Raw genomic sequence first — 144,179 nt, 5'->3', positions numbered from 1 at the left:
GGTACAACTTGCCTATTGCAGACCACTCACGTTACTCCATTCCACGCCTGCACCTGGACAAGTCTTCCCTTCACATCAGTGGTACAACTTGCCTATTGCAGACCACTCACGTTACTCTGTTCCACGCCTGAGCCTGGACAAGTCTTCTCTTCACATCAGTGCTACAACTTGCCTATTGCAGACCACTCACGTTACTCTGTTCCACGCCTGAGCCTGGACAAGTCTTCTCTTCACATCAGTGGTACAACTTGCCTATTGCAGACCACTCACGTTACTCCGTTCCACGCCTGCACCTGGACAAGTCTTCTCTACACATCAGTGGTAAAACTTGCCTATTGCAGACCACTCATGTTACTCTATTCCATGCCTGCGCCTGGACAAGTCTTCCCTTCACATCAGTGGTATAACTTGCCAATTGCAGACCACTCACGCTATTCTGTTACACACCTGCGCTGGACAAGTCTTCTCTACATATCCGTGGTGAAACTTACAAGCTGTAGACCATTCATGTTTCCTTGTGATATAGCTACTACTCTGTATGGTACCTATTAGCTGGACTAAAGTCTACAAGTGCCTCTGTATTGTAGCTGCAAGTCGCTGACTCTTCTACTATATTGTTGATTGGTCTTTGCCTAATGTTATCCAGTTATCAAGTGCTGGCGTGCTATATGCTACCTGCGTGCTAAGGCACTTGGAGTCTTTCCTCATTTTGTCCTGTTTACTAAACTGCTGTACCATCACAGTTCCACAGTGCCAAGACTCAGCATTTATACTATTGACATTCCTTTCCTCTATTCTACTGTATGGTTCCACTGATTCACCACACTACCCAGAGGTCCGCACTTCTGGTGGGTGTAGCTACACCTGGTGAATTCTGGGTAAGACTCCTAGTGCCCGTGACATAATCTATGCAAATAAACTTAACAAAAGTTGCGTAGTTGCCTAACCACTGTTTTTGGATGGGGGATACATGAAGGGGGGAGATAGGGAGTAAAGGGGGGATTTTAGAGGGTGATAGGACTTGGACTAAAGTTATTCCATTGGGTGTACAACGTGGTTTCCTTGAACTCCATCCATTCAAACCACAATAGATAGAATACCCAGTGTTTATCGCCTGAGGAGTATATCAAGCTGTCCATGGACATGTAAAAATCTATGCATTCAAATCATTCTTTGATGGATGGGGCTGCTGGCGATCTCCAGTGGACCGGTATTACAGCATTTGCTGCACTGCTGAGGTATTTCACAGTAGACTTTTTATATTGGGAAATAGGCATTTTGGTATAGTTTAGTAGCCAATAAATTGGACAATCTGGTAAAGCAGTACTCACTATTGCATTGGAGAGAAGTATAACTGTATCCCAGAAGTGCCTGAGAGATGAGCATGTCCACCAGATATGTAACGGAGTGCCTGGCACCAATTGACATCTCTAGCAAAGATCTGGAGTTCCCGGGAACATTTTAGCTAGGAGACTGGGACACCGGTACCACCGAGATAACACTTTATATTGTGTTTCGACCACTTGTACACATACAGAACTGGCTTGGGTGCGCTGGAATATGTCACTTCAATCTTGTTCAGATATAGCAATTCCCAGCTCACATTCCCAGTAGTTGGTGAATTTCGGTAATTCGTAAAAGGAGTGTTCAATTAATATGCTATAAACAAGAGACAAGGGGGTAAATGTATCATATGCCGTTTTTTTCATCTCGCGGGAGATCGGCGTCTTTGCAGCTAAAATTTAAAGGGGCGATGACTTGTAAAGGCAAGTTTGCCTTTACAAGCCATCACCCCTTTAAATTTTAGCTGCGAAGACACCGATCTCCCGCGAGATAAAAAAACCGGAGTATGATACATTTACCCCAAGGTGTGTTTAGGGTGCAGAAGAGTTGTACATAAGGAATCAAATTGTGAGAGTTTCCTCCCTGCCATCTCACAAATCTCTAGGGAGCCTATGAAGTGTTTCATTTGCAGGTATCTCCAAATATATGTATTAGGTAAATCCCATTTCGACTGTAACTCAGCAAAAGGTAGGACCCCTGATGCGCCCACTAGTTGGCCGATACGAGCGGCCCCTGCCTGTATCCATCGGCAGAAGGCCTGTTTTGTGAGACCGGGAGGGAAGTTTGGGTTGTCAAAGAGTGGAGTCAAGTGGAGTATTTTGTTGAGATGTGTGGGATATTTCGTAGTTTAGACCATTTTGTCAGGGTAGGAGTAATTGTTGGGTGTTTGGTAATGGGGAGTGATGCTTGACAAGGAGTAAAGTTAATCTGTGTTCGTAGTCTATGTCCCTCCATCCAAACCCATTGTTTATCTGATCCCCCTCTTGTCCAATCGAGAACCCTATTCAACATGACAACCTCGTAATAAGTAGAGAAATGCGGTAGTTGTAAACCACCAGCATGTTTCCGTCTGTAGAGGATGTCATGCTTGAAGCGGGTTCTCCTTCCTTTCCATACAAAGTGTCGTACAGCTCTGTGTAATTCATTAAACCATGAGACGGGAATATGGACCGGGAGTGTATGCAACAGATAAAGGACTCTAGGTAATAGGTTCATTTTCACTATATTGACTCTCCCTATCAGAATAAATTCCTTCGGGAGCCAATCTCTAAAATTGTTTCGAATGGTGTTGGTGATGGGTAAAAAATTATCTACGTAGATCTTTGAAACCTCTTTATTTATAATCACCCCTAAACATTTGAGTCGGGTAGGATGCCAAAAAAAAGGAAAGCCGGCTTCAGACCTTCAACTACCGCTAATGGCGTTGTGATATTAAGGGACACGGATTTGGAATAATTAATCTTAAAGTTGGAGAGTTCTCCGATCATGTGGAATTCGGACATTAGGTTTGGTATTGAAATTACAGGGTTTGTGAGGACAGCCAGGAGATCATCTGCGAAAACAGCAAGTTTAAAGTCTTTGTCCCCCAGCTTCAAGCCATAAATATCCGGGTTCAGTCTAATGGACCGTGCCAAAGCCTCCATACATAGAATAAAAATAATTGGGGATAAAGGACAGCCCTGCCTGGTTCCGTTAGTAATATTAACAGGTTCTGACAGACCTCCATTATCCCGGACCCTAGCTGTCGGTAGAGAATACAATGTTAGTATTCATGACAGGCTCAAGGGACCCAAGCCCAAATGATGGAGTATGCCCATCATGAAATCCCAGTCTACTCGATCGAAAGCTTTTTCCGTGTCAGTGGAAAACAGGACCATTGGGGTATTAGTGGCTGTTGCACACTGGATTAGATCTATTATCTCGCGCCTCTTGGCCCGAAACGAAACCTACCTGGTCTGAGGAATTATCTGGGCCAATAAAAATTTCAACCTATTAGCTATAAGTTTGGCATATAATTTTAAGTCCACATTTAACAGACCCAGACTTATGCTAGGGCATAAGGCTGGGTCTTTTCCTTCTTTAGGTAATACTGTAATATGTGCCATCAAGGAATGGTGTGAACAGTGTGACTGTGTGGATACTGAGTTGAAGGCCTGAAGCATGAGTGGCATTAATTACATTTTGAAGGTTTTGTAATATGAGAGTGTAAAACCATCAGGACCTGGGCTCTTCCCCGAAGGAGTTGTCTTAATTGTTTCCTCTTGTTTCCGAGAAGAGAAGGGGACCTCTAACATTTGTATATTGATTGCATAGTGTGGGAAAGTCAATCCTGCTGAGGTAATGGCTATAAGTTCCTGTTTAAGTTAACATACTGTGGGGCATGTTTCACTAGTGAGGTTATAAATTTTAGAGTAATAGGTGCAAAATGCTGAGGCTATTCCAGATGAGTGTCACACAATTTCCCTGTGTCTGATTTGATACGCGGTATGTAAAATTGCGCTCTTTGAGACCTCAGGGCCCGAGCCAAGAGTTTTCCCAGGTTCATCTCCACATTGAAAGAACTTATTACGACATTTACAGTAATCAAACTTTATCTTAACAGACATCAGTTTATTTAATGCCTTTTTAGTTTCAATTAGCTCAGCTAGGGTGTTTGTCTCATGTCAAACTTTATGTCTCACCTTTAGAGATCTAATTTTCTCAAGGAGGGTGTCCCGGTAAGCGATTTTTTCCTTTTTCATAAGCGCTCCTAACTGTATAAGTTGTCCACTTATGACGCACTTGTGGGCTTCTCATAGAGAGATTTTGGATATATCAGGAGTATCATTCAATTGGACATACTCGTCTATTTTCGGCTCAATTTGGGCTTTATTACAGGCGTCTTGGATTAAGAGCTCATTTAGTCTCCATGTATACAGTCTGTGACAAGGCTGGGTTAGTGAGAGTGACATGTAAACTGGGCCGTGATCTGACCACGTGGTCTGACTATTCTCAACTTCTTTTAACAGGGTTAAGTGAATGGGATGTAAGAGAAAGCAGTCTAGTCGTGAATAAATGTTATGGGGGTATGAAAAGAAAGTGTAGTCCCGTTCCACGGGATGTCTAAGTCTCCATGTATCGACCAGTTGGTGCTCGCGCATGATGCACCTCACCTTGCGATGCGTTTTTCCAGAGTATCTGGCTGCCCCAGATGAAGCATCAACAGCAGGGTGGAGAATCCAGTTGTGGTCACCTCCTAAGATAAGGATACCTTCTCTCAATGGATCTACCTTGTCCAATATGGTTTCTAGAAAAACAGATTGATTACTATTTGGAACAAATACATTTACAAAAGTAAAGGATTGGTCAAAGATCTTACATTTCAAAACTAAACCTCTACCCGCTTGTAATTAAAGTATAGTAATATCCTTAACAGAGAGGCGCCTGGAGAGGAGAATGGCAACTCCAAGCGTCCTGCCAACAGGAGTTGTAACTTTGTAAATACATGGGAATAGTGGTGGTTACGTAACCGGAGTTCGGATTCTAGCTTCAAAATGGGTCTCTTGTATGAAGGCCACATCTATCTTTTTGGCTATTAGGGCTCTAAACGACCTGGATCTCTTTTCCGGGATATTCAGACCCTTAACATTAAGGGTCATATACTTAAGGCTATCCGACACCATCAAAAGGAAACAATGAGTACATGTGGCATAACCCTCGGTGAGTCAGGGTATAAGTCCAAACAGCCCAAGTGGGTGACATTGGGAAAGGGCAGGAAAGAGGGAAGGGGGTGGGATGGAGGGTTGGGAAGTAGAAATATGCAAATGTTAATAATAACTGAATAAAACGTTTATAGGTTGTAAACATGTGAAATAGATGGCTCCAGAGAAACATGAGGAGCTGTAGCCCAGTCATGCTCCGGAAGGAACCTGCGCGGTCTAGGGGTACTGGGGGGGTTAAAGACAGTGAAAATTAAACAAAAAGAAAGATTTTCATTTGTACTACAACATGAGCATCCTCAAGGGAGAATGCCCTATACAACACCTATAAGGATGGTTACAAGAACTGAACAAAAAAAAATAATTAAATAAATATTGTGCTACATATATGAACAAATTGCTTAATTAAAGAACTATGCACTTCTCGATCGTCTCTTGGAAACTGCGGCCCTTAAAATGAGTAAAGGATAAGAGTGCCATGTGCTTATCTGAATCAAACTTGCAGTAGTCCAGGTGGTCTACCAAGAAAACCATACAGAAGTCTCTAGCAGGTGTCCGAAATACCCTCCATCAGGGAGGGGAACCAGAACCTGTAAAGACACATATCAAAGAGAACAAGACAGTATATATTTTGCCAACAGGGCAGTCCCACATTGAGTGTTAAAGAAATCTGTCTTTAAAGAGCAATTAATATGTGTGGTTCCCTGATGGTGTCCTAATAGTAAATACTTGCGTGTGATGCTTTGAAAGGACTCAGGTATTATCCTGTGTTGACCGGTTTGGCGTTTTTGGGGTGTTTTCTTTTGTTTGTCTACTTATCGGAATCTCTCCCCAGTCTGCGGAGCCACAAACGGAATCGCATGTGTAGTTGACTCTAGCCATTCTGGAAGCGGGATATGTTGAATCTCTAAAGCCGAACAAAAAGCAGAAAGTTCAGACGGTTTGCTTAAGATTGCTGATTTTCCTTCATGCGAAACCTGCAATTGAAATGGGAAGCCCCAGCGGTATTTGATGTTTTTCTTGCGTAGTTCTTCTGTAAGCGGTCTGAGCATTTGCCTTTGCTGGAGCGTATGCCATGACAGGTCTTGAAACACCTGAATAGCTTGGCTATTAAACAAGTGTGCTAAAAACTTGTATATTGCGATTGGGTTATCAGAAAGTACAATGTAAATTCTAGGGTAATATGTGTGTACTTTCACTCCGTCTCCCTACCCATCCTCCCTCCCTCCCCCTTCTCTCCCTAATTTTAATGTTTGTTTTCATTTGTACTATGTAAACTGAAAACTTTAATAAAAACTATTATTGAAAAAAATAAAAAAAATAAAATATATATATATATATATATAAGAGAAAAAGCGAACAACCTTAGGCTATTTGGAAACAAAATATTAGTCGACTGTGTACTTTGTACATACCTGTACTTTCAAGCTGTAAAATCTACAATTTGTTGCTCTAACTGTAACGCAGGTTCTCCAATAACCTAAAAGGAAAAACATTGTTAACTATGGATACTTACATGCTGGAAAAGTCAACTCCTTCATGTCTTTTTCATCCTCCATGAAATAATCCTTGACACACCTCCTGTGTGCTCCAGCTGATAGCTGGGTTATTATGTGGAGCACTTACCTGAATGGGGTCGTCGTCCGTCTTTGGGCGGCGGCGGTCCCCTCTGTTCAGTTGGGGCGGTGAGCCAATCAGGGCTCACCTCCCGGCCATTTGAAACTATGCGGCGGCGGACCAATCAGGACCCGCCACGTCATCGCGTAGCGTCACGTCGACGCTGCGTGATGTCATCAGCACGTCGCTGACTATTTAAGTCGGCGCGCAAGCCGCCATTTTCAGTTCGACGGCGGAGAGACAAGAAGACGGACGTGTTGCAGAGAGCTGCGCGATCAAGCCAAGAAGAAAAGAAGACAGCGGAGACCAGTAGCAGCAGCAGAGAGCCCTTGTTAGGGCTAAGAGCGCCTCTGCTGCCTGAAGACCAACGGGATCAAAATCAGAAGCCGGCAGCAGAGCATAGAGGCAGCGGGGAAGGAGACAGTAGTTCCCCGAAGGCAGCAACAGGTAGGGCCCTTGCGGGCAACCACTCTCCCGGGTCCCCACCCGCATCTCCTCCACTAAATTCGGGCACAAGGCCCGTGGGACAGAGTAAATTAGGGGCACAAGGCCCAGGGACTTGGGCACTAGGCCCTTATGCAGTAGTGGGCCAGTAGGCCACAAAGTTGTTAAAAGGGGACAAGCCCCTGTTAGTAGATAGAGAGGGGGAGGCTCAGAGCCCCCAGGTACAAGGGCACAAGGCACTTAGGTAGGCAGTGGCCTAGAGGCCATAGAAAGGCCACAGGGCCTTAGTAGGGGCTGATAGCCCATAGTCTTTAAAGGGCACAAGGCCCTAGTAGTCAGATAGGGAGGCCATAGGGCCTATGCAGGCAGGGGCTAGTGCCCCTAGGTAGCAGGGCACAAGGCCCTAGTTAGTGGGCTCAGAGCCCTGAGTTAGAGAGGGGGCTGAGGCCCATGGTGTGTAGGGCATAAGGCCCTGGTAGTGTGTGATAGAGGCGTGAGAGCCTCGTGAGTGTAGGCGCGGTCCTGTGTGAGGTGAGCACACGGAGTTATGAGGTACAGTAGAGCGGAGGCTCCTGTGGTGCTGTAGCAACCGGCTGGTTGGCTAGCAGGGGTGTGCTCTGGTGAGTAGCGTGCAAAGTACTGTATACTGTATTTATTCTGTCTGTGCGGCGAGTATTGTTTGTATTACGGTATTTTGGGGTGTGCTACATAACTGTGTTCAGGGGCAAGACATCAGGCCCCCATTAAAGGTAGGTTCTTGTTTCCTGTGTTTTCCTGTGCTAACCCGTGCTGTGGGGACAAGTGTAGTTAACAGCGAACACATAGTCAGGGAAGAACACACATAGTTTTTCCCGTCCCTTAGGTCCCTGGGGTCGCACTGGTTTCCAGAGGGGGTGACTGAGTCAGTGGCAGTGCAGCACAGCTCAACGCAGTTCCAGGGGCGTCCCGTGGTTCAGGTTGAGTGTCCCAGTCCTCAGTTCCGTGCAGGTTCCCTGGCAGTTCCGGAATGGGACACGTGTTCGATACCCGGGTGCAGGCAGTCGGGCGGTTCAGTTTGATCGGCTGTTCCGGGCGGCAGTCTGTACGCGGGTTAGTGGGCTGTTCCAGTGAGCCTCAGTCGGGCCTAGTGCAGCCGGTCCTTAGGATCCGTGGGTGACCCCATAGCAAGAAGGCAGCTTCTTGGTATGCCCTGGGTGAGGGGGTTAGGAACCGCCCTCCGGTATAGTCCGTGAACACCGGCTGGTGTTTCCCGTAGTGGTTAGTGAGCAGTTCCGTTAGTGCACCACACCTAGTTAGTTGTAGCTGTATAGTTTAGTTGCGTTGCCGACCATTAGAGTGTTGTTAGGGTCGGGTCGCTGTTGTAGACAGCTTAGCATTTGTGGGTGCCCATCTTAGTCTCACTGAGAGCGTAGAGGTAGGCTGTGTGTTCCTTGTCATCCGCAGGTGTTGGGGAGGTGCAGGAGAACCAAATCGGAAGTGGGAGTGTCCCGGTGAGTATCACGCTCGATTCCCCCTTTCGGTTAGGCCCTCACCGACAGGTGTGCGAGGTACTTGAGGCGGGACTAGTCCTGGTCTCAAGTGCCTGTAGTCCCCCGTGCCTTGGCAAGAGCAAAGTGAGGAGGCGGCAAGGGAGCTTGGACTGAGAGTGTTCTTGTTCATTGCCGTATTCTCGGACAGCCCTTACTTGGTAAGCTCGGTTTAACTCTGTGTCTCCTCTTAGGTGTTATTCGCGGGCGTCCGGAGAACTCCCCGATCTGGGACCGAGGTAGGATCCAGTCATCCACGCGAATCGTGGTAAGTTCGGAGGTACTAGGAGTTAGTCGCCCTGTGAGGCACATCTCCATTACAATTAGGTCTGTTGGAATAAATTACAAACATTTAGCTATTTATTGAAATTGCATCTGTTTCTGACTTATCCTCAAAATGAAAGAGAATGTAATGTTTCTTCATTAGAAAACATTGACAAATCAGTGCCCTAATATCAATAAACACACAACACTTATTTTATGCACTTTACCTGGGCAGAAAAGAGAATTCACATAGTGAGTCGGATATATGATTAACAGTCTATGCTTACTTACAGAATATTTTTCAGGTGACGCAGACATGTCCCAGCTAAGGCCTGGTAGTACATAAATGAAAGCCTTTACTTTGGTCTATTTTAACCAAAACTCTAACAATCAAGCTTCATCATTATTTTTCTAACTGATATGGCTATAAAAGTGACATCTGATAATCTCAGCAGGGGCAGAGGCAGCCCTTACATCATTATTTCAAATTTGCAGATTTCAAAGGTAAACATTTGTTTAAGTCCAAACTATCTGGTGCATGCATTTGTATATGTTTATAAAAATTAAACAGGCATTTACTTTCATCACCAAACAATTGTATTTTTAGGATGTCAGAGAATTTTAAAAGTGTGATATAAACCATTTTATAAAAAGATTTTACCTTGCAAATCAGGATGGAACCTGAAGTGTCCTGCCTCTACAGTTTCAGGAGGGCTGGGGGTCTGTTGGATAAACATGCAACATGGGAAAGTGCAAAAACACATAATAATTATCTTAATAGATATTACATTGAAAAACTTCACAACTCAACCCCCCAAAAAAAATGGTTTAAAATTTAGGACTAACAACACACATTAAAATGAACATTACATATGAAAATAGAGATGCACTGCTATTGTGTTACATAAAATATCTTACAAACACAAACATTTAAAGTGCCTTTAAAAGAGTAAACTAAAATATAACTCTCAATACAAATAAAAGACCACTATGCAAAGCCACACTAGAAAAACACACTATAGATTCCTAACCAACTTCAAGTGTGCATGAAGCAGTCTTTTATAGTGGACTGTGATGAGACAAGTATATGCAGGTGTATGGCCCACTGTGGTTATGAAAACCTGTTGTTTACTTTGATACTGATTAAAAAATGTTTGTGTTTATTTCTGATTGCAAATTATTCTCATATGCATTAGCATAGACTTTATTTTAATTTTTATAAAACAAAATATGATCCTTTATGTCTGTTACTAAGAAGGTGTATGCAATTGTTCATTTAATTATGCTCATTAACACTTTAGGTTGCCAATAGTGCCTGTGCTGTGTTGTATGTGTGGTTCATTCTGAAGTATGCCTTACTGGTTAGACAAATAAGCTGCCAACAGTAGGGTCATGAGGTTGAATCTAGAATTATGCTTTTTTCTGTGTGGACTTTGTATATCCTCCTTTCTGTGGATTTACTCCAATGTGTCACCTATAGAAGAGTACGCTAGTATATGTTTTGACGTTTGCTCTCTTTATAGAGTATTGTGCATTTTTATGATTGCAAATTGTTAGCCGTTACATCCGCATCCACGGTTATTTAGAATTCTAAATTACAGACGACACATTTTTCATGTTGATGAACAAGAGAATGTCTGTGTGTAATTCTTTGTTTATCCTTAAACCTTCATGTTGGCAGTGATGCATGTGTTGTGTTGTATGTTTTTTAGGAGCACTTTAAGCTTGGTTTATGGTTTATGTACTCACATTACTTATTTTTACCTAATAGGTCTTTCAAACATAGTGCTTGTCATTCAAGTCTATATAATGTATATAATGCTCAATCAGCACGTTTCCTTAGTGGTTAGAAAATCCACTTTTCATCAGTGGGGTCATGAGTTTGATTCCTGACCCATTTTGTGGAATATGCCTATATTGCATGCTGAAATTTGTGTTAAGCTTCAACACAGACAAGCACCTGTTCCAAATAAAGTGAAAGTGAATCCAAACAAATAGAAAAAAACACAGATGGAAGGAAAAAAACCTAAGTGCCCCCCCCCCCAAAAAAAGTCCAATTATTATCATTATTAGTAGTAGTAGTATTATTATTATTATATAATACATAAATTAATTTGTATAGCAAATTATTTAAACTCTGCATCTATCAAAGATTTAGGGGTTGTTGAAGTCGTATAATTGGATGAACGAAAGTATATTGGTTTAATATTGGTTTGCCGTGCGTATTGCGAAGCGTACGCCATGTGTTACGTGGCGTGGTGCGTTTGCACGGTAAAATACGCACGCACACAGTCGCATTACAACAGTTAGTTATTTATATAATTTCATATTGGTTCTGTTACACTGTAATTCAGGAGCCGATAGTATTCGGTTTATTATTAGTCTATATATATATATATATATATATATATATATAGTGATTATATGTACATTGTAGTGTTATTAAAGGTTTAGGTAATAGGAAAGGTGTCATGCCTGATATCATATTGAAGCCCTAATCATCAGCAGCTGTCCGGTGCAGTCGGCGAAGAGATCGCACATTGCATACTTTAGTTATTGATATTAGAGAGTAAAACCTTTGTATGATACTGGCTATGAAAAGGAGCAGACCCCCTGGAGAGAAGACCCCCACCTTTGGATTCCTTAGATTGAATCAACCTATTACCTGTCTGGCCTGGACCCACCCAACGTCTGGACCTATAGAAACAATCTACGTCATCTCTATTGTTCACAATGAAACACTGACTGTATATATATTAGTTGCATCTCACTGGGGCCTCAGTCAACTCTGACACAATATTCTATACAGAATATTGTCCATCGGGTCCGGTGGGTGCGCAGCGTGCGCAAGCGATTGCATTTGGTATGTACTTATCTTTTGGTATTGGCTGTGCTGTACTGTACTTTATCATGATATAATAATGTATTGAATTGTTGACTATTTACATCTGCTAAAATAAACCACCATGTGCTTTGGACACACATACAATTGATTGGGCAATGCTTATTTTAAAACGATAGAATTACTTTAATAATTTGGGGGCTCGTGAGTTAGGAATTACGTTACCGGCAGGTATGCAACGCTTACGATATTCGGTTCCTCAACAAAGGGTAGATGGACGGACGCGTTGTATAAAGCAGGAAAGAACGTAATGCGTCTAATACCTGTGGTTCACTGTGTGTTGCGAAACCGAATGTCCGTTGTTGCATAGACTGAAGGAACGCTAATTAGAATCTAGGGACAAGAAAGAAAAATGTTTCTTTTTATTGTCGTTTTATGTTTTAAAAGTGTATTGCATTGCTGTGCGTATGTGTAGTTCCTGCTGTGCGTACGCGAAGTTCTGGTAGATTTGCCACGTGGTTGAACAATAGTTTTGATAGTTGTTATATGCATACTGTAAGCACTTGGTAAAGTCTCTGAAAAGATCGTGCCATTGTTTGGGAAAGTTATTTTCTGTACAGAAAACAAAGGTTATGTGTGTGTATGTGAATGAATATATAAAGGCAAAAATATACTGGTAACTATAGGCAACTATAGGTTTTTACACGTGTGCCTAATACTAATCACGATGTTCACAGATAACTAGTATCTCTGAGCAGTGCGGTTGGACCGCATGGCAGGGCCTTGATTGAGTATTGGGAGGGCAGTGTGGAACTGTTGAAAATTGATAGCGCTTTAGTTCAGGTGTGTCTGACGGGGCATGTTAAAAAAAGGTGACCTGACAACAAAGGTTCTGTTCTAGGGCTGAGCAGGATATAAAGAAACCTTTGTGTGAGTGGTGTTCTGTTCTAACAAAGAGCAGGTGATAAAGAGACACCACAGAGTATACTTGGCAGGTATACTCAAAGCGAAAATAACAGGTTTTCGCGGCATTCCCAAATATTAATCGCAAAGCTTACCGATAGTTAGTATCCGTAGGCGGTGCGATTGGACCGCATGGTTGATTTAGTGCAGCCGTGATTGCGACTTGGGAGATGTGGGAGGAAATACGCTGCAACCACTGATATTCTTGATTGATATCGGGTGCTGACAGTGGTAAAGTACTCAAACTAGGAAGGGCATTGATATCTTTAAGGGGACGTACCTGTTGAAAACGTCCAGGAATAAAAAAAAATCTCTAGTAAGTTCTGTTTCAAAAGAGAACAATTTTATTAGACATTTAGGTAATGCACATGAACCTACTAATAAAGATTGGCGAGTGCTGTTTAGAGCTTGTCTTCCTCTCGATACTGATATACAGAAGTTCATTGAGGGTTGTAGCTTGGAGAAGGATAAACCCTTAACTGAGGATAACAATCAGCATAATATTAGATGTATAATCAAAGAGTTGGCCGTATATTTTCCAGTGACTGTGGAATGGGGCAAAATATGCAACATCAAACAAAAAGGTAATGAGAATACAACTGATTATTTTTCAAGGGCGCTAGCGGGCATTATTAAGTACACAGGAATATGGGATATAATGGTAAATCCACATTACAGGGAGGTAACTGTTGCAGTACTAATGGACGGCCTCCGGGAGGATCTAAGGACCTGGATACAAACCTCTTTTCCTAATTGGAGAGGTCTCACGGTAACTGATATTAGAGAGCATGCTATAGAACATGATAAAAATATATGTAAAAAGGAAAAAGCACAGAGTGATAGGTTAATGATGTTGAGTATCCAGGCATTAGAAAAACTACATCCACAACCTCAGAATTATAAAAACCACTATAAGGGACGAAAGAAACAGAAATCTTTGAAGTGTTTTAACTGTCTTAAAAAGGGACATTTGAGGAAAAATTGCAAAGAAAATATTAGAGCCAAGGCTAAGAAAATGGGACACGTAGCAAAGAGACTTGGCCCACCTAAGGGGGAATCACATAGACACCCACAGAGACGGCGCACACAAGTCTCGGAGACTTCTCAACAGTTTCCTGTGCACCTCATAGCAGCCAATGCCTTGGGGGAGAACCATAGTCAACCCTGGAGGTTAGGTCAGACCTGTAGTCCTACAAACAGGTGGGGTTTAAACTGTGGTAAGTAGTAGTGTACAAGAAACTGATTTCTAAAAGGTAACCTTGGTTGATTTTGTTTGTTCATTTATGTTGTGAAATGTTTGTTTTCCTAAATTGCTAGCCGACGGCAAAGAATAGAAATGTTTGTTTTGTTTGCTGTTTTAAGATAACTATCTTGTTTTTCTTTTCACAGATAGAGGGGACACAAAAGAAGTATAGACAAGTGTTTAAAAGGGGTGAGATAGAGAAATAGAAGAATTACTCTTGAAAGACTAATTAACAATAGACAATTGGAACACTCTTTTGTTTTAGGCTGCAGTGACTCATGATAATTTGTTTGGCTGAGATTAATTATCCAACAATGAAGTATGTACATACTTTGCTCCAAAATATCGTTTTATGTATTTCAGAGAAAATATGAGTCACTAAGAGTACATTTTTACATTTCTCTATTATAAGTTAGAAAAGTCCGTTGAAAAGGTATGTAGTCAATGAGATACCGAGTTCTTAATGAACAAATGACGGACGACACTGGATTGCACTGTTAAGAACCCCTAGTCAAGTATGGGGAGGGGTCATAGTTAGCAAATAGCTAAGGGGAACAGTGGAATGAATACAGCCATTTCCCCATAGAGTCAGAGTCCAATCCAGCTGTCATTTTGTTGTAAAAATCTCCCTTTCTACATGTATGTTTGTATTCAAACCTTTGTATTCCCATCATTCATTGCTTTCCTATTTCTCATTCTTTACACAAACGCTAGCCTCTCTCTCTCTCTCTCCCGCTCCCTCTCTCTCTCTCTCTCCCGCTCCCTCTCTCTCTCTCCCTCTCTCTCTCCACATCTCTCTCTCTCTCTTCCGCTCCCTCTCTCTCTCTTTCTCTCTCCCGCTCCCTCTCTCTCTCTCTCTCCCCCTCTCTCCCTCTCTCCCTCTCTCTCTATGCTCTGGTAGAGATAAAATCAGACACAGTCTCAACAATGGGGCTAAAACATATTTTTATGTTTTTACATAAGACAAATTCAGAGATACACACACTAGATTGACATAAGTTACAGAAACAGTCAGGGATTTTGTTTTCATGTGTATAGAAACTGCTGATTTTTTTTTAAGCAGAAGGTTCTGTTGTGGAAATACGATTCATGTTTTATAGATTGCATATCTGTTTTGTTTTTTGTTTTTTTGTTTTAGTTCGTGCCTCCTGTACAAAAATGTGCCTTTTTATGGATGCACAAAGGGTGGAGACAGGAGATTGCTAGAGGATAGGCATACAGATATGCATTTCTGTATAGAACATTGGAGTAGGATTTTTACCACAAGATACGACATAATGTGAAACCCTAGAAAATGTAGAATTTTCATGTTTTATAATTTTCACTGTTAGACAGGCATGTACTGGATACTGTTATATTTGAAGAAAGTGTTATAGAAAGAGACCCCTTTGCCTTTCCCACTTAGTCAAGTAGCTGAATATGAGGTACTGAGAATGACATGTGAGTTGGCAGAGGGAAAATCGATTGATATACATTGGTCTTTAGCATTTTTCTAGTCTAGAGGGCGATGTTGAGGTGACTGAGAAATCGTTTTATAGCAATACCAGCACATGATTAGGACACTACATAGAGGACTTTATACAGTGACACAGTTACCAACTGAAGTAGCTGCTAGTAAGGTCCACACTTACACGCACAACCATACATGGCTGTCACACCAGGGAGAACATAGCTGTCAAATAGACAGCAGGGTTTTATGTGACAGCTAACAAATCTATGTTTTGTTTTGTTTTTTGTTGTATTGTTTTAGTTTTAAAATGTGAACACACACACACACATGCACGCATACACATATTGGTTAATATAGGAAGATTTGTGTTACCTGAGGGATAAACTGTCTGGAAGGTGAAGAGATGTGGTGAGGAGCCTGGTGGACTCTGGAGAGATGGACAAGGTAGACTAATAGAGCCATCCCATATCCCTCCTGCTGATGGGTTTTCCTCCAGGTAAAACAAATACACGTCATCCAATTACCACCATGCAGGATCCTCAAGTATACACAGGTGTACCAATGAAATATGTCTGGGTAGAGGTGTATTGAAATGTGTCTAATGTATTACTGTATCATACTCAAAGCTTTTGTTATTCAATGTGATAGTCCTAGAGTTATAATAGATGATAGGGTATTCATGTTATTGATAATAGATGTATAATGTATGAGTAGTGGTAACAAATCACATACTTTCAATTAGCCATAAACCAGTGTGAACATAAAGTAGTGGTACTCGGTAGAATGAATTGAATAGAATAAGAGTTGGAACTTGATTGAAGTGCCACTAGTCCTTTCCCGCTACCAAGAGATCACCCCTGGGCAGACTCCTAACCTGTCAGTTTTTGAAATGTTCTTGACCCCTCGTGAGATGAGATTGTAACTGGGAGGCTAGGTTAGACCTTGAGAGAAGGTAAATAGCGAGACAGTAACCAAGAACGTCCAAAACACTGTTTCCTGAAAGGTCACACTAACTGTCAGGATGTTGGATCGGGAGAGTAAGTTGTGGAGCAGAAATTTCTTAAGCTTAGGTTATTTGCCAGACAGGTACCAGGTGTAGGCTACCAGCCTCACGGCTTTAAGGGTAGCAGAGACACACTGGTGCCCATACCACCCACTGCAGAGGGGCCAACACTCAGAGAAGGGTCCAAGGGCACTCATGAGTCTGTACTGGAAGGCCTCGAATGCAGTTAGTAGCACCTGAGCCAAAGGCTAAGACTGTTGTCCAGCATGAAGTTGTAGTTTTTCCTGTTTTGTTCTCTCATTTCATTTTCTTCTCAGGGCGGTTAATTCTTTCGATTATTGGCAGGTGACAGAGACTGGTTCAGGTAGTGATAAGGAGGTATTGGGGAGGAAGAAGTTAGTAGCATAATCAGTCCAGTCAATTACTCTATTCAATTCAGGGGTAAAGGAAAATTTAGAAACCTTGGAGCTTGGAGAAAGTGCGAGGGGCTATTGTCTGAGTAGCATTACGTCCGTAAGTACGGCGACCCCATAGTTAAAAAAAGAGATACACCCAGCGATGCCAGTCCAGTAATATCCGGACTCGAGCAGGCATCCTTGAGAATGATTATCATTCTTGGGAGGGTAAGGTTTTAGACCAAACAAAGTGCTGGGCGTGCTCACGCGTGCCTCAGTGATTATATCAAGTAGGATTAGTTCTCTTTCCACTAAATACTCTTGAGGTACCCGAACTATGGGTGGGAGGTCACTAGGGGAAAAAGTAGGACACCTAGGTCCCTCAGTCTGAAGTCTCCCAATGCTTTACAAGCCGATCACTGATAAATCTGAGTATTGGGAGACTGGGAAGAACGAACAGACAATAGCCCGCCCACAAGTGTTGATGAAAAGAACTGGTGACATTATTAGATGTGTGTATATTAACGTAAGCTGAAGGAGATTGCATATGACATTATTGATAGACATAGGATGATGCTATTGATGAACATGAAGTGTTTAAATGTATTCTGAGCTTAAAGACATGCGTTGGACAGAAGAACCTGTTAAACTTGAAGAACTGTAGTAGAGAATTCTGTATAGCTGATACACGTTCTACTGTACCATGTACCTTTCCAAATAATGTATTAAGTGTTTTATTGCACCCTTGAAAGGCATACAAAAGGTTATCTCCAAGCTCCAGAAGTGTACGGTTTATAGTAAAAGAAGAAGTCGTTTAGAGGATTAAGACTCTCTCTTATGATAACTTGTTTAGATCTAAAAACAGTGTGGACATACACCAAAGGGGATTTGTATTACATAACAATGAAACGTGGTACTGAGATCCTGCTTATAACATCTTTAAGGTGATAGTTTATTGTACTATCAAAGGGTGGACTGTTGAAGTCGTATAATTGGATGAACGAAAGTATATTGGTTTAATATTGGTTTGCCGTGCGTATTGCGAAGCGTACGCCATGTGTTACGTGGCGTGGTGCGTTCGCACGGTAAAATACGCACGCACACACTCGCATTACAACAGTTAGTTATTTATATAATTTCATATTGGTTCTGTTACACTGTAATTCAGGAGCAGATAGTATTCGGTTTATTATTAGTCTATATATATATATATATATATATATATATATATATATATATATATATATATATATATAGTGATTATATTGTAGTGTTATTAAAGGTTTAGGTAATAGGAAAGGTGTCATGCCTGATATCATATTGAAGCCCTAATCATCAGCAGCTGTCCGGTGCAGTCGGCAAAGAGATCGCACATTGCATACTTTAGTTATTGATATTAGAGAGTAAAACCTTTGTATGATACTGGCTATGAAAAGGAGCAGACCCCCTGGAGAGAAGACCCCCACCTTTGGATTCCTTAGATTGAATCAACCTATTACCTGTCTGGCCTGGACCCACCCAACGTCTGGACCTATAGAAACAATCTACGTCATCTCTATTGTTCACAATGAAACACTGACTGTATATATATTAGTTGCATCTCACTGGGGCATCAGTCAACTCTGACACAATATTCTATACAGAATATTGTCCATCGGGTCCGGTGGGTGCGCAGCGTGCGCAAGCGATTGCATTTGGTATGTACTTATCTTTTGGTATTGGCTGTGCTGTACTGTACTTTATCATGATATAATAATGTATTGAATTGTTGACTATTTACATCTGCTAAAATAAACCACCATGTGCTTTGGACACACATACAATTGATTGGGCAATGCTTATTTTAAAACGATAGAATTACTTTAATAGGGTACAATATATAATTGTATAATTATTGGCAATAATAAAAATTATAAAAGTAAAAAAGTTTGTTATGAGAGAAGTTCATGCTCAGCTTTTCCTTCTAATCTATATCCTGCATGTTTGCTTAGTGGTTATATCCACTTGTCAACAGTGGAGAACGGAGTTTGAATCCTCACCAACGCCCTTATCTCTTTGCAGTTTATATATCCTCCCCATGTTTGTGTGGATTTCCTATGTGTCCCTTTTGCAAGAGTACGCTTGGTGTAAGTTCGCACAATTTATCAGTACAATTTTAACAAATTAACCTGTTGTGCTTTCATATTATTATTAGCGTATTATTAGCCGGCTTTTTTTTTTTTTACTAATATCAACAAAGGTATAGGCTATTAGACACATCAACCACTTTACATTGCAATTTATTACAACTGTGGTTGCAATAAAAAGGTAGTTTTTTTAAAAAGAGTACACATTGTTTAATACTTGATATAAATAGAAAATAAAATAAAAATAAAATAAAATTTGAGTGAAGTGTATGAAGATGTATGTTGTGTGTATTTGGTTGTGAGTGTTTTAAACAAACAATGCTTTTTGAACAGGTTAGTGTTGTTATTCAGCGCTGTTGCTCTAGCTGCTTTGGACTTAAACATGACTCCGAGCTTACTTAAGTTTAAGCAGGAAGTTAAGATAAAACTATCAGCATTTCTTCTTAACTATCTGACGGATACATAGGTAAACGCCTACTCTTCTTAAGTCAGTATAAATAATGCCTACTCTTCTTAACTCAGTACGGATCTCCACCCATTCCCCCCTCATTCCCAACCCTTTTTTCTTAAGTGTTTGGTGAACTTTTTAAGTGCAGTTAAGAAGGATTTTCATTTTAACTTAAGAAATTCTTAGCATACACAACAGATCTACCTTCTTAAGTCCCTTCGCAAAAAACGGCAGATACGATCGGTAATGAATCAGTCCCATAATCACTATCTTAGCATTGTAAATCTTCAGTGTTAGGGATGAAGTACTCACAGAATTATTACATCAACTATCTGTCACTTAAGGGAATCGTATATGTCAGGCACCGTTTCCGCACTTCCACTCTGATCGCCTTCCTTCTCTGCGCAATCGCGTCGTGACGCCTCAAGATGAGATGCATTCCATTCTCCTTGCCTGGTTTTACCTCGAATTGCATGACCACGCTTGTTTACCAATTACCTCGCTGGTGGCTAACTGGGAGGGCCGCGACCTGCACATCTCTTTGCAGCAGAACCCGGGCCTCCTTGCGGGATCCTTGGTGGGGGCTGGAGGTGTGTTAGATTCCGCGCATCTCAGTTTAGACACGCGAATACCAGCAGGTAAACCTTCAGTCCTGATGAAAATCAGCTAGCCCTAAGAATTGGACACCTGAGGCCATTTTAGCTTTTTTTTCTCTAAAAGAAGCCTTTTTCTCCGCACCTGTTCTGATTCAGCCCGATCAAGAGACACCTTTTTTTCTGGAGGTAGACACCTCGTCGGTCAGAGTAGGAGTTGTCTTTTCGCAAGACTCCTCTTCTGTTAATCTTCATCCTTTGGATTCTTTTGCAGGAAATTTTCAACCTCAGAGTGTAACTACGGTATGGGGACAAGGAGTTGCGTGCCATTAAGACGGCTTTGGAAGAATGGCACCATCTCTTGGAGGAAGCGCTTTACCCGGTCACGGTCTTCACTAACCATAAGAATCTGATCTACCTCCGGAATGATTGCTGCTTGAATCCCCATCAGGCTAGGTGGTCCTCGTTTTTTTGCTAATTTTGACCTAAGGCTCACCTATCGTTCCAGAGCTCAAAACTGCCGGGCAAATGCCTTGTCTTGGTCATTTCATGAGTCTGACCTAGCTCCTTCTTCTGAACCAGGTGACATCCTTAAAGCCTCCTGCATTATCGCTCTTACCAGAGCTTCCTCCCGGACTCCTACGATTGGATTTTCTTCATATCACCAAATTCGCTGGCCATGCCTTTTTTAAGAGGACATTCTCTTTGCTGTCTCGGCGCTACTGGTGGTCTACTCTCCGGGCAGATGTTAAAGAATTTGCCGCTTCATGTGACTTGTTTGCCCAGAACAAAATCCCCTGACATTCCGTGGCAGATATGCTCTTACCTCTACCCATTCTTGGACGTCCTTGGGCTAGCCTATCCATGGACTTTAACACTGAAATACATCCATTGGTGGTTTTACAACATTTGGGTAATTGTGGACAAATTTTCCAAGATGTCTCACTTTGTTCCATTGAAAGGCCTTCCTTCTGCTCCCAAACTTGCACAAGTGTTTATCATGGAGGTCTTCCTGCTCCATGGGTGTTTGCAGGAAATCATATCAGATTGCAGGATGCAGATCATTTCACAGTTCTGGAGAGCCTTCTTTAAATATTTTGGGGGTTGACCTGAAATTTTCTCTTCTGGGTATCATTCACAGAACAACAGCCAGACGGAGTGTGTAAACCAAAATCTTGAGTTATTTCTCCGCTGCTTTTACTCCGGTAATCAAGAAGATTGGAGTAATTTACTTCCATGGGCCGAATTCGCACATAATAATCATACTCACGATTCCACTTGCTTCTCCCCCTTCTTCACAGTCTATAGTGCCCACCCCATTCTACCCGATTTCTCGCTTTCTTCTGCATACACAGTTCCTGCTGCCCACTCTCTGGTGCGAGATTTTGCTCATGTTTGGGCCACGACTAAGGAAAATCTTTTGAAATCATCTAAACGGTACAAAATCTCTGCTGACCGACATCGCAAGTTGGTTCTTGTTCTTCACCCTGCAGATAGGGTGTGGCTTTCTACACGGAATGTCAAGCTGCAGGTACCCTCGATGAAGCTGGCCCCATGGTTCATTGGACCTTTTCCGGTGATCCAAGCATCAATCCTGTTACCTTTAGGCTCCACCTCCTTCCTTTATGAAGATCCACAACACTTTCCATATATCTTTGCTCAAACCATTGGTACTCCTTAAATTCTTTCATACTCCCTCCCATCCATTGCCCAGTCTAACCACAACAAGCAGTAAATATGAGATCAGTCAAATCCTGGATGTCCGTCATCTACGTGGACACCCGCAATACCTGTTCCACTGGAAGGGCTTTGGCCCCGAAGAAAGATCTTGGGTAAATGAAGAGGATCTCCATGCTCCCCACCTCTTGGCCAGTTTTGATTAAGAAACATTTTGGGAGAGAGTGAAGGGGTGTTGTCAGGCGCCGTTCCCACACTTTCACTCTGTTACCGGGTCCAATGCATTCCTTCTCTGCGCAATCACATCCTGTCACCTAAAAATGAGATGTTTTCCATTCTCCTTGCCTGGTGTCAGCATACGCATGTGCTGTTCACTCGCTTCTCCTTCGACTATGCAACGGAACGCTTCTGTCGGCGTACTGCCAGCTTTCCTGCCACCAATCAGAGGCTTCCCTACACTATTTAAAGATGCCTCTGACACCACAAAGGTGCCAGAATATCTAGGTCTCCCTATACTCCAGCGCTCCTGTTTGCTACCAAGCATCCTGCCTGATTATCTGAACTGTGACCGGGTTCTGTCTGACTCTGCTTTTGGATTTCCCTCTGGTTTATACATATCTCCTGGTTTGATTCCTGGCTTCCTGACTCTGCTTTTGTCTGCTTCTTCAGTACTTCCATTGCCCGCATGGTTTGACCTCGGATTGCACGACCACGCTTGTTCACCAATTACCTCGCTGTTAGCTAACTGGAAAGACCGCAACCTGCATGTCTCTTTCCAGCAGAACCTGCCTCTCCTTGCGTGGTTCTCTGGTGGGGGCTAGAGGCGTGTTGGACTCTGCGCCTCTCAGTTTAGCCGCGCCAATACCAGCAGGCAAACCTTCTGTCCTAATACCCATGACAGCATACAGCATAGATTAAAAGGAGAAGAGAGAAGAAGGGAGAAAAAATAAGAGGTCTAAGGTCAACATATCATCAAGAGTGGCACTATTTTTAAGTACACTGAACAAGTGGGCACTGTTATTATTTACAATCATCAAAGGGGCACTATTATTATTATGATCATTAAGGGGGCACTATTATTAATTACAATTATCAAAGGGACACTATTATTAATTTTGTTAATTTAGGGGGCATTATTATTAATTACAACAATCAACAGGGCACTATTATTAACTACAGCCATCAAGAGAGGATGGATATTAATCACAATCATAACAGGGGCACTATTATTAATTGCAATAATCAAGGGGATACTATTATTAATTGCAATCATAAAGGGAGCACTATTATTAATCACAATTATCAAGGGAACATTATTATTAAGGTAGATCATCAAAGGGCACCATTATGTAGGTCATCAAGGGGACTTATAATATCATATATTCCGAACCTTGTGACTCAAAATTGGGTAAGTACCTATCCCTAAATTATGACACTATGCTGCCCCCCCCCCTCCTGTTTTAAGTGCTGTGGGTCTCCCAAAGCCTTAATCCAGTTTTGTCCTGAAGGTATATTTGATTCCTCTTCTTGAGGCACAGGATCAGTCTCAGGTGTTGCCTCATTCCTGTTGTATTTCTAAGGCAGATGTTCATTTAACCTCTCTCACAGACTACTGTCAGCACTCTTTATTTCTTTCCAGCTAATCTTGTGAGATTTCCTTCATTTATCCAAATAAATCCAGTCAGCTATCTTTAGTTCTCTACAGATGATTCCTGGCAGCTCTCTTTCCATCTTCAACTCTCACTCTGCATTTTCAACTACCACATTCTGCTCTGCTGATCACCACATGTTACCGTGGCAACTCCCAAGCAATGTTTCAACCTATAAAACTTTATTACAAATAATTAATTTCTAACTTGAAATCTGACCAAATACTGGTGCAGAGCCATAGTATTGCAGAGTGTGAAATCACAAGGTGCAATCCATCATTTTTACAGTAACATACAAGTTAGAGATGTTTTTAGAAAATGTATTTTTCAAATACCTTTTTCTTTCTAATAAACATATTGAGTTCATTAAATGGCTGAATATTGTTGGGTTGGCGTCTGTGTATGAAGTTAAGTCTATTAGTGAGTAATCCAATTTCTGAATTGGTTAGTGCCTGGTTAGATAAATTGAAATTCCCTTTATTTGTTATATCGGAGGTTTCTGGTATAGTTTTTCTTTTTTCCCCCCTTTGCTCCTCCCTATTGGCTTCTTATTCTAGGTAATGTTTCTTTTGCAGTGTTGGTAATTTAACTTATATTTAGGGGTATATTTATTAAACTGCGGGTTTGAAAAAGTGGAGATGTCGCCTATAGCAACCAATCAGATTCTAGATGTAATTTTGTAGAATATACTAAACAAATGATAACTAGAATCTGAGTTTAGTAAATATACCCCTCAGCAGGGACAGGCTGGCCCGGGTGGCAGGGGGGGCATGTGCTCCCTAAGCTGGTCAGAAAAAAAAGTGTATTTTAGGCCGGTGCACAAGTCTCTACTGATTGTACTGCTTGGTGGCTGGCCCCATCCGTCAGGACCAGACACCTTCTATATTGGCCGCGGATCCTTCTGATATGCCCCCCCTTCTCCCTATCCAATGTTTGGCCTATCAAGGAGAGCCCTGGTGTCACATGGAACGTGCACTATGTGACAGGTGCCGTCCCATGTATGAAGTGCTGCAGACAGCGTACGGCGCAGATGGAGCAAGGTGAGTGTTGGTGGGGGTGGGGGGTGTTAATATTATGTGTGTTATGTTAATACAAAGTGAGGGAGTGTGTTATGTTAATATAGAGTGAGTATATGTGTGTGTTATGTTAATGTAGAGTGTGTGTGTGCAGGTACAGTATGTTAATGTAGAGTGTGTGTGTGTGGGCACAGTATGTTAATGTAGAGTGTGTGTGTGCGGGCACGTATGTTCATGTAGAGTGTGTGTGTGTGTGTGTGTGTGTGTGTACGGGCATAGTATGTTAATGTAGAGTGTGTGTGTGTGGGCACGTATGTTCATGTAGAGTGTGTGTGTGTGTGTGTGTGTGTACGGGCATAGTATGTTAATGTAGAGTGTGTGTGTGCGGGCACGTATGTTCATGTAGAGTGTGTGTGTGTGTGCGCACAGTATGTTAATGTAGAGTGTGTGTGTGGGCACAGTATGTTAATGTAGAGTGTGTGTGTGTGTGTGTGTGGGCACAGTATGTTAATGTAGAGTGTGTGTGTATTCGGACACAGTATGTTAATGTAGAGTGTGTGTGCGGGCACAGTATGTTAATATGTGAGGGAAGGGGGATCTTAATATAGTGTGGGAGGTAGGCTCTTTAATGATGGAGTGCAGGTGGGGGCTAATTATTTAATGGTTGCTATTTTATTTGTGGGGTGATGGTGGGGCAATTTAATTTAATAGTGGGGCCTATTAATTTAAGGTGAGGTGACGGGACCTTTAATTTAATGCTGGGATGGTTTAGAATTATTAGTTGAATATGGGGCTGATTTTGTGAAGGAGGGCTATTTTTTAAATGTAAATATGAATTCTTTAATGCTGTGGATGGTTTTGGGAAATGGTTATATTAAACGTAAATGTTATTTAATTGATTGTTGGGGCTGTTTGGAGGGAGGGAAATAGGTTTATATATTATATGGGATTACTATTAATTTAATTCTAGGGCTGGTTGGACGGAAATAGGTCTATTTATTAAATGTGTTTGCTATTATTTTAATATCAGGGCTGGTTGAGGGGAAACAGATCTATTTAGCAAATGTGAATATTATTTTAAAGTGGTGGATGGAGGGAGGCCAAATTACAAAATGTAGGTGCTTCTGATTTAACACCTGGGCTGGTTGGAGTTTTCTAAATCTAATGTACCATTTTTTTCCAAATAGGGCATCCAACATTCCAGGATTCAGAAAAGCAGCAACTGAGCTAAAGACACCAGCAGACACAAGTGGTGAAAGTGACAAGAACAGTAAGGAGAGAACAGGACAGTCTACCAACTGTCCTGAATCTGGTGGGACAGTCCCAAATTGTAGTGAATGTTTTGCTTAGTCAGGATTTGGACAGTTGGGAGGTATGTTCTGCTTCAAACTGTACTACTCGTGAAAGCAGAGCTGCATGCACCTAACAGTAGTGCTCACGGTATTGCCTGTGTATTGTATAAAATTTGCAAATTCTAAAATTAATTTGTTTAAATACCTAAGACACTGGTTTTGGAGGTTTTTACTATAAGACCACTGAGAACTTTTACCACCCACATTAGCAGCGCTTTGCATTGTCTCTACCACATATCTATTGCAGAAGAGTAAGGATCATATGTTGTCTTACCTTATGGATTGTCAGGCCCATACGTTCTGAGAGACTCTAAGTGAAAATTATTTACAAGACTTTGTTGATTATCTCAAAATGTCTTGATTGGTTTACAACTAGAGTGAATCGGAATCTAGTGCTGCTGTACTAGGTTTGCTTACTTCACAGGACTGTTGAGTAAGGTTAATTTCCTACTGGTCCAGACCAAATTATTTGTTCAAAAGTGTTTAGATGCAATTGCTCTTAATAAAAAAAAGAATACATTACTGTTTAACATACTGATATATGTCCATTACACTGTTTACACCAGGGAAATATTAACTTGTTGTTGTATTTACTTTCCTATAAGATTGGGACCCATCTCTAACAAAACCGCTTGGTTTCCCCCAAAGGGAGCACCTTACCCATTTTTTACAATACATAGGGAAGGGCGGATCCCTCATTTCCTGTTGTCAGGTATGTGGTTTAAAAAAACAAAAAAGTGCTGTAGGGATAAGGAACATATAAAATAAAATGCAATATAAAGTGAGGTTTGTTTTGTTGTATTATTTATTTTTATTATTTAAGATTTACCATTTATAATAATAAAGTATCGCTGGATTAAGCAACACTAAAATAGCCTCTTTTTATATTGATAAATATATATATTGTACCGGAAAACACCTTTTAAGGATGGGCCACTACTTATGGGCCAGTGTTGTGTGCTTGCCCCCCGGGCTAAAGCCTGCTAGCCAGCCCCTGCCCCTTAGCCTTTTTACAGGACTAAACTCTGGACATAAAGGGTCTTTCATAAAAACTACTGGATGAGGAGGTTGTTTCAGACAGAAGCCAGGCAAATCAATTTGGATGAGAGAATTTAGGTTACATATAATTTTAAAAAATGATTTTAAATTTAGAAGATGTAGCGACCTTTTGCTGTTTATCACTAGAAATTTTTGCTGGTATTGCATCATTTTCCCTTGAAGAATTAAGGTGTTGGAATTTAAAATTTCTAAAAGAACTTGGGGTAGCTTTAACCTCTCTACATTTTCTACTTATTTATTAAATACATTCTTATAGGGTTTGTAGGATGGATTTTTTTCTATGTCCATACCACCTTTTACTTGTTTCTGTAATATTACATTCTATTTCGTCCAATATTTTCCTTTTCTCATGGATAATACATTTCATAAGTGTGAAAGAGCATTTGTCTACAATTCTATCCCAGGGTCAAGTGAAAACATCATTGTATATAGCATTTCAGAGGTCTTTGAGTATCCTGAGGCCCCCAGGAACTTATCCCAATTTAGCATAGTAATCTATGTCTACAATATTCCACCAGGTTTTTGTTGTTTCTATTAAAAAATTCTAGATTCCAGAATGTATCAAGGTTATTCACATTACACTTTGGTGCTTAATTAAAAACTGTATAACATACATTTCAGTGTTTACTGCCTAGACCTTGGAATCTAAACACAATGGGCCCGAGTCATTAAAGAAAGTAAGATGTAAAAAGGGGTAAATGTTCTCCGTGACAAACCATGTTACAATGCAAAGGGTGCAAATTAGTTTATTATTTTGCACATAAGGGAAATACTGGCTGTTTTTTCATGTAGCATCACAAATACTTGATAGTTTTATTTGTACACTGAAATTTAAAGTTGATCTTGGACATGCCCTACCCCAACTATAAATATGTCCCCATATTTTAAATTTACCTCCCCCTCCTATGTAACATGTTTTTTTCCAAGGTGCATAGTTACTCCTTTTTTATGCTTTACGCCTTAATAACTCAGGCTCAATATTATAAAAATTCAGAAAATAAAAAGCAATAACAAATGACAAATTTGAATGTGGCTACATCAGCAAACAAATATAAATAGCAAAGGGTAGATAAAACACCCACTCCAAAAAGATACAGATAAAAACATTAATACTAACATAAAATGTGTATTGCAGCAGTTACCAAATAATATTTCATATATTAAACATCATATATCGCAGAATAAAAATCTATTCCTTGCTCCCTCTATACGACAGAGAGGTGACCTTCTGTAACTCATTGCTTGTCAGCAGGGCCGCCATCAGTAATCGTGGGGCCCAGTACAATGAAGCAGGCAGGGCCCCCCCCGATGACCCACACCCCCCATGACCCTGCCCGATGACACCCCCCTCCATGAACCAGGGCCATCTTTCCAACTGGGCACGATGGGCAGGTGCCTGGGGGCCCAGGGGGAGAGGGGGCCCAAGGCAATGAAAAAAAAATCCTGTAAAAAAAAAGAAAAAAAAAAGAAAAAGTACCTTTTGTGCTTACGATCCAGCTCCCTCCCTGGTCCTCTCTTCCATGAAGGGGGTCAGACTTAGGCGATTGAAAGGTAAGTTAAGGGGCCCTAATATATATATATATATCCTTGTATAGTCTACTGTTAGTACTGTGTGCGGCGCTGCGGATATCTTGTGGCGCCTAACAAATAAATGATAATAATAATAATAATAATAATAATACACATATGATAAAATATATATCATATAATATATATATATATATATATATATATAATATATATTTTAGGTAAAAAAAAAGTGATTATATGTATGTGTGTATAGATATATATATATATATATATATATATATATAAACAAAAACAGACATAGGTCCTCTGCACTCACCATGTACAGACTGGGGTGAAAGAGGGGGTTGCCCACATTGTATAGACAAGAAAACAGGGATACTCTGCACTCTCCAAACACATAATCAATGCTATATCAAGTACTGTTCTATATTAAAAACAGGGAGTGTTAGTTCCTCATATTGCAATATATGTTTAAGCTGACCAACTCACGCTAAAGTCTTCCCATTCTGGTCAGTCCTAACATGATCAAATGCTATGCTATTTTATCTGGGCTTAAGGCTTACCTGCATACAGCTTTTAAAGGCAAGTCTTTCCCAAGCATTGATATAGCATTGATTATGTGTTTGGAGAGTGCAGAGTATCCCTGTTTTCTTGTCTATACAATGTGGGCAACCCCCTCTTGCACCCCAGTCTGTACATGGTGAGTGCAGAGGACCTATGTCTGTTTTTGTTTATACAATGTAAGTTCCATGACTCTTGCACCCCATTCTTTACATTAATTAATTCCAACTTGTGTCAGGTGAGTCCCAGGTCTCCCATGGCTGCTAGTGCTAGGGAAAGACTTGCCTTTAAAAGCTGTGTGCAGGTAAGCCTTAAGCCCAGATAAAATAGCATAGCATTTGATCATGTTAGGACTGACCAGAATGGGAAGACTTTGGCGTGAGTTGGTCAGCTTAACATATACTGCAATATGTGGAACTAACATTCCCTGTTTTTAATATAGAACAGTACTTGATATAGCATTGATTATGTGTTTGGAGAGTGCAGAGTATCCCTGTTTTCTTGTCTATACAATGTGGCAACCCCCTCTTGCACCCCAGTCTGTACATGGTGAGTGCAGAGGACCTATGTCTGTTTTTGTTTATACAATGTAAGTCCCATGACTCTTGCACCCCATTCTTTACATTAATTAATTCCAACTTGTGTCAGGTGAGTCCCAGGTCTCCCATGGCTGCTAGTGCTAGGGAAAGACTTGCCTTTAAAAGCTGTGTGCAGGTAAGCCTTAAGCCCAGATAAAATAGCATAGCATTTGATCATGTTAGGACTGACCAGAATGGGAAGACTTTGGCGTGAGTTGGTCAGCTTAAACATATATTGCAATATGTGGAACTAACATTCCCTGTTTTTAATATAGAACAGTACTTGATATAGCATTGATTATGTGTTTGGAGAGTGCAGTGTATCCCTGTTTTCATATATATATATATATATATATATATATATATATATATATATATATATATATATATAGTATTAAGCAATAAGCATAAAAGTCGTTGTACAGTATTTTTTTATTTTCAAGTATATAGGTGTTAGATATAAATGTCTTTTGTATCTTCCTTTCTAAGCCATTTCTACTTAGCTTTTATTGCACTTGGCAATTTTCCACCAATCAGATTCTCAACTTGTTTTTATTGTCAGTGATAGTCATGCTTATTCCAAGAAAACAGATTCCTTAGAAAGTACTGCATACGTAATCTAGATTTGCACACATGATCATACCTTTAATGTTTGCTCGTTTTGTTTTTACATACAAACCTGAAAGTTTGCATTAGCAATGAAAAGTGAAAAAAAGAAAAAAAGGTTCACTGAGTTGTATTTTTACATTTTGCTCTTCCCTGAATTGATTTTCTGTTCCTGATGTTTTTCAAAGCTGTGAAAGCAGGATAGGCATTGACCTGTTGATATGCATACTTTGAGCAAAGGTCTATGAACATTACCATCATTTATTTACAGAAGCAGCATTTTCTACAATGTTGTACAACTGGGAAAGGACAGCAATACAATCAGGGCTGTATTTAACATATGGAAATATGGAAGTACAGGACTAAAGATGGGCATACACTACAGAAAATTACTCCCAATTACTTTAACAATTTTACCAACAACTGAAAGTCCGGATGTGCACGCTGATTTATGTGTACACACCCAGGGCCATCTTAGCAACATTATGGGCCCCCGGGCAAAGCAGTGCACCGGGGCCCCTACATATATAGATATATATATATATAGATGTATAGATATAGATATATAGAGATAGAGATAGATAGATGTACTTGCTCAGTGACCCTTGAAGGTTTTTTTTGCAGGTTTTTTCTTTTGCAGGATTATTTATTCCAATTAAGAGCCCTGCCTATGGGGCCCCCTTGCCCGTGGGGCCCCCGGGCACCTGCCCATCGTGCCCAATGGAAAAGATGGCCCTGTACACACCTACATGATTTACCGTCAGATCTGTGATTTTCATCTCTCATAACCATCTACTCAAATGATCGTGATTCCATACACACGCTACAGATGGCAGCTGACCCTGCAGCAATATGCAAACCTCATTTAAATAATGGGCTGAACCTTAGCACACACAAACACATACACACAAACACACAAAGGAACAGAAAAAAACATCATCGCCATTCATTGATTTGTTCTGCTTTGCATAGAGTGTATGTTTGGCAACTCTCTTCATAACTGTCCACAAGGTAGGATTTATTATTATATAAAGAGTTGCTCGTGCTTCTTTGCCTGGTCATTGCCCTCCAATTTTTGGCCACAGGAAAGACACTGGCTGATCTCAAGTACATCACATCTATTTCACCACAAGCTCTTGGTATGATCATAGCCGAAACCTGTGAGGTCATCATAAAACATATGGACTTGTCCATATGTTTTATACTGGCCTTAATAGGTTACAGAATTTAACTATATATATACTGGCCTTAATAGGTTACAGAATTTAACTATATATATATATACTGTATACAGCGGGTGAAATAAGTATTGAACACATCAACATTTTTCTCATAAAAATCTGCTGCCATCTACCAGAGTGCTGAAGATGAAACGAGGGTGAACATTTCAGCAAGACAATGATCCCAAACACACAGCCAAGGACACTCTCAAATTTTTTCAAAGAAAGAAAATAAAGCTGCTAGAATGGCCCAGGTAATCACCCGACTTGAATCCAATTGAAAATCTATGGAAATAACTAAAGATCAGAGTTCATAGAAGAAGCCCACGGAACCTTCAAGATTTGAAGACTATTTGCGTTGAAGAATGGGGCAAAATCACACCTGAGCAATGTATGAGACTAGTTTCTCCATACAGGAAGGGTCTTGAAGCTGTCATTACCAATAAAGTCTTTTATACAAAGTATTAAATAAGTTTCAGGAAGTGTGTAGAATACTTTTTTCCTGTGTCATTTCACATTATTACACAAAACCTAAATTATGGACATCTATGGTTCGATTTCTGTGCATGTGTGGATTGCAAGGGTTGTTGCTGACATTTGGTGTAAATTGCATTACAATAGCCACATTAAATATATATTTACTGAGAAAAATGTTGTGTTCAATAATTATTTCACCTGCTGTATGTATATTTATGTGTATATGTATGTATATATAGTGAGAAAGCATTCACGGGAATCCGACACAGGTATGCTGAACCATTTAACTGTTTATTAGTAGTTGTCAGGATGGTAAACAGTTCCAATGCTGGTTCAGCAATCATATCCAGTAATAGTAGACAAAAATCCCCACCACCTACATCTGGCTAGACATTACTTCCCTGTCTGCAAGCATCAGTGGTCCCACACACACACACACACATACACATACATACAGTGTCTTTATCCTCCACCCCAAGCACTACAAACAAATCACATCGAACCAATCACACCTGTGTGTGTGTGTGTGTGCTAAAAGAGGATCCCAGGGAACCTTTAACCCTGCAGACTGGCTGTGTTTTTTATCAAATCCCTTATGGGGAACTGTGGCAAAGAGGCATATTTGCCACAATATATATACACATAAGGACGGTAAATCAAGGAAAATAACTACATAGAGGTGGATAATACAGAATTTACGAAGTGGACACATGGCACATCAGTGACTTAATGACACTTTGTTGAGAATATGTATTTGCACATATGTTAACAATTCATGTTTTATACACTTGCAATGAAGAACAGATAGATGACACGTAAAACAAGCAACAAAAGTGTATTATTGATTGGCTATGAAAAGGTCACTATTTCCATGTGCTTTACATTTTACGTTTGGAGAATACAACACATTCAACACATAGGCGACAACATAGTAGATTTAAATACACATGCCCATAAAGGCGTCGCTGGTGGAGGAGCTACCGCCACAATTCTGAATTTGCCCGACATAGTTCTATCGTTGATCGTGATTTTTAAGAAGTTTATAAAACCAAATCAAAGGATATGAAGCGCTTTGGAGCCATAAAACATGATCGCGGAAGCATACACACTAATGCGATATCTTACCAAACGGTCGTTAAGGTAGGACTCAAGTTTGTTTTTACCCCTGAATGTAACACTGTCTTGTACCTCAGTTCAGCTGAATACTGAAACATGTTGTCACGAGCCGCGGCGGTACTCACAACCGCCGCGGCTCGCTTCCTGCTCTTTCCGGCGTCCCGGCCATCACCATGACGACCGGGACGTCACTTCCGGGACTCGGGCCGACCATTGCTAGGGCAACGGCCGGACGCTGAGAATCATCCTATGCGCTCCGGCAGGCTGTGTAGCCGGGAGCATGCTCTGAAGTTCTCACAACCTGCAGGCTGATTAAGCAGGGCATATGTTTATTACCCTACATCTGAATGGGAGTCCAGGGGCAAGCTCTGATTGGTTTAGCAGTATGACAGGCAATTAGCCTGCAAATGTGTACTCAAGCCCTAAATGGTCTGCCTATGTATTTAAGGCAGTGAGGTCTGCAGCCTCACTGCCGGTTATAGCTTCTGTTGCAAGTCTGCTGACCTGCTCTGTGCCTTGTTCCTGCCTGTTGAACTTTCTGCTGATTACCCGTGTATGACCCTTTGCCTGGATTAGGACTTTGCTTGTGTATCTCGTGATCCTGACCTCTGGCCTGTTTACCGATCTTCCTGTCTGCTCGTGACCCTTGACCTCGGCTTGTTAATAGGAATTGCTACCTGCTGCCAGCCCTTGACCTCTGCTTGGACTTCACTCCACTTGCCTGGGTTCTCCCCAGCCGGTACACACTTCACGACCCTCTGTCAGTCTGCAGCCCAGCCTATCCCCACCATCAGGGGCTCCAGTGAACACCTGACTGGCAGAGTAGACTCCGGGTTGTGTTGTGCCGGCTGGAGGGGTTCCTAACACATGTTGATTATATTAGTGAACAAACATACAAGTGTACTTATGTGTCCACCTCAAACATACATAAGTTTGTGCTCACATTCCAGTTTTGGGATCTGGCCGTTCAAAATTAATTTGTGGCTACTTTTGTGGGAATCTGGGTCCAAAGGGAAATACGCATGGTGGAGTAAGTGAAATCCTTACTTCAATGTTCTCCCTATTACCATTTTAGAACCATTCCTTTCATTCATATTTTCCATTTTTTTCCTTTATACTACTCATTTATCCAAATTTATATAAAACGAATCATGAAAGCAAGGGGCAGTCTGTCTTTATTACATGTCTCTTTTGTGTGTGCTTTTCCTACATTGGTCAAATTGCACTTCCCTGAATTAAGTGCATCTGAAGGATTGAAAGTATATCTGAGGCCTGGTTTCTATCATCTCTGAGGACATGTGTAAAAAACAGGTCTGTTTGCAGGAAGAAAAATGCTCTGTGACCTTGTGTAAATAGAGAACGCCTCTGTACATGCACCTTATTTAAACTTGTCACAAAACATAGCTATTGTAGGTATATATGCAGCCCACACTCAATAAGGAACACTTCAATTTGCTCAGCTTCAGCCCCATCAGTAGTGCAAAAAATTGCAGCCCTGCAGACTCGCTGTTTGTATGCTGCATAAAAATGGCCATGTTTGTACAAATTGCTTTTGCGTTGCGGGAGAAAAATGTTTGCACTTTCATAATGTACTTTAAATAGTTTTATTTCTCATTGCAGAGTGTACTTTCCATGTTGTCTCAATTTCAGCAAACAAGACTGCAATTAGGTAAATAATAGTTTTAGTAATTAACTATGTGCAAATTGTAGTCTCCTTCAAAATCAATGCATATTATTTTGATTGCATGTATGCATGTTGAATCGTTGATTTAATAAAATAAAGTGTAAAAATCTGGAAATGTAAATTCCAACATATGGGCCTATTTATCAAAGTCTGTAATTTCCCAAGTACTGACTGCCATACTTTCCCTTATGAAGTATTTACTGTCCTGTACAAATTTACTAAAATTAAAAATTCAACGTTATAATACTGATGTGTAAAAAAATCAGGAAAAAATATATTCATTGAAAACCCATGTGACAGGTGGAAACAATGGTTTCTGTCGCCTAAGAAAAAAATCACTGAAAAGTGTTACTTCACTACGTTATACTGATAGTGGTCAGGGCTGCCAAGAGGAATTCAGGGCCCCGATACAACAAATTCATGGGGCCCCCCTTATAGTCGAGCATGCAAAAAAAAATTGAGCCGCCTAAAGGCGGCGCACAATTTTTCGGGGTTGTGGTCATGCATTTGGCAGCGTGGCAAATGCGCCATTGGGGCGTGGCTAACATAAAAATCACTAAGCTCTCAATTCGCCGGAGCGTCACATATGTCCAAGCACTCCTGACTTTCAGGACATCTAGCACCACAGTGTAGTATAGAAACAATGCAGTGTGTACACAGAGAGTTCAGTCTTTGCCTGCACCTTACATTGGGCACAACATTCACCAAAAATTGGTATTGTGCCTACTAGAATCACAACATTTCACACACTGTGCTGCTCTCTCCTACCTGTTATTCTCACTTTCTCCACCTGTGGCTTTCTTTAGTTGCGGCTTGTCCGGATCCTGGAATGTAGAAGGACCTATTTTGAAAAAAAATGGCTACATTTAGAAAATTACAGCCAGCCCCGGCGTTAAATCAATAGCACCCACGATTAATAATTAGGCCTTCCTCCAGCCCCAACATTAAAAGAACAGTATTCACATTTAATAAATAAACCTATTCCCTTCCTGCAAACAGCCTACCAATACCTATTTCCTGCAATCATCACTGCCATTAAATAACTCATAGTCACATTTAATAAATAGACCTCATTCTCCCTAAACTCACCCCCATATTCAATAGCCCCCAAACCAACCCATCTTAAATTAATAGTCCCCACTATTAAATTGCCCCACCATCACCCTACAAACAAAATAGCGCCCATTAATTAGCCACCACCTACCTCACACACACTACATTGCAACAAGCCCCCTGTGCCATCACACACACACAATACTGTGCCCCTTCATCACAACTACACTGTGCCCCCTTATGCTCACACTGCGCCCTCCATGCTGCTTTCCCCCCATCTTTTTCACTCTATGCCTCTCTCCCCCTTTTTTTTTTAATTAGTGCTTCTCTCCCCTTTTTTTTTTTTTCATTAGTGCTTCTCTCCCTTTTTTTTTTTTAATTAGTGCTTCTCTCCCCTTTTTTTTTACTCTCAGCCTCTCTCCCCTGTTTTTTTACTCCCTCTTCTTTATAGCACTGTCCCTTTCTGTTTCCCTCCCCTTGCCTCTCCATTTCCTTACTAACCTTTTGTTAGCGTCTTTCTTTTCTTTTCTTTTCTTCTCTTCTCTTCTTTCTTCTGTCTTCTCTTCTTTCTTCTGGTCTTGTCTGGCGCTCCTCACTGACTGACGGGTGTGACTTGATGACGTCATGCCCGGCAGTCAGTGTAAATGAAGAAGAGAGGAGAGGAGGGACGCAGCGCCGATCACGTGAGTATGATTCTTTTTTTTTTTGTTGTTGCAGCTCCCCCCACCGACAGACCCCCCCCCCGCGAAAAAAAACAAACAAAAAAAAAAATAAGCACGCGAGCCCGGGCCCGGGTAAAATGTACCCGCCCCCCCCCCCCCCCCCTTCTCGGCGGCCCTGATAGTGGTATCCATCAGAATGGAAAAGGTTCATCTAAGCATTCCATTATATCTTTTCTTATATTCAAGTGCTAAAATATTTGTAACAGTAAAGTCCATCTAAGAGACAATATGAATTCAAAAATGTATTAGAATGTACTTTCTGGAAGGGCAGAAATACTAATGAGCAGTGCACAAATGTGTTTATTTTATCACTGAGCAAATAAAAAAACACACCACTTATTCACTTTGTTCACAAAGTCAAATTCTTTGTGCAACTCTTTCCACTTTTGTGAGTCAACATGGGGAGGCATATGCATGCAAAAGTAAAAATTACACTTTAACCATTTATTCAAGCTTCATTTGTGTTTAATGACTCATGAAAGCAAAGTATCATTGAAAATGCCCATATTTACTTTGTACTTTTTAATATTTTTATAATGTTGATATTTATATGCATAAAAATGCACATTGCTAAAATACAGTTGGTACAAAAGCAATCTACACCACTCAAGAGAATGTGTAAAGATTATGCTTTGGTGGCGGTGGGATGGCGTTGGGTGGGAATGAGAAGGTTTTGTGACCACCCTTTAAAGCACGTACGTTCCCTTCCCTAATCAGAAAATCAGAATATCCACACCCTGCCGCTTATTGAAATATCTTGTTCTTCGACATGGAAAAGCGTTGTAACGTACAGGCGCTCAAGGACTATCTTTTCTATCCATAGGTGCATTCAGCAAAGAACTCCATATATATATATATATATATATATATATATATATATATATATATATATATATATACACGCACACGTGTATATATATATATATATATATTGCAACAGAAGAACAAGCAGGGCGCCTCTCAGTGATATATCAAATATACAACGTGAAATAGAGCAATACCATGCGTACCGTAAGGTAAACAATGATGTGTCTTGTAGGAGATAGTGGAGTAGTCTTATCTGTACTTGTAGTCCTCCAGATCTCCACCGATCAGTACCAAAATGTAGAAGAAACAACCATAGTATAACTCTGTATTATAATATTGAGGGCAATATCCCCAAAATTCTATGGGGTGTGTGGGATTGATATCCCAAGGTTATACATTAAATGACACCCATATAAGTGCAATAAAAGATTTCAAAATCAGCGTACCAGATGTCCTGGAGTATCCCACTTCTGGATAATATTAAAACATGTGCAACACCAATGACTTCACAGTCACAACCTCATCCAGATGGCGAAAATGCATAAGATTGAAAAAAGGAAGATATTTTGGTATGCATATAAAAATTTTTAATAAAATGTAATAAAAGCACTCACATGAGGTACTGGAAAACACACTGGATACAGCTCAACGCGTTTCGTCTTGTACAACTCAAGACTTCATCAGGAGCATAAGATACAAGTGTACATCATATTGGAGCTATTTATGGTATAGCCACGCTAATTAGCACATGCGCGGTGACCGCCACCCATCGCGCATGCGCGAACCATAGAAATAGCTTTATTGCTATAGTTATACAGAGCAAACGAGCAAACTTAAAAAATAGACCACTATATATATAAATGGGCGCTTATAGTGATAGATAAAGTGATAGTGATCCCCCAGAAACACATAGTCGCCTTATGTAGAACTTGGTATTGGGTAAATTTACATTATTCAACGTTTAATACCTACACAGCCTAAACCCATCAGCGCGCATGCGCCGAAGAAAAGAACAACTTTATTGGTATGGTTAATGTGTGCGCAGCGTGAGTCCGTCAACGCGCATGCGCCGAGGCACAGAGCAACTTTCTCAATGCAGATTTAGAAAAGAAACATAGAGACCCAAAATGGGAACAATATGAGCCTACACTAACAGGTCTTATAATAAAAATATATAAACAGGTCCTATAAAAATATAAAAATGTATATATATATTTCCAACTCTTCGCTAAATCACAGTTGTTTCTTCCTACCTATTATAATATATATTCTGGATAAAGCCATATGAACATATGCCATATGTCTATGTAATATTTGATATATATATATATACATACATACATACATACATACATACATTTATTTATATATATATACACATATATATATATATATATATATATATATACACATATATATATACACATATATTTATGTGTGTATATATATATATATATATATATATATATATATATATATATATATATATATAAAAACAGTTTCTGATTGTACTGATTAATCTAGATGTTAGAAATCATTATAAATCTATTAATTAAACTGCAATTTGGTCAACAGATCACTGGCATTGTAGTCTTACTAATAACGTTGATCTTTGATAAAGAATAGTTTTATTCACTATTTTTCACTATTACTTATTGATTACTAATTCCTCTCTAATCTTCGGGTAAATATAATTAGTTCTTGTGTATTATGAAGATCAGTGAAGAAGTTAGAAAAAAGATCTTTAGTTTTGTTTCTCTGAATCACTCTAGAATAACAGAGAGTTAAAAGCTTCAGGCTTCTACATTCTGGATACCTCATTTCTGAGTCCCAGGATTCCTGGAAAGCAGTAAGAACATCTGAAAACAAATCAGAGTCCATATATACACAACACAGGCAGCAGCTGTAAACTGTATACAAAAGACTGCTTTAATTCACACAAGACTAGACTGAAGATCAAAAAATGATGTAGAATACATTACAGACAAATTAAAATGATGAGGTTTGTATAATTTAAGATTTGACTTTCCTCCTACACTAACTGGTTGAGGAACAAAATGTGAATTAGAGTATTTATTTCTCACATTGACACTGTAGACCTGGTGCAAAGTTAGATGCAAAATTAGCGTAAATTACACAATAAAAAAGTGCCCACAAAAATAGTGTATTTTCATCCATATGCAGAGCCAAACACATCTTGAGATGCATCCAGCTCTGCATCGGCAGCATATGCATCACACATGTTACACTAAGGGGTATATTTACTAAGCTGCGGGTTTGAAAAAGTGGGGAAGTTGCCTATAGCAACCAATCAGATTCTAGCTATCATTTATTTAGTGCTTTCTACAAAATGAAAGCTAGAATCTGATTGGTTGCTATAGGCAACTTCCCCACTTTTTCAAACCCGCAGCTTAGTAAATATACCCCTAAGTGCGTAAATAGCATATTTATGCCCATATGCAGATCTTTCTGCCCACTCCCAAGGTTTATGGCAGGCGTATTTACACTTAAAACAAATGTATGTGTAGCTTCAATTAGACTCCAACAAACACTCGCCTAAGCCTTGTAATTTGTGTGACAAAGGGTTAAAAATGACAAAATCTGCTGGGCTGTCTAAAAATTATTAAAATACCTCTTTAAATATATGTCACATTCACAATTCACTGCCACCACCAAGATTTAATTCCAAAGCGAACACTTTGAAGAAGTTCTTCAGTTTTCCCTGTCTTACATGGCACTACAATCAAAACTTAAAATCCCCTGTATTCAGTTATGCAGCATTATAATAACCAAACTAACTAGCATGTGAAAATGTTAAGAACACAAAGACATAACATCATTAAGTGGAATATGACGCACATGTCAAAATGCTTAAGGTATAATGGATATACTAAAATGACATACAGTAAAATAATTAAAAGTACATGTTTCTTAAAATAAAAAGGAGAAATGCAAAAACGAAAAAATCTCACTAAATTTCTTGATTTTTGATGCTGGGGCAACAGAACAATATGGAACAGATCCTCAATAATAAAGTGATCCCCAGGAATTGAACAATGTTCTCATAGCATGCTCTTATTTTAAAATACATTTTTGTTTATCCTGTCCACCCACCTCCTGAAAGAGCTTATGAGGGTGATTTTGTTCAGACCTTTTATAAATTAAATATCTTTTTTCAGAGCATCATAAAAACATATTTTATATTCACAGAGTATACATTTACACACAAATGCATACCAAACATAAATATGAAAATATTACTTATTTAGAATAATATACAATTTCTGTATCTTTGCTATGAAATTGAAACCTAAACTTGGAATATGTTAATGGTCAATGTGTATCAGTCTATTTACTTTTCTTATATGAATAGATAATAAAGACCTATTTTATCATACATTTAGTATCCTTTTGGGACTTCAAGGAACCTTATATCCGACTGTCCCTGTGGATTTGTACCATAAACGTTATCTCACATGCTGATTTAATCTTGTAGCTGGAATTTCTTCTGCTGAGTACATATAGACATAAGACTCAGCTGTGTAAGACACAAACTCTAGGGGACAAAAAATGTCTGCAAATATGCTCATACAAGCATTTAATGCAGGTTAGCCTACTTACCCCTTGCGGGTGCTGGCACAAACTGTGTTCACGTGTTAAAACCATTGGTATCTGGGTGAGTAGCAAGTTATATATTTCATATCTTATTATTTTCTTAACCCCTGATTATGCCATAACTATGACAAATAATGTAGCACCTTTATTAGGAATACTAATAGTTAGATAGATGTATATCCTACTGTCATGCACCTTAATCACTACGAAAAATACATTCACTTCATTAGAACTACACCAGACCATAATTTGCAAATGCTGCAGATGTGATCCATAAATATAATTTAATAGGAAAATAAATAAAAACATTTTTTTAAAAAACAAAATAGAAAAATATATATTTTTTAATGTCAAACAATATTAAATGGTGTCCAGATATTGGGCAATATTGCCCAGGCATTGCTGCAAGTTTGTTAATCAAATATACATAACAGCTCTGCAACTGGCATCCCAAAGAGGCTTACACGTGAAGAGATTTTGTTTTAGTCAAAGGTGACAGAAGGTCCTATATGCCAGAAAAAATATCATCAAAAGAATAATAATAAATACACCTGACAAAAAATAAAGGAATATTAGTTAAAACTGCAAAAAGGGGTATGTCATCACAAACTTACATCTGATACATTAGAGGAAAAATACATTTTCTAATCAGATGCAAATTAAAAAAAAAAAACGTACTCGTCCAGGCACGTTAATGTGATAAATCTTCAAAAATCGGTGTGTGTGGGTCTGTTAACAAAATTAAATTCATATCAAGGCAGAGTAATGTGTATAACAGAACAACCCAATATACTTCAAGGGCAGACCTCCAACCTCCAAAATGGCCACACATTACCCTTAATTTCAAGAATAAAATAAAGCCCCAAAGTAGCTGGAAAGCTAAATAAAATAGTTAACAAACATTCTGTTTGATGCTGAGATTACCATGTGTAAAATTATGTTAAAATTAAATAGCCCTAATATGCAAAAGCCGTTTTGTAATAGCCCTAATTGCCCATATAATCGATTCTCATTATGCCATCATTGAAATTACTCAGAAATGTTAATTTGTAATATGACTTGATTTATGTTACTTTTCTTGTATTACTACTTGTATTTGTTACCTATGCTTTCCAGTTCTACTTGTGCTATGTGAACGTTTGTGTCACGGGCACTAGGAGTCTTTACCCAGGGATCACCAGATGGTAGGCTTACCAGAGCAATGTAGATGGTAATAGGGTACTCTGGTAGCCGGGTGATCACGGAACATGAAATGATGGCCGATGAGATGCTCAGGAAAGTCTATGACTAGCAACACTGGTAATAATGAGGTAATGATACACAAGGAACTGTATGGACAAGGACACGTGAAGGTAGTCAGTGGTCTGCGATAGCAAGTTGTACCACTGCTATAGTGAGGAGGAATGTCCAACAGAAACAAGGAGGTGATGAGAGTCAGCGGTCTGCGGGTAGCAAGTTGTACCGCTGTCTGAGTGAAGGAATGGAATCCAAGTGGAGGTATCCAGGTAGTCAGTGGTCTGCGGTAGCAAGTTGTACCACTGCTATGTGAGAGGATAATGGAACAGGTGATACCGGAAACAGGGATCAGTGGTCTGACATCAGCAAGTTGTACCACTGAATATATATGTGAGGAGGTGCACGGGGGAAGACTGCAACACAGGATATACACAGGCACCTTATACACGATCCACAGTAATATGCACAATATAGATATATATATATATAAATGACTGATCAGGTCTGCAATCTAGAAAGTCTCTTGAAGTAGTCCAGCACAAAGATAACACAGTCAATGATGGCAATAGACTCAGCGGATAGCAGACTCCAGAGAGAACCAAACACAGTCCAGCAAGATATGCAATACACAGCACAGTCAATGAGAAGTATGCATACCGTGGTTCAGCAGTAGCAGTCAGATGGGATTGCAGCGGTACCTGAGCAGCTGGATAGGAAGTCCCTGGATAGGTGAAGCAGCGGTCTAGCAGGTGCAGCGCACCGGTGAGTAGACCAACAGGGACACGAATCCACAGGAGTCAGCAACACGTGGAACTGGACTCATAGGGGACCCAGGAGAATGGAGATGATCCAGCAGAGGGTAGTAGATGAGATACAAATCCAATGCTGACAGGAGGGTAGAGACCAGTGGAACACGTGAAGGCGTGGAGAGTGGATCAGCAGGAGATGGACGATAGCGTTGACCACCGCAGCAGGACTCAGCGGCACACGGAGGTAACCAGTAGCAACCACAGGAACCAACAGCGATGGGAAACAGGAGTGCAGCGCAGGGCAGGAGCTGTTGATCACGAAGTGTAGCAGATGGTAATGAAAGCGGCAGTCTCGAGGAAGTCACAGCAAAGATGAGATGAGACTATAGTGCACGGAGGCAGCGGATAGTAGTCAGCTGGCAGTCACGATGTTGAACACAGGCGAGTTGCAAGCAGGAGACTGTAGTGCACGGGCAGCGGATAGGAATCAGCAAACAGACTTGATGAGAAGCAGGTGAGTGAGGTAAAAGCTGGAGTGCACGGAGGCAGCGGATAGCAATGAGCAAACAGTCACATTGATATAAAATAACGTTGAAGTGGTTTAGAAGACTGTAGTGCACGGAGGCAGCGGATAGGAATCAGCAAACAGTCATGATGATACAGTTGATGGTAGAAGTGGTATGGAACCACAGTAGTAGAAGTGGTTTGGAAACCACAGGAATCAGCAGCGCTGAATACACGAGTAATACAGGAACACCTTCAGAGACTCATGAGGAATGAGACTCCAAGATCAGGCAACGTGGTAGTGACCACAGGTGCTTAATATAGGGAGGTTGCCTGATCTGCCAATTAAGTTAAAGGGGTATACACTGAAGTATAGAAAAGGGCTGCGCATGCGCAGACCCTCAGGATGGTGGACGGCCACGGTTCCTAAATGTCCGGGAAGAGGCACTCACGGTCCGGTGAGTGACAGTACCCCCCCTTTTAAAGGTGGGCACAGAACGCCTGGAACCGGGCTTGTCCGGATTTTTGGAGTAAAACTTCTTCAAAAGGGCAGGAGCATTAAGATCTTCAGCTTTGATCCAAGAGCGCTCCTCAGGACCAAAGCCCTTCCAGTGAACGAGGAAGTGGAGGACTCCTCGCGAAATTTTTGCATCTAGTACCTCGGTAATCTCAAAATCCTCCTCCTGATGGACTTGAACTGGCTGCGGAGCTGAGGGAGGAGTTGAAAAACGGTTGATAATAAGAGGTTTGAGCAAAGATACATGGAAGGTATTAGAAATCCGAAGACTCTTAGGAAGAAGGAGTTTCACACATACTGGATTGATAGCTTGAATGATCCTGTATGGACCAATAAAACGAGGGGCGAATTTCATGGATGGAACCTTCAAACGAATATTTTTTGTGGATAACCAGACACGATCTCCAATTTTTTGTGGTGGAATAGCCCGCCTCTTCTTATCAGCGAAAGATTTATATTTGACAGATGTCTTCTTCAAACAGGTTCTAACCTGAGACCAGATATTTTTAAAGGTCTGACAAACAGTTTCCACCGCAGGAACTTGGGTGGGCGGGAGGGCAGGAAATTCCGGAAAAGACGGATGGTGACCGTGAACCACCAGCACTTGGCTTTTTGAAGATGACTCCTGAGATCCATCTTCAACGTCCGATGACGTCATGAACGCCCGATGAGGAGAAAGGCGTTCAGACTGAACTTTATCACACAGATCCGTAGATGAAGGATCTTGTGGAGGAGGACCTGGTGGAATAGACGAATGCTGTCTTTCGAATGAAACCACTTGGGAGAGACAACGATGATGACATTCAGTTCCCCAAGATGTAACTCGAGGAGTGCGCCAGTCAATCTGGGGAGAGTGACACTGAAGCCATGGAAGGCCTAAGACAATCGGACTTGTCGTAACAGGAAGGATCAAAAACGATATTTCTTCATGATGCAGGGCACCAATCTGAAGGGTTACTGGAGACGTACTCTGGGTGATGAGACCGTTGATGAGACGTGATCCATCTATAGCCGTCACAGTAATGGGTGTTTTTAAGGTAATCACTGGTAGAGACCATTGATTTACTAATGATTTGGAAATAAAATTTCCTGCTGCTCCGGAATCAATCAATGCCTGTGACTCAAAGGTTTTGGTAGCAAAGGAAATAGTCACATCAAAAGCGCAGACTTTAGATTTCATAGACGATGGAGAGGACTGCAGGAACCCTAACCTTATCTCCCCAGTATTGGTTAGAGCCCGGCATCTCCTGGGACAAGAATTGAGCATATGCGTAGAATCGGCACAATAGATACAAAGTCTATTCTTTATTCTTCGGTCCCTCTCCTCTAAAGTTAATTTGGAGCGACCTATCTCCATGGGTATCACCGGAGATGAAGCTGGGTGAAATTGAGGATTTGAGAGAAGAGGTGTTTTAACCGAAGTTGATTTCTCAGGTTCTCTTTCACGAAACCTCAGGTCTACACGATGGCAAAGAGAGATCAAATCTTCTAAAGAGGAGGGTAGTTCTTGTGAAGTCAGTGCGTTTTTAATTTTATCGGAAAGCCCCTGCCAGAAGGCGGCAATTAATGCTTCAGTGTTCCACTGAAGTTCAGAGGCTAAGATCCTAAATTGAATGACGTACTGAGCCACAGTGCGAGATCCTTGGCGAAGACGGAGAATGCTGGATGCAGCGGAAATAACACGACCTGGTTCATCGAATACACTTCGGAACGTGGAAATAAATTCGGCACTATCCTGTAACAATGGATCGTTTCTTTCCCACAGAGGGGAAGCCCAAGCCAGGGCTTGTCCTGAAAACAATGAAATAAGATAGGCCACTCTGGAACGATGGGTAGAAAAATTTTGAGGTTGGAGCTCAAAATGAACTGAGCATTGAGTAAGAAAACCCCTACAGGTTTTGGGGTCTCCATCATATTTTGACGGAGTAGGCAGGTGTAGCGTGGAAGCAGTAGACACCTGGGATGGCACAGGGGAAGAAGATGACGACACGGAAGGATCAACAGTGGCTGCTACCTTTGGCACAGAAGTTACTTGGGCGACTAAAGTCTGATAACATTGCAGCAACTGTTGTTGACGAACATCTTGTTGTTCCATACGGGTAACCAGATATTGCAGCATCTCTTTGGCGGTAGGTTCCACATCTGGGTCTGTCATGGCCTGATCTTACTGTCACGGGCACTAGGAGTCTTTACCCAGGGATCACCAGATGGTAGGCTTACCAGAGCAATGTAGATGGTAATAGGGTACTCTGGTAGCCGGGTGATCACGGAACATGAAATGATGGCCGATGAGATGCTCAGGAAAGTCTATGACTAGCAACACTGGTAATAATGAGGTAATGATACACAAGGAACTGTATGGACAAGGACACGTGAAGGTAGTCAGTGGTCTGCGATAGCAAGTTGTACCACTGCTATAGTGAGGAGGAATGTCCAACAGAAACAAGGAGGTGATGAGAGTCAGCGGTCTGCGGGTAGCAAGTTGTACCGCTGTCTGAGTGAAGGAATGGAATCCAAGTGGAGGTATCCAGGTAGTCAGTGGTCTGCGGTAGCAAGTTGTACCACTGCTATGTGAGAGGATAATGGAACAGGTGATACCGGAAACAGGGATCAGTGGTCTGACATCAGCAAGTTGTACCACTGAATATATATGTGAGGAGGTGCACGGGGGAAGACTGCAACACAGGATATACACAGGCACCTTATACACGATCCACAGTAATATGCACAATATAGATATATATATATATAAATGACTGATCAGGTCTGCAATCTAGAAAGTCTCTTGAAGTAGTCCAGCACAAAGATAACACAGTCAATGATGGCAATAGACTCAGCGGATAGCAGACTCCAGAGAGAACCAAACACAGTCCAGCAAGATATGCAATACACAGCACAGTCAATGAGAAGTATGCATACCGTGGTTCAGCAGTAGCAGTCAGATGGGATTGCAGCGGTACCTGAGCGGCTGGATAGGAAGTCCCTGGATAGGTGAAGCAGCGGTCTAGCAGGTGCAGCGCACCGGTGAGTAGACCAACAGGGACACGAATCCACAGGAGTCAGCAACACGTGGAACTGGACTCATAGGGGACCCAGGAGAATGGAGATGATCCAGCAGAGGGTAGTAGATGAGATACAAATCCAATGCTGACAGGAGGGTAGAGACCAGTGGAACACGTGAAGGCGTGGAGAGTGGATCAGCAGGAGATGGACGATAGCGTTGACCACCGCAGCAGGACTCAGCGGCACACGGAGGTAACCAGTAGCAACCACAGGAACCAACAGCGATGGGAAACAGGAGTGCAGCGCAGGGCAGGAGCTGTTGATCACGAAGTGTAGCAGATGGTAATGAAAGCGGCAGTCTCGAGGAAGTCACAGCAAAGATGAGATGAGACTATAGTGCACGGAGGCAGCGGATAGTAGTCAGCTGGCAGTCACGATGTTGAACACAGGCGAGTTGCAAGCAGGAGACTGTAGTGCACGGGCAGCGGATAGGAATCAGCAAACAGACTTGATGAGAAGCAGGTGAGTGAGGTAAAAGCTGGAGTGCACGGAGGCAGCGGATAGCAATGAGCAAACAGTCACATTGATATAAAATAACGTTGAAGTGGTTTAGAAGACTGTAGTGCACGGAGGCAGCGGATAGGAATCAGCAAACAGTCATGATGATACAGTTGATGGTAGAAGTGGTATGGAACCACAGTAGTAGAAGTGGTTTGGAAACCACAGGAATCAGCAGCGCTGAATACACGAGTAATACAGGAACACCTTCAGAGACTCATGAGGAATGAGACTCCAAGATCAGGCAACGTGGTAGTGACCACAGGTGCTTAATATAGGGAGGTTGCCTGATCTGCCAATTAAGTTAAAGGGGTATACACTGAAGTATAGAAAAGGGCTGCGCATGCGCAGACCCTCAGGATGGTGGACGGCCACGGTTCCTAAATGTCCGGGAAGAGGCACTCACGGTCCGGTGAGTGACAGTTTGTTTATTTATGTGAACTATGTCTACCATGTTTGTACTGCAGTCATGTATGGCACTGTGGAACTTTGTGGTGCCCTATAAATAAATGCTGATAATAATTTATAGAGTATTTATCCATTCTTTAGTAATGTAACTAAGGACCTAAATTTTTAGCCCAGCCTACAAGCCATTTTGACCTACACATCTGTTCTGTTCCTCCATGCCCCCTGCCTCCCAATGGGAGGCCTTGTGCTTAGCCCACAAAACACTACGTACTCTACACCAAAACCTCTTTTTTTGCACACTGTATTCTTCCCCTCAATGGTTTTCAGCACATTAGGTGTGTTAGATGCAAATGGATGGATCAATTTGGACTTGCATCAAAGAATGAATGTCCTCAAAACACTGTAATACACTATGAGAAGATTGTTTGTTTCTTTCTTGATTGCAATATTATCTCATACACGTTGTTCCTTTACTCTTAAGAAACAAACGCTCACTTTCCGGATTCAGGTGAAAAACAGGTCCTTGATGCAAAAGATTTGGCCTAGGTGGTAGAGGCCAAGGTTGTTCCTAGAAACATTTCCCATGCTACTGAGAACTATGGCCAGTAAGGCTAGAAAGAATGAACTACTATTACATCCACTGCCTCAGTCTTGATCTTCGGTGTGCATGCAATGAAAAGGAACAGGAGAGAACACAGTTTGAAGTTCCAGGATGTTGTCAGAGCATCTATTCCCCTTTGCTCTAGTCTTGATATCTTGATGTCTCCTTGTCGGTTTATGAATGCCATTACCATCCTATTTTCTGAAAAGATTGTGACATGGTTGTGCTACAATATAGGCAAATGCTGTATTGCATGCCACACTGCTCTTGCTTCCAGAATATTTACATGCAGCTTATTTACCTTTTGAAGCCATGCCTTGCATTACTTCTGTTGGCAGGTGAGCACCCCAACCTTTGGAACTTGAATCTGTTGTTAGCACAGCTCATTCAGTCACTCTGCATAAGTCTTATAGTCTGATCCAGAGGTTCTGTGCTTTTAGTTGAGGATTCCTTACGTGCCATCTCACACCTTGGAAGGATCTCTATGGTTGAGGAACACATCCATAATAGCTAGAGATATTTCCTTATTGAAGATTGTTGCTGACACTGAGTTTGATAAGTCAGGTGCTGAATTCTCACAAGATTTTGCTCTGCCACTGATGCTGATGTCTTTCATTGTATTTGGTTTTGGCACTGTGTTCTCATTTCCCTATCACCAGAATATCATCCAGATAAAATGAGACTGCATGTCCCTATTTCCTGAGAGCGTCTATAAGAACTAATAGTATCTTAGTAAAAGTTCTGGGAGATGTTGAGTAGCCAAATGGCAGATAGGTAAATTGGAAATGGTGCCTTAGACTGAAGAATCTGAGAAACTGGTGATGTTGCAGAGCAATCGGCATGTATAGATAGGCATCCTATCAATATATGGAAATCTCCTTTTTCTACAGCACTGAGAATAGAATTTATAGATTCCATGCAGAAATGTTTTGCATGAATCTTCTCAGGTTGACAACTGTTTGAATGTCTCCTGACTACTTTTTTTTTTTACCAGAAACAGTCTGAAGTAGAAGCCTGTGCCTCTCTGAGTGATATGTACTGGATAGGTTACCTGTTTTGCCATTATATTTTTTTAACTGCCATCATTTGCACAAACTATTTGTGATTTCACAAAAAACACTTTTCCTGGGTAACACTTTGAAACTCTTTTTTTGTACCCTTTGTTTATAATGTCCCAAACCTAGCAATCTTGAGTAGTGAGAAGCCAGGCCTCCGCATACCACACAATCCTGCCACCCACCAAACCTGCTGAAGGTTATGTTGGCCAGGAGTTATTGAGAATATTGTATATATTTGCCACATACAGTTTAGCATACTGTTTGCCAGGAAAATAGTCTCAGACCTCTTTAAAATTATGTCTTGAAGAAGAAGCAAAAAACGGCTTTCTATAATCCAGGGGCAAATTATGTAATTTACAGCCTATGACTTTCTCAATCATTGTATGCAGTTTGTCACTAAAAAGAAAATAACCTTGAAAAGGAAGCGTAGTTAAGCAATTTTTGGACTGTTGATCTGCCATTCAACACCTCAGCCAAAGGACTCTTCTAGCCAGCACTATTGAAGTTACATTTCTCTATAAAGCGTAATTGTATCCAGCGATATATGCCTCACATAGGAAATCAATGACTAATTTCATGATTTTGAAATTCTTCAACAAGTGTTGTCTACTTACTTTCTCTTGGATTGCTGCTTCTCCGGTTGATCCCATTGCTTATCCAGAATTTCTCTAATTATCCATTGTATTATAAATACTTGTTCGTACTGCTTATCTAAAAAAAAGGCTCATTATACTCATCTTACTAATATGTCTAATCAGTATATCTATCATTTTCATTCACTATCAGATGAGTCTTTCCAAAGCAAATCCAGAGATCCACAGGAAGAAAGTTTTTGAACACTATACAAGTCTATACACATCTGAAATTCAATACAAAATATTTCATCATCCAGCTAATTAGCTCCTTATATTGTTCTGTGGTTGCATTGAAGTTTCTCTATGAAAAATACAGCCCACACATAAAGCCTCTTTATAAGCAATTGGCTTTATCAAATACTTTACAAATGTTCATCTTTTCCCCCTCCACAGGATCTGAAGGAGTATTGAAAGGGAAATGATGACAATAAAACTAATTTAGTGAACAAAACACCCTTAGCTAAGGGTTTACTTAAAATAGTCCTTTGACTTTTTCAGGGCTGAGTTCAGATTCATGTTGCAGTCTGTGTACCAGGACCTCTGTTCGTTTCGTGTTACCTAATGTCATGGCATGTCTATTGAATTTTCTCTGCTTAACCTGGGTACACACTACACTGTTTTCGTCCAATAATCGGCTCAAACAAGCGACATACGACCGCTCGTTCAAAAGTTAGGTCAGTGTGTGCAGTGACACGATGGTCGAAAGTCTGCCCAAATGGACGATTGTTGCCTCATTTGGTTAGTCGTACTGTTTTATATTTTCGTTCTGTAGTGTGTACCCAGCTTTAGACAGAGTATCAGTATTACCCACATTTACTACCCAATGACAGCAAAAAAAGGCCCAGGGCCCTACCCCTGTCCATGCCCATGGGAGCGATACCAGGACCCTCTTTCCCAGGCATCATAGCTAAATCCACATACAAAACCAAATAAAAAATCCACAATTACCACTGTCTTAGTAAGCTTTGTTGAGACAAGAAAAAGATAATGAATGGAAAAGGAGTCACACTCAGTGGCAAAACTACCACTGGTGCAGCAGGGGTGGTGCACTGGGGTCCATGGAGATGATTGGGCAAGTTGCGAGGGGAACTAGAGAACTGTGGTCCCCGGTTCCCTCCTCCCCTTTTCCCTGCAACGGGGCCCACAGCTAGTTTGGCCTCGGGTCATAATATATATTATTAAAGGTAAATAAGCGGATATCCAATCAGGTTGTGGTTCCAAAGCACAGAATGATTTATTTTGAAATAAAAGTAAGTTCAAAGGTAGCGCCATTATTGTGTGCAAGCACGGCTAATACGAGTATGAAGCTTCTTTCCAGAATACTCCTCTACCAACAGCAGTGCCTGACAATTTATAAAAGAATACAAAAAGGGGTGTAACTCACATTTGTGACATCATACATAGAAACAGTACACACAGAAGTGGAACTTTACAATTGTAACATCATACATAGATACCATACACAGAGTCATTGGTAACAAGATACAGCGGTGCTAGAATTTAAAGCTTTCCGGCTTCTTCTGAGTCAGTCATCTTCTTGTAACTCCAGTTTTTTTATACTTATATAACAATATAAATCACAGTCAAATATGATAAGAATAAGATTGCACACTTTCAATTGTACTTCTATTTCATTGTTGATTCAACTGACTTCATTCAATTATAAATCTGATTTTACCTAGTACCTTCTAGGGGCGTCAGAATTTGTTTCTGTCTCTATGCATTTGATTATGGATTAGCCCATTAGCTAGGGCTGCCATTAAGTCTGAGGAGTCATATCTTTGACTACAGTACATTGATGATTTGCGTTTGTGACGTTTGCTTGCACCACTTACTGGGTGATTTTAAATCTAGTTGGTTTCTTAAAAGTGTTTTGCAATATTTCCAATGGTCAATTAAGGAATTCTAGTAAGTATGTTGTTCTATGTTTTGTTTTCATGTTGATTACTATCAACAATTTGATATAAAAATAGCTGTCACAAATTAATTCTGGAATTTAGTTAGGGTGATTGACATCATTAATTTGTTAGGAAGTTTAAACAAAAATGCATGTTTTCAATTTTAACACTTGCCATGATATTAATTTTGTGCAAATATTAGTTCTGTTGTAGTAAAAAGCAAATTGTTGTCATTAACCTTGCTTTAGAATATAACAAAAAAAATATTTAATATCAGTAAGATACTGTCACAATAATGTTTTGCACACAATAAAAGCTTCAAAAACACACTTTCAAGATTAACTTGCTTTCATCAGCAACATGTTGCAAGTAACTGATAGCCAAACTTTTTAATCTTACCTTTGGGAGAACCTGAGGGGTGGAGGGGATTAAGGATGGAAGTGGGCGGGGTTCGGTGAATCGTGTAATTTTGTCCCCGCGACACATTGACGCAAACGCGTCATTTTACTGTGAGGGGCGGGGCCAAAGTGATGCTATTCACAGAGAATCGCATCATGAAGGCTCCCATCCTGCCAACTTCAGTAGGAAGTGGGCAGGATGTTGGAGGATGGTTAGCTCTCCGAGGAGTCTAGGAGACCTATCTGGAATTCGGGGGGCTCCTGCACATTCCAGGAGCGTGGGAAAGTATGCTGTTAACTGCACATAGCAAGACCCAAGTGTTTGGTTATCTTCATGTTGCTATAACTAAAGTAGATACTGGATGTTGCAGTTCTTTTTTCTATTACCCAGAATCAGGATATCCCTTGTAGGAAGACCATATTGACTCACACTTGTCTGCTTCTGCACTGAAGCCTTCACATGTGATCATAGACCTTATGGCACTTACAACCAACATTTGCTGCACGATCACTGTTCACATGCAGAAGCTTCCAGGTGTAAACAGGATGAAATAACAGGGTTAAACAATAATCACGGGTGGGTATGCGGTATTAATTCCTACAAAAGTGTGTATCCACAGGTGAGTGTGAGGTATTAACTACTGTAGGTCTCAGTTATTTGTTTATATTGCCCTCCATAGACACCAACCCTGACAAAGTGAAAAGGGCACAGATATTCCAACCATTATGCACATTTATTTGGTTAGGCCTACACATGTATTTACCTTCACCTACTTACTGTAACAGAACCTGTAGGGTGTTTCAACAGCAGCAAATCATCATCCATATATTTAATATGCTCATTTCAACTGATACAGTAATTTCTCCGAAAATAAAATCTTCAAATACAAAACTACCGAGCCATGACCACATATAGAGATAAACACATACACTCATACAATGCTGAACTATTGCGCCTTTACCATATAGACAGTTTTATATTCCTTCATTGCACTCTGGTCATGATTGTCCTATGTGAATCAGATAAAATAGATAATTATTATACTATATTCTATTGTATAACAGCATAAAATGTCCATAGTAACACAAAGTTCTCACTTATTTCTACTCTACAAGTGCATTTATTTTCAGTTCTCCAAGCTCAAGGACAGTTATCTTATCACAAAGTTAAGTTATAGTATATGAAATTATATAACCTTTTAGAAAAATAACATTTATGAGCTTGTACAAAACACCAAAAGCAGAAGTAAGAAGCAAACAAATGAATAAAAAATGAAAATACACATAACATTCAATGTTAGTGGATTAGTTGTGGAAGAAAGCTGTGCAATATGCCATACAACACACATGTAGAAATATAGGGAAATAAACTAAATTAGTTAAGGAAATTGTAAAAAAAAAAAAACAAAAGAAGTGAACAATTTCGCACTTCATTATTCTCCCATAATATAAAGATAAAGCCAAAGATTCTGCAGCAATGCATTAGTTGTCAGCACATCAGAGTAGCAGTGGCGCACGCAGGGGGGGTTTCTGGTTCCCCAGAAACCCCTCCCCTCCGGGAACCAACGGTACTCCACAGCAGCCGCGGCGCTGTCAAAGAAGAGTCCGCGGCAGTGCTGTAGAATTGACGCGGCTGCTGTAGAATTCAGACTCGCTGAAATGGAAGCTCTCTCTCTCGCTCTATTTTTTTTTTTTCGGGGGGGGGGGGGGCGGAAACCCCCCCTTCTAAATCCTGCGTTCGCCTCTGAGTAGATATATATTACACATGACAGCTACACTTAAACTAGAACTAATTCTGCATAACAAGAAAATGGAAATGGATGTAAAAACTTTATTTTATTTTTACCTCCGTGGCAATGGCATTCCCTTTAAATGTAAGACAGGCACAAAAGTGAGTATAACAATTACAAATACATTCCTAAAAAAGAGTCTCCGTTTGTTTTTGTATTAGAAATGTTTCAAGCTGTGTTAGTTTGGTTCTGAGTTATTTTTTACTCCTTCGACACCTTTCACAGTTTACTTACTGATGGCATCATGGATAATGCTCTATTTACCATTATGTGGCAATAATTAACAGAGAACATTTCTTGAGGAGGGCTGAGTGATTTCCCCAGTGATACTGGCTGACATATGCAAAAGGAATCTTACTACTTGGACAGCGATTTTTCAGTGCCTCTGTGCTTGTGTGACCCGCTTTTGCCAGTTCACCCTTTTGCATTTTCATCGCAGACAGGTCTTTTCTCCATATAATACACAGATCAGAGTGCAACATAAAAGAAACAGACCACATCACATTTATGAAAACATCTGCAACACAGCAGCAGAAAAATATAGCACACCTTTTGTAACACACTAAAGTTGCCATAGAGCTTTAGATAGACAAAGCTGTGACATATTTTAAAAAAAGGTTGCGCAACACTCTAAATATGATAGATTAGAAACACCTCTCAAAGCTTTTTTTTTTTTAAACAAAAAAATACATTTGAGTAAAGTAAATCAAGATAAGTATCAATACATTGTATAGTAAATATTACAATAAACTATTGCAAATTATTGCAGTTAGCAAGCAAACAGTACAAGACTGTATTATTTACAGTCAATAAGATTATTCACCCATCATCATCATCATCTATTTATTTATATAGCGCCACTAATTCCGCACCCAGATAGCAAATTTGTAAGGCACTTAGTTTGTAAAAGAAATATTTTGTAATAACAGCACAGTTAAGTTTCATACCTATAAAGCATGGGGCCAGAATTCTAGTCATGAGGAATTCATAGACCGCATACTTATGAATATTAGCTCAGGACACAAATGGCTGCCCACACTGTGTGTGCCGCTTACAGGTCCACTTCAGTATATCAGAGGGATGTAGTCCCTCTAGTGATGCTGAATCTGCCGACAGTCAGACTGTTAACACCAAAATGGCAACAGTCTAGCTGTCAACAGATTCAGTGCATTGACACAGTTAAGAGACCATGGGGTAAATGTATTAATGTCCGGATTCTTCAACTCCGGCGTGTTCAGCGTCTTCGGCGATTAAATTTAAAGCGGCGCTGCATTGTAAAGGGAAACTTCCCTTTACAATGCAGCGCCGCTTTAAATTTAATCGCCGGAGACGCTGAACACGCCGGAGTTGAAGAATCCGGACATTAATACATACCCCCATATCTCCAAAAGGATATAAATACATTAGGGACTGTGCAAAAAAGGACAACTAAAATGGTGCATGACCTACAGCACAAAGCTTACCTGAAAAGACTAAAAAAACTTAATATGTATAGTTTGGAGCAGAGAAGGGAAAGGGGGGACATAATACAAACTTTCAAATATATCAAGGGTTTTAACAAGGTACAGGAGAGAAACATTCTTCAAAGGAAGAGAAGTATTAGAACACGAGGACATGCACTGACACTGGAGGGAGGTAGGTTCACAGGAAATTTGAGGAAAAACTACTTCACACAAAGGGTAGTGAATAAGTGGAATAGCCTCCCATCAGATGTGGTAGAGGCTAATACATTAGCGCATTGTAAACATGCTTGCAATAGACATAAGGAACCCTTACAAAGATTAAAGGATCAAATAAGGTTTGATCAGACTAGATGGGCCAAGCGGTTCTTATCTGCCATCAAATTCTATGTTTCTATTGTGACTGTCAACAAGTAGTTAAGTCATCAGTCACAATGTCGACATTCAAAGGGCAATGCCAGCAGCAGCCGACGGACCCGCTGTTCAAAATAGATAATGCATAATATTTTAAAAATTTAAAAACCAGCATGCCCCCACAAAATAGGTTAGCGCCAGTGCTGCCAGCCTATTCTGGTACTAGCAAAATTGGGGGGACAAAAATCATTGGGTGTCCCCGATTTTACTAGTACTGGCACTAGGATTTGCTAGCTGGGGCTGGTAGCACTATAGTAAGGTAATGTGCAGCGTGGGGTCCTCCTGCCATAATGACAACCAACCCCAGGCCGGGCAACATGGGGCTGGATTCCCTAGAGGGATGGGGTCTGCAAAAGAAAAAAAAACATAGACACCTCCTTAGGGGTAACCAGTCCTGTGTTGAAAGCACTAGGGCTCTTCCCACACTCCTGTGTGGGTTGATAAAAATAAATTTTATATTAAAAACACAGTTTTGGCCTCGGTGCACTACAGGTCCTAGCAAGCCCAACACGCCCAAACTGTTAGTGTCAGCATGCCCTGGCTGCCACTAACAGTTTGGGCATGCTGGTGCTTGCAATACTGCAACCACCAATATACCCATGGCTGCCAGGGCATGCTGGCACTTGGGGAACTAAATAAATATAAAAACACCTGTAATACTCATCAACATTTGTTATCCATGCTTATCTATAAAATACAATTTTATCCTTTGATCTACCAGCTTGAACCTAAAAGAAAAGCCATGTCCATAAATAAACAAAAGACACATCCTTGGTCCTCCAGCTTGATATAAAAAAAATCCGGAGAAGCAGTGCTTTGAAAAACAAAAAACTCTATAAAAATATTGCATACTAGCTCTTGACAGCAAGAGATCCTGCCACGTAATGAGAGAAATACAGCCACTATGTCTATTTACAACCTGCGGCTTTCCCACTGCACTGAGGACATAGGAAATTAATTTTTTAATTGTTTTGTATATTATTTAACTGTATTGTGTTGGTGGCACTAGGGTTAATACATTTGAGGGAGGCACGCTGTGTTTTTGCTTCTTCATTTTTATATATATATCAACTATTTTGTGCCTTTGAGTCTACTGGCTATATTGCCAGTGGATCTGATGGCTGTGATGCCGTCAGACCCGCCGAAATTAAATTGTAACTGTTGACTTTACTACATGTCGACAGTTACAATGTCGTCAATTCAACCATGTCAAAAGACTGTCACCATTTTGGTGTCACCAGTCTGACTGTTGATTGATTCAGCCTCGCCAGATCGTACCCAACCCATATCAGACACAGAATGTAGTTCTATAGAGATCTTTGACTTATCTAGGAGATTTGGATCTAAATTTACTAGGGGATGTTGTTTGCCACCATATTATATGTGGTTTTCAGCTCCAACCATAGAATTTACTATCCTGGAGCTTGGAGTTGTGAAAATGCAATTTGTAGCAGTTTGCTAAACCGCATGCAGATTAGGCCAAACTGCCTGGTAAAACTGGATGGGAATCATTTGGTTTACCAATAGCTTAGTAGCACTGAGTCCCTCTTGGTATCCCTGAGCTGTTTGCATTAGGGGAACAACGTGAAAACAGAGTGCATGACTTTAGCCACTATAGTTTGTGACTGTTCACAAATGGTGCTCTGGTAATACGTGACCCCCTTATGCAATTATGACGTCAAGAAGCCTCAGGATATCTGTTAAATATAATCTGGTTTTATTTTACCTCTAGAAAGTTGTTAGCCAGCTTTGATTTAACAGAACACATTTAAATTATTTTTTCATTTATCTTTTTGTTTTCTTGCTAGCTCGCCTGATTCATGAAGAGCTATATTATTCTCACTATTTATATTTAATATCTCCTTTTATTTGTTATGTATTAGTAATTTATTTTACTGTTAATAATGTATTCTCGATTACGTCTTTTTCTTTTTTCTTAACATGAGTTAGAAATTCCAGGAAAACAATTAAGGTGTGTAGTGTATATGCAGTACATGTAAGAATGTAATCCTGCATAGTATTACCACTGTCATATGTAAAATGAAACAGCGCTGACTCATCAGCTGTTACTGGGAATTCCACTGCTACATTTATATGTTGCCCTAGCAGCACTTGCCATTTCCTAGAGAATGGATTCTGAGAAAAAGAAATGGCCTAAGTTCCCTAGAAACATTAAACCAACACACGGGACCTTTAAATGGAACAACAGACATTTCACTACTTTACCCTTTACCGTTTCCTGATTTCCAGGAAAAATTGGCATGATTCACTGAAATACATTATTTTACATGACGGATCAACCATGGAAATAATGTCATCTTTCAGTGAAATGTAGATTTTTTTTTGCCTGTCTTTGAGAGAGTTAAAAGCTTTGTGATATCAGTGGGAGAATGGAAAGATATTCTGAATCAGCAGCAGTCAGACAATTCAGCTATTTGCATTTATTTGTTTCCTATTGTATTCTACTAATTTATTATTTATTTACAATTTCAAAGTACAGTACAATTTAAGAGTGATAGGACTGTGCAATTTAGAATCCCTGACATGAGGTATGTTACATAATGCTCAATATTACTCAGGTTTGAAACATTTAACATAAAAAAACAATACTGCTAATAGAGTCATACAGCCTGGAGGTCTCCTTACAATCAGGGGGTATACTTACTAAACTGCGTGTTTGAAGAAGTGAAGATGTTGTCTATAGCAACCAATCAGATTCTAGGGGGTAAATGTATCAATCTGCGGGTTCTTCAACACCCGCCTGTTCAGCCTCTTCCGCGATTAAATTTCAAGCGGCGCTGCATTGTAAAGGGAAGTTAACCCTTTACAATGCAGCGCCGCTTGAAATTTAATCGCGGAAGAGGCTGAACACGCGGGTGTTGAAGAACCCGCAGATTGATACATTTACCCCTAGATGTCATATTGTAGAATGTACTAAATAAATGATAACTAGGGGCCTGATTCATTAAGGATCTTAAATTAAGAAGTCTCTTATTTAAGTCTCCTGGACAAAACCATGTTACAATACAAGGGGTGCAAATTAGTTTTCTGTTTGCACATAAGTTAAATACTAACTGGTTTTTCATGCAGCACACAAATACTTGATAGCTTATTTGTATACTGAAATTTAAAGTTGATATTTGTGTGCTACATGAAAAAACAGTTAGTATTTAACTTATGTGCAAAACAAAATCCTAATTTGCACCACTTGCATTGTGACATGGTTTTGTCCAGGAGACTTAAATAAGAGACTTCTTAATTTAAGATCCTTAATGAATCAGGCCCTAGAATCTAACTGGTTGCTATACGCAACATCTCCACTTTTTCAAACCCACAGTTTAGTAAATATACCCTCGGAAGTTATAGAAGATAGAAATATAGGTAAAACAAGCAGCATTTTACTAGCAAATAGGAAATGTTCAAATAAATTAACAGGCACAATGTAATAGCAAACTGTCCTTCAAGGTGAGGTTTTTTTTGTAAACATATGCTCCTTGTTTAAGTCACATATCATACTAGGCTCAAACATCCTTATTTACTAATGGAACATGTTACCTGTAAACGTTAGTTTAGAAGATCCAGCCTTGAGACTGTCTGATCCACTTCAGACTGAATCTTCACTGCAAGTGTTAGCTCTCAGGATTTATCCATTAGCTGATGCAACCAGGCTGCAGGCAGCTGGGGGATGAAGTCTCAGGGGAGAGACAGGTAGTGCTTAGTGCTGCTGTTAGATGCATGTTTGCACTGAATTGGGTAAATGAATTGTGGTTTACTGCCAGCATCATTGCATATGATACTGTAACATAACTACAGACTGCCCTTCCCCCACTGGAACGGCATATTGGAAAAACATGTAAAAGCCAGAAAATTGCTGCTAGGATTCACAGAGGCTTCTACAAAAAGGCATTTTTTGGGGTCACAATAATAATACAATAAGATAACACATATATTGGGTAATATTAGCTTTTTTAGATAGCATTTACATTTTAATAACAGTTAATTTTAATTAGATAGCATTTACATTTTAATAACAGTTAATTTTAATTAGATAGCATTTAAATATTAATAATATTTAATAGTAATATAATAATAATATATATGCAAAGTTAAAAAGTCAAATAGAGTTTGTAAAAGTACAGCAATTCCCTTTCTGTTTATGACCGTGCAAAACTGCAAACCTGCAGCTCCTGTGTGACGCCACATACTTACTTTTTCACAATTTAGCCTACTTTTTCAGGGACGCTCATGGATTTGCCAGTAAAAATGCCAGAGTCTGCAGTGAATATGTTAGGAACCCCTCCAGCTGGCACAACACAACCCGGAGTCTACTCTGCCAGTCAGGTGTTCACTGGAGCCCCTGATGGTGGGGACAGACTGGGCTGCAGACTGACAGAGGGTCGTGAAGTGTGTACCGGCTGGGGAGAACCCAGGCAAGAAGAGTCAGGTCCACGCAGAGGTCAAAGGCCGGCAGCAGGTAACAGTAATGATGAACAAGCTGAGGTCAGAGGTCACAGGCAAAGTAGCAGAACGGGTAAACAAGCCAAGGATCAGGGTCACAGGAAACACAAGCGAAGTCCAATACGAAGCCAAGGGTCATACACGGGAAGTCAAACGTAGATACAGGATACAGGAACTGGAACAAGCAGGTCAGCAGACTGGAGCACAGAAGCTATAACCGGCAATGAGGCAGCAGACCTCATTGCCTTAAATACCCAGCTGAACCAATCACAGGTTGAACACACTCCTGCAGGTTAATAGAGCAGTCACTAATAGAGCCAATCAGGGCTTGTCCCTGGCCTGCACAGTTGCAGGCTAATGCCTGTAATTGCCTCCTATGATCTGCCCCTATTTAATTAGCCCACAGGCTGTAGAATCGCTGCGCCCGGCTTCCTCCTATTGCCGGGACGCAGCTCTGAAGCGTCTGCTGGTTGCCCCGGCAACGGCCGGGTTATGGCCGGAAATGACGTCCCGGTCGCCATGGCGACGGCCGGGACGCGGGTGAGTGAGTCGCGGCGGCTGGGCACTGCCGCGGCTCGTAACAGTACCCCCCCCTTGAGGAGGGGTCGAGGGACCCCGACATCCTGGTTTCCTAGGGAATTTTTTGAAGAACTCCTTCAGTTTCTTTGGGGCATGGAGTTGTCTCCGCGGAACCCAAGATCGCTCTTCTAATCCGCGATTCCTCCATTGTATAAGGAAATGCACCTGTCCTTGAACATTTTTAGAATCAAGGACCTTTTGAATCACGAATTTTTGTGGCCCACTGGGACCTCTCCCAGGCACACTTGAAGACTGGGCTTGACCAGGATAAAGCACTGGCTTCAATAGAGAACAATGAAAGGTGTTTGGAATTCTTAACGAGCCTGGAATTTTTAACCTAAATGCGACGGAGTTCACCTGCTTGATGATAAGGAACGGCCCGATGAACTTAGGGCCCAATTTCTTGCAAGGTTGTCTGAGCCTGATATTTTTTGTAGACAGCCAGACTTTCTGGCCAACCTTAAGGGAGCAGGGGGTACGGTGTCGGTCCGAATTTTTTTTTGCAATAAGTGAGGCATGTTTTAAAGATGAATGTACTTTCTTCCAGACAACTCTGAGATCCCTGGCAGTGGAACGGATCTCCTGGATACCAACGGACTGGAGTGAATACAAAGAGTTAGATCTGGGGTGGAAACCATAATTGCAAAAGAACGGAGAGGTTTTCGTGGATGAGTGACAGGAGTTGTTACAGGCAAATTCTGCCCAGGGCAACAAGGAGGACCAGTTGTCATGGAACTCTGATATGTAGCATCGCAAGAACTTCTCCAAGGACTGGTTAACCCTTTCAGTCTGCCCATTTGACTGAGGGTGGTATGCAGATGATAAACTGACCTTGATTCCCAGGAGGGTACAGAATGATCTCCAGAACTGCGCTATGAACTGGGAACCCCGATCGGAGACGATGTCTGTAGGGAGTCCATGGAGGCGGAAAATGTGTTGAATGAACAAAACTGCCAAATCTCGAGCAGTAGGCAGCCTAGTGAGTGGAATGAAATGTGCCATCTTGCTGAACCGGTCTACCACGACCCAAATGGTATTGTGTCCCGCAGAGGGTGGCAGATCGACTATAAAGTCCATGGACAGATGGGTCCAGGGTTTACCAGGGGCGGCCAACGGAACTAACTGACCTACCGGGCGAGTCCTGGGAACTTTGTTCCTGGCACAAACTTCACAGGACCGGACGTGACTCTTGACGTCAGCAGACAGAGACGGCCACCATACAGTACGGGAAAGGATTTCCAGTGTTTTGTAGACTCCAGGATGCCCAGCAGTCCGACTGTTGTGTGCCTCAGCAAGGACTGTCTTCCTTAGATGAACTGGGACAAACAAACATCCTGCCGGAGTGTTATCAGGAGCCAACCTCTGGAACCTTTGTAAGGTACAGCTCAAATCTTGAGTTAATGCGGCATGAATCATAGACACAGGAACAATAGGCTCTGAGCAGGTGACCGGAGCATGATGTGCCAGGAAACTTCTAGACAGGGCGTCCGCTTGAATATTTTTGGAACCAGGACGATAGGTGATAATAAAGTTGAACCGAGTGAAGAACAGCGACCACCGAGCCTGTCGGGGGTTCAGACGTTTGGCTGACTGTATATACTGTAAGTTCTTATGATCCGTTATAACGGAGATCTGGTGTGCAGCGCCTTCCAACCAGTGTCGCCATTCCTCAAAGGCCCATTTAATTGCCAGCAATTCTCGGTTTCCCACGTCATAGTTGGTTTCCGCTGATGAGAACTGACGGGAAAAAAAGGCACATGGATGCAAGCGGTGGGTCTGGGGGTCTTTTTGTGACAAGACAGCCCCAGCACCGACGTCAGAAGCATCTACCTCAAGAACAAACGGTACCCTAGGATCCGGATGTCTGAGAACCTGAGCAGACACAAAAGCTTTCTTCAGGGTTTTGAATGCATTTATTGTCTGCTGTGACCAAACAGTTGGATCACCTCCTTTGCGGGTCAAGGTGACAATAGGAGCCACGATATCAGCAAAGCCGCCAATAAACCTCCTGTAGTAATTGGCGAATCCCAGGAATCTCTGGACCGCCTTGAGGTTATTCGGTTGAATCCAATCCAGAATTGCTTGGACCTTGGTTGGGTCCATGGAGAAACCTTCTGAGGAGATTAGATAACCGAGGAAGGATACCTTCTGGACCTCGAACTCGCATTTCTCGAGTTTCGCGTAGAGGTGATGTTCCCGTAATTTCTGTAGGATTTGTCTGACATGACCCTGGTGCGCAGACAACGATTTTGAATATATGAGGATGTCATCAAGGTAAACAACAACAAAGTGTCCCAGGAACTCACGTAACACCTCATTAATCAAATCCTGAAATACGGCAGGAGCATTACTCAGGCCAAACGGCATGACCAGGTATTCGTAATGGCCCGAGAGCGTGTTGAACGCCGTCTTCCACTCATCACCTGCTCTAATACGTATGAGATTATAGACTCCACGAAGATCAATTTTTGTGAAGATAGTGGCTCCTCTTAATTGATCAAAAAGAACGGAGATGAGGGGAAGGGGGTAGGTGTTCTTAACCGTAATAAGGTTCAGCCCTCGATAGTCGATACAGGGTCTGAGTCCACCGTCCTTCTTGGGTACAAAGAAACACCCTGCTCCTACTGGGGACTTGGATGGCCTGATGAAGCCCTTCTCCAAGTTTTCGTCAATATACTCCTGCATGGATTTGGTCTCTGGACCGGAGAGAGGATACAAGCGTCCCTTGGGTAATTTAGAGCCCGGAATGAGCTCAATGGCACAGTCGAAATTGCGGTGCGGTGGTAGTGTGTCAGCAGCCTTTTTGGAGAAAACATCCCAGTAGTCATGATACTGAGAAGGGAGCTGCTCCGGAATAGACTGAATAATACGTAGAGGTAGTGTCAAGCAAGACTGTGTACAATGGGGGCTCCACTGGACAATTTCTCCTTTTGCCCAATCCATGACGGGGTTATGGCAGGATAGCCAAGGGTGGCCCAGAATTAAAGGAACCGATGGACATTCGATAAGACGTAAGACTATGGATTCCGAATGGAGAGCGCCAACGTTCAACTGTAGTGGTGGGGTCTCCCAAGTAATCTTGCCTCCTGGCAACGGACTACCATCTAAGCCACATACCGTAATGGCAGATTGGAGTTTAATCCGCGGAATCCCAGCAGAGCGGGCAAACTCGATGTCAAGGAAGTTGCCAGCAGCTCCACTGTCAATGAAGGCTGATAGTTTCGTAGAACGAGCACTGAACGTGAGCTGTGCAGGGACCAATAGTGCATTTTTCTGGGAGACAATTTGTAGACCTAAGTGAACTCTCCCCTCGTTCCTTAGGCATGCTCGTTTCCCGACTTGTTTGGGCAAGAACGGGAGAAGTGGCCTCTTGCGCCACAATATAAACATAAGCCTTGTGACCGTCTCCTGTCTCTCTCCTCAGAGGAAAGACAGTATGCTCCCAATTGCATTGGTTCCTCACCATCCTGGGAGATAGGAACGAAGGCGGATGGAGGTGATGACGTTTCCTTTTCAGTTTTCCGCTCTTTATATCTCCTGTCAATTTTAATGGAGAGGTGCATCAGATCCTCCAGAGAGCTAGGAGACGGGTATTGCACTAGCGAATCTTTAATCTGTTCAGATAAGCCGACACGGAACTGACTACGTAAGGCAGGGTCGTTCCATCCACTGTCAGGTGACCATCTACGGAATTCCGCGCAGTATTCTTCTGCCGACCGTCTGCCTTGTTTCAAGGACCGTAGGTGAGCTTCCGCGGAGGCCACTCGATCCGGGTCATCGTACAGTAAACCCAATGCCTCAAAGAAGGAGTCTACGGACTGCATGGCCGGACTGGTCTGTGGCAAAGAAAACGCCCAAGACTGGGGGTCACCCTGTAGAAGGGAAATAATAATCCCAACTCGTTGCTGCTCTGAACCGGAGGAGCGGGGTCTCATCCGAAAATAGAGCTTGCAGCTCTCCCTGAAGTTCCGAAACAAGGTTCTATTTCCGGAGAACCGATCCGGTAAATTCATTTTGGGCTCACAGATGGGATCTGGAGGAGATTGTGAAGCTTTTGTGGCTTCTTCTTGAACAGACATACGCTCAGCCAATCCCTGCATCATCTGATACAAAGACTCAACATGGCCTGCTAGGGTTTGTGCCGGAGACGGTGTGGATCCACTTGCATCCATCCTAATCTTGTCTCCGTGAGTGGGCCGGTTATAATGTTAGGAACCCCTCCAGCTGGCACAACACAACCCGGAGTCTACTCTGCCAGTCAGGTGTTCACTGGAGCCCCTGATGGTGGGGACAGACTGGGCTGCAGACTGACAGAGGGTCGTGAAGTGTGTACCGGCTGGGGAGAACCCAGGCAAGAAGAGTCAGGTCCACGCAGAGGTCAAAGGCCGGCAGCAGGTAACAGTAATGATGAACAAGCTGAGGTCAGAGGTCACAGGCAAAGTAGCAGAACGGGTAAACAAGCCAAGGATCAGGGTCACAGGAAACACAAGCGAAGTCCAATACGAAGCCAAGGGTCATACACGGGAAGTCAAACGTAGATACAGGATACAGGAACTGGAACAAGCAGGTCAGCAGACTGGAGCACAGAAGCTATAACCGGCAATGAGGCAGCAGACCTCATTGCCTTAAATACCCAGCTGAACCAATCACAGGTTGAACACACTCCTGCAGGTTAATAGAGCAGTCACTAATAGAGCCAATCAGGGCTTGTCCCTGGCCTGCACAGTTGCAGGCTAATGCCTGTAATTGCCTCCTATGATCTGCCCCTATTTAATTAGCCCACAGGCTGTAGAATCGCTGCGCCCGGCTTCCTCCTATTGCCGGGACGCAGCTCTGAAGCGTCTGCTGGTTGCCCCGGCAACGGCCGGGTTATGGCCGGAAATGACGTCCCGGTCGCCATGGCGACGGCCGGGACGCGGGTGAGTGAGTCGCGGCGGCTGGGCACTGCCGCGGCTCGTAACAGAATACAAAAGTTTTATGGGGGGGAGTTGGGCATATTGAGGGCATCCTTGCTGAGGGATGGTTAGACGCAAGAATGGACAAGATTATTTAAATTATAAAAGGGTTGGGGAAGGTACATTTAGGAAGAAGGACTTCTATGCCTTTGACTTATTTTGACCACAAAGTAAGTTAAAATGGTAGTAAGCTGGATTTTGAACTGTCCTTTTACACTTTACAATTTATGTATTTTCAAGTGGATCAAATAAACCCTCAAAACTGGGCAGGGATTGATTTTCCAGGGACAGTTCCAAGTACCAGGAAGTGGGAGTATAGCTTGTAATACATTTGGCATACATGTAGGTGCACTTGTGCAAATAAAGTGGCAATGCCAGTCTACATTGTTTGTGTTTAGTAAATTAGCTATAAAGATGTAAACATAAACAATATGATCATAAAGATATTTTGTGAGTTAAGAAGCATTACATATTTATTAGACATGCTAATAGAAATGTGGAAAATATCAGTATGATCTATGCATATAATGCTACACATTTTCAGTCCACAGATGCATATGGAAATATGGATTATTTACCCTATAAATAAATAGTCTGCTTATACAGAATTGCATAAAACATATGACACAATAGAAATAAAATAATGCATGTCCCATGTCAAAGACCTTATCCAGCCTTGAACCTGTCATTGCAACAGGATCTATTGCTGGTCCTTTTCTGGCCAAGACTTACAGAGCTACAGACCAATAACCTGATACATTCATGCCGGACAACAGCTGAGTATTTGATCAATCATCCACATCTTCCGGTAACCTAGCTGCACGGATGTGTCGGGTGTGCTCTCCTCTGGGGCCTAACCCTGGGCCCCTAATTCTTATGGGTTGCCCCCGGCTCTCACCGGCTGCCCTGCTGACTCCACTCACCTTCCAGGCAACTGATCCGCCGGCGAATCGGTCTCCAGCCATACATCCGGCCATACAGCAACTTGAGTCCCCGGCTTTGGCCTAGTGGCGCAGTCATCACCTGCCTCCAGCTCCAGCGATCCTGAGTCCACCTCCAGCGGTCCCGCGTCCACCTCCAGTGTCGGTGATTCTGCCTCCGATCATGCCTCCAGTCATACATCCGGCCAGACATCCACTCAGGTCCCTGGCTCCGGCCTAACGACGCGATCATCCCCTGCCTGGCTCCAGCGATCCTGTGTTCACCTCCTACGTTCCCGGGACCTGCATCACCTACTCCTCCACAGGGGCCCAATGATCTCTTCTCTCCTCGGGCCTGCCCGCAACTTCGGCCTACTTCCGGCCTCATCCCCGGTCTCGGGTGATAACTGTCTCCACACTGGGGCCTACTTCCGGTCGGGAGGACTCACCTGCCACTCATCGTCTCGCAGCACTCCGCTTTTCAGGCACAGAACTTGGCTGTCCTCACCACCTCTCCTGTCCTCTGATGACCCTGGCCTACTGCCTCATCATCCCCCTCACCTGAACTTCTGCCTCACCTTGCCCTCCAGCTCCCTGGATCTACCTTATCTCCGGACCCTTTGATCTCCACCCCATCTTAGTCCACCTGAACTCTGGACCCATGGGCCACCCCTGCCACTGAACTCTGACCCATGGACTGCTCCTGCTTCTGAACTCTGGACCCATGAACCAGCCCTGCTACTACCGGTGATCTGCCTCTACTTACCAGTTTCTAATTTCCCCTTCCTCCACGCCGGGTACTGGCTCTCTGTAGCCCTCCATTGCTGCTATTAACTTTGTTCCATTTCAATCTACCGCAGTGTCTCTTAACCTTATCGTAATTTTTACTTAACTGTATATTATTTTTGCCACTGTCTCTTTGTTTCACTCTGTGTTTTATTTCATTGTCCTACTCTGCTCCGCTGTTCTTATCTACCTCTCTACTGTTTGCACAGGTAGAAAACTTACTTATCTACCACTTCACCATTTACTGTTTTTCCTCATTTAATGCTTTACATATTTACTGTTGTACTTTTAACCGTTTTACCTATTTACTGGTTTTCATATTTACTGTTACATATTTCAGATTTACAATTTACATATTTATTGTTTACTGTTTTACACGGATTTACTGTTTTTCACATTTACTATGCCGCCCCGCTCATTTCCCATACCTATCCTCTCCCCTCACCACCTTCATGGCCCTGCCTCTCACTGTCCCATCTCCCATCATCCCCCTCGCTCCATCAACACTGACAACCTCATCCACATCTCCCCACTTTCCTCCCTCCCCTTCTCGTGTGCCCTATGGAACTCCAGGTCCGTCCGTAACAAACTCTCCTCAAATCCATGACCTCTTTATATCCAACTCTCTTAACCTTCTCGCCATCACTGAAACCTGGCTCACCTCTTCTGACACTGTCTCACCTGTAGCTTTCTCCTATGGGGGCCTCTCCTTCACCCACTCCACCAGGCCAGATGAGCGTCAGGGTGGCGGAGTGGGCCTCCTCCTATCCCCTAACTGCACTTTCAGGGTCATTCCCACTGAACCTTCCCTCTCTTTCCCCTCCTTCGAAGTACACTCCATCCGTCTCTTCTCCCCCATCCACCTCCGCATCTCTGTCATCTACCGTCCCCCCCGCCCCACCTCCCTTTTCCTGGACAACTTCGCTGCCTGGCTCCCCAACTACCTTTCCTCCGACCTCCCCTCCATCATACTTGGCGACTTTAACATCCCAATTGACAACTGCTCTGACCCTGCCACCATCAAACTTCTCGCCATTTCCAGCTCCCTAGGCCTCACTCAGTGGACCTCCTCCCCCACCCACTGTCTTGGTCACTCCCTGGACCTTGTCTTCTCTCATCTCTGTGATCTCACCAACTTCTCCAACTCTCCCTTCCCTCTCTCTGACCACCATCTCCTCTCCTTCACTCTGTCCTCCTCCCCTGCTCCCACTTCGTCTAAAGCTACCTTCACTAGGCGCAACCTTGAGGCTATTGACCCTACCTCTTTCTCCTCCTCTCTTGACACTCTCCTTTCACCTCTTCCCTCCCTGGTCTGCCCTGACCAGGCGTCCTCTCTCTACAACCTCTCCCTCTCTAGTGCCTTGGACGCTTTTGCCCCGGCCTCTTCTATTCGCCAGCGCCACCTCATTCCCCAACCCTGGTACTCCAAACTCACCCATTCCCTCCAAAAGTGCTCTCGCACTGCTGAACGCCTCTGGAGGAAATCTCGCTCCCTGGCTGACTTCCTTCATTTCAAATTTATACTCACCTCTTTCTGCTCCGCCCTCTCCCTGGCTAAACAATCCTTCTTTAAGTCCCTTATTTCCTCTCAGTCCTCCAATCCCCGCCACCTCTTTGCCACTTTCAACTCCCTCCTCTCCCCCCCTCCTGTCCCACCTTCCCTCTCTGCTTCCGACTTCTCCACTTTTTTCTCTTACAAAATTGAGACCATCTGACTGAACATCTCCTCCTCCCATCCCTCTCCCGCCCTCATCCCTTCTCCCTCCAACATCCAACTCTGGTGCTCCTTCTGCCCCACTTCTGGTGAAGAAGTTCGCTCCCTCATTCTTTCCTCTCCACCCTCTACCTGTCCTCTCGACCCTATCCCCTCTCACCTCCTTCGCTCTCTCTCTCCTACTGCCTGTTCTTACCTTGCACACCTTTTCAACCTATCACTCTCCTCTGGTGTAGTCCCCTCTTCATTTAAACATGCTCTTATCTCTCCCATCCTCAAAAAACTCAATCTTGACCCCACCTCTCTTGCTAACTATTGCCCTATCTCACTTCTCCCCTTTGCCTCCAAATTACTTGAGAGGATTGTTTGTAGCCGCCTCACTAGACACCTCTCGGACAATTCCCTCCTCGACCTTCTTCAATCAGGTTACCGCCCCCTCCACTCCACCGAAACTGCCCTGGCCAAAGTCACCAATGATCTACTTTTAGCCAAATCCAAGGGTCACTTCTCCCTGCTCATCCTCCTTGACCTCTCTGCGGCCTTCGACACCGTGGACCACCCCCTCCTGCTTCAAACACTTCTCTCTCTTGGCCTCTCTGGATCTGTCCTCACCTGGTTCACCTCATACCTCGCTAACCGCTCCTTCTCTTTATCCACGTCTGGCTCCTCCTCCACCCCCTTCCCTCTCCCTGTTGGTTTCCCTCAGGGTTCTGTTCTTGGCCCTCTACTCTTTTCGCTCTACACCTCCTCCCTGGGGGCTCTCATCTCCTCCTTCGGCCTTCAGTATCACCTTTACGCTGACGACATCCAACTCTACATCTCCTCGCCCGATCTCTCCTCCACCCTCCTCTCTCGTCTATCTGACTGCCTCTCTGCCATTTCCTCCTGGATGTCCTCGCGCTTTCTCAAAATTAACATCTCCAAAACTGAACTCATTGTCTTTCCTCCCCCTAGACTCCCCTCCCACCACATCCTCTCTATCACTGTTAACAATACACAATGAAGTTTTGGTATTTTTTGTTTACTGTGTGTAATGTTTCACCTTGTTTAGTTTACTGTTTGTGCTGTGTACGGCGCTGAGGAACTCTTGTGGCGCCTAACAAATAAAGGATATTATTATTAATAATAATAATAATAATAATAATGTGCACCACTTTATACCATGGTGGACAACAGGCTGCCCATGGGCCGCCAGTGGCCCCTCAGCCAGGTGCTCTGGATTGTATTTAACAAAGCAGAGAACAAGACAACCTGGGGGCCGCCGACTTCCTGTGCACAACGCAGTGTAGTCACACTGCAGTGTAGAGGAGGGTATGCAGTTTGCTCTCTCCATCCTTTTAAGGCAGAGTAGGGAGAACAATATTCTCTCAATCCTTCCTTCAAAATCCTTCTTTTGAAGGTTTGAAGAACACAAGGTTGCCCATCACTGATTTAGCAAAGGACTTTTTATTCCCAAGTTTCATTATTCCTTTTATTTATTTTTTACTTTTTTTGGCACCCGTTATATTGGGACATCTATGAAAAAGTTTTAAAAAAAATCTGTATTTTCTGTTCATCTGAACTAACATCAGATAACACTCTTCTGTTTACCCCACATTTCTTGCATTGCTCCCCACCTCCTCAGTCACCATCTGCATCTGAAAATATTGAACTCACAAGCATGACTGTGGCCACCTTTACATACAGATTGAAAGGCTCCTAAACGAGTTACCAGGTCTTCTATGATTAGGGACAGTGGTGGTATAGGAAATTTAGAAGTGTGGCAGTATAGAAATGTAAGTGAATGTAATTTTGATGTTTTACCATAAAGGCAGTAGGAGAAGTGGCTTTATGGCATTCCACTCTATACCATACTTACCAACCTTTGGTAAGTTCCTTCTGGGAGATCCCAGGCAGGGGGGCGTGGTTGGTGGTAATCACGTCATTTTGAGGAGCAGATGCCATATGCGGGATATTTGCCTGCTCTTCCGAGAGACCTACCTGAATTTTGGGAGTCTCCCAGACATTCCGGGAGAGTTGGCAAGTATGCTCTATACCTGCTCATTCCGGGAGAGTTGGCAAGTATGCTCTATACCTGCTCACTGATTAGGGCAGCAATGTAGTTGAACCTTATAAGCAGCTAATTGCCTCTGCAGTGATTGGGAACAAAAAAATTAGCTTTACAATCTTGCAAGGTGAGTTTGCCTGGCTGCTTGTACTGTTATCAATTGCAGATCTGAGGATTATGGTGAGGAACATTGTCATTTGATTATACGGGAGACAGGGATGATCCTTTTATATGTTTGTTTATGTGGATGATTGCACTTTAGTTTAATGTGCTGCACACTGAATGATAAAATGTAATTTATGTTTTAAAACATAAATAAATGAGAAAAGCCACTTGATCACAAATACCTGCCAAAATAGCAATTATGACCAGGCTGGCTGAGTTATGTGCTACTGACATTCTTGTCATTAACAATTCCCCATGCACACTGAAAGTGCCGCCTCACAAATATAAACAGCCCACTTTATAAACAATACAAAAACAAACATATACATGTGAATTGGCGCCAATTCACATTTATATGTTTATTTTTGTATTCTTTTAACATCAGTAATGCTTATTGAAAAAGTTTTTACAAATTATTTGGGATACAGAAAATAAAAGGAAAGCAGGCAAAGTAGAAAACATAAATAAATAGACAAAGTTAATGTTTTGTCATTTTTCACCGTTATACATTATAACAACCACAATGTATCCATTAAAAAGTATAATGTGAGATCATCTTCTTCATCACTCAGTCTCTTGCTGCTGAAATGAGGTCAATGTGAGCTAAGAACCATGTACATTCTCTCTCTCCTTGTCTTTTTACACATTGAACATACCTGTAATTCATAAAAATGTGACACATGACATGGATGTAATTAGCCTCGTCATATATTAACTACATAAATGAAGAAAACAATTAGCATCAAATAACTTGTACAGTATGTACATTACTTACATTTACCCCAAGTTTACATAACTTCTGTAATTCTAATGTAACATCCCTTTTCCAGGCTCCTCTGGGAATTGGTGTAAGATTTCCTCTCACCTCTCTTATTCAGAATAGTGCCTACACCCAAGTCTTAACACATGGCTTCTCTTCTGAGCAGTGCCTGGGACAACCAACACCAAGGGCAGACTTGGGGGACCATTTGCCTACCACCGAATCTATATACACCGTTTCCGTGACTCACAATAAACGTACATATCAATGGTTATACCATAAATGCTCAAAAACTTGTTACTCCTTTTATCAAAAGTTTGTTTGAGCTTGTGGTCTTGGTGGATGTAAGAAATGTCAAATCTTGACTGATCTTGACATATACAAGTGTGTATATATAGTGATATCAAGGAGGGATATCTTGTGAATTTTTTGCTGCTCTACAAAACTGAGTTTTGAGGTTTGAGTGCAGCTTATCCTAATTTATTCACTTCTGGCACTCTATATACTCTAGTTGGTTTGTTTGCACAAGTACTTAAACTGGAGCCTAAACACAATACGCTGCCCAGGGTTATATTACATTTTACTAGGAATCCAAGAACATGGCTTGAATGTGATACTGTCTACCTTTAGCAGTTAACACTTTACACAGGTTATGCAATAATATAGTATTTTACTTGATGCTTCTGGTCATTAGAGTTACCAGCCTCATGCACAACCCAGCACTGCCATTCCCGAAATCCTAATCCATACTGTTACCAGGTGCTGTCTGCCAGTGACCATCCCACCCCCGGTTCTATTGCAAATAATCTGCCAAAGAAACTCTGGACAAGTGAACTCAAGTTTGTCTGTGTCTGGCATGAGATAAATGCTCCCACACAAATGCAGAAGGACCAGATGCTGCGACAGACTAATGACATAGGGTGAGGATGAGGATACAATAAACTACTGATGGCAAAAACAAGACTCACATTGTCACAATGAATATATACTTCATATCCTGAAACTATGCTTGGCCCCACGAATGCCCTATAGGCCTCCCCGATGGATCTATATAGTCAAAAAGAGCCAAGCAATTTTTCAGCCTCTTCTCCCTAATTGCGCAAGCCAAAATAGTAAAAGACTGGACCAAATCCCAAATACTGTTCTCCTTGCTCCCTTCGCAATCTAATTTAAAGCATTCCAAAGGAAGTAAAGAAAATATGTCCACATCTCTCTATGTCCCTCTAGGCCCTTTCTTTAATATGCTGGTTAAGTTGTAACCCAGCTTTCCTTCAAAGCACAAATACAGCCTGTCCTCAGATAGGTCCCCAGTTTCCTTAATATGGAATATTCGCCTCCATTTCACAAACTCTGTCCTCTTTTACCAACCACACCCCCATTAACTGCCGGAACACTATGTTTTACCCACAAGCCCTCACTGTGAAAAGCCTTGCCATTGATAATACACACATCCATATGATCCATCTTTGACTTTTCCCTTAGCAGATATGCTGTGCTAGCTGCCACAGTAGGGAGAATTAGCTGATGCTACTGTGATACCCCACTCCGCGTGGTACACTAGCGAAAACTGCATTGCAATGCTGGTAGCTCTGCATGCATTATGAAAAGCTGTGATTGAATGTTTTGCAAATAAGCAATGTTATTTAGAATCTTCTGTTGGCAAAGTTGGTGAGGAGGTATATTTAGAATGGGGACGAATGGAAAGTGTCAGTTGGGAGTTGGAAGCAGAAGGAGTTGGATGTGTGGAATTGATAGTGAGATACAGACGGGTGTGCTGGTATGAGGCAGTAAGGAAGGAAAATAAAGGTAGATGAAGGAAAACATATCATATATAAATACTAGCAATGTTGAAAAGTAAAATCGCAGGCCAGCAGAATGCAGACAGCCCGAGTAACTGAGAGATTGTGAAAGAGACACACGATAAAGATATATAAGCTTCATATAGTCAGTTAAGTGTTTTATTCATAAAACAGTTACAGTTAACACAAACCACAAGACAGATACACATAAGACGTAATGCATAAATATTTATTAAGATTCCGTTTCTGTAGCACCCAATTAATACGTACATGTTTACTGAGTGGAATGAAATAACCTACCTCTCTCAATTAATCAATAAATATTTAACTGTCTGGTATACTAATTTTCTAAGCACAGCCCTGATAATTTGTAAGAGACTCCAAAACAATAAGGTGAAACACAGATTGTTATTTCAACCCAGATACTGTATAATAATAATATTGATATTAAAACCATTCAGTGGAGATATTTACGTTTCCAATCACTACATTAATACATACCAAGAACAGTAACCATTTTAAACTGAACTGTACTGAGAAATTGGCAATTGTGCAGAGGATTTGAAGCATTAATGAAGAGGAGCCCAATTTAATTTAAATTGGAGAGTTCTCCTGGACTCCCAGAAAAGCAGGGATCCTCCCGGATCCAACACACTTCCCTGGGGAGGTGAGAGTAGGAGGGGCTTGATGATGCGATTTGTAGCGAATAGTGTAATCATGGCTCTGCCCCGGCTGCCTGATGACACAAATCATAGCATCCCTCTGTCACTTTGGTCTCCCCTCAGGGATCTCCCAGAGGAGAGCTACAAAATGTCAGCAAGTATAACCTTTTAGTTGGATTTACAACTCCTAAATGGGGCCCTAAATGTGCAAACAGTAACAGCATATAAATCCACAATCATCGTGTGCATTCCAAATATATACAATATAGCATTACAGACTTTTAAAAAAAATCTGATATTTGATCGTAAGTTGTGGATAACAAACTTGAAAACTCCAGTTCAGTTACCTCAAAATGTAAAGCGATAGGGAACACGGCCTGTTATCATTCCTTGCATCTAAACAATCACTGCACGGTATTCATTACACAGTATGGTCAACATTTCATTGCATGAATTAACACTGCCCAAAAGTAAGAAGCAGCCTCAAACTGCAGGGAACAGTAACAGTTTTCCTGGAATTTTATGTTTTGAATGTGTCTGTGCCTGAACTTTTGTAAAGCATGTCTGTTAAATAAAACTGTGTTAGCACAATCATTTGGCTGAACCCACCTGATCTATGACAGCTGCATACACATAACCCTCCCAAACTGTACCATTCAATTCACAGAGAGCGTTTAAGGTCAGATGAATAAATAGATTAATGCTGCATGCTATACACTGTATACTTTCTGTGTAATTGCTCATGTGTATATAGCTTGGTGGATACGTGTGGATAGGTGTATATGTGTATATAGTTTGATGGATATATTAAAACAATTATTTTACAGTTCCATTAGGTGTTCATTTAATTTGATACAGTCATGAATTGTCAGTGATTAATTTTATGTGAATGTAATAGAAAATTCCTCTAAAACAAATGATGTTTGGCTGTAAAATTTGTAGATGACATTACATGATATTATATAAAATATATTTTTGTCAGCTGTCATCCCTCTGCTTAGATATTAAAAAATAAATATTAAGAATATTATAAAATATATTTAAAGATGGAGAATAAAGCCATAAATAATTGCAGTCTTGATTTCAATTTTACATGTGGTAGTTTTCATTTTGGAAACTGCAATGTCATGTCATTTTGCTATATTTTGCTATAAAATATCACTTGTTTTGCAGTAGCTTTAGTGTGTTAAACAATGCTGAGTATCTATGATGCTAACATGCCACATCCAGGCTCAACAAGCACTGTGTCTGCTATACCCAGTGGTAAATTAAAACTATCAATGTATCTGGGTGGTGATAATTCCATGGCACCCCACCTCACATACAATTAATCACCCTCTAAAACATCAATAGTTCTTTCAAATCCACTCAGTTTTTACATTTAGAGTTTCAATAGAACACACAGCAAGCCCCTTACATTAAAAGCAAGGTGCACCGTAGTAGACATTATAATTTGTTATCTATGTTCTCACATTATATAAATAAGACCAAAGTTTAAAAAATTATCTTGGTACAGTATAAAATTCATCCTGCTTTTAATTCATAGAGCCCTCCAAATCTTCATCTTTTTTCCTGATAAATTCTCAGGGGAGGGCTGGTAGACTTTAGCAAGCGGGGCAAGCACACAGCACTGGCCCTTAAGTAGCGGCCTATCCTTAAAGGGTATTTTTTGGTACAATATATATTTATCTATATAAAAAGAGGCTATTTTAGTGTTGCTTAATCCACATATATATTTTTATGCCCAAACCCAGAGCGGGATTAAGGCTCTGGGGGGCCTGGGCATTTTAGACAGGTTAACACCCTATGATGTAGCATGGTTATCATTTTAGACAAATACACAGGCAATACTGTGTGCACTACTGTTAGGTGCACACAGTTCTGCCTTCACGAGCAGAATACAGTGAAGCAGGACATACCTCCCAACTATCCTAAACGAAACAGTCACCCAAATTTGGGACTGTCCCACCAGATTCAGGACAGTTGGCAGACTGTCCTGCTCTCTCCTACCTGTTCTTGTCACTGTCACCACTTCTGGCTGCTGGGTACTTTAGCTCATTTGCTGGTTGTCTGGATCCTGGAATATTGGAGGTCCTATTTGAAAAAAAATGGGTACGTAAAATTTAGAAAACTACAACCAGTCCCAGTGTTAAATCAATAGCACCCACGTTTTATAATTAGGCCTCCCTCTAGCCACAACATTAAAATAATGATCACACTAGCTTTCTCTCCAACCAACCATGACATTAGATAGCAAAGACATTTAATATATAAACCTATTTCCCTACCTCCAAACAGCCCCAGCAGACATTTAAATAGCATTTACAGTTAACAAATATTACCATTTCCCACAACAATCACAGGCATTAAAAATACATAATCACATTTAATAAATAGACCTAATTTTTCACAAACAGCCCACAATCAATAAATAGTTCCCACACCAACCCAGCATTAAATTAAAGGTCTAATTACCCCATTATAAATTCATAGGCCCCACTATTAAATTAAATTGCCTCACCATCACCCCACAAATAAAATAGCACCCAATAATTAGTCCCCAACCGCACTCCACAATTAAATTAATAGCCTACCACCCACAATATATTAAGACCCCCCCTCCCTCCCACACTACATTCATTTACTGCCCCCCCATGCACACACACACTACATTCATTTACTGGCCCCCAAACACACAGCATTCATTTACAGGCCCCCATACACTCTGCATTCATTTACTGGCCCCTCACTCACACACACGATATACTGGCCTCTCACTCACATACACACACACAATATACTGGCCCCTCACTCACACAATATACTGGCCCCATACTCATATATATACATTATGTGATGCCACACACACATACAATATGCTGACACACACACACACATATAGAATATGCTGATACACACACATATACAACATGCTGATACACACACACACACATACAACATGCTGATACACATACAATATGCTGATACACATACAATATGCAGCCACACACACACACACATACAATATGCTGATACACACACACATACAATATGCTGATACACACACACATACAACATGCTGATACACATACACATACAACATGCTGATACACATAAAATATGCTGATACACATACAATATGCTGACACACACACTTAATATACCAACCCCGCACTTACCTTGTTCTATCCGCGCCACACGCTCTGCAGTCTTCTGACATGGGCCGGCACTTATCACGAGGTCCGCGTCTAATGTCACAACAAAAGCCGGCCACACCTTTAGTGGGGGGGGGATGGGCTTTCGGCCGATCAACAGGCCAACAAGAAGGTGTCTGGTCCCGGAGAAGGGGCCAGCCACCGAGTAAGTGAAATTGAGCATCAGGCCCGTCCAAAATAGTGCTTTTGGGTCCGGCCCAGCCCGCCCCTGTCATTTCTTCTGATGGTAGTTATAGATGTGTGCAGAAAGAATTTAGCAATCACGCTCAAGTTTTTCAAGAAAGAAGTGGTTAAGTGTGTTTCCGAAAAGCAGCTCAAACCTGTAGGTATTCCCCTTTCACAATATATAACATACAATAAATGTGATTCAGAGCTAATTTTTTAACAGGATGTGGACACACCAACTTTTCTAGTATTGACCTATTGAGAGTGACCCTAACTTAAAAAAAACCCTCTCAGTCGTATATTACGATAGATTAGTCCCTAATATAGGGCGATGTAATAATCAATATGGCATTGACGTAGGGAGAATAATCAAAAATTTTATTCCACAATCAGGTTGTCAATTGTTGGATTGTGTGCTAGCTAAACTGTTCACTGTACACAAATGTTATCACCTGGCATCAATAAGACTACTGAATGTCTCACAAGAAAGGTGAGGTGGCCGTCGATCAAGGAAGGAAAAATAAACATGAAAAATGAACATGGACAAATGTTGCTGTATATTATATTTGTGTCAAGAATACTGTTGCCTGTGCCTACAAGACCTTTGACGCATCTGTCCATGGACTTTATTGTGGACCTACCTCCCTCTAAGAGATATAATACTATATGGGTTACTGTTTCCTATAAAATTAGTCATTTTGTACCTCAGAGGTATTAGCCTCTGTGTTCGTCCAGAATGTGGTCAGACTCCATGGTATTCCTGTTAACATAGTGTTACAAATGCCGGGTTTTGGAGATCTGTAACCCTTGGGGTTAGCTGGTATTAAAGTAATTCTATCATTTTCAAATAAGCATTGCATAAACGATTGTATTGTGTTTCCAAAGCACAAAGTAATTTATTTTAGCAGATGTAAAATTTAACAATTCAATACATGATTATATTACAGTACAGCCAATAGCAAAAGATACATACATACAGCGCTCGCTTGTGCTCGCTGCCCTCCCACTGGTACAAGCGGGCAGTATTTCACTCCAGAATACTGTGGTCAGACAAGACTGAAGCCAGTGCCAGCACAGCTATAATATATACACTCAGTGTTACAGAGAGAACAATGCAGATGACGTGGCTTGCTTCTATAGGTCCAGGCTTCAGGTGGGTCCAGTGTAAACAGGTCATAGGCTAGTTCAAACAACCCCCTCCAAGGCTGAGGGTCAACATTCCAGATGATTCTCCTGCCCAGAAACCAGTTTAATCTAGTCTATTTACACATTACAGTCAGTATCACTTTAAGTATTTATTCCCTAACATCACTAACTAGAGTATGCGATGTGCAATCTCTTCAGCAAAAGAACCGGACAACTGCTGATGAATAGGGGATTAAAATGATACCAGACATGACACATTTCCTATAAACTGGACCTTAAATAACACTAAAGTGTACATATAATCATAATATATAAACTAATAATAAACTAAATACTATCTGCTCATAAATCACGGTGGAATGGAAGCAATATAAATATGAAATATATAAATAACTAAATGTTGTCGTGCGTGTGTGTGCGTGCGTATTTTACAGCGCGATCGTGCCATGCCATGTTTAGCGTGGCATACTGAGTGCAATCGCACGATAAAACAATATTAACTAATATACTTTCGCTCATCCAATTATAAGACTTCGACACTGGCTTAGTAGACAAGAAGTTGAAGCTGGGGACCTTGAGTAAGCTCCTGCTTATCTGGGCCTTACCCAGAAGAGTGGACGGCTTCTGTGGATACAGGTGACCTGAAACATGAAACTCAAATCCGGAGTCTGAACCAGAGAACTCAGGACTGGCATATGTAGCAGAAAACGCAGGACAGGAACCAGTCAAGGGACACTCAGGACTGAGATTTGCAGACAGGTGCACAGACCTGGAACCCGAAACAGGGAACTCAGAGTTGAAATGAACCACAGGAGACTCAGAACTGGCATCCGGAGAAGCAACCAATGGGAGACTGAACCCACAGTGAAGAGTGAGAGATGGGTGCAGGAGGAGGATGCCTTGGACAGGACTAGAGGCACTTGATACTGCAGACAGGAGACACAACAGTCAGGAACAGAGCACTTGGTAATACTAGTAGGAGATACTGCAGTCAGGAACAGACCACTTGCTAATGCTGGTAGGAGATACTGCAGTCAGGAACAGAGCACTTGGTAATGCTGGTAGGAGATACTGCAATCAGAAACAGAGTACTTGGTAATGCTGTTAGGAAATACTGCAGTCAGGAACAGAGCACTTGGCAATGCTGGTAGGAGATACTGCAGACAGGAACAGAGCACCTGGTAATGCTGGCAGGAGATACAGCAGTCAGGAACACAGCACTTGGTAATGCTGGTAGGAGACACAGCAGTCAGGAACAGAGCACTCGATAATGCTGGTAGGAGATACAGCTAGTTGCTAGACTGCCTGTTGCTTGTTGCTTTCCACTGACTACCAATGCTTTTAAACCACTCCCCTCTCCTGCACGCCCCTTCCCCCTGTGCCCTTGATTGCCCCCCACCCCCTCCACACCTACGGCCCTCACGCACCCTCTCCCTCCTCAAAAAATAAAACAGCTGCTCAATGCTCCACCCTCACCAACGAAGGGGACGGGGTTATCAAGCATCGGGGCTTGATAATCTCATACTTGCCTACTTATTAAATCTGTACTCCGGGAGATCAGAGTACAGATCATGTGACAGAGGGTAGAAGGGGTTACTGTGAACATTCCTGGCCAGAAAAAGTTCTGTGTCAGGCGCTTCTGTGTTCGGTCTCTTCCCTGGTGTACCGCCATATGGATTTCATGGGCAACTGACATCAGTTGCCCGCAAAAGCCCCATGGTACCACCAGGTGAACTTGTTCCCTGACTGGTCTATCCCCATCTACCTTTCTAGCTACACGGTACAACAACCCTTTATGCCAGGTCACACTCCCCACCTCCATTGCTGGAAAGCTGCTGCTATCCTGGCGTCTCATGCTTTCCAGTGAGGGATCATAGAGCTGAGCTGCCCTGAACTCTTCCCTGCGGCCCTCACTGTTATTTAAGTCTCAATACGCTGCAGTGGGGTCTATGTTGGGGTGTCTAGGGTTAGTCAAAGTGGGGTCAGTCACAGGTAGGTCTCTGTGGTCAGTTATACTCACCGCTGGAGCTGGCATACTGCTAGGAACAGGAGCATCACCAGGCATCCCCACAATATCAGTTTGGAAGGAGACAACATCCTCTGCGTTGTTAGGGGACATAGCCTTTCTAGAGGCAAAGAACTGACAGTTTCCTGAAGAAATAGCAGATGTGGTCTTTTCCACTGGGCTGGCTGAAGCTGTGGTTGCTGGTGATGGTTGTTGTCTAGCAGCTGTGGTCTTTTTCTCTGGGCTGGGTTGTGCAGATGTAGATCCTGAAGACTGTAGTCGGGCAGCTTGGCTCCGGGTAATGGAGTTGAGAAATGTGGTGAATTCCACCCCCAACATAGTTGCCCAAGATCACATAAATTGGGAGGCCCTCCATAACGGGAACATCTCACAACTCCTGGACATCTCCCCAGTCCAGATACACCCTTGCGACAGGCACTTCCTTCTCCAGTCCATCTGCCACAGTAACTTTGGCAGTGCGACCCTGCAATAATGTAGCAGGATCAATAAGATGGAGACTCACAACAGTAATTGAGGCCCCTGAGTCTCTAAGTCCTTCACCCTGCACGGGTCCCACTTGGACTAGCTGCAGGTTCCTCCACATGTTTTTGGGGGGTCATTTGGACAAACAAGTGATCCTCTCCGCTGAGACAACTTCAGACACACCTCCGTTGGGCTGGCAGGGGTGGAAACAGTCTCTACTGGCTCACCTTCGCCAATTAAGCAAGTCAGCCAGGCCAAAGGACTTGGATTAGGGGCATGAGTGTGGGGTGCTGGCGGTGTGGGACAGTTCATCCTTAAATGACCGGTTTTCCCACAGCTGTAGCACTTCTTCTTCAGCTCCGATGGTCTCTGATAACTCCCAGGGACAGGGCAGGGCGGTGGCTGGCGAGAGGTACCCAAAGGGTTAGGTACTTGCTTTTGGGGGTGAGTAGAAAAAAATTGTCCCGATTGTACAGTCTTTTGGTGTTGGCTGTCAACCTGGTGCTTCTGCCAGTGTGGCCTCACTGCTACATACTGATTCGCCAGCTGGGCGGCTGCTTCCAGGGTGCCTGGCTTCCTGCTCAGCACCCATTATTCCACCTCTGGTGCACACCGGAGGTGAAATGGGAAGGCTGGTAGGCCACAGGCTCCTACCCATCTGGCCCCACCTGGCTAAATACTGCTCCCAGTCCATACTGTGATGCGTCAGTTTGCACAATAAAGTCATAATTGGGAGCCACTTGTACTGGAGCATGAACCAGGGCTTCCTTTAACAACTGAAATGCCAGCTCACAAGCTAAAGTCTGGCACGAAAACGTTTGTAGTAGCCTGAGGTCCCTAAGAAGGCCAGTACTTGTCTTTGGGTTGTGGGCCAGGGCTAGTCTCAGATTAACTCTACTTTAGCTGGTTCTGGCTTAATTCTATCTCCCCCCACACAATGACCCAGGTACTGCACCTCTGACATCCCCATTTGACATTTGTCTGCTCTGATGGTCAGGCCTGCCCACTGAATTTTCTCCAGTACTTGCCCTACATGTTTCAGATGGTCCTCCCAGGATTTACTGAAAATGGCAATGTCGTCCAAACTAAGCCTGAGCAAAGCCTTTACACCCTTCCAGCAGGGGAGCAACCACATGCTGGAAGGTGGCTGGCGCATTCTTCATCCCAAATGGCATGGACTTAAACTCGAACAGCCCAATTGGGGTGATGAAGGCCGACCGTTCTCGAGCCTCGGTGGTCAACGGTATCTGCCAATACCCCTTGCTCAAGTCAAAGGTAGAAATATACTTTGCCCCAGCTAACTCGTCTAACAGAGCGTCAATTAGGGGTAGGGGATAGGCAACAGATGGGGTCACCTCGTTTAACCGGCAGTAGTCTACGCAAAACTGCGTTGTCTTGTCCTTCTTGGAAACCAATACAACGGAGGATGCCCATGGACAATGCGATCGCTGGATCACTCCTAGCTCAAACATCTCCTGTACCTCATTGTATAAATATTCCTTAGCTTCTGATGAGACCTGATAAGCGGATTGCATAACTGGTCTATGCTCACCAATGTCCACATGGTGCATCACCAAGGAAGTCCGACCGAGATTCCTACTGAACTGAGTTGCAAAGGGCCATAGCACTGCCTCAAGCTGCTCCCTCTTGCGGGCACTCAAGTTATTTATTAGTGATCCAGTCACAGTAGTGTTTTATCAGAAAGGAAGGAGTGGACCTAATGTCATAGTAGGCAATACTGTGTTATAATGGACAGGAAGTTCAAAAAACTTTACCGCTAATGAATACAGAATGGTATGCTTGCACTTATTAGAATGCAAACTGCGTAATTTTACTGTAGGCCCTCTCTATATAGTAAACTATATGCACACAATCATCCTGTACATAGAAACATATGTTTTTGCAGGTATTTAAACATTAATATTAGTTGGAGCTGCCACACTTTCACCCCATCCAAGATAAATAAAACTATGAGCCATAAACTCAAATGAAACTGTGTCCTTAGTGCTCAAATTAGTGATAAAAACATGATAATATCCCATCCATTTTGTCTTGCCTAACAAGTCATCTATAATGCTGGTGATACCCATTGCAATATTACAGAGTGTGTGGTCCAAAAACAACTACAATGATATTAATGTGATTGAACTTAATTGAATTTTAAGGCATCTTGATAAATGTGATCGTAAGATGACCACTATCAACTTATGTGTGACATCATTTCTGACTACACCATCAGGATCTAGCAAGAGAGGGCTGGCATATTTTAGCACGGGGGGCAAGGCTTGACTCAGCAGCCTAATAGTAACATTTTAAAGAAAAAAAAAATGCAGGCTGTCCAGTGACCCAGCCTAAGGTAGCCCACTATGGGACCAATCCGTGGGGCAAATGCCTCCCTGTCCTCCAGCCCAGCACAAATATCACATCATAGGTCACATCAATTTGTTCAGTACATGGAACCAGAACTCAACATGAACTCTACAAAATTGTTTTTTAAACATATATATCACTAGTGCATTAGTTATACACTAGCGATACATTGTATATATTTTAAAAACAATTTCCCCTGTAAGTACTAAATCTCACAAGTTAACAAACTAGGTTTGTGATCTCAACCTTTAAACAATGGGACTTCTGGCTGAAAGAAATAACAAGCAAGTTTTTATAGTCGACAGTCTGTTAGTCTACATTAATTATATTACATAAAAAAAATCAGTAGAAATCTTTTTTTCTTACAACAATCCCAAATTCTTGGAATGTATTTTTCCTTTGACAGCTCCAATTTCTTGGAATTTCTTTATATTTTTTTATGCGTTTCCTAAAATGCCCAGAGAATTTCTTGGAATTTATACAAACACTCCCATTTTCTTGGAAGCAACCAATTGTTATAATTGTGAGTGCAGCTATTTAGTATACAGTATCTCATTACATAGTAAGGCTTCATTTTATACTGTTTCACATTTTCTTCCTCCTCCATTTAGGTAACATACACTAGACCTCATTAATAACTCACAAACAATGAGAGCTAGGGGATTTACAATTCTTTACAACTAGTAGCCAGGAGAATTGTTTTAATGCTACTTGTAATATATAATAGCTCATTCTGAAATATCCATTTAGTGGGTTTTAGGCAAGTCAGATGAAAACAGCTTACAGCATTTAATAAAGATGGCGTGTGTTGGTGGCACTGTTTTACAGACCCAAAAACTTTCTATGTCAGCAGACTGTGTGGAGATTTCAAAGACAACAGCTGCTAATAGTACCTAATGCTATGTAAAATACATGAAGGTTACATAGTAGAGAAGTCCAATAGCAACAGGTTTCTCTCAACCCATGAGAGTGTCAGCTAATATGCAGAGATTTTCAGTCTATGATGGTCATCATTGGGACACACTGTTTCATACCGGTATACACAGGGTTGGTGTTAGCATGTCTGGCGCCCGCTTTCCCTTTGCACAAAATAAATGTGTAACCACTGTCAAAGTCGTATAATTGGATGAACGAAAGTATATTGGTTTAATATTGGTTTGCCGTGCGTATTGCGAAGCGTACGCCACGTGTTACGTGACGTGGTGCGTTCACACGGTAAAATACGCACGCACACACTCGCATTACAACATTTAGTTATTTATATAACTTCATATTAGTTATGTTACACTGTAATTCAGGAGCAGATAGTATTCGGTTTATTATTAGTGTATATATATATATATATATATATATATATATATATATATATATATATGTTGATTATATGTACATTGTAGTGTTATTAAAGGTTTAGGTAATAGGAAAGGTGTCATGCCTGATATCATATTGAAGCCCTAATCATCAGCAGCTGTCCGGTGCAGTCGGCGAAGAGATCGCACATTGCATACTTTAGTTATTGATATTAGAGAGTAAACCTTTGTATGATACTGGCTATGAAAAGGAGCAGACCCCCTGGAGAGAAGACCCCCACCTTTGGATTCCTTTGATTGAATCAACCTATTACCTGTCTGGCCTGGACCCACCCAACGTCTGGACCTATAGAAACAATCTACGTCATCTCTATTGTTCACAATGAAACACTGACTGTATATATATTAGCTGCATCTCACTGGGGCCTCAGTCAACTCTGACACAATATTCTATACAGAATATTGTCCATCGGGTCCCGTGGTTGCGCAGCGTGCGCAAGCGATTGCAGCGGTATGTATGTACTTATCTTTTGGTATTGGCTGTGCTGTACTGTACTGTATCATAATATAATAATGTATTGAATTGTTGACTATTTACATCTGTTAAAATAAATCACTTTGTGCTTTGGACACACATACAATTGATTGGGCAATGCGTATTTTAAAACGATAGAATTACTTTAATACCTCCTCTTTTAGAAATTATTTGTTCATTCAATAATGCTTTTCTTCTTTTAATACATATCATATAATAAACTTTAACAATACAAATAAATACAAAAAACATCACACTGTCCTCCCTCCATCATCACACTGTATCTCCCTTCATCATACAATGCCCCCTTCATCATACTATGACCCTTTTATCACACTGTGCCACCTTTATCAAACAGCTCCTTTCATCACATTGTTGCCCCTCCATCACATAATGCCCCCCCCCTTCATCACATTATGACCATCTTCATCACACTATGACCCCCTTCACCACACAGTGCCCCCTTCATCATCACACTGTACCCTTTTTCATCACACTTTTGCTCCTCCATCACACTGTTTCCCCTTTATCACACTGTGTTCCTTTATAAGACTGTTACCCCTTTATCACACTTTGCCACCTTTATCAAACAACTCCTTTCATCACACTGTTGCACCTCCATCACACTTTGCCCTCTCCATCATACTGTTTCCCCTTTAATACACTGTGCCCCTTCATTAAACACAGTGTTGACCATTAATCATCACAGTGTTGACCATTCATCATCACAATGTTGCCCCTTCATCATCACACTGTAGCCCCTTAGTCACACTGTGCCCCCTTCATCACACTGTGTCCCCTTTATCACACTGCTGCCCCTTCATCACATTATCCCCCTCCATTCTTTACTCACCTTTCTATGACCTTCTTTTCTTCTGTCCTCTTCTCGTCCTCTTCTGTCATCTTTTCTTCAGTCTTCTGGCTCCTCTCTGCGCGGCTCCTCACCGACAGTGTCGGGACGTGATGACGTCACAACTGCCAGTCATGAGAAGCAGGGTGCCACTGCTGGTGGATGCAGCCAGAAGTACTTTTTTACTGGAGCAGTAGACAAGCAGGGAAGGCAAGTGGGGCAGAGCGGAGCACCTCTTAGGCATGGAGCTACCCTCCCTTGCTTACCCCATTTACTTCGTTCCACCGGCCCTGGGATAGTGGACACACCAGACAATGCTATGCATATTAGTCAGCACAAAGAATGTCTCTGCATATTAAAATGTGCACCAGATGATGCTCTGCATTTTAGACTTGGCAACAGACAAGCAGAGCAAAAAAGAAAGCATGATTCACCATTCTTGCTTAAAGAGTTGAAAATTTAAGAAATTGCAAATTAAATTAAAAATGAAAGTCAGCTCAGCAACTAAGATAATAACTCTGTGCTGTAAGATGAGTTGCTTCTGCAAAGGTTCTCTCTCATGGCAGAAATAAAAATGAATGGGTCTGTATATGAAGTGACAAATAATAAGGTTCTCTCACCACTTTAACCTATTTAACAAGATTTAGCCTACTTACTGCTCATTACCACCATATCAAGGGGCCTATTTATTAATCCTATTCTTATCTAAGTTCCCCGATAATGGCAGTTTTTGGGGAACAGATGCAAATCTAACCATCGTTCAAATGTATGAACAGTGCATCGCGATATCTGCTGCTTTGCATTTGCTTCGGAATCCAGAGCAGTCCCCATAAATGTGCACGGGGACTGCTCTGTACTGCAATTTAACAAGTTTCGAAAATGCAATATTTTCTCAACTCTTTCAAGTTAATGTACGCCGGCTCAGGCGTCCATTATCGTATATGATAGATTTCAGCTCTGCTTCGAAGAGCAGATCTTCACAGCGCATGTGTGGAGGGATCATATGTTCCCTCCATCTCACATGCAGCATCGCCTCCTCAGAAATGTTTGTGCGCATGCCCAAGGTTTTCACTAGGCGTATGCACACATGGATTTTGAAGGAGGCTGTGAATCGCAATCTTCATTGAAAAGAGAAGAGGGAGTGGAAAGGTAAGTTTTGTACTTCACAGGAACAGCAGATTTTCGTGACTGCTGTTCTTTTTGAAGATTCTTAATAAATATACACAATAGTTCAATCCTTATCTATGTAATGAAGATTGAAACCTATCGTTCATAAAATGCGGTGGTACATAAATAGGGGCCCAATAGAAGTCTATGATGCCGAAAGCAGGCAATACATCAACTGGTAAAAAGTGTATGTTTTCGTTGATTGTGCTAAAAAGATAAATCCATCTCAGGATAGCGTTAGTGCGGTCCATGTCAGCAGTCCCACCGGGGAGATTGTACAGCAGTTTTTCTATTGCTCCTCGGCAGGCTCCATGCTCCTCCGTCTTCTCTCCCAAGTTGCAAGTAACACAGTTGCTTTCAGTACTCACTTGAGGAGGTGAGCAATGTGGGCAGTGTAATTTAGAATTCAATTATTAAAATATGGTTTTTTTTTTTATTTAAAACACTGCATATGTATGGTGATTTCAGTAATAAGCTTATATGGTTCAATAAGTCATATTTAAGTATAAGTTTGACAATGCAGCCTAGCATCACTGCCGTGCCCACCAGTGTGCTGCTCTTTGTAAACCATATTGTGTGCGGATGTTTCGCTGCACATATGCAGTAAAAGAATCTATCAAGTGAATGAATCTCGGGCCTTTCACCGCAGCATTACATTGCCAGCAAAAGCTTCACTGACAAAGGTTTTTTTCACTGTGTTTCTTCCTCCATGACAGCAATAATTTTGAGGTGGTACAATATTCTGTTATGATAAGTGTCAATAAAGAGCGTTAGTTAGCTCTGAAAACTGTCCACCAATGATAGATCCTGAAGTCAGAGGCGGAACTAGCGAGCTGTGGGCCCTGGTGCAGGGAACCGGGAGGAGGGAAACGGAGCCCATAGCTTACTAGTTCCCTGTGCAGTGCGCCCCATTATTTCCATGGGCCCCGATGCACCACAACTGCTGCCCCAATGGTAGTTTCGCAACTGCCCAAAGTATCTTATGTAGATCCAGCTTTGGTTTTCAGGCTGTCAACTGTATCAGATGAAGGGGATTTATTTAATGGATCCCACCACTTCTGTTGCATTTCATTGTTTGGCAAACCCAATCTATCAGAGTTCAGACAAGGGTCTATATAAGAAAGAGGCTATATTATATGCTGGACAATTCCTTCTCTGAGGGTGTCATACGAGAGTGCTTAAATGCTGTGATTTTCCAGTTAGAAAAGTTCATTGTTCATAAACACATAATTGCTCCAATGGCGATAGTTTGGTATGAAGGGTTAATTCTCTTTCCCTGTCACACAAAAGCAATTAAGCTCCGAAGACTAGCCCACTTCGTGTTGATCTGGGATTAAAATATGTTCAGTGAAAAAAGATAACATAAAGGAAACAGTTTGGTATGTACAGGCAGGGGGTTGTGTTTTCTGTGGTGTAGTAGAGTCCTGATGGAAGACGATATTTTTTGTTATTTTCTGTGGAAAGAAATGCTGGAAGTGAGGAGAGAGGGAGGGGGGTAAAGTGTGGGTAGAACAAGCACAAAACAAAAATGAAAAATGTAAACTTTTTTCTATTAATTTTGTTTCCTGGACCGTACTAGCATGTTTAGGCCTAGTGCTGTTCTTGAAAGCACAGGGCTGCCATCTACCTGTATATTACTGGCCTTTGTCATAAGACTTGGCACCAAGTTATTAATAGGGTAGAAATATAACTGATATCAGAAGACTGGTAATTTTTCCAGTAATCGCAGATTCGTGCGGTGGGTGTACATTTGCCCACACAGCCATTCCCTATGCACACATGCCATAGCTTCACACCAAGCCACCCTAAATGCACATATGCCCACCTGGTAATCTGGCATGCACCAGCCTTCCATTTAGCAGCTACAAATGGACATGTGCACAATTCCAATCATCACAAATACTCACTTTTGCCACCCCCAGGGCACATCCTGAATGGACATAAGCCCAACACTCTTATCAAGGCAAATATCAATTTGCTAATTCTCCCTTCTGCACAAATAAAAATATACAGTAACCATAACCCATCCAGCCAAACACAAAAACACCCCCAAAAACAAAAAAGTGCAGTCACCCCAAATGCCCAAAAGACGTTCACATGAGAGACAGCATAAAAAGGCACAGAAAGAAATCCCTAAATCAAAACGTTAAGTTGCCAAGAGCCAAGGAGCTATGTCTTTTGCTTCCTCCAGAAAGAAAGATAAATAGGTATATTGTAATAATATTATACTATTGTAATAAGTAAATATATTCTCCATCGCTTAACTATGTTTAAAGAAGATCTGCCAAGGCAATCATTTCAATAATCCACTCTCTCATTAAATGAAGTATTCATGAAGCATCCAGTACTCACATAATCAAGCTCTTAAGCAAGCTTTCTATTAGCAATAATAGTGAGCAGCTTGAGTCACCAATATGAGAATGGGAGACAGTAAACAACACTTGGGGATAAATGTATCAAGCTGAGATCTGAGTATCAAGCCGAGCCAGCTTGGTACTTTCGTGAGCCCTCGGAACTGAAAATGAGGCACAACATCATTGTTGTGTCACCGGATCTCGTGAGTTTTAGATTCTATAAGTACCTCCCTCCATGGAGATCCGGCACCATTTCATAGAGAGACACAGAAGGGGTAGCAGGGTACGGCAGTCTCCAGTGCAGTTGGGCAGCGTCATTGATGAAAGTTAAAGAGAAGGGTTGGCAGTGTTCTTAAAAGTTTCCAATGACATTCTACAAAGTTATAGCTCACACAGAAACAGGAGAGGTGGCAGTTTTCAGTGCTGAAACAGAATTAATAGAGCTGGCAGTGTTCTTAAAAGTCTCCAGTCACATTGCACTGTGTTATTATAGCTCACACAGAAACAGGAGAGGTGCCAGTGTTCTTGCCAGTCTACAGTCTATGTGCCATTGCTCATTGTCAGTGCTGAAAAAGAAATAATAGTTTGTTAAAGTGTGCATTTCCTTTTTAAGATCCATCATAAGGGTGGGTGGGAGGGGCCAAGGACAATTCCATCTTGCACCACTTTTCCTTTCAGCTACCGCTGTGTGCCACTGTTGCCTACATGTTCTATATAGTGCTGTGTGCTTTGCAAAACTTAGCATTCGCTAAGACACCCATTGATGATGCAGATGACTAAGCACAACATTTTGACATCTGGTCTGGTCTACTGTAAAAGAACTGACCAGAATTAGTGACACCTCTGCCGTAACTCCACCTGATCCTACTATCAACATCCAAAAAATGGTGGAGGATTTTTTTTTTTTTTTTAATGGAATAAAGACAACAGTTTTATTAACAAAGAACAAGTAATGTAAGTAATGCAGAAGTAATGTAAGAATGGATGTCTAAATAGATGTGTATATATATTACAAAAACCTTCAACTTTGCTGCTGTTTCATCAGTATTGCACAAAGTGTTTGTAATCTGCACTTTACGTCAAAGGTACCCAGCTATATTTTAATTTTTTGAGGATTGGGGCCAATTCGAACCTCAGTGATGACCTTGCTTTTTGCTGTGAATGTCAATGGCTCTTTTTAGTGCATTGTCTGGAATAAGATCCGATATACTCATGTCAGAGTGATCACAGCCAATTTTTGGACACCTGGCGATTTACCCTTCTGAAGTTTGTTCTCAATCATCCTTTCAATAGCTTCTCTCTCGTACGTGTGACCACATACTTTGTTTTTCACTGGGTTCACCTTCTCCAACTGTGTTATAGGACAAGTGAAATTCGCAGTGCTCTGGGTGATGGCAATCTCCTCGTCTTAATCCCCCAAAGCTTCTTCTGCAGGGGCTGGTGACACATCCATTTGTTTTCTCAGGTCTCCTAGCTGTTCTTTAAACTGGACATATTTATCACCCTGCCTCCGGGCCTCATCTGTATTATTCTTCTGAAGCGCAGTGCATCTCTCATGTACAAGCTCTCCTAAATCCGGGATTTCATCCGATGGGTCACATTTTAACTTAAGTACAGCCTCCTCAACTGCATCTATATATTGGTTTAAATCTCTGTGCAATGCAGTGTATTCCAACATGACGGATTCCATGCTGCCCACATGCTCCATGTCACAGTCTTTCTGAAGAAGATCTAATGCCACTCCAGTTGTAATATCCATACTTGTGTCTACATAAGTTTGGCAGTTCTTCAGGGATGAGAGGAAGGTATTCACAGAGGAGGAGGAGATTAAAGATGCAGCAAGAGCAGACATGGTTTAATAATGTAGAGTTCATTGACAGCACTGTTAGGCTTAAGGCAGCTAAGCTATTGGTAGCTTGTTTTGTGGGGGCCCAGACAAATCAAGCACTTCAGCCACGAAAGTGGCACTCCATGTTGCGGGAGTGCTTGGTTTGTTAAACTGCACATGTCCTTTTCAATATCTTACATAAGGTTGGGTGGGAGGGCCCAGAGGGCCCAAGGAAAATTCCATCTTGCACCAGTTTTCTTTTCTGCCACTGCTGTGTGGCAATGTTTTCTAGATGTGCTATGAAATGCCGTGTGTTGTTGCTCTGTCGCTTAGCATCAAGCCAGCACGCTGCAGTCTTTGTCTGAAAGTGTGTGAAAATAATATTGTGACCTGTGAGGTGGTCAAAATTGACTGGAAATGACTGAAAATAAGTGTTATTGAGGTTAACAATAATGTAGGAACGAAAAAAAGAGCAACATTATGTGATTTTAGCATATTTTAGCAATTTTTCTATAAAATACAGATTGAAAACCAAAACACGCAAGGGTGGTTTTGCCAAAACCAAAACATGAACTTAATACATATCCATAACCAAAACTAGAACACGGGTGTCAGTGAACATTTCTAGTTTCGTATCTATACTACTTGGTTGTAAATCTGGCCCTGATGCTAGAAAATGTAATATATTATTTTTTTTGCTGCAATACTTATCATGCACTATACTTTTTCCTTAATTATAGTTGTTGGCTCTCAACTTTTCAACAAATTGAGATCCGGCCATAATAATTATTTCAAAAATCATAGAAATTCCTACTATAGACATGTATGGCAACTATTTAATCACCATTGTAAATCATTGTAAAATTGTAAATCACACTTTATTTCAAGATTTGATTGTTTGTCCCAAATAAATGTTTGCAGGAGAGATGTGTTTTTGTTCTAAATAGAAACAATGCAGATTCACTGTGATTACTGTCTAAGGTTCTTAGTGAAATGTCTTTCTATGTAATGATGTATAGCACTTCAATGCGATTTTTGGTGATTGTTGCTTTATAGTCATTGTAGTATATTTTTTGTCCAACTGTATTAAAAAAATTTGTAATGCAGTGGTGAAGGTGCAGTTTGGTAAAGATGCTAAGAAACTTGCTCCACCACTATTAAATACTAATAATTGGGCCCATAAAATAGTATGTACGCACCGATGCGTAGCACCATAGTGCAGCTGAAGGAGCATGGCTGGTCATTAGACTTAGTACTTATTTAATTTTTCATGAGCACCATTGTAGCTCCTCAGCGCTGTGCCGCTTCTTCCACTTGAACCACTTTTTTCAAATCCCCCGCTGCCAGCCTCAAATTAGTCATCTATCAGCCAGGCAGTGGAAGGTTTGAAAACAGCAGCTCAAGTGTAAGTAGGGACACAGTGTTTGCAAGCTACAGTGGTATCCATATAATTAACAAGTACCAAAGGAAAAAATAAACTTTAGTCAATAAAATACATAATACATTTTATAGAAATTATATATTATCTATATTTTCACTAATTCCACATGAAAGACTATTTCTGTCATCCCTCTTCTCCAGTGCAGATATGAAGGCGGTGGAGGGAGGCCAGCCTAGAGCCTGATAGAGAAGAATGGTGGCAGCATAAGATGACTGGCTGAACAGAAGAGAAATGTGTTGGTGGGAGATTTACTGTATGGTTTGACTGCATCGGTGACTAGTTTTGCAGCATAGAAGTGGAGTTTGACACATGGAATGTCTGGAAGCGGGCATGTGAAAGTGTGGCTGCTGGGGTGCCTGGAAGCTGTAGAGTGTGGCACATATAGTGACTGGAAGCAGGAAAGGAGGGATGTGGCAGATGGGATTCCTGGAAGCAGGGAAGTGAGAGTATGGCAGAAGGGGTGCCTGGAAGCAGGGAAGGGGGAGTATTACAGATGGGGTGTCTGGAAGCAAGGTGGAAGATTTTGCCACATCGGGTGCCTGAAAGCAGGGATGGTGGCGTGTGGCAGATGCCGCATCTAGGAGCAGGGAGGAAAGACCAGTCCCCACAATATATTAACCCTTTCCATACACACAACAGTCCAAACAGTATATTAACCCTAAACATACACACACATACACCAGACCCCAGAGTATGTAAATCCTGTTCATAAACACTACAGTCCTCCCTTTCCATACATACACCAGACCCCAGAGTATGTAAATCCTGTTCATAAACACTACAGTCCCCACTTTCCATACACACACCAGACCCCACAGCTTGTTAACTATTTACATATACATACCAGTCCCTACACTATGCTATCCCTTTACATACACACAAAGAAGTGTCAGCCAGCAGGAAGAGCTACAGTGAATGGGTCATATAGCCACGCCCCCTTCTGTAAGAACAATGAAGGGTATAAAGTTTCTCTTTCCTTTAGGCATTCCCAGTCATCATCATCATCACCATTTATTTATATAGCGTCACTGATTCCGCAGCACTGTACAGAGAACTCATTCACATCAGTCCCTGCCCCATTGGAGCTTACAGTCTAAATTCCCTAACATACACAGACAGACAGACAGACAGACAGACTAGGGTCAATTTTGATAGCAGTCAATTAACCTACTAGTATGTTTTTGGAGTGTGGGAGGAAACCCACAAAAACACGGGGAGAACATACAAACTCCACACAGATAAGGCCATGGTCAGGAATTGAACTCATGACCCCAGTGCTGTGAGGCAGAAGTGCTAACCACTTAGCCACCGTGCTGCCCAGTCCATTATCGAACCAGCCTGGGAAGGCATACACAAGCCTGCCCCCAACGCTCCTGCTGCATGATCTTGGCCCCGTATCCTACTGAAAGGAGGCAGAGAAATAAGAGAGTGGGCATCCGCTCTCGTGATTTCCTCGGTACCCCTCTGGGCCAGTCCAACACTGCATTCCATTCAGTGAAGAGGGAGTCTTAGTAAAAGTTATCCAACTTTCACATTCTTGATTATTTAGACTGGCAGGGGTCACCTGTACATTCTGAAAGAATATATACATTAAGCCCTAGTAAACCTTACAGATCAGAATCCTGTGAATTCCACTTTTGCAGTTATTTATTACTACATGGTTAACCACAGTGGATTATCTAAGCCTCAGCAACACCAACAAATGTGCAGAAACACATGTTTGAGCTGCAGTCAAAGCCTGCTGTTTATAATCCTGCCAGTCAAACACTAAGAGGTTTCTAGGTGTTGCATTTAACAGTCCTTGCCTCAAGTGTGGCTATGAAAATCTTGCTCATCTGTAAGTGAGGCTGGCATTTTAATAGATGTATAAAGGCAGAGAATGGTATCTCAAATGGACCTCAAAGGAGTCATGAATAAAATGTGTATAGTTTTTTTGTTTACTATGCATCTAAATATAGAATAGTGTCTTGTAATCAATGTTACAAAAAACTGCTGAGATAAAGTTTTTATTGCAGGTTTCGAACTTTTAAACCACTTTTGGACAACTCCTATTAATTTAAAAAGCAACCTCCTTCACCCACTCATTACCCAAAAATGGATCTGTATTAAAAAGGAATGAATGGATTAAGTCCCCCAGTAGCATGAGCCATGGCATGATAGGTGTACCGACTTAAAGTATAAAATGGTTTAGGGGGAACCCTCTATTTACTATACTGGGGAGGGCAGGAGATGTGAAAAGTGGGCATCACCTTTAATCTAAAGTTGCTGTGCCTAACTAAGGCCCCTATAATGATATAGCCTATTTCATGATCTCTGGGGGGTTCTACACGCATGGCCTGAACTAATGACAATGCTATTAGCATATTAAAGTATTGTTTAACATCATCGTGAAAAAGAGGGCAGATTTATTTAGCCGAGTAGTCCCACTGGACATGTCCGGCAGCAGTTCAAGGTAAGGAAAAATGAGCGGAAATGTTAGTAAAATCACTGCCGCGATGTGTCTCCGAGGACTGTTTCGGAGACACATCGCAGGACTTAATGGCGAATTGAATCTACTCCATGACTAAGAAAAAATTATATAAAATATATATGCAGTATATAACTAATGATCAACCTTGCACACAACAAATTAATGCATCAAAAGGTCACCTACAGATATTCTTCTTTGTATTTGTGGTAATTGCACGAGAGAAAGGAAAATCTATATTCCTACTAAGTTCCCAGTAATATAATTCAGTACAAAAGGTTCTATTTATGTTTTTCTTTAAAGATTTACACCGTTTTGTCCTTGATAATTCTGTTTCAGATTATAACGAAGATGGTGCCAAACACATGTCTGTTAACTGTTTACAAGATAAAATCTGATGATGCAAGTTAAAGGAAAGGAACACAGGAAGCTTGAAACGATCTGTGACTGGATCACTTATAAGTAACTTATGGTGTAAATTTATTTAAAGGAAAAAGCGCAGGGCGCTTATTTATACATTTGCAAATGCACTTATTTTTGATATTATGTAAAGGAAATCTTAATTTCCGAGACTAGGGAAGAAACGGTGGTAATCGTTTTTACAATTACCACCATTCCGACACCTGTCATGCCTCCAAAAAAAACCCTGAAAGAATAGAAAATCAACTTGAAAACAATTAGACTTACCTCCAAGACAATGCTGGAGATCCCCGAAGACAGCAGCATAATGACAGGAAGGCTTTCCAATTGGAGAACTGACCGTCCCTGCTGCCTGACATCATTGCGATGTCTGTCAAGCAAAATTTAAAGCAGCAATGTTCAGTTAAGTGTTTAACCACTTAACCTTAGGGAATCCCACATTGCTGCTTTAAATTTTGCTTGACAGGTGTCGCTATGACTTGCTAGAGGAAATGCATGATTTCTGAGGTATATATCTGTTACATAAGCCTTTGTGGAGGAAGTCTTTTGTGTATAGTGATGTGGGGAAATCACTTGTTTGGAGTTTTGTGACTTTCTTTGGGAATGTATATTGTACAACTTTCTGAAGAAACAATCCATGTTAATCTCATGTTAATTAGACATTTTGATCTGTGAAGGTCCAGCACCTGAAGGCACAACTGGACATGCTAGTAGATTTCCTGTGTCTAAGAACAAGATGCAGGAAATCACAGCAAGTTTTAGAATATCACAGATAAGTGTAAATAATGTTAGTAAGTGTAAATAGTGCTAGCTATGTTTACTACACCGTGGCCCACATATTATTGATCTCTGCTGCAAGAGCAACTATGGTGCACTATGCAGAATTACATGTGCATAAGAACATATAGCAAAATTATATAATATTCACATACAGAAAAATATGGAATCCTCAAGAGACAGCAATTTTTCCCATGGGTCCGGAGACAGAATACTTGCACTATTTGTATGGAATGTAGAAGCTGGAGTTCTCCGAGCTTTATGGCATCACAGTACATGATATTAGCATTACACATCACTTTTGTGTTTTTGGATGTTGTTGTTTTTAGATTGGCGTAAATAGACCTAGAAATGTACTTTGCTGGAGGGTGCAAAAGGCATCCTATTCAGTCTGGTATCTGCCAACTCCAAGAATATGTAAAACCCAAAAATATTTTGCAGAGGGAAAAAGCCTCTGATAAGCAGGGAATGCACCTTCCCCACCCTGTCATCTCATTTTAATAATCTCTCCCGGCAAAACAAGATCTATTTATTTGAATGCATGATTCGTTGTAGTGATGTGGCTAAAATGCATTCAAGAAAAACTTCCTGATCCACCCAGTTCCTCCTGTCAGAAAATGCAAAATATTGTACCCACACAGACACCAGAAATTTTCAGATTAAATATACACACTCATTGCCTAAAATCATTTGTGCAAGAATTACCATTAGCCATTAGCTCATCCCTTTCTCCAAGAGACGCAGTAACTGGACGGAACATGCAGCACACTTCCAACCTGAGTATTTAACTAACCCAGTTGATGATGTGACAATGATTGGATCACAGTTGTATTGTGTCAGAGATATCGCAAATACATTTGTACCATTTACTTTTTCTATATTTTCTTATACATTGGTACATGCATTCTTATCTTTTTTGCTTAGTAAATGCTAGACATTTTCATTAAAGATATATAGGTGACAGTTATAAATAAATGCTAAAATGCATTATGCCACTGCTAATAAAAGGACTCAATGTATTCTGGCATTAAGATTAATTTAGCATTAATTCTCAATAATTGTTCTCAGGTCCAGTAATTAGACATATTTTGTACATTCTGCTTCTATTGTATATTGTATAGCTGCTTTTTGGTCATTGTGTTATTTTAGTTTCTTGGTAATGGACGTCTGGTTCTTTGGTGCATTTGGAACCTCCTGCAGAGAATTTCCTTTCTCAATTCTTCCCAGAATTGATTATTACAGCATGGATTTCATGAAGTCTACTGTTCTGATGTTGCTAATGATAGCAGCTTAATGAGGCTAACTCCTTCCATAAAATAATAGATCTGAGCCAATCATTTCCTGGAAATATAAATGCCATCAGAACATGTTTCTCTATCCCTGGGAAATTGTAGCACAATTAGGTACTCTTCTGTGTCCAATTTCAATGAATGCAACAGGCTGCACAATAGACTGATGTTTGTGAATCTTATATATATATTAATATATATATATATATATATATATATATATATATATATATATCTACAGCATATACTGCTAATTTCATAACATTTCAAGAAAACACATACTCATATGTCCATATGTAGGTTATTGAGGTTTGTCGACTTGCATCTCTTTAAGCGTGTAGGGGTGGAATAGAGGCAAGCAGGGGCAGCAAGCTTAGGACATGTTGTATCACAATTATATTAGATGTGAATGCATATGGAGATATACCTTTTTGGGGATGTATCTCTTGCAGGTGCTGGAGGGCTCAGGCAACCATATGAAATGATGATCAGCAGCCCTAGCTAGCCAATTATGATTGTTTGATTGCCTATTGACACCTTCAGCTGATGGTATTTAATTATTTAGCATAGAGCGGCGGTTCCCAAACTGTGCGCCGCGGCTCCCAGGGGTGCCGCGGCGCTGTCTCAGGGGTGCCGCGGGCCAGCCATAACAAAACCAAACAGAAACACTTACCAATCTGGGCGGCGCCGGGACCCAGCATCCTCCTCTCTCACGCAGCTGTCATATCAGTGACAGGCTGCATGAGAGAGGAGGATGCTGGGACCCGGTGCCGCGCAGACTGGTAAGTGTTTCTGTTTGTTTTTTTTATGGCTGGCGCGTGGCAGAGGGGGCAAATTGAGAGAGGGCAGAGGAGAGGGACAGAGGAGAGTGACAGCGTGACAGGAGGGGGACAGAGGAGAGTGACAGCGTGACAGGAGGGGGACAGAGGAGAGTGACAGCGTGACAGGAGGGGGACAGAGGAGAGTGACAGCGTGACAGGAGGGGGACAGAGGAGAGTGACAGCATGACAGGAGGGGGACAGAGGAGAGTGACAGCGTGACAGGAAAGGGACAGAGGAGAGTGACAGCAGGGGAACAGAGGAGAGTGACAGAAGGGGGACAGAGGAGAGTGACAGCGTGACAGGAGGGGGACAGAGGAGAGTGACAGCGTGACAGGAGGGGGGCAGAGGAGAGTGACGGCGTGACAGGATGGGACAGCGTGGCAGAGGAGCTGGGACAGCGTGAGAGAGGGCAGAGGAGGGGGACAGAGGGCAGAGGAGCTGGGACAGCGTGACAGAGGGCAGAGGAGCTGGGACAGCGTGACAGAGGGCAGAGGAGCTGGGACAGAGTGACCGAGGGCAGAGGAGGGGGACAGAGGGCAGAGGAGCTGGGACAGCGTGACAGAGGGCAGAGGAGCTGGGGCAGCGTGACAGAGGGCAGAGGAGCTGGGGCAGCGTGACAGAGGGCAAAGGAGCTGGGACAGCCTGACAGAGGGCAAAGGAGGGGGACAGCGTGACAGAGGGCAGAGGAGGGGGCAGCGAGGCAGATGAGCTGGGACAGCGTGACAGAGGGCAGAGGAGGGGGACAGCGTGACAGGAGGGAGACAGCGTGACAGAGGGCAGAGGAGGGTGGACAGCGTGACAGAGGGCAGAGGAGTGGGGACAGTGTGAGAGAGGGCAGAGGGGGCAGTGGGAGAGAGGGCAGAGTGTATGGATGCAGTGGGGGTAGAGTGCCTGGATGCAGAGGGGGCATTTTTGCATACAACTAAATAAGTATTTCTGTCGTGACCTAAATACTTATTACAATTTTTTGACCCAACTACTTCTAAAACAGGACTGCTCGGTAATTATTTTGGAGGGGTGCCTTAAAAAAATTATGGAGACTCTAAGGGTGCCGCGAACTGCAAAAGTTTGGGAACCACTGGCATAGAGGTTATATTATATGGAGTCATGGCCGTGTATTAGAAATAATTAATTGACAGTTTACATTTGGACTGCTACAAGAATATTTCCATATGCTTTAGAAAAGGAAAAAAAATTTTTTTTATATTGAATTCAATTTGCATTTGTGTTTGTATTTAAATACATTTATATGAAACATGCAATTTTCACCTTTTTTAATAACACTGTCAAGACAATATTGTCTCTTGTGTATAAGACACTTCATTACATTATTATATTGTAAGGTGACTTTAGAGCGTACTACTAATACTGTCAAGCTAAATCTCTATGTTATTTCTACTCTTTCTCTACATCTTCTTTATGCTATTGTGAATATATGTATACCAACTTCATATCAGACCTACGCCTGGTGCAAGTGTTATTGTTTTTGAGCTGGTCACATAATGAGATGCGTCTGAACATGTGCATGTAAATTTCTTTTTTTTTTTTTTTCCCCTCATAATTGTAAATCTCTAAATAAGCCCCTTTATGTAGCTAGTTTTCTTTTCTGTGTGTGTACGATTTTCCTCTGTGTATAGTTTATTTTCTTCTTTGTGCTTCGTGCCCTTCGTTTGCTTTCTTCTCTGTGTTTAGTTACCCTTATTTGTCCTCTTTTAGTCCTGATATGTTGTTCTTTCAAATGTAAGTTTATTGTGTCTTGGAGTTGTTTAACCATTCTCTTAATCGTTCTGTAGACAATCAATAAATCGAGATACATTAGCGCAATAAATGAGAACCATTACACGATGGATGGAAACATTGAATAATTACTTTTCCTTTGGGCTGTAACCAAATCGACTTCCTCACCAACATACTTTGCTGTCTTCCTTTGGCATGATTCTTATCTTGATGATGCCGTGTTCCAACTTGATGGCTGCTTGATTCTCTGACTCCTTTAGCTTCTTCAGGATGTTTTCCACCTTTTGCAAAGTTAAGAGGCCAAGTTTTGAGATGTTCACTGAAGGAAGATCTTTTTAAGCCCCCCTACACTTCGAGTGTATGTGCAGCTGTCTAATCATTTCTCTGGGGCATCTGGTGTTCTTTTTTCTGCAACATAGAGTGGCATCAAAAGTACAATATGCTCCTCTGACAAGGATTCTTCTTTGACTGCAGTTTGCAGTCAATACCAGCACCTATGTCTTTGTCCCAAATAGTTTAAATTGAGTTAGTTATAGACTAGCATCTACCAAGCAGAATCTATCAGTGTCTGAGCACTGGTGACTGAGAAACCAGTCATAATCCCGTTGATATAATACTGTATTGTCTCACCTTCAACACCCATCAGTGTCAAACAGATACAGATGAAACCCTTTATATGTTAAAATGTCAAACATGTAAGCACCATTGTCACAGTGCAAAGATATAGTTATGGTAAGACTTCTGGACTTTTCCTCCTTTACATTATTCAGCTAGGTGCCCCATCTGATTAGTGGGATCAGATCTTTCCAGTGGTGTCATAATTGACACACTCTGATTCTCTTAACTGTTCTGCGGTATGACAAAACCCACTAGTACCACACTTAAAAGTAGTATAGTGAATGAGAGAATACCTTCCTTAAATGAAATGGTGTGATTCAAATAACTTAACAACCGTTTCTCTACCCTAATGACCGTTTTAAGTATACAAAAAGATATACCGAAAGGTAGTTTAATATTTCATGCATTTAATACTCAAATAATAACAAAAAAAGAGGTAGACAAAACTAAATTATGTTGTAAGAAAGAGTTTTAAAATATTAATGAAAAAATATTAAATAATACCTGACAAAAACCTAAAAAAAAATATAAAAGTACCAACAATGGAAGTTACATGGCAACACATACATTGAATCACAATAGGAATTACATTTAAATATAGGCAACAAAAGAGTACAAATTGTTAAGACATTACATAGACAATAAAAAAGTAATAAACAACAAATATTATAAAAGCTCCATAATGATAAATTATTTATATCACTATCAAGAGGCAGTTATCTAGTCAAACCTAGGTGTGCGTGTGTGTATATATAATATTTCTTATTTTATGCTACTATTATCAAGATAATAGTAGTAAAGAGTCATGTTATACCACACAGTAGTGCCCCAATTTCAAATTATACCACAACAAGTTAACCCGTGCATGATACTCATGCATTCTAGTCAAATCAAGCTACTTAAGGTGTTAAAAAGGTTCTTGTCATGCATTTAGGCCATAGCCCAGGCCTCCTCAGGGGAAGAGCGTTACTTCCCGACGTAAGCGCCTTTTTTTAACGTGGTTTTGTCCACATGTCACCACCTCATCATTCTTCTCCATCACCTCATCCTTCATTTTCATCGCCACATCTATCCAGATGTCTATCCAGACACAGGGATCTCTCTCAGCGGTCCTGAGTATCACACTCCTCTCACTCTGTCACCCCGGCAACCACTAACCACTCCCCACTGTCACCCCCGGCAACCACCAACCACTCCCAACTGTCACTTCTCCTTCAAGAAATATATATATATATTTTTTTTAAATCTTTATAAACACTTTTAACAATTAACAAATTAAATTAACAAATTAAAAACATCTTAGTATACCAAATTTCAGCCCTTTCTGAATTTTTTTTCCCACACACTAAGAATTTAGTAGGTCAGTGTATAACTCTGCCCAGCAGGTGGCGCTGCAGCTTGGTTTTATTTTTTCCACACACACACAGACAGACTAACACACGCCACTAAGCATTTATATTATAGATAATGCCCCCAGTTCATATTATACCACAGTAATGTCCCTCTTCATCACACTGTGCCATGTTGCTTTTACCCCCCTTCACACTGTACCGTTCTGCTTTTGCCCCTCTTCACACTGTGCCATGCTGCTTTCACCGCCTTCACTGTGCCATGCTGCTTTTTCCCCCTTTCACACTGTGCCATGCTGCCTTTACCCCCTTCACACTGTGCCATGCTGCTTTTACCCCCTTCACACTGTGCCATGCTGCTTTTACCCCCCTTCACACTGTGCCATGCTGCTTTTACCTCCCTTCACACTGTGTCATGCTGCTTTTGCTCCCCCTTCTCACTGTGCCATGCTGCTTTTACCTCCCTTCACACTGTGCCATGCTGCTTTTGCTCCCCCTTCACACTGTGCCATCCTGCTTTTATCCCCTTTGCACTGTGCCATGCTGCTTTTACCCCCTTTGCACTGTGCCATGCTGCTTTTACCCCCTTCACACTGTGCCATGCTGCTTTTACCCCCTTTGCAATGTGCCATGCTGCTTTTACCCCCCTTCACACTGTGCCATGCTGCTTTTACCCCCCTTCACACTGTGCCATGCTGCTTTTACCTCCCTTCACACTGTGCCATGCTGCTTTTACCCCCTTCACTGTGCCATGCTGCTTTTTCCCCCTTTCACACTGTGCCATGCTGCCTTTACCCCTTCACACTGTGCCATGCTGCTTTTACCCCCTTCACACTGTGCCATGCTGCTTTTACCCCCTTTGCACTGTGCCATGCTGCTTTTACCCCCTTTGCACTGTGCCATGCTGCTTTTACCCCTCTTCACACTGTGCCATGCTGCTTTTACCCCTCTTCACACTGTGCCATGCTGCTTTTACCCCCTTCACACTGTGCCATGCTGCTTTTACCTCCCTTCACACTGTGCCATGCTGCTTTTACCCCCTTCACACTGTGCCATGCTGCTTTTACCCCCCTTCACACTGTGCCATGCTGCTTTTACCTCCCTTCACACTGTGCCATGCTGCTTTTGCTTCCCCTTCTCACTGTGCCATCCTGCTTTTGCTGCCCCTTGCTTTCCGTTCCTTCACTTACATTTTCTATCGGTTTCTTTCTTCTCTTTTCTTCTCTTCTTGTCTTCTTGCTTGCTGGCTTCTCTCTGCGCCTTTCCCTCATTGAATGTCGAGCATTATGATGTCACATCTGACATTCAGTACAGACAGAGCAGGGAGGAGGAGTGCTGACGTCGCGAACAGGTGAGTATTTTTTTTAAAGTACCCTGCTCTCCCCACCAATGAAGAGGACTCTGAAGCAACCAGTTCGCTGAACTCACCTTAAAATTAGGTATCAGCTCTGGCAAATCGGTGCGATTCAGCTGAATCCCACCACTGCTTAAACGGAAGCTTGCCCTGTACCTCTGGATTCCTGTGGAGGGATGGGATTTCTGACTGCATCCTTGGGAAACTGGGCCCATCACTCATTAATATGATTTCATTATCTGAAAAAAGTGTGTACATTCTTTTACAATGTGCCAGAAGTTACTTACATATGGTGACTTCCTGAAATGTTGCTCTCCTATTGGGTTGGGTATAAAACAGATGACGGACAGCCCAACATGAGTTACCCTGACATTATCAATGCGAAGTGTGGGACCCCCGACATAGTGTCCATATCGACTGTTTAAAAAAATGACTTCTAATAATTCCGAGGCTATAACATACAGACAGCAGGGAATGACGTTACTTTCAACACTGACACTTATCTTCCTGCACTTAAAGGCGCAATGGAAAGAGAAGAACCAGAGGGAACTAAATCATCAGAGAGGTAGGACGAAATGAGAGAGGATTATGCCCCATATGACCAGTACATACCCAATATGTACAGCAAACAATATCCATGCACAGTATACAGTATAGTACAGCTTAATGGATAATCTATAATACAGCTCCATGCCTACAACATTACATTATTTTACAGCTTCAATGTCCCCAGTATACCATACAAATAGTATGCTGTGTAGCTCTTATTTTCCTCAATATACAATACAGCTCCACATGCCCTCAGTATGCATTGCAGCTCCACGTGCCCTTAGTATATTGTACAGATCTTATGCTCATAGTATACAGCACATATCCACATGCCTCTGTAGAAAGCGTTCACATAACTCCAGTATGGTTTTATATGAACTATAGACAGTGTCAACAAGAGGAATCTCAGACATTGGTCGCTTCTTGGGGACCCCCCAGATGAACACCCAAGGGTGGGTGCAATCGGGCACCCTCTTGTAACTAAGTGCACAGGTTAGGGAAAATCAAGTGCTACACATGCAGCCTAGAAGTGGGGGCCGACTATGTGGAGCATTAGGAAGCTGTTGGACCACACGTACTCGAGTGAGTTGTAAATAAAGCTGTTGCATTTTATCATCCACATTATATTAGAATAAGTAACAATGATCTATCACCCATTTGTTTTGTTAATTGTACTTGTACTAAGCTACCTTGACTGTATCAGCTACACATACAAACTGGTGGTTGATAGAAAGGTAATACTCTGAGCTGCTGGTGGCAAAGAAGCTCCTCTGTGTTGTTTGAATAAAGAAAGAAAAGGCTGACATTAGGCACGTATCAACCAGCTTGTTTTGTCTCTCAAATGAAAGTGCTAAAAATTGATTAACTTAAAAGATGAACACAGATTAAAATTCACTGAAATTCAAGCCATTGAGCATGTTGAATCAGACATAAGAGGTGGATAGACGTCAGAAAATGTCAAAGACTGAAAATGTGAAATCATGTGCTAGTGCAGTCCCTGATTTACCCTGTTGTGTGAGGCTCATATGCTCTGAAAGACTCACTGTATTAGTATGCAGCTGTCACTGTTTAAAGCCACGCCCCTAATCTAACATGGCACAGCTGCTGCAGATATAGGATTTTTCATGTCACCTGATCCACCAATATCCAAAAGGAATCTGGTGCTTCTGGACTCAAACCACAATTCAGGGTTGCAGCAGTGCAGCCTGAACACAGTGAGCCACATGCACAGATAATAACCTACTGCACCTTTTTTATTATCATTTTATCTCTCCAGACCTGCATCAGGGAATGACCTAATGACCTGCTACCCCTGAGGTTTGTTACCACAGCTTCAGGCCTATATTAGCAGCTTCCTGTGAACAGCACTTTACCAATTTATTTAGCTTGGCTCTGTAAACCAGCATTCTATATCCTGTATCTCCCTGGCTGCCTTCCTGATTTGACACCTGACTTTCGGGTGACTACCTCTTTGGTTCTTTATCCCTAGCTGACATACAAAGATCACAATTTCTGACAAAAGCTTATTGGATCTTGGATGGGTTTCTGCACTGCACTTCCTAGTCTGAGGTTGCTAATAAAAGATTTTCAAGAGAAAGAGTTTCAGCAAAGAACACTGAACTTAGGTGTGCAAAGAGCTGCATATTTGGGCACTTGTAGCGATGTATCAGACACGCGCAACAATATATCTATGTATATTTTACATAGCACTAAGACCTTTAATAATAAAAACCACTACACTATTGTATGACCTCTATCTCATTTTGTTTACAGATTTTTAGACGCATTGAGTATGGGACCAGCAAAGGAAAGCAGCAGATTGTAATTAATCCAAACAAATGGACATAATTAGATTAGAGATGTTCACTGACCCCCGTGTTTTGATTTTGGTTTTGGATCTGGATTAAGTTTGTGATTTGGTTTTGGCAAAACCGCCCTCGTGTGTTTTGGAACTGTATTTTTCCAAAAAATTGCTAAAATATGCTAAAAATCAAATAATTTTGCTCTTTTTTTGTTCCTTCATTATTATTAACCTCAATAACAGTAATTTCCAGTTATTTCCAGTCAATTTTGACTACCTCACAGGCCACAATATTATTTTCATACACTTTCGAACAAAGACTTCAGCGAGCTGGCTGGATGCTTAGCGACAAAGCAAGGACACAAGCACACAGCATTTCATTGCACATCTAGGAAACATTGCCATTCTTTCAGAGTACACACTGGAGAGTGGGTAGCTGAGGTATTGCAAAGCGAGTTGGTACATGGGTCTCCAAATTGCCTTTTTTCCTTCCCAGTATGTAAAGGGACTGTCTGACGTGTCTATTTCTATGCTGTCATTAAAATAATCTTCCACCATCCTTCGGATTTACGACAGAGGTGTCACGGTTTTTGGTCAATTCTTTTAGACCAGACCAGGGGCCCGATTCATCAAGGTACGCAAACGCATACGCATGTGCGTTGCATACTTTGAGTGGCGGAAACACTTACGCAAGTGAAATAGGCACCTCAAACAGCAAAAACACACACTCCTGTGGTCCTCTACACTTAAGGCACGAAATTAAGCAGCGCAAACGCAATAAAACACACCCACCTGCGGATCTTATACAAGGCACAAGCACAAGCGGACGGATCACAAGTGATTGACTGGAAGCTTAGCAATACATACGTCACGCCCAATGTGGGAGGGACGAATAGAATAGCTTGTTTACATACGTAACAAAACATAATTGCCAGTGGCTTATTTTCACGGGATAACCCTGTATTCATTACTCAGTGGCAACTAACAATGATGTGGTACACTCTGAAAGATGTTTCTGGTTTCCTAATAATTTTCGTAATACACAGTTTAAACAAACACATTGCTGAAGATCTTTCTGTGTTTATAATTTTAAGTCGCCGTATAGTATGCCAAATGCATGGACATGGCTACATTAAAAGCACATACATCATGAATATATCAAAATGTATATGTTTATATGTTGTGTAAACCCATATCTGTCTTTTCAGTAAAATGCTTAGCCTACTCTTCCATTATGGAAGTTTACAAACTCCATACAGATAAAGGATTTCTGTCTGGATTAGAACTCATGACCAGGGCCGGATTAACCCGAGGTCTAACTGGGCTATGGCCCAGGGGCCTCGGGCATCCAGGGGGCCCTTCAAAGTCCTCAGCATTATTGATCGGTCCGGGGGCGGGGGCTCCCCCAGCCCGATCAATGCTGCTGAGCACTGTCACTGTAGTCCTCCGTCCCCGGCGCTCAGTAATCTGCTTACTGAGGAGATCTCGCGAGTGAACTCTCGTGAGATCTCCTCAGTAAGGAGCTTACAGCGCGCCGGGGACGGAGGACTACAGTGACAGGTAAGCGCTTGGGGGGGCCCTCACAGGGTACGGGGGGGCGGCGGGTGGCTCACATTGGGGGTCTCACGGGGGAATGGAGGCACCCTTAGCCCAGGGGCCTCCATTCCCTTAATTCGGCCCTGCTCATGACTGAGATGGTAAAACACAGAGAACACCAACAATACAGCATGTGTGCTACACAGGCAACTTACACTTGATAGTACTCTTCATTATTCTTCATTATTCACACAAATTACTCACAAAATACCAATCTCACAGGTAGCTCACAGGTTAGCACTTTGGACTCACAACACAGCAGCCATGAGTTCAAATACCAAGCATACCCACAAGTATTGTGTTGGCTGGATTCATTATGCTAACAAGAAACACAGGAACTTCACACAATGGTTTTATTTTTGATTTTGGTTTTGTTATACTAGAGATGAGCGCACTCGGATTTCTGAAATCCGAGCCCACCCGAACGTTGCCGATCCGAGTCGGATCCGAGACAGATCCGGGTATTGGCGCCAAATTCAAATCTGAAACTGAGGCTCTGACTCATAATCCCGTTGTCGGATCTCGCGATACTCGGATCCTATAAATTCCCCGCTAGTCGCCGCCATCTTCACTCGGGCATTGATCAGGGTAGAGGGAGGGTGTGTTAGGTGGTCCTCTGTCCTGGTAGATCTCGTGCTGTGCTGTTTAGTTCTGTGCTGTGCTGTTTAGTTCTGTGCTGTGCTGTGCTGTGCTGTGTTCTGCAGTATCAGTCCAGTGGTGCTGTGTGCTGTGCTCTGTCCTTCTGAGGTCAGTGGTGCTGCTGGGTCCTGTGCTGTGTCCTGTTCAGTCCAGTGGTGCTGTGTCCTGTGCTCTGTGCTTCTAAGGGCATAGTTATTTCCCCAATATTCCCCTGTGTTTAAAAAAATAAAAAAAAAGTTATTTAAAAAAATACCAAAAACTAATTTAATTTTTTTTAATTACCACAAAATTTGCACAACCAATCCTGCAGTATAAGCCCATTGGTACTGCAATATTACCAAGTTCACACATTCAGCAGTAAAAGTCCAGTGGTACTGCAATATTACAAAGTTCACTCATTCTGCAGTATCAGTCCAGTGGTGCTGTGTCCTGTGCTCTGTCCTGCTGAGTTCCGTAGTGCTGCTGGGTCCTGTGCCGTGTCCTGTTCAGTCCAGTGGTGCTGTGTCCTGTGCTCTGTGCTTCTAAGGGCATAGTTATTTCCCCATTATTCCCAAGTTTTTAAAAAATAAAAAAAAAGTAAAAAAAAATAAAAAATAAAAATTTTAAAAAAAAATATATAATTATAACCAAATTTGCAAAACCAATCCAGCAGTATAAGTCCATTGGTACTGCAATATTACAAAGTTCACACATTCTGCAGTATCAGTCCAGTGGTGCTGTGTCCTGTGCTCTGTCCTGCTGAGTTCCGTAGTGCTGCTGGGTCCTGTGCCGTGTCCTGTTCAGTCCAGTGGTGCTGTGTCCTGTGCTCTGTGCTTCTAAGGGCATAGTTATTTCCCCATTATTCCCAAGTTTTTAAAAAATAAAAAAAAGTAAAAAAAAATAAAAAATTAAAAAAAAAAAAAATAATAAAAAATTAAAAAAAAAATATATAATTATAACCAAATTTGCAAAACCAATCCAGCAGTATAAGTCCATTGGTACTGCAATATTACCAAGTTCACACATTCTGCAGTATCTTGTGCTACATATAATGGAGACCAAAAATTTGGAGGATAAAGTAGGGAAAGATCAAGACCCACTTCCTCCTAATGCTGAAGCTGCTGCCACTAGTCATGACATAGACAATGAAATGCCATCAACGTCGTCTTTCAAGCCCGATGCCCAATGTCGTAGTACCGGGCATGTAAAATCCAAAAATCCCAAGTTAAGAAAAAGTAGCAAAAAGAGAAACTTAAAATCATCTGAGGAGAAACGTAAAGTTGCCAATATGCCATTTACGACACGGAGTGGCAAGGAACGGCTTAGGCCCTGGCCCGTGTTCATGACTAGTGGTTCAGCTTCACCCACGGATCTTAGCCCTCCTCCTCCTCCCCCCCCCTACAAAAAATCGAAGAGAGTTATGCTGTCAGCAACAAAACAGCAAACAACTCTGCCTTTTAAAGAGAAATTATCACAAATCCACAAGGCGAGTCCAAGGATGTTGGTGGTTGTCAAGCCTGACCTTCCCATCACTGTACGGGAAGAGGTGGCTCGGGAGGAGGCTATTGATGATGTAGCTGGCGCTGTAGAGGAACCTGATGATGAGGATGGTGATGTGGTTATTGTAAATGAGGCACCAGGGGGGGAAACAGCTGATGTCCATGGGATGAAAAAGCCCATCGTCATGCCTGGTCAGAAGACCAAAAAATGCACCTCTTCGGTCTGGAGTTGTTTTTATCCAAATCCAGACAACCAATGTATGGCCATATGTAGCTTATGTAAAGCTCAAATAAGCAGGGGTAAGGATCTTGCCCACCTAGGAACATCCTCCCTTATACGTCACCTGAATAACCTTCATAGTTCAGTGGTTAGTTCAGGAACTGGGGCTAGGACCCTCATCGGTACAGGGACACCTAAATCCCGTGGTCCAGTTGGATACACACCAGCAACACCCTCCTCGTCAACTTCCTCCACAATCTCCATCAGATTCAGTCCTGCAGCCCAAGTCAGCAGCCAGACTGAGTCCTCCTCAATACGGGATTCATCCGAGGAATCCTGCAGCGGTACGCCTACTACTGCCACTGCTGCTGTTGCTGCTGTTAGTCGGTCATCTTCCCAGAGGGGAAGTCGTAAGACCGCTAAGTCTTTCACAAAACAATTGACCGTCCAACAGTCGTTTGCCATGACCACAAAATACGATAGTAGTCACCCTATTGCAAAGCGTATAACTGCGGCTGTAACTGCAATGTTGGTGTTAGACGTGCGCCCGGTGTCCGCCATCAGTGGAGTGGGATTTAGAGGGTTGATGGAGGTATTGTGTCCCCGGTACCAAATCCCGTCGAGATTCCACTTCACTAGGCAGGCGATACCAAAAATGTACAGAGAAGTACGATCAAGTGTCCTCAGTGCTCTAAAAAATGCGGTTGTACCCACTGTCCACTTAACCACGGACATGTGGACAAGTGGTTCTGGGCAAACGAAGGACTATATGACTGTGACAGCCCACTGGGTAGATGCATCCCCTTCCGCAGCAACAGCAACAGCTGCATCAGTAGCAGCAACTACAAAATGGCTGCTCGTGCAAAGGCAGGCAACATTGTGTATTACAGGCTTTAATAAGAGGCACAACGCTGACAACATATTAGAGAAAATGAGGGAAATTATCTCCCAGTGGCTTACCCCACTTAGACTCTCATGGGGATTTGTGGTGTCAGACAATGCCAGTAACATTGTGCGGGCATTAAATATGGGCAATTTCCAGCACGTCCCATGTTTTGCCCACACCATTAATTTGTTGGTGCAGCATTACCTCAAGAGTGACAGGGGTGTGCAGGATATGCTTGCGGTGGCGCGCAAAATTGCTGGACACTTTCGGCATTCAGCCAGTGCCTACCGCAGACTAGAGGCACATCAAAAAAGCATGAACCTGCCCTGCCATCACCTCAAACAAGAGGTTGTGAAGCGCTGGAACTCCACCCTCTATATGCTGCAGAGGATGGAGGAGCAGCAAAAGGCCATTCAGGCCTACACAGCCACCTACGACATAGGCAAAGGAGTGGGGATGCGCCTCAGTCAAGCGCAGTGGAGACTGATTTCCGTGTTGTGCAAGGTTCTGCAGCCATTTGAACTTGCCACACGAGAAGTCAGTTCCGACACTGTCAGCTTGAGTCAGGTCATTCCCCTGATCAGGCTGTTGCAGAAGCAGCTGGAGAAAGTGAGGGAGGAGCTGGTAAGCCATTGCGATTACACCAAGCATGTAGCTCTTGTGGATGTAGCCCTTCGTACGCTTTGCCAGGATCTGAGGGTGGTCACTCTTTTAAAGTCAGAGGAATACATTCTGGCCACCGTGCTCGATCCTCGGTTTAAAGCGTATGTTGTGTCTCTGTTTCCGGCGGACACAAGTCTACAGCGGTGCAAAGACCTGCTGGTCAGGAGATTGTCCTCTGAAGAGGACCGTGACATGCCAACAGCTCCACCCTCATTTTCTTCCACATCTATGGCTGCGAGGAAAAAGCTCAGTTTTCCCAAAAGAGGCACTGGCGGGGATGCTGATAACATCTGGTCCGGACTGAAGGACCTGCCAACCATTGCAGACATGTCTACTCTCGCTGCATTGGATGCTGTCACAATAGAAAAAATTGTGGATGATTACTTTGCTGACACCATCCAAGTAGACATGTCAGACAGTCCATATTGTTACTGGCAGGAAAAAAAGGCAGTTTGGAAGCCTCTGTACAAACTGGCTCTATTTTACCTGAGTTGTCCCCCCTCCAGTGTGTACTCGGAAAGAGTTTTTAGTGCAGCGGGGAACCTGGTCAGTGAGCGGCGAAGGAGGTTGCTTCCTCATAACGTTGAAAAAATGATGTTTATAAAAATGAATAATCAATTCCTCAATGAAGTACAGCACTGCCCTCCAGATACTACAGAGGGACCTGTGGTTGTGGTGTCCAGCGGGGACGAATTGATAATGTGTGATGAGGAGGAAGTACACACTGTAGGGGGAGAGGAATCAGAGGTTGAGGATGAGGACGACATCTTGCCTCAGTAGAGCCTGTTTAGTCTGTACAGGGAGAGATGAATAGCTTTTTTGGTGTGGGGGCCCAAACAAACCAATCATTTCAGCCAAAGTTGTTTGGTAGGCCCTGTCGCTGAAATGATTGGTTTGTTAAAGTGTGCATGTCCTATTTCAACAACATAAGGGTGGGTGTGAGGGCCCAAGGACAATTCCATCTTGGAACTTTTTTTTTTGCATTATATGACCAATCAACAGTCGTTTGCCATGTTCAAAAAGTAAAACCAAATTTAAACAAATTCAAGAAATGAAACCAAAAGTAAAATGCCCTGTCATAATTTAAAACAAGAGGTATTGACGTGCTCTAAAACTACTGTATTGTTGTTTATATTTTATAAACACTACACTTGAAAGCTTGAGTCTTTCAATAAAAAAGTAACTGTCCATTGCACGAATATTTGCAACAGGGACAATTTTAGGGTTAAGAAAGTCAACTAATAACACTTCGACGCTGTCTGTCTTTATAAACACTACACTTGGAAGTTGGAGGAGGTATTGTGGCCCCGGCACCAAATTTACTACCGGGGCCACTCCACTGTGCAGTCCATATTTAGGTGTATCAGATATTAAACAACGGTGACAGTTGATGCCCAATTTTTTAATTATATTGTGGCCTCGGTACCAAATTGTGTACCGGGGCCACCACACTACGCAGTCAAGATAGATAGATGCGTATCATAGATAAAGTACATTCAGTGGTGTGGGGCAAATTGAAAAATATTCAAAATGCACTGACATTATCAAAAACAAGAAGTTGTCACACGCTAAAACTCCAACATGTATATGATGGAGAGGATGGAGGAGCAGCCGTATGTGCAGTGTAATGCAGACCTGTTGAAGGTTTTTTATATATTTTATTGTGGTGCCCAGTGCCCACTCCTCTACGCAGTCCAGATACATTTATTGGTGCGAATCATAAAAGTTCAGGGTTTTTAATATATATTGTGGTGATCCACTCCTCTACGCAGTCCAGGTACATTTATTGGTGCGAATCATACAAGTTGATGGTTTTCTTATTATATATATTGTGGTGACCCACTCCTCTACGCAGTCCAGATACATTTATTGGTGCGAATCATAAAAGTTCAGGGTTTTTAATATATATTGTGGTGACCCACTCCTCTACGCAGTCCAGGTACATTTATTGGTGCGAATCATACAAGTTCAGGGTTTTTAATATATATTGTGGTGACCCACTCCTCTACGCAGTCCAGGTACATTTATTGGTGCGAATCATAAAAGTTCAGGGTTTTTAATATATATTGTGGTGACCCACTCCTCTACGCAGTCCAGGTACATTTATTGGTGCGAATCATACAAGTTGATGGTTTTCTTATTATATATATTGTGGTGACCCACTCCCTTTACGCAGTCCAGGTACATTTATTGGTGCGAATCATAAAAGTTCAGGGTTTTTAATATATGTTGTGGTGACCCACTCCTCTACGCAGTCCAGGTACATTTATTGGTGCGAATCATACAAGTTGATGGTTTTCTTATTATATATATTGTGGTGACCCACTCCTCTATGCAGTCCAGAAAGATACCTCATTGCAACGTTTTGGACTAATAACTATATTGTGAGGTGTTCAGAATACACTGTAAATTAGTGGAAATGCTTGTTATTGAATGTTATTGAGGTTACTAATAGCATAGGAGTGAAAATAAGCCCAAAAACTTGATTTTTAAACTTTTTATGTTTTTTCCAAAAAAAATCCGAATCCAAAACCTTAAATCCGAACCGAGACCTTTCGTCAAGTGTTTTGCGAGACAAATCCGAACCCCAAAAATAATGAAAATCCGGATCCAAAACACAAAACACGAGACCTCAAAAGTTGCCGGTGCACATCCCTATATTATACACGCTCAACCACATTGTAAAATATGCCCTCATATTTATCCTGTATTGTAAGGAAGAACTTTAGAAAAGCCTCAGGGCTCATACTTCACATGCACATTATTATGTCCATGCTGACATTTATTACTACAAATAGACTAAGATTGGGTGAGGGGGGGTTGTAGGGGTCATCCTCCTTGGAGTTACATGCAACATTGCCTGCAAAAAGATTTTCATCTGGATCCACGGCGTACAGGTTAGGTCATGTACTTAGCTTTATCCAAACAGAACAATCACCACACTCCAGTACCATGGAGCTTTGCAACGCTTGCACTTCTGCCTTACACCACTGACGCCACTTCTGGGTACAGTTTCCATGTTCTCTTCAATGTCTGACTGGCTTTGCTCTGACACTTGAACGTAACTTTGGAATATCACTACAATGACACATGATTTGGGGAAATTGTAAACTAGCTAGGGCATTTGACCTTTGGAAATTTATCTTGCACACAGGGCCTACAGATGCCATACCTCTTACAGGGGTGGCTTGTTGGTGGAGGGCACATGTTCCTTTTGGATGAAATGCATACAGCAAATCAAAACCTTTTCTGCTACAGAAATGATGTTAGAAACAAACCATCTTGCTGAAATGTTACTCTTTTCGGTTTATTATATATATTCTCTTTTATCCTTACACCCACATGTTGTGTAATGAGATGAATAAAGACACACACACCACGGGTTTTTTTTAACTCAACTTATATAATTTTGAAAGGCTTAAACATGCCAAAACTATTTACATATTCAAAAACGTATTTACAATAAATAAATAAAATAAAAAAAATTAAAAAATTATTTGGACAATTATTTGGGCAAGGAAGCCCAGTAGGCCAATGTGGTCTTCCAATCAGCAACCAATTGGGCCAGTTGGTTCATGACGGCCTCTAGGTTGCTGATGAAGTGGCCCATTTAGGCCAACAATTGGTCCGCAGTGGGTGGTGGGGGTTGGCAATCTCGAACTTCCTCCTCGGGTGCTGAAAGAAACCAAAATAATACAATAAATATACATCCGAGCCTAATTTGGCAAACAGACTGGACTTACTAGAGATGTGTACTGTTACATTACTTTCAAATGTAAGGCCTCTAGCTACAAAACCATTTGGACGCACATTAGACGCTGATAAGGCTTTGGCAGGCCCGGCGCTCCCATTAGGCAAGGTTAGGCAATTGCCTAGTGCGCTGGGCTCTGCAGGGCGCCTCGAAATTAAAAAAAAACGGAAATCCACGGGGAGGAGAGGAGGGAAGGGGCTATTGAATCTTACCTGCATGAAGCTGCTCCTCTCTGCTCTGTCTTCTCCCCTCCGCTCACTGACAGTGACAGGCCGTGATGATGTCATCATCACGGCCCGACAGTGTCTGTGAGTGGAGGGGAGAAGACAGAGCAGAGAGGAGCAGCTTCATGCAGGTAAGTTAAAGAAAGACATGGGGAGGGGTGGGGAGGGGAGCTGAGGGGAGGGAAGTGGCGATTTTTAAAGGGGGGGTGGCGATTTTTAAAGGGGGGGGGGCGGCGATTTTCACACTGTGCCTAGGGCGCCAAGGACCCTAGCACTGGCGCTGGGCTTTGGAGTAGCATTTTGATAGATGTACTACATTCTGGTGATCCCCGGGGAGAGGGGCGTGGACAGGGTTGTCTTACCAGCATTATAGGCCCCAGGGCAAAGCACTACAGTCGGCCAGTACCTACAAAACCACTCACAGGAACTAACAATATTTTGGTTTCAATTTGATTTGCCAAAAAAAAGATAAAGATACTGACAAGTTGACCAGGCTCTTGGCCCCATTTGTGTTGTCCATGGCCTGTGTGCCTATGTGTTAAGATGGCTCTGGCTGTTCTTTTTTGGTTTACACAAGCTCACATTTGGATGTCCATTATCATTGCAACCTGTCATAAATGTCATCTTTTATTCAACATGTGTTCAAGCAGTGATTAGTTACAATGTGTAACTAACTACATTGAAGTGGTATCAAATTAAAAAAAAACTTTATTGTAAACACTTACTATCTAGTATGGCCTCAGCAGCTTGACCCAACACCAGCTGGCTGTCGGCCTCCTCAAAGTCAAGGTGTGGCTCTGGCTCCTCCACCGACCAGTCACCAGCCCCAGAGGCGCAGGGGTAGAATAGCTCCTCAGGCTGGGAGCCCTCCTTAACTTCCTCCTGGCCCTCGCCCTGCTCCTTCGCCTCTGGTGAGGCTGGCGCTGATCATCCTCGGCCTCCTCCTCCTCTGCCTCCTCCTCCTCCGCCTCTGCTGCCTCCACCACAGCTGGCACCTCCTCCTCCTTCTCTGCCTCCACCGCCTCCAAAAGAGCTGCCGGCGCCGCCGCCTCCTCTCCTCCTCCTCCTCCTCTGCCTCCACCACAGCTGCCGCCTCCTCCTCCTCCTCTGCCTCCACCACAGCTGCCGCCTCCTCCTCCTTTTCTGCCTCCACCACAGCTGGCGCCTACTCCTCCTCCTCCTCCTCCTCTGGCTGCACCACCGGCCAGCGGCGTTGCTGGCGTTCTGTTGGAAAAAACGATATTTTAAAACATGGTAATGTTAACACATTCACAAGCTTTATAAACCGATAGTATTATGAAAATCAGGTGATCATACATGTTTATTAAACTTTGCATTGGCAGCAGACAGAAATATTAGCTACTACCAAAGCAAGGAGCTAAACATGATGAACACAAAGCATTTCACATGACCTGTCACAAATGTTTGTCTTTTGCATAGAGATGTGGAAATTCTCAGTGGCCTAGTGGTCACCACTTTGCTCTCACAGCACTGGGGACAGGAGTTCAAGTCCCTGATTATTTTTTCATCTGTGTGGAGTTTTCCGGTTTGCACAATACTTGGATGTGTTGGCTACCACACTCCCAAAACATATTACTGGCCTGGTAATTTGGCTATTTTTGAAATTGCCAGTAGTCTGTGTTGAAATGTTCGGGTATTTAAAGTCTGCAACCTACTATGCGGCAGGTATAGATGTGAATGTGTTATCTCTGTACAGCGCCAGTTAATTAGTTGTGGGATATCAAATACTGTGGATGATGGCAATAATATATAAATAGTCCTTTCTTGGGACACCCTCACAGTGCAAATAGCCAGTTGGACCTTCCACATCTTTGAAAAGGAGCTAAGGTGTTTGGGTTTTCAAAGCTGCCTTTCAAACGTGATGCCAATAATAAAAACACCTCTGGTACTCAATTATGCAAATGGTTTTGAAGCTTAGGTCAGCAAGTTACAGCACTTGGGTCAAGAGTTGGAGAGCTTGATTCAAAATCCTGCATTAATATCCTTAAGTTTCTAAATAAATCATGTGTAAAAGTAAATGTTCAGTAGGCAAATGTAGGAGACAGGACCCAAAGCAGGTTGGGTGCATTGGAAGGGGAATTACTTGTCCAGTGTGGAGAAACATTGATATGTAATGTAGTGGAGTGGTAGGCCATGTCAGGGGATTTGGGTGAACATAGTTGGATACATATACCCAACAAAATATCTTTAGACACGATTTTGGTGATTAATAGAGAACTCACTTCTTACTATCTCCTGCCGTAACTCCTGGAGCAGCTGGGGCTGACGCCGGCGGAGTGCGCTCCAGCGCCGCTGGAGTTGGACAGACGTGCGGTGCTTGTGGAAGCGCCGGCGCAGGTATCTGCGGACCCTTTGGTAGGCCCGCAACTTCACTTCATTACTGACATAGCGGCCAGAGGGCATATTATCCATAGCTTCTGTCAAGACTCTCAGCTCCCTACGACTGAAGATAGCAGCCCTCATTTTTGAAAAACTACAAATGCTATCTCCAGGTTTTTACAAAATGGAGGACTCTGCGCTGTGATTGGTTCTCTCAGCACTTATGGCCGTGCTAACGTCACGCGCGGATCTATCAAACATGTGTGTGTAATGGTTGGCTCTCCCACCAAAAACATGGCGCCCGTTGCGGATGAGACGAGTACTTTGTGCTCTGCAATTAGGAAGAGAGTGTACACCTGGTTTATTAATACAATCCTGCTTTTAAACCCACCTGGACTTTGCTTTCCTTCCTGTTAATTTGCTATTTTGCAGGGCACACCAAGCAGAAGATTTATCCTTTGCTTTGCTTCTTACAACACAAACAAACAGTAAGTTCAAATTGATCAGACATATTGTAATATATACCAAATGCTTGACTCTAATAATGTAGGCATGTGTTTATTCAGAAATATGTGTGTCATTGCTGTAATGAAACTGTTTTAAAAAGTGGCCTTGGCGTCACATTTTACTGGGAAAGAATACAATAGTATGCCACACTATGCTAAGTACTTGTACTTTATCCATATCCAACTCACTAATATTTTGATGTTAGCATTGTTGATCACATTACCTGACCTTGGATTACAATCCTGTTTTTTTGTTTTTTTGGCAGGCCACACCAAGCATTAAAAAAGATATAGGTAGCGCTCTACTCTTTATAAGACAAGAGCAGCTATTTACTAAAGGGAATATCCTGTCCCTTTAATAAAACTGGAATAGTATGATATAGTATTAGCGCTCAAATTGTCCTATATATTGACGATTACAAACAATATATTCGATGAGAGTATGAATTCAGAGGGAGTGATAATGTTGAAATAACCATAAAATATAAAATCAAACAAACATTTATTATACCTCATGACAATAAAATAGATAAATAACCACATTCAATTGTTAAGAATAGTAAACAGACACTGTAAACATACACTAATATTAATAAAAGAGTCTGGAAGCCATTACACATGATTGATCTGATTTGCGGGGAGCAGTGGGAGCTTCTAAATAGGAGACCTCGGTGAATGAAAGATAATCCTTGCTAAAGTCCAACGAGGTTGAGATAACAAGGTGAGGGATAATAATAGTCCAAATAGAAACAGTCTCAGACCAACCTCGTATATCGCAATGTAGAGGGAGTCCACACCAAGCATTAGCCACTTTAAAATTGCCTTTTTGGTGCTTTTTGAGAAAAAAAAAAAAAGTAAGTATAAATACTTTACATATCTTGTAGTATATACCAATTGCTTGTATCTCCTAATGTAGGCATGTGTATATGCACAAATATGTGTGTCCTAGCTGTAATTAAACTGCTATAAAAAGTGGCCTTGCCGTCACATTTTACTGGGAAAGAATACAATAGTAGACTACACTATGCTAAGTACTTTTAGCTTATCCATATCCAACACACTAATAAATAGCTTATTGCATTGATGGACACATGACTCCAAATATATAAACTTATTTAGATGCTTACATAACAATTTGCATTTGTAGTACACACTTAAGTGTGTTGGTGGCTGATTTGTACAAAAAGCTTAATATTGAAAGCACAATATAGGGTTTGCCACTCAGAAAATCTGATTGTGATATCATTAATTTTGGTGTGTGGATAACCTGTTAACCAATGTTATGCTTTTAAAAGTGACGAGTGGTAGTAGTAGCAAAATGTTGAATTAGTATTTGTCGACCATTCATGTAAAAATGCAGTGGACAAAGTCAATGTTGGTTAAATATAGAAGCAACAATGTTTATTATAATAAGGCCTATGTGTTTTATACATAGGTTGAAGTTTGCTAAATGCTACCTTTTAAGGGGGCGGATGGCCTTAGAATCTGTAATAGCACCTGACTGTTTGCATTGCCAATAAATACACTCCTTAATAGGAATATGTCTGAGCCAGGCCCCAGTGGCGAACAGGCACCAGGTATGCCAACCAAGCTTAGGCCAAACTTTAACAACGATGAGCTTGAGGTGTTTGTTGAACAAGTATTGGCTCGTTTCCATGCAGAGGACCACCAGATAACTGGACACGAAAGACACAGACACTGGAAGGAAATAACAGCTGGTATCAATGCTATATCGCCATATGTGCGACGATTGCATGAGGTTCAGAAACGGTACTAAGCAAATGTTTTTCAAGAAGCCCTAGAAAAGTTTGATGACTGTGTATAGTAGTTTATTAATATATAGAGATATAGATATGTACAGGGCCGGACTGGCCATCTGGCACTTCTGGCAAATGCCAGAAGGGCCGATGGCCAGAAGGGCCGGTCCGCATGTCCGCCGAGCAGCAGCACCATGCGCGCTGCTCGGCGGACGGAGAGTCAGTGACTGGCGACTATGTGAGTAATCACATGGGACGGCACCACGCCACAGGCGCCGTCCCATGTGATTACTGCATAGTCGGCAGTCATTGATTCTCCGTTGGCTGACCAGCGCGCAGGGTGCTGCTGCTGCTGGATGTAAAAAGGTAAGTGTCTGTGTGTGTAAGTAAGTAATAGTGTGGCAAACAGTGGGGCTGGCAAACTGGGGCAAACAAACAAACAGTGGAGGAAAAACAGTGGGGCTAACAAACAAACAAACAGTGGGGCTAACAAACAAACAAACAGTGGGGCTAACAAACAAACAGTGGGGCTAACAAACAAACAAACAAACAGTGGGGCTAACAAACAAACAGTGGGGCTAACAAACAAACAGTGGGGCTAACAAACAAGCAGTGGAGGAAAAATAGTGGGGCTAGCAAACAAACAGTGGGGCTAACAAACAAACAAACAGTGGGGCTAACAAACAAACAGTGGAGGAAAAACAGTGGGGCTAACAAACAAACAGTGGGGCTAACAAACAAACAGTGGGGCTAACAAACAGTGGTGCTAACAAATAAACAGTGGGGCTAACAAACAGTGGAGGAAAAACAGTGGGGCTAACAACCAGACAGTGGGGCTAACAACCAGACAGTGGGGCTAACAACCAGTGGGGCTAACAGTGTGGCTGTGGGGCTAATTTTGTGCATGTGTGGCCCCATGTTGCTATAGTGTACGTGCGTGTTTGGCCATGTTCATATAGTGTGCGCGAGCGCAGTATTTTAAATATAGCATGTGTGTGCGTGCGCGCAGTATTTTAATATAATATGTGAGAGAAGGGAGGATCTTAATATAGTGTGGGAGGTAGGCTATTTAATGGTGGAGTGTAGGTGGGGGCTAATTATTTAAGGTGAGGTGAAAGAACCTTTAATTTAATGCTGGGGTGGTTTAGGGCTATCAATTGAATATGGGGCTGATTTTGGGGAGAAGGGCTATTTATTGAATGTGAATATAAATTATTTATTGTCGGGATTGGTTGTGGAAAATGGCTATATTTATTACATTTTAATGCTATTTAATTTATTGCTGGGACTGTTTGGAGGGAGGGAAATATGTCTTGAGTAAATGGGTATACTGTTAATTTTATGTTGGGGCTGGTTGGAGGGAAATTGGTCTACTTAATTAATGTGAATATTATTATTGTGGGGACTGGAGGGAGGCCTAATTATAAAACGTGAGTGCTATTGTTTTAACATTGGGGCTGGTTGGAGTTTTCTAAATCTCATGTACCCATTTTTTTTTTCAAAATAGGGCATCCAATATTCCAGGTTCGAGACAAGAATGAACTGAGCTAAAGAAACCATCTGCTACAAGTGGTGAAAGTGACCAAGACAGGTAGGAGAGAGCAGGACAGTCTGCCAACTGTCCTGAATCTGGTAGGGCAGTCCTGAATTTGGATGACTGTCTCCCTTAGTCAGGATTTGGTCCGACTGCAAGGACAGTTGGGAGGTATGTCCCGCTTCACAACGTACTGCTTGTGAAGGCAACGCTGTGTGCTTCTAACAGTAGGGCCTGTGTATTTGTCTAAAATGCTTAATGTAATGTATTATTATAATGTATGTATCAATGCCCCATGTTGGCCACACCCACAACACAATGAGGTCACGCCGTGTTCAGTGCCACCGCTACGCGGCGGCACATATTTTCATTCCTGCTGGAACTGAGGTGGGCCTGTGTACCTTAAATGCCAGGGCTGATTTTTAGTCCCAGTCCGGCCCTGGATATGTATGTAGATTGTGATAGAGTAGTAGTTAGGCAACTGTGTGCTTAAACCACCTTGTGTGTATAAAACATTTCTCCATCAGGGCCTTAGTTAAAATTATAAAGCAGCATGGGCCTTGATCACATTGACATAAGCAGTTTACAACATTATCCACGCTTGAAAAGGGCCACACATATTTTAATTTTTGATTTGTTAGATTTGCTGTGTATTTAAAGCGTACATTTTGTATTTTATCAAAATTATAATTGTCACCTGCTATTTGACCCCATAATGTTTGTCTATTCCACAGATGGGCAGACTATAAAGGACAACTGAAATCAAAGCTAGTTCGAATACACAGACATGCACAAGGGACTGGTGGGGGTCCTCCCCTGGATATTGCGTTAACACCCCTAGAGGAGCGTGCAAGGGCAGCAATAGCTCTTGTGGAGATCGTTGGGGTGGGCGACATAGACACTGGCTATAGCCCACCCCGAACAGGAGAGGCCGCTCCACTAGGTACATGATGAGTTTGCTTAGTTAATGTCTGTAAAGGTTTTTATCTGTCTGAGCAAATGTGTCAACTCTCAGGATGTGTCTGAAGGAAAACTTTAATTGCACAATGTCTTTGCCTATCACATTGTAGGAAATGAAATGTACACACTGAAGACAAATTGTCTCAATATGTAGGGCTTTTCAAAAAATGTGGCACCATAAGTGGCAATGTCTGCTTTGGTGGACTGTCAAGGCCTGCTAGCATATTCAATGTAAGCTGATACTTTACCAATGCTACATCACGCGTTGTAAGATGTGATTGCAAATATAATATAGTACCTTACTGTTTGATTCTAATATCTTAGTGTTTCTTTTTATCTCTCTACAGAATTTGAGCAGCAGCCTGCTGCACACGTGCAGGCGGAAGATGCCCGTGATGTGGAGGAGGCTCAGCTGGAACCAGCTGAACATGTAAGGTTGCGGACACTCTCACACGCATCCCAAAGACTTCAAAATGCCACTGAAGCACAGAATGTTCACCTGTCACTAATAGCTAGCACTGTTCAACACACGGAACAAGAAATCACCAGTCTCAATAACACACTCTCCACTTTCATGAGCACACACACCTCTTTAATGACCACACACCACCCAAATGGATACTTTAAATACCACATTGTCAAATATCGCAACACTCCTGGGTGATCTCTTGCATGCCCACTCCCAACGCACCTCCGGCACATTCCCTTCCCCAGTTGTCTGTTTGCTCCTCCCTCCCTGTTGTGTCTGACTTCTTTCTCCCTGTTGTGTCTGTTGCATCCACCCTCCCTGTTGTGTCTGTTGCGTCCACCCTCCCTGTTGTGTCTGTTGCGTCCACCCTCCCTGTTATGTCTGACTCCTCCATCCCTGTTGTGTCTGTTGTGTCCACCCTCCCTGTTGTGTCTGACTTGTCCCTCCCTGTTGTGTCTGACTCCTCCCTCCCTGTTGTGTTTGTTGCGTCCACCCTCCCTGTTGTGTCTGTTGCGTCCACCCTCCCTGTTGTGTCTGACTCCTCTCTCCTTGACCCAAACCTATACCGTCTTTTTTTGTTTTGCATTTGCCCGTGGTTTTGCCCCCCCCCCCTGTCGTGGCCCCTTCCCAATCCCCTGTCGTGGCCCCTTCCCAATTCCCTGTCGTGGCCCCTTCCTAACCCCCTGCCCATGACCCTGCACCTTCACATCGTCGGACACAATCCGTTTCCCTTGCACGTTTGGCTGGTTCCTCTGACTCCTCTACATCACGGGTCACCAGAAGTCTGAGTGGGACCCAGTCAAGTTCCATCCCATACAAGAAGCCAAAAAAAAAATATGACCTAGTTTTTTTTTTTTTTTATTAAAAAATATGATTTCATATATGGTACAAAATATGTGTTTCATGTTGTGATTAAAAATGGTTATATTAAGTATGTGTTTATTTTTTTGCTATTGCATATTCTATTATAAGCAATACTTTACTTGTTATCAAGTATAAGCAAAGTATTATCTCAGAATACAGGGCCTGAATCATTAAGGTTCTTAAATGAAGAGGTATCTTATTTCAGTGTCCTGTCCAAAACCAAGGGCCTGATTCATTCAGGATCATAAATGAAGAGGATCCTTATTTCAATCTTCTGGACAAAACTATGTTACAATGCAAATGCAAATGAGTGTTCTGTTTTGCACATAAGTTAAATACTGACTGTTTTTTCATGTAAAACACAAATATTTGGTAGCTTATTTGTACACTGAAATGTAAAGTTGATCTATGTATATATATACTTGTCCTACCCCAAATATAAATCTGCCATCACATTTTAAATTTACTTCCGCCTCCAATGCAACATGGTTTTGCCTTACTTACTTACTTTGGCTTAACTTTCCTGAATGAATCAGGCCCATGGTTTGGTAAAAGAGACTGAAACAATAAGTTTCTCAAGTTAAGCTTCTTAATGAATTCGGTTCAGTGTTTCTTTCTTTGTGTGAGTAAATGGTTGCAAACCAAGCGTGCAAGTACTACAGTGTCCCTTTCTAGGTCGCCAAAATCATCCACTAAAGGAAGTATTGCATTTGAAAACTGTAACCTGACACAAAGGAGCCACAAACCACAGGTGCTAATGGCACCAAATGACTCATAACAATTTTTGACATGATGAGGGCAATTAATGTTACCTACTATTCTGCACTGTTATGATTCTGCCCAATTAAAAAATATCTAATAAGGCATTCGCCTTTAAGAATAGTGCTAATGCACAGTGTGTGGTACACCGGTCGCCCTTTAACATAACACTTGGTTAAATGTTACTTCATGTCCTTATTGCACTATGCACATATAGTTTGACACAATATAAGGGTATATGTAGTGTTGTGTGAGCTGTTTGCTTTGTGTCTGGCTAATAATGTATGAATGTAAATAAAAACATGGCAGTTTGGATATGGTTTCCTCTGGCAAAGAAGCACACCCTGTAATCAAAGTAAGTAGACAACACATTATCTACATCAACTAGTGATGGATGTCCAAGAGGTCGTTTGTCACCCAAATTGCTCTATCCAGTAGTGATTTTTCTAAACTCTATGGTCTGATCCCCCCAATCCATGTCAATTTTATATAATACGGAAGCCTGAATACCTTAATTTTCAAAACTGACCTTAGAGTTTGTTTACATCTGAACACTGGGATTCATTCATTGTTATACCTGCCACGTCACTAGGTTTTAGCTCCCTTACAGTAGTTGTTTCATTTAAGCAAGGGCAAGCTAATTGACATAACGGGCAACATATTCTAATTGGTAGTTTGGTATGTTGAGATTTATTGTAAATACAGACACAGGTACCCATTGCACACGATCTCCATCTATAAACCAAAAAAATAGGATGCCTCACATAACAATTTAAACATCAACAATATCAACCAGACATTAAACAGTCAAAGGACTAATGTTCAGACAGACACTCTTGGATTAGATGGTGTTCTTAGAGGAATTTGAACATGGACCCATCATGAGTGTTAACATTTGCTAGCATGTTTAAACAGACATAGCTGCTATTATGCCACAAAGTATCCTGAATGACTATTTACACACACACTGACATATGATTTGAAGCCAAACCCAGCTGGAATGTGCCTTTTGTCGATAATTTCCACTTTCAGAGGGCAATCTAACTGCAAATTGTATTGACAAACAATTAAACATTTATACACCACAATCAAATCTCTACGATTGTACGAAAATAATTTGTAGCATACATTGTCAGGGGCACCAAACATGTCAAGTGACTGCTGGCTAACAATGTGTGTAATCAGACTAATTTAACTAGTGCTAATTTGGAGTATCTGTGTTGGCCGTAAACTCTAATTTGGCTGCCTGGACCAATTAGCAAACTAGGTGAAGTATTAAATATCACAAATATTTTACATTGTAAATACACCATGAAAAGGGTGGAGACTGGTTTATTTCCTGTCCCAAAGGTGGGTTACACATAAAGTTAAGATGGCCTTGTAGCAAGACTCCACTAGCTTCTGGCACTAAAGCATTTCCCATGATTGTTAGTGTGGGTTTTGTGTCTGCCATGTGGGTGTTGGGCCACTTGGAAACAAAGTGCCACTAGCACAAGAGAAAGATTGTTATCCTGTTTGGGCAAGGCCCAAAACTTGGTAGTGTTTGAGGTAATGCCGCTAACATTTTAGTATTATTTGTATACGTAACAAATTTGGAAATGCATATATTGCTAGCCACATACCATGTTGCCTCTAAAAGCTGAAAGTGTACTAGAAATTTACTACTAAGCAACCAAACACACATACAAACCTCCCAACTAACCTCCTTTTCAAAAACTGCACATTAACACCAGAGAGTGTGTTTGTAGGCTATGGTGTGTCTGTGGCAAAGGACAAAAGAACCACACATTGAATCAATATATTGTCCAAATACACCTGTTCCACAATAGTTACCAAAGCACTACACATTGATGTATGTGTATTCAAAGAGGAATCAATGCACTATAGTAATCGTACAAAATGGCATGACAGCAGATTGCTGAGACATTTGCAGCATAGGATATATTTATTACATATATGAATCCAAACGTGCTACCAAAAACATAGCAAAGAAGTCAATGGTGTGTGCGTGGCAAAGTTCCTTGGATGAAGAGATGACAATCTGGCCAGACTGAAGAGAGACATAAGCAGGCTTGGAGCTCTGGAGAAATACTTGAACATGTAGTGAGACACAAATTGCACTACTCCAAAACGCAAACCAGCTTGAACTGTTTCTGCACTTGGCCTGAGACATAGCAAAGAAGTTAATGGTCTGTGTGTGGCAAAGTTCCTTGGATGAAGAGGTGACAATCTGGCTAGATTGAAGAGAGACATAAGCAGGCTTGGAGCTCTGGAGAAATACTTCAACATGTAGTGAGACACGAATTGCACTACTCCAAAATCCACTCCAACGCGCCCTGTTGAATGTGATTCAAGCATTTAATATGGCAATATTAGCTCCCAAATAACTTGCATTTAGGTATCTCGGTGATGACTTGTTTATCAAGAAGTTGACCACTGTATTGAAATGTGTAAAAAAACAGGTAATAATCTACACAATAGTGTCTAATAATGGCTTGTGTATGTGAGCTATATCTTGGATTCAGATTGTACTATTTGACATGATTAGAAACCCCCAAAACCATAGGTAACATAGCTAGCATATGGCCATATGTTTTTATTGCACACCCACACATTCCAGGCTTAGAAACGTCATTATTGTATGGAGCACACTCACTTGACAGGCACATTTTATTGCTGATAACACTATAGTACTTACATTTGTCAACACCCTTCACCATGGCAACATTCACCAACTCCAAAGGAAAGTGCAATGGCACAAAGGCCAGCACTACAGGCCAAGTCTAATAAACAGCCTGTAGATATAAGAAACACAAAGTGTGAGAAATGAGCACGTCTCCACACTATATGTGCTGATCAATAACCTATAAACCTCACATGGCTAAATGAGCAGAGTTAGGGTACATTTTGTATCAAAATATTTTGCGGGGGCATTTTGACACTAGGGGACATAGACATAGACCATTAGGCCCTTTGGTGACTTAACTAATACAAGCAGCAAGTGTGCAAAGTCTGGACTGTGCAAACTGTACCAAACATTTAAACCAAACGTCAAATATGTAGCCACATTAGCTGTAGCTGAAATCTAACACATTAAGGTGCATTTAGCAAAAGACATTGAGCCTAAACGTAGAGGCATTAAACTATACTTTCTACACACATGGTAAAGGTTACATACAGGTTGGCATTGTTTTTTACCTATTATTACACATGTAAAACATTTCACTATCACAGCAGGCCATGTCTATTCATATTCACATTTTGTCTTACCATACCTTATATAATCTAACTTTGACTAAGCTTGCACATGATTCGACCACAGAGCTTCGAAATGTGAAGTTATAGAAAGTGGTAAAAAATACATTACCCTAAAAATATGTCTCAACAACATAGCTCCTGAAGTTGGAGCCACACACTGCTTCACGAGGGGGGTCTACAATATCTTCCTCCTCCGCCTCCGCCTCCTCCTCCTCCGCCTCGTCCACCCCAGCAACCTCATCCATGACCCCTGGTGCCCCACTCCTGATGGCAATATTATGGAACACCACACACAGAGCGATTATCCTATGCACCTTCCTCGGCTCATACATGAGGGCGCCACCAGACCGGTCAAGGCATCTAAAGCGAGCCTTTAAAACGCCAAAGGCTCTTTCTATGACCGATCTGGTGGCCCTATGAGCCGAGTTATAGGCCTCCTCCCACTCTGTGTGTGGGTTCAATATAAGAGTGAGGAGCCAAGGGCAGGAGGGATACGCATTGTCTCCTATGTAGGAAGAGAGGAAAGACAAAATAATCCAAGATTAATACCATTTAAGAGTACAACTATACCTGCAATAAATATAATGTTAACATACTACAATATGAGTCCAAACTTCATTCTATGCTAAATAGTAAGGTTACAAATTCATAATACTGTTAGGAACTCCCAAGTCAGTACAGTGAAACTCGGGAACTACTCAGAAGGCCAGTTGTTCGCTGGAGCCCCTAGTGGTGGGGACAGACTGGGCTGCGGTGAGACCGAGGGTCGAGTAGCGTATACTGACTTAAAGGAGTTTCCCAGAAGTGGAGTGATTGGTGGACTGTAGTATAAGAGAAATCCAAGGTCCAAAGGTCACAGGCACAGATGCAATATCCAAGGGCAAGCGAAGGGTCAAACTCACAGGCAGAGAAGCAAAATCCGAATTCCAGGCAAAAGGTCAAGGTCAGAAGAGAAGGGTCACAGGTCCAATAACAAGCAGGGGTCAAACACGGGTGGTCAAATCTAAGGTAGCAGGAACCTAAATGGATAGTACAAGCAGGCAGCAGGACTGAGGACAGAACGCTATAACCGGCAGTGAGGCTCAGTCCTCACTGCCTTAAATAGTACAGATGGCCAATCAGGACACAGTCCAGAATGTGTCCTCAGCTGCAGTATGGTAAATATGCAGAGCCTGCAGCCAATGGAATAGGCAGAGTGCCAGCAGTAAACTAATCTCTAATCAGCCTTGATAAGCTGATCCTACACAGCCTTGCAGGGCTGGCCCTACCTAATCCTGTGCGCACGCGCCCGACTGTTTGACAGCTGGCCGGGCGCGGCGTCAGGAAGACCAAAGTGCCCCGGTTGTTGCCCAGGCAACCGGGACACAGAAACCAGAAGTGCCGCCCTGGTTGCCGTAGCAACGGCCGGGACGTCACTAGGAGCAGCAGGAGAGTCGCGGCGGTGCCCGGAGCCGCCGCGACCACTAACAAATACTGTATAATTAGCTTCCTATGAAAAATAGGCATGTCTATTAATGGTTGCAAAATAAAGGTCATTCCACATAGGAGATTTACAATGTGCACCAAACTAATAATTAGACACCTGGAGGCGTCCACTATTCACAGGACACATACCCTTTACTACTAGGTGTGTTTCAATAATAGCCCTACATTACCATTATATATCAAACTATTCTAAACATTGATTCAATCACTCTATAGTAGCGGCAACTATAAATACAAGGCACATGCACTAAATAACTTATGAATTTACCAGTTCCCTGCTCCGCTGCGCTGTCGAATGTCTGGCAGCTTGTCCTCTCCGGCAGTTATCGCTCCCTCTGATCGCGCCTCTGCACTTCCGTGTTCTCGCAGCGGTGGTCATGTGATTCCTAGGCGGGGAATTAAAAAAACTACATATTCTCTGCTCTGACACGCAATCCGTGTCAGAGCAATGTGTTTCCTGTTCCTGGCTATCTCTCTCTGTGTACCTGACTCCTGTGATCCTGCTCCCTGTGTGCTCCTACGTTTCTTCAGACTCCTGTGTACCGACCTGGCTGCGTCCTGACTATTCTTTGGCTAATCCCTGACACCGTGTATTGGACTGACCCCCCCCATGTACCGACTCAGCAGTGTTCCTGGCTACTCTCTGGATTTCTCTCTGGCACCGTATATCTGACGATCTCCTGTGTACCGACCCGGCTGTGTTTCGACTACTCTTGGACTCATCTCCTGTTAAGGCAAACAACAGAAACCGTGCACCAAGCCAGCTTCCGCTTCAGACCTTCAGACCCTGGAATTCACGGTTAGTGCATTATTATTTGCACCATCCTGTCATATTTTTTGCTGTCTATCCATCACTTCCAAGTTACCTCCCCATAGACAATGGGATTGTGCCATTGAATTGTTGCCGGACAAGATTCCACCTAGAGGACGTGTTTTTTCATTGTCTTTACCCGAATCGGATGCTATGTCCCTATATACCAAAAAGAATTTAAACAGAGGTTTTATCCGGAAATTCTCATCACCAGCAGGGGCCAGTTTCTTTTTCGTAAAAAAGAAGGACGGCGGGTTACGTCCTTGTATAGATTATCGTGGCCTCAATGCCATGACTAAGAATAACAGGTACCCCTTGCCGTTGATCTCTGAACTCTTTGATAGAATCAAAGGAGCTTCGATATTTTCTAAACTTGACCTGATACGGGCCTACAACTTAATCCGTATCAAACAAGGGGATGAATGGAAAACAGCGTTCAATACTCATGATGGGCATTTCGAGTACCTTGTTATGCCATTTGGACTTTGCAACGCCCCTGCAATTTTTCAAAATTTCATCAACGAGATTTTTCAGGACTTCTTGTATCAATTTGTTGTGATTTATCTGGATGATATCCTGATATTTTCCCCTGATATCGTTACTCATGGCAATCATGTTTCCCTGGTTCTTCAACGCCTTTGTTTACATCATCTATACTGTAATTTGGACAAGTGTGTCTTTGAGAAAACGCATCTTCCTTTTCTTGGTCACGTGGTTTCTGGCTCCGGATTACGCATGGATCCCGAGAAGTTAAAGGCAATTTCTGATTGGCCCCAACCGGTAGGACTCATCCAGCATTTCGTTGGTTTCTCCAATTATTACCGCCACTTCATCAAAGGGTTTTCTTCAGTGATAGCACCCATTACCTCTTTGACTAGGAAGTCTGCCAACACTAAAACCTGGCCACCGGAGGCCGTGGAGGCCTTAGCGTTTCTTAAGAAAGCCTTCATCTCGGCTCCTATTCTTCATCAACCAGACCCTTCGTTCCCTTTCTTCCTCGAGGTTGATGCATCCTCTACCAGAGTGGGAGCTATTTTGTCTCAGAAAAATTCTACTGGAAAATTTTCCCCCTGTGGCTTCTTTTCCCGTAAACTTTCGGCTACCGAAAAGAACTATGGCATTGGAGATAGGGAACTCCTCGCCATTAAGTTAGCCTTGGAAGCTTGGAGACATCATTTGGAAGGAGCCAGATTTCCTATTACAATTTTTACAGATCACAAGAACTTGTTGTATTTACAAACTGCATCTTGCCTCAATCCTCGCCAGGCCAGATGGTCCCTGTTCTTCTCCCGCTTCGATATGATCATTACCTTCAGACCAGGATCCAAGAACAAGAAGGCAGATGCTCTCTCCCGTTCCTTCGACTCTATGGATACAGAAGAAGATGGTTCTAGACCCTTCCTAGATCCAGAATGTATTTTGGCTACTACTCCTACTCGTTTTATTATTCCTCACGGGAAGACTTTGGATTTCCAACCGAAACTTCTCAAATGGGCCCATGCCTCCCGTTTTTCTGGTCATGCCGGTATAAAGAAAACCTTGGAATTCATTTCCCGTAATTATTGGTGGCCATCTATCCACTTGGATGTCCGACAATTTGTGATGGCATGTTCCACTTGTGCTCAGAACAAGGTTCCTCGTCAAGCTCCCTACGGTCTGCTGCAACCTCTACCTATTCCAGATCGACCTTGGAGTCATCTTTCTATGGATTTTATCACAGATTTACCCTCCTCCAGAGGTTTTTCAGTGGTATGGGTAGTCACTGATCCCCTTTCTCGGGCTGCTCATTTTGTGGCATTAAAAGGTCTCCCTTCTGCTCCTGTTCTGGCTCAACTTTTCATCAAAGAAATTTTCCGCCTACATGGCTGTCCATATGTTATCGTCTCTGATCGTGGAACTCAGTTCGTGGCTAGATTTTGGAGAGCTTTTTCTCGTGTCTGTGGAATTAAGTTGAATTTTTCTTCTGCATACCATCCTCAAAGTAATGGTCTCACTGAAAGGACGAATCAAGAACTGGAGAAATTCCTCAGATGTTTCATTTCAGCTAAACATGATGATTCGATTTGTTACCTTGGGCAGAAGTCGCTCACAATAATAATTCGCATGACTCCACCTCTACATCTCCCTTTTTTGCTCTTAAAGGATTTCATCCTAAAGTTCCTCCCTTCAATGATCTACCCCCTTCTGGAGTTCCTGCTGTCGATTCTCTTTTATTGGACTTCTCAGCTAGGTGGGATTTAATCAAACGCAAATTGCTTCACACCTCTGCCATCAGTAAGAAAGCATTTGACAAAAGAAGGAGACCATCTCCATTACTTGCACCTGGTGACAAAGTGTGGTTGTCTACGAAAAATCTTCGGTTGCTGGTTCCCTCTAGGAAATTCGCTCCCCGATTTATTGGTCCCTTCAAAATCATAGAGGTCATCAATCCAGTGGCATTTAGATTGAAGTTACCTCTTACCTTAAGGATTCCCAATCTGTTTCACATTTCCCTTCTCAAGCCACTTGTTATTAACAAGTTTTTCTCTTAAAAAAAAACCTCCTGCTGCTATTTCTGCGCTAGATCAGGAATTTGAGGTTAAGGAGATTCTAAACTCTCGTATTTCCAGAGGTTCCTTACAGTTCCTGGTTGATTGGGAAGGATACGGCCCTGAGGAACGTTCTTGGATTCCTGCAAGAGATCTTCATGCTCCAAGTTTGTTGAAGAGAATCCATGCCAAGTTCCCTCAGAAGCCTTATAGCTTGTCCGGAGGCCGCCCTTGAAGGGGGGGGGGTACTGTTATGATCTTACCTGTTCCCCGCTCCGCTGTCGGATGTCTGGCAGCTTGTCCTCTCCGGCAGTTAGCGCTCCCTCTGATCGTGCCTCTGCAGTTTCCGGGTTCTCGCAGCGGTGGTCATGTGACTACTGGGCGGGAAATTCAAAAAACTACATATTCTCTGCTCTGACACGCTATCTGTGTCAAAGCAATGTGTTTCCTGTTCCTGGCTATCTCTCCCTGTTTACCTGACTGGAAGGTGGGATAAAAATACAAAAACAATTAGTAAAACAAAACCTATTAATTGTCCAAATAGCATCTATTCACATAGAACCACCACCAAAGTGCTTGCAAACGTGATACTTACCATCGCCATATACCCTTTCACAAATCACATTACTTATGTTACAATTGATGTGGCATAATAATTTGAAGGTAGTGCAACACAAAATACAGAGTGTTAATGTGTCTTTAAGGTAGTTCAAAAAGCCAACACTTGAAACAAAGTGATTAGACAAATAACATAACTCAAACTATATCACAGCATGGCCATTCTTACTGCAAAGTGTTTTAAAAAGGGGTATGTAATAAACAATATCTGGTTTCTACTTACCACACACACAGACAATATTGTCTCAAAATGGGTAATCTCAAAATCCAATCTCACCAGACAAAAAAATCACAATACAGATCCAATATCTGTGGGGGAGGGTAAACAGGTAACAAATAAAGAAATATAAATGGATATTATTTATTCATTTCACTACATTCTAGAGGTCTCTATGCAGGGCCGCATCCTAAGTATACACAGTTGCCTCAATATTCAAACTCTGCAGCTAATCAAAGACTTTTCCACTAACCTTCAACATAAAAACCACTAGCATTAAGACCTTTCAGCATCAATTTCTATTTCTAGCTCACAACACCTCGCTAAATAATAAACATACTGAGTGCTAAGCAAGGTACAGCAGTAAACAGCAGATTAAGAAACATTTGACCATCTACGGCCTACTTACCCAGAACTGTGAAACTCCCAACAACACAGAAGTGCAAGCAAGGTATTTTTAACTACCACTGTAATTAGTGAATTACATGCCGGTGAGTACGCCGGAGAGTATGCAGACGTCATTGCGAGCACACAGGTGCGTTTGAATTAACTAAGTCGCATAAAGCATGCGTGCAATTTGCAAAAACGTAATTTATTATTTCGATTCAGAGTGGTTTTTAATGCCAAAGCACCATCAACAACTGTCACATTTGCCATTGGACATTGTCAGTAATTATAATGGTGGTTGTTGTAATTCTAAATATATTTCCAAACAATTTATATGTCAATGTTGATTGTTAATGCTAGAATAAAAACTAAAAGATTTTTACCCATGCACGCTGCACTCCATTCCGGCTGCCGGAATAAATGGGGAATGAGTGTGCACTCAATTCTGGCTGCCGTAATGAATGGGTAGTATGAATGGGTAGAATGAATGTAGTGTGCGCTCCATTCCGGGACTGAAGTGCACTCAGCACTCCATTCCGGCTGCTGGAATGAATGGGGAATTGTAGTGTGCACTCCATTCCGGCTGCCGGAATAAATGGGTAGTATGAATGGGTAGAATGAATATAGTGTGCTCTCCATTCCGGGAATGAAGTGCACTCAGCACTTCATTCCGGGCCGGAATGGATAGGGAGTGATAGTAGAGAAGATATCTGCCTAGCATACTGAACTGCAGTGCCGAGTCCTATAAAAGCCAGGCCTCTTTACTGAAGCCCCAGTAAGCAGCAGAGGGCGCTATATGAAGCTAACTAATGCCACCGTTCCGGCATTCCGGCAGTTCCGATTTTAACCCCAAGGGCCAAAATATCATTAAACATCTTATACTTGGTAGTAGCATTTATTCAAAAGGTGTCTGTAAGGAAAAGAGGCTTCTTTTACCCAAACACAGTAATGGAACATTTAATACATATAATATATGTATGTATACAAATAAATGTATATTTGTTTTTTAAAAAAATCTAAAAAATGTGTGTATTGATATGTATGTTTGTTTTGCATACTTGGTTGTGGTTTTTATACGCAAAGTATGCTTCTAAAGGCGTTTAATAGTTGTTTTAGCTACCTGTTTTGGACTTAAACATGACCCTGGTCTTCCTTAACTTTTGTCAAGGAATTGAGGAATGAGTGACGTCAGTTTCCTTTAACTGTACAGAGGGAACGCCTACTATTCTCAAACTAAAAAGCATAATGCCTACTTTACTCAAGTGATGTCTCATCTCCGTCCTGTCCGCGCCTACTCTCCTCCCATTCCCACCCCTTTCTTCTCAAGTGGTCAGCCGCCATCGCAAATATTTTTGCGCTGGAGTTTGCGATTGAATTGCCTTTTGAGTGCCGTATCCGCTGTGTTTGCGTACCGTATGTGGTGTTTTACGCAGCTCAAGTCACGTTTTCGCGCATGCGCAGAGCCGACTAGCAGATGCGTTTGCGTACCTTGATGAATCGGGCCCCAGATGTCAAAATGTTGTGCTGAGTCATCTGCATCATCCCTGAGTCTCTTGGGAAAGATATGTTTTTTCCTAGCAGCAGTTGACTGAGAAACTGAAGGAGGAGATGCCATCCTGTCACGTAACACTTGAGCTGTCATCTTGCTCACCAGAAGCTCCTTGCATCTCTTGAGATCTGGGTCAGTTGGAAACAAAGAGAAGACATAGCTCTCAAACCTAGGATAAAACACAGTCACCAAAATATAGTGTTACGATTTCAAGATTTTTATAATGTGACAGGATGTACCGCCTATGCCATCCTGTCTGTTGCTGCTAGGAACTGGCAGGGCTTACTTTGCCACCATTCCCTTTCGTTATTCCAAATGCACAGTCTCACCGCAGTAGGAGGGGCTTACAAATGCTGCCACCACTGGACTCCTTACCGGCACCCAGAATCGGGTTTCTTCTGGGTAACTGATGCTGCAAGTGTACCCCTTTATTGGTGTGCCTGGGCTGGTACTCCTGACCTCTTCTTATGGATCAGGGTTGCTGTGGCTAGATCCCCCCTGGCCTATCACACTGGCCAGAGCTGCTTTGTAGACAGAGGGATGGTACTGGATGCTGGGTCCAAACCTCAGAAACAGCCGGGAACGGATTAGATTGTGGATCTAATCTATAGGTCACATGATTTTCAGCATGGAAGATGTTTTCAAGCAGGTCTTTGAAGCAAGTGATGTTTATTTGCAGTCACACTGGTTTAAGGTACCAGTGCTCAGGTCAGATGGAACCAGAAGAATGATTTCCAATACAAGACAGTGCTTTTTATACAGATTTGAACACAGCCTAACAGGGTAAGCCAGCCCAATGAGGTCTGAGCTATTTTTAGAATCAGGATGCAATTTGTTTACCCAAACATGGATTTACATGCAATGCAAGGCTAATAATATTTACACTTATCTGTGATATCCTAAAACTTGCTGTGATTTCCTGAATCTTATTTTGGACACAGGAAATCTAACAACAGTCTAATTAATTAAACCTTCCTGTGCCTTCAGCTGCTAGATCCTCACATATCAAAAGGTCTAATTAACATGGATTAACATGGGTCCTTTCTTCAGACAGTCGCAGAATACACATTCCAAAAGAAAGGTACAGAACCCCAAACAAGTCATTTCCCCACATCATGACAGGCAAAAGACTTCCTCCACAAAGGCTTATTGTATCAGATATATACCTCAGAAATCATGTATTTCCTCTAGCAAACATAAAACAATTTCCCAACTTGGTAAGATATTGTTGATATGTTTTTGTGCATATGTTGTTTGCATGATATACATTGTTATGTCTGCTTCCTATTATGTACTCCACCCCCCCTTTCTTATTTCTGTACCCCTCCCTTCCTTACTTTTAAAACCGTAATAAAACTAGTGATGATATAAAACAAACAAATTTCTTCCCTTGGTATCAGAAATAAAGATATCTCTTTTAACAACATACCCATAATATCAAAAATAAGTACATTTGCAATTATATAAATAAGTGCCCTGCGCTATTTCCTTTAAATAAATTTATATCATAAGTTATTTATAAGTAATCCAGTCACAGATAACTCTTGGATCCTGGTGAAGTGAATAAAGTACTTGATCTACAAGTCCGACATACTTCGCTTAATTGCTTTGTTTCCTCTTCTTCAGTTTCTCAAGCTGCTTTTCCAAAAGTTTAATTAAGGTAATCACTTGGTTGAAGCTAGCAGTGTCTGAGTTCACTTCACAGGTGACTACTTCAAATGGTTTCAGCACCTTGCACAACATGGAAAGTATTCTCCACTACGCTTGAGTAAAATACATTCCCCCACGTTTCCCAATGTCATGGCTTGTGGAGTAAGCGTGGATGGCTTTTCACTGTTCCTCCATCCTCAGAAGCATATACAGGGTGAAATTCCACCTTGTTACCACCTCTTGTTTCAGTTGGTGGCAGGGCAAGTTAAATTGTTCTTGTAGCTGCTGCAATCTCCTACATTCTGTTGCCGAATGCTGGAAGTATCCAGATATTTTATGGGCCACAGACAGCATCTCCTGCACGTCCCTGTCATTTCTCAAAAAGCTCTGCACCACCAAGTTGATTGTGTGAGCAAAACAGGGAATGTGATGGAATTCATCCAGCTGTAATGCTTTCGCAATATTGGTGGCGTTATCAGCAATTACATATCCTGAGGAGAGTCCAAGCGGTATAGGTCAGCCCTATTATTTAAATTTCAGCACTGAACACTGCCACCTCTCCTTTTTCTGTGTGAGCTATAACTCTGTAGAATGTCACTGAAGACTTTGAAGAACACTGCCAACCCTTCTCTTTAACTTTCATTAATGACACTGTCCAACTGCAGTAGAGACTGCCAAGACCCCTGCTACCCCTTCTGTGTCTCTCTGTAAAATGGCGCCAGATCTCCGTGGAGGGAGGTACTTATAGAATCCAAAACTTGTGAGATCCGATGACGCAACAATGACGTTTTGCCTCTTTTTCAGTTCCGAGGGAAGCCGAAAGCACCAAACCGACTTGGCTCGGTACTCGGATTGGCTACGTTCAGGTGGGCTATGTTTTTTCCGAAAACTGAGCCCAAGCATCTATAAATTAGATGGACATTTGAATTTAATTACGAAGGTTCTTTATGTGCTGACTGTAGGAGACTTTTTCTGCTGGACTTAAGTGCAGTAAGTGAATATCTCCTTTTGGAAACAGTAACTTATTCCAAAAAGAGAACAGCGTAGTAGTGGCAATCATTTCCACTCTTGATTTAATGTTTGTATTAAAGATTAGGTTGCCTTTGCCTTTAAAGGAAAAAAGTGACACTACTATAATTATGCCAGTCTAGTTTATTGCACATGTAATATAGATTATGGAATTGTGGCAGGACTGGACCCAGCTAATCACTATAGCAATTCTTAGGTGGGTAGAAACAATATACTGTGTTGATACTCACATCCATAAATGATGTGGGTACACTTATCAAGTGGTTTCTTTTTAAGTCATCAAGAAATGTGAAAATGTCATAAAGTTAATTCTTGCCTTTCCTGCTTAAAAATAAACAGCATTAAAGTACATAGACAAGTTTTTAAAGCAAGTTGGTTCTAGTGGGTCTGTTTTGTGAATGATGCTTGAAATGTTTGCCCAATTACATAATTTGTTAATCTGGTCCTTGCTTTCATTATAGCACTCATATTCTTCAAAGGTTTTAAAGTACAAATATCTCATATATCAAAATGTGTCTCTTTACAAGTTCAAGCACCTAAACATGTGTTTTCACATAAACCAATGTATTCAATTACATTGAATTAAAACATTACATACTTTTGTTAGGCTGCTGGCCTGATCACCAACCCACAGAACTAGATGACGGAGGTTTCACCTTTAGCAGCCACCTTTCCCTTAGAGCTAGATGCGCTCACTGGTACTCGGATGCCCCCAGGACGTAGCTCCAGATGTAGTGTGGGTTGGTAATGCAGGACCACAGCGGCAGGCCAGGAGACTGATAGAAAGCAGCGGGTAGTCAAAACGATAGCCAGGGTCAAGGGTCACAGGCAAGCAGGGTTGTCAGTTAACACGCCAGAGGTCGGGATCACGAGAAAGTTTGCAGAGTCCTAAGTACAGGCCAGAAGGGTCAGGGTCACGAGAAAACAGGCAGAGTCAAAATCCAAGCAGGGGGTCATACACGGGAAATCCAACAAAGTATCCACAGGACAGGAACAAGGAAACAGAAGCAGGTCAGCAAAACTGGGACAGCAAAGCTATAACCGGCAGTGAGGCTTCAGACCTCACTGCCTTAAATACAACAGGCAGCCAATCAGAGCCTAGCTCTGAACCCATTCACAGCCCCTGCTTAATTAATACATTAGACTAGTTAGCCTACAGGCTATTCATAGACTTGCGTACACGCCCGCCTGTCCTCCGTTGCCGGGACCCGGCGCTACAGCAGCTGGCGTCCAACCGTTGCCTTGGCTGAATCCGGAAATTACGTCCCGGTCGTCAAGTCGACGGCCGGGACGCTAGAGAGCGCTGGGAGCGAGCCGCGGCGGCTGTGAGTACCGCTGCGGCTCGTGACAACTTTGCACTAAAAAAAATCACAATAGGACAAGATTATAAATAAAATAACAGTTTCCTCACGTCACATGATACTGCCAACATAATAATATGCATGGATTTATATGTATTCATTTTAATGACATTCATTGTTCTACAATTTAGATCATGCAATTCATGCAATTCAAGGTATAGGAAAACCAAATTATTTAGCATGTAAAATTGTTGCTTGTTGGCATCAGGATTGTGCTAGTAACCAACTAACTCTGCTGGTATGCTCCACCGATCAAAGGTGCTAAAAGCCTGATTCAAAACAACAGGGTCTTGACATTCTTCCTGCATTAATATCAAATAGAAAGTACCTTTAATGCTTCTATAAAGTTGGCACTAATTCAGGCTCAGCATATGAATAGACGATTTTCCAGGGAATTAACGCCTCCATATTTCTATAAAAATTCCTAAAGTGGCATATGCTGTTGAGGTGCTTGTTTAATGTAAGCAAAGCTAACAGGAAAAAGAGCTACTATTATCATGCCTGAAAGCTGTTTTCTTGATTAATTTGTGGTACAGTTGCCGTAAGAATAAGTAATGACATATGCTGCACAGTTGAAGTCCCAGGAAAACCTGCATAGCTCTTTCAAATAAAAGCCTGTTACCATAGTTTAGGATTGAATATATCTAGGTACACATGGCGATGAACACTAAGGTTGAATTGTGTGCCCCCCACAAATGCTGACTGAAGCTCAAAGCTAATGTAAATTGAAGGAATTGGAATAAATTTGTAGGTCAGAATTCACCCCAATTCTCCCTCTGTACTTCCCTGGAGAACAATAAGCCGTACTTCATATCAGATCTGAGCCAAGTTTAGCAAATGACTGAACACAGTTCAACATTTCAATACCATGGACACTGAGCAGCGCAGAGTGTACCCAAGAAACATTTTCATGCATATATGAACAACTTTGTCGTTAAAATCTAGGCATATTAAAAGAAGTTGTATGAAATTATCAAACAAATTAGGTATTTTTTGTCCATAGCTTAAATTAATTTGTGATGAATTTATCATTACTGAATCATGCTGACTGCAGGAAGATGATCTTGTGGCAATGGATTTTAAAGGTGTTCAAAGATGTATCACATCAAGAAAAGTTGCTTTGAATATTTATTTTTCACAAATGGTGATGGAAGCTACCAAGAGGTCCCCTTCATTATAATAAACTCCCAAAACCAGTAAAGACATTGTGAAGGCAGTAGTGGGCCTGGCTCTAGTACAATATTCTGTGAATGGATGATGCACCCGCAGTGAGTAGTATGCAATGTGACAGCCCATGCACGGACTGCACAGGGTGCAAGCATCGCATCTCTTGTAAGGCAGTAGCAATATCCCCTTCAGAGTGTGACATCACCAGATCATGTGCCTGCAGCAGTCACATGCGACACAGTGCAGGAGCTGCTGCTGTAAGGTCCCTAAACGGAGATGTGCCTCACAGGGCGACTAACTCCTAATACCTCCGAATTTACCACGATCCGCGTGGATGACTGCATCCTACCTCGGTCCCTGATTGGGGAGTTCTCCGGATGCCCGCAGGTAACACCTAAGAGGGAAAACACAGTTAAACGCCGGTCTTCAGGCAGCAGAGGCGCTCTTAGCCCTAACAAGGGCTCTCTGCCGCCACTGCTGGTCTCCGCTGTCTTCTCTTCTGTTCTTGATCCCGCAGCTCTCCACAACACGTCCTCTTCTTTCTCTCTCCGCCGACGAACTGACCATGGCGGCGCGCGCGCCGACTTAAATAGTCGGCACCGCGCTAACGTCGTCACGTTACGTCACACTTGACTCTACCCTCTGCTTTAGTCCTCACATACAGACTCCACCTTAAAAACATTGCCAGACATCACCAGACTTTGAATCTCCAACCATCAATGTTTCCCTCCTCACTGTGTTGTCAATACTCCCAGACTTTGACATCTCCAGCTGGGTCCAGTCCGGACTCTCCTCCCTTGCACTTTTGTTTGGCCCCGGGGTTCTCCACTCCTTTGTACAGCTGCAGGAAACTTACGATATTTCGCATAAAGATTGATATAAATATCTGCAACTGCGGCACTGGATTGGGGACCTACGTCACCAAAACTACTCGATAACTCCCCCCCCCCACGCCTCTCTTCTACACCAAACTAACTAAAAAGGACAATAAAGTGGGTATCACATTTTGGTACCAAAATCTCCTGGGGTTGACTGATGTCCCCAAGCATGTCTCCCAAATCAGATGGGAGGCTGATATTAACATTTCCCTCTCCCCGTCTCAGTGGGGAAACATGTACTCCAACTTATCTGTGGTATCAAAGTGCACTAATCATGTAGAAATGCTGCTAAAACTGCTATATCGCACCTACTTCACCCCAGCTAGTCTTCAGAAGATTTGGCATAGCCATTCAAAATATTGCTGGCGCGGGTGCGGAGTTGTAGATGATTTATTTCATGTGTTCTGGTCTTGCCCTTTTATTCAAGAGGCATTTGAACTAGCTCGAAAGGTGATCTACATATCGTTAACCCCAACCCCCCTTATGGCCCTCCTACATCTTTACCATGAACAATTACCTAAACATTATAGATATGTTTGGGGGCACATTTTGATAGGTACAATAGCAGCGATATCGCAGCTTTGGAAACAGCCATTTCCCCCTACACTTCACAAGGTGATTGCGAAAATCTACTTTAGCTTTTGCATGGAGACACTTGATGCTCTGTGTTCTATGTCATCGTCCTCTCCTATTGTTAAATGGATGCCATGACATATATTTACAACAGACGGCGAGGGCTCCAAACTTATCCACCCTACTGATCCATATAGCCCCATGGACCCAGGATCATCATTAAACCCATCATTGGCCCTTAACCAAGACCCCCCTTCGCAATAACCCCTAATCCCTTGTCTAATTAGTTTTGAAGAGTGTGTATTGTTTTGAAGGTTTATTGGTTAGATATAAGATGTTAGGTCTGCTCCCCATCCTGTATCCCCCCTTCCTTCCTCTATATTATTTCTGTACCTTCCCCCCTGAAACATTTAAAACTCAATAAAAAAAATTATGGTTAAAAAAAACATTGCCAGAATACGCTCTCTTCTTACTCAACATGCTACCAAAACTCTTAATCTTATTGCAACCTCCTGTTATCTGGCATTCCTGACACCAATATATCCACACTTCAATAAATTCTAAATGCTGCTGCAAGACTGATCGTCCTCTCTCACCACTCCACATCTGCTGCACCACTTTTGCAAATCCCTACACTGGCTCCCTGCGTCCTCCAGAATCAAATTCAAATTATTCACCCTTACCTCCAAAGCTGTCAACAACACTACCCCTGCATACATCTCAAATCTCATATCAAAATACTCTCCCTCCCGGCCTCTTAGATCTACCTCTGACCTGCGCTTTGTCTCGTCTCTGGTAACCACCTCTCACTCCCGCCTACAAGACTTCTCCCGTGCTGCTTCCCACTTATGGAATTCCCTACCACGTTAAATCTGACTTTACCACAGCCTTCATATCTTTAGACACTCTTTGAAAACCCATCTCTTTTTTAGAGGTCACATTATCCCTGATAACACTATTCACACTAATGCACCCTCACAACTATCCCAATCTCCACTCTGAACCACTCTGAGTTTATTTTTTCTACATTGTATTTCCCTGTTTTAGGTATGTACTGTTTTCCCTACTGTACGGCGCTGTGGAGCACTGTGACGCCTTGAAAAAACTACAACAATAATAATAATAATAATAATAATAATAATAATAATAATAAAGCTGTTAGGGCTCACGACGACCAAGATGAGCTTTTAGAACTAATAGTGTTGAGGTCTTCACCTTT

This window comes from Mixophyes fleayi, chromosome 4, assembly GCF_038048845.1.
Source record: "Mixophyes fleayi isolate aMixFle1 chromosome 4, aMixFle1.hap1, whole genome shotgun sequence".
In the NCBI taxonomy this organism is placed as follows: domain Eukaryota; kingdom Metazoa; phylum Chordata; class Amphibia; order Anura; family Limnodynastidae; genus Mixophyes; species Mixophyes fleayi.
This window is presented reverse-complemented; position numbering follows the sequence as displayed.